The sequence below is a fragment of the Tursiops truncatus genome, chromosome 3 (genome assembly GCF_011762595.2).
Source record: "Tursiops truncatus isolate mTurTru1 chromosome 3, mTurTru1.mat.Y, whole genome shotgun sequence".
NCBI classification, from domain to species: domain Eukaryota; kingdom Metazoa; phylum Chordata; class Mammalia; order Artiodactyla; family Delphinidae; genus Tursiops; species Tursiops truncatus.
Window position 1 is genome coordinate 151,115,452 of NC_047036.1, and position 113,027 is coordinate 151,228,478.

Sequence of the window (113,027 nt, forward strand, 5' to 3'; positions counted from 1 at the left end):
ATTTTCCCATTGCCTTTCCACTTTTGTAACTGTGTCTTTTAGAGACCGGAAGTTTTTAACTTTTATGAAGTCCAATTTATCAATTTTTTTCTTTTATGGTTCATGCTTTTTGTGACTTTTTTTTTTTTTTGCGGTACGCGGGCCTCTCACTGCCGCGGCCTCCCCCGTTGCAGAGCACAGGCTCCGGACGCGCAGGCTCAGCGGCCATGGCTCACGGGCATAGCCGCCCCGCGGCATGTGGGATCTTCCCGGACCGGGGCACGAACCCGCGTCCCCTGCATCGGCAGGCGGACTCTCGACCACTGCGCCACCAGGGAAGCCCATTGTGACCTATTTTTAAAAATCTTTGCCCTACATCAAGGTGGCAATTTTTCTTCTGCTTTCTTCTAGAAGTTTTATCTTTTATGCTTAGGTCTATGATCCATTCCAAGATAATTTTTACGTAAGGTGTGAGATAAGGATTGAGGCTAATTTTTTTCCATATGATGTCCAGCTGTTCCAGCTTCATTTGTTGAAAAGACTATATAATTTCCCTCACTTAAGTACTTTGCCTCTTTGTTGAACATAAACGTACCATATATATGTGGGTCTACTTCTTGATTCTCTGTTTTGTTCCATTAATCTCTGTGTCTATCTTTATGCTAATACTACACATCTTGATTACTATAGCTATAAGTAAGTTTTGTAGTCAGATAGTGTATTTCTTCCACCTATGTTTTTCTTTTTCAAAATTGTTTGCTTCTTCTTGATCCTTTGCATCTCCGTATAAATTTTAGAATAAGCTTTTAAATTTCCGCCCAAAAAAGCTGTTGTGATTTTTGACTGGAAAGGAACAAAATCTACAGATCAACTTTTGGAAAATGGACACTTTGACAATATTGAGTCTTCAGATAAATGAATATAGTATATCACTCCACTAATCTCTTCTTCAATTTCTTTCAGCTGTGTTTTGTAGCTTTCAAAGTATATTTCTTGGCCATCTAAGTGTTTCATGGTTTTTGATGATATTGTAAAGGACATATTTCAAATTTTCACTTTCTGATTATTTATTGCTAGTATATAGAAATTAAATATACTCAATTTTATTGAGATATAATTGACATATAACGCTTTAGAGTTTAAGGTGTAGAACATAGCGATTTGCTCTATGTATTCATTGCAAAATGATTACCACAATAAGTTTAGTTAATATCCATTACCTCACATAGTTACAATTTTTTTCCTAGTGTTGTTAGATTTTTTAAATATATTGACCCTGTATCCTATGGTTTTGCTAAGCTCATGCATTCTAATAGCTTTATTTATATTTTTTTGGCTGCGTCAGTCTTAGTTGCAGCACGCAAAATCTTTGTTGAGGCATGCGGGATCTTTTGTTGCGGTGTGCAGGCTCTTTGTTGCAGCATGCGGACTTCTCTCTAGTTGTGGCATGCAGGCTCCAGAGCACGTAGGCTCTGTAGAGCATATGAGATCTTAGTCCCCCAACCAGAAATCGAACTCACATCCCCCGAATTGGAAGGCGGGTTCTTTACCACTGGACCACCAGGGAAGTCTCCTCTAATAGCTTTAAAAAACAGATTTCTTAAGATTTTCTATGTACATGATTTTCTAAGTTTTGCTAGAAAACAATTTACCCCAAAACGTAGCTGGATAGGGCAACAAACATTTTATTATCTCTCAGATTTTCTTTGGTTCGGGAATTTGGAAAGTGCTCAGGTGCAGAGTTTTGACTCAGAGTTTCAGATGGTAGCTAGAACTGAAAGAGCAAGGGGGCTAAAACCAGGGAGGCTAAGGTGGACATCTCTCTCTAGTCAGACAGTCTCAGAGCCTTTCTGTATGCTCTTACTGTGTGGGCTATTTGAGCTGTCTTTATTGCATAACATCCTCAGGACAATCAGACTGTTTATATGGTGGCTGAAGGCTTCAAGAACAAGTACTATTGTGAGCAAGGCAGAAGCTATATCACCTATGTGTCCTATAGCCTTCAAAGTTTCAAAGCATCACTTTCACAATACTATATTGGTCATGAAAGTCACAAAAGGCCATCCAATTTCAAGAGAAGGAGACACAGAGGCCATCTCTCAATTGGGAAAGTGTCCAAGTCACATTATAAGAAGAGCATATGGGATGGGAGATATTTGTGAAAGCATCTTCCGAAAATACAATCTGCCATAATTATCATATCATCTGCAAATATAATTTTATTTTCTGTTTCTAATGTTGCATGCCTTTTTTTCTTGCATTATTGTGCTGGCTAGGACCTCCAGTACCATGCTGAATAGCAGTGGTAAGAGTGGATATCCTTGTCCTTGACTCAATTTTAGGGGAAAATCTTGAGTCGTCCATCATCAATATGATGCTAGCTGTTTTTCATACATGCCCTTCCTCAAGATGAGGAAGTTCCTTTCCACCTAGTATGTTGAGAGATTTTATCATGAATGGGTATTGAATTTTGTCAAGTGCCTTTTCTGCAACTACTGAGAAGTTAACTAAAGAATAGTTTATTTTTTAACGTTAAGCCAACATTTCCTGGAATAAATTTCACTTGGTCATGATGCAGTATCATTTCTGTATATTGTTGGATTCAATTTGCTAACATTTTGTTATTTTGTTTTTATCACTCCATTTCTTACACTTTGAGTTTGAATTTGGGCTTCTTCTTCCACCTACTTAGAGAAGCTTAGTGTGCTCATTTTAAACCTTTCTTATTTTTTTATTTTTTTGCCACACTGAGCAGCTTGCGGGATCTTAGTTCCCGGACCAGGGACTGAAGGGACTGAACCCATGCCCCCTGCAGTGGAAGCATGAAGTCCTAACCACTGCACTGGACTGCCAGGGAATTCCCCAAACCTTTCTTACTTTCTAATACAAATACTTAATGCTATAACTTTCCTTCTAAGCACTGCTTTAGCCTCATCTTACAAATTTTGATATATTGTTTTTAATTTTAATTTACTTCAAATATTTTCTAATTTCCCTCATGATTTTTTTGACTTCTCAGTCATTTAGAAGTGTGTTATTTAATTTGCAAATATTTAGAGGGTTCTACAGGGAATATATTCTATATGATTTCAATAGTCTGAAATCTTATGAGTCTTGTTTTATGACACATACAGTCTATCATGTGCTCTTGAAGAAATATGTATTCTACAGTTTCAGGGTGGAGTATCTTACGTCAGTTAAGTCAAGTTGGTGGGTAGCGTTGTTTGTCTCTTATATCCTTACTGATTTACTTTATACTTATTCGATCAAATACTGAGAGAGGAGTGTTCAAATCTCCAACTATAGTTGTGGATTTGTCTTTTCCTTCTTTTAGTTCTATCAGTTTTTGCTTCTCACCATTTTGAGGCTTTATTATTATTAGGTGCATACATACTTTGGATTGTAAGGTCTCCTGATGAATTTCAGCCTTTTACATGATGATATGATCCTTTTTAACCTTGATAATCTCCTTGTTGTGAAATCTGTTTTGTCTGATCTTAATATAGGCATTTCAGCTTTCTTATGATTAGGGTTTGCATGGTATATCTTTTCTCATTCTTTCCTATTAACCTACCTGTGTCTTTGCATTTAAAGTGATTTCCTTATTGAAAGCATATAGTTGTCTAGCTTTTAAATCCAGTTTGATATTCTCTGCTTTTTAATTGCAGTGTTCAGACATTTACATTTAATATAATTATTAATCTGACTGGGTTTAGATCTTGCTATTGGTTTTCTCTCCTCCCTCATCCTCTTTGTTCTTTGTTTCCTTTTTATTGCCTGAATATTTTTTAGGATTCAATTTTACCTCCATTATTGGCTTACTAATTATGCCTCTTTGTGTATGTTTTTTGTTGTTGTTTGCTCGTTTGTTTGTAGTTGCTCTAGGTTTTATGATACTCATCCTTAACTTATCAGAGTTTATCTTCAAATAATGTAATATCATTTCATGTATAAAAACTTTACAACATTATACCTCCATTTCTTCCCTCTCATTTTTTGTGCAATTTTTATTCTACACTTATTTCTATGTATGGTTTAAACCACACAATACATTAATGATTTTTTGCTTTAAACTGCCGATTGTCTTTTTTCCTGTCAATTTGTCTAACTTTTTTATTGTGTGAAGTACATATACCATAAAATTTACTGTCTTAACCATTTTTAAGTATGTGGTCCAGAGCATTAAGTACATTCATATCGTTGTGCAAACCATCACCACCATCCATCTCCAGAATTGTTTTCATCTTGCAAAACTGAAACTCTTTACCCATACAAGGGGGAGAATAACTCCCTGTTCTCCCCTCCCTGCAGGTCTTGGCAACCACTCTACCATCTGTCTCTGATTTTGACTACTCTAAGTATTTCTTATAAGTGGAATCATGAATTATTTATCTTTGTATAACTAGTTTATTTCCCTTAACATAATGTCCTCAAGTTTCATTCATGTTGTAGCATATGTCACAATTTCCTTCCTTTTTAAAGCTGAATAATGTTCCATTGTATGTGTATGCCACAATTTGTTTATCCATTCATCTGTTGATGAACTTTTGGGTTGTTTTCACATTTTAGCTATTGGGAATAGTGCTACTGTTAACATGGATGTGAAAATATCTCTTCAAGACCCTGCTTCAATTCCTTTGAATATATCCCCAGAAGTGGAATTGCTATATCATATTGTAATTCTATTTTTAATTTTTTTGAGGAACTGCCATACTGTTTTCCACAGTGGCTGTACCATTTTACATTCTCACCAACAGTGCACAAAGGGTTCCAATTTCTCCATATCCTTGACAATACTTGCTTAATTTTCTGCTTTATTTTGTTTTGACAGCAGCCATCTTAATGGGCATGAAGTGGTTTCTCAATACGGTTTTGATTTGCGTTCCCCTGATGGTTAGTGATGTTGAGCATCTCTTCATGTGCTTACTAGTCATTTGTATATCTTCATTGGAGAAATGTCTGTTGAAGTCCTTTGTCCCTTTTTTTAAAATTAATTAATTTACATACTTATTTTTGGCTGCATTGGGTCTTTGTTGCTGCGCACGGGTTTTCTCTAGTTGTGGCGAGTGGGAGCTACTCTTCATTTCAGTGTTGCAGGCTTCTCATTGCGGTGGCTTCTCTTGTTGAAGAGCGCAGGTTCTATGCGCACAGGCTTCAGTAGCTGTGGCACGTGTGCTCAGTAGTTGTGGTGCACGGGCTTAGTTGCTCTGTGGCATGTGGGATCTTCCCAGTCCAGGGCTCAAACCTGTGTCCCCTGCATTGGCAGGCGGATTCTTAACCACAGGACCACCAGGGAAGTCCCGCTTTGCCCATTTTTAAGTTGGCTTGTTTGTTTCTGTTGCTGACTTTTAGGATTTATTTATGTGTTCTGGATATTAATTCCTTATGATTTGTAAATATTTTCTCCCTTTCTGTGGGTTGCCTTTTTACTCTGTGTATAGTGTCTTTTGATGCACAAATTTAAAGTTTTTCCATGAAGTCCAATTTGTCTATCTTTTCTTTTTTTTACCTGGGCCTTTGGTGTCATATCCAAGAAATCATTGCCAAATCCAATATTGGGAAGCTTTTGTCCTGGGTTTTCCTCTAAGAGTTTTATTGTTTTAGGTTTTACATTTAAGTCATAGATCCATTTTCAGTTAATTTTTGTATGCGGTGTTAGGTAAGGGTTCAATTGCATTCTTTTGTGTGTAAATATCCAGTTCTCCCAGAACCATTCATTGAAGGAGTTGTTTTCTTAATTTCCTTTTCAGACCTTCATTGTTAGTGTAAAGGAATGCAACTTAAATTTGTATGTTGACTTTGTATCCTGCTGCTTTATTGAATCCATGTATTGGGTGGGCCAAGATGAGCCTTCGGTTTTTTTGTTGTTGTTGTTGTTGTTTTTTTGCGGTACGCGAGCCCCTCACTGCTGTGGCCTCTCCTGCCGCGGAGCACAGGCTCCGGACGCGCAGGCTCAGCGGCCATGGCTTACAGGCCCAGCCGCTCCACGGCATGTGGGATCCTCCCGGACCGGGGCACGAACCCGCGTCCCCCGCATCGGCAGGCGGACTCTCAACCACTGCGCCACCAGGGAAGCTCGAGCCTTCGTTTTTTTAAGTAAAAATAGAAGACACATTTTTCATTTTCACCAAGAACTGTATTGAACAACATATTCACCTTTTTGTTCCACTACCTTCTGCCATTTTTCAGGTAACTTCATAATTCCATCTTCCCAAAACTTTTAATATTTTTGAGCAAAGAACTGTTCTAGATGCCTTTTAGGGAATTGAAATTTTTTCCATTAACAGAATTTTGTAAAGACAGAAATAAATGGAAATCCGAAGGTGCAATGTCTGGTGAATGTGGTGGATGAATCAGAACATCCCAGCCAAGCTGTAATAGTTTTTGCCTGGTCATCAAAGAAACATGCGGTCTTGTGTTATCCTGATGGAAGATTATGCATTTTCTGTTGACTAATTCTGGATGCTTTTCATTGAGTGCCACGTTCAGTTGGTCTAACTGGGAGCAGTACTTGTTGGAATTAATCGTTTGGTTTTCTGGAAGGAGATCATAATAGAGGACTCCCTTCTAATCCCACCACATACACAACATCAACTTCTTTGGATGAAGACCAGCCTGTGGTGTGGCTCGTGGTGGTTCATTTAGCTTACCCCACGATCTCTTCTGTTCCACATTGCTGTACAGTATCCACTTTTCATAGCCCGTCACAATTTGTTTTAAAAACAGAACATTTTGGGCTTCCCTGGTGGCGCAGTGTTTAAGAGTCCGCCTGCCGATGCAGGGGACACGGGTTCGTGCCCCGGTCCGGGAAGATCCCACATGCCGCGGGGCGGCTAGGCCCGTGAGCCATGGCCGCTGAGCCTGCGCGTCTGGAGCCTGTGCTCTGCAACGGGAGAGGCCACAACAGTGAGAGGCCTGCATATCGCAAAAAAAAAAAACAGAACATTTTCATTACGTTTAAATACAGAATCGCATATGGAAATATGGTCAAGAAGGTTTTTTTGCTTAACTTATGTGAAACCCAAATATCAAAGCGATTCACATAACCAAGCTGGTGCAAATGATTTTCAACGCTTGATTTGGATATTTTGAGTATTTCGGCTATCTCTGCGTGGTATAACATTGATTGTTCTCAATTATTGTTTCAATTTGATCGCTATCAACCTCAACTGATCTACCCGACTGTGGAGAGCATTGTCCAGTGAGAAATCTCCAGCTCGAAACTTTGCAAACCACTTTTGACACGTTTGATCAGTCACAACATCTTCTCCATACACTGCACAAATCTTTTTGTGCATTTCAGTTGCGTTTTTACCTTTCTTGAAATAATAAAGCCTAATATGCCAAAAATGTTGCTTTTTTTCTGCCATCTTCAGTATTAAAATGGCTACACAATTTTGATACGTCTTTTTTTAAATGCATGCTGATATGACAGCTGTCACATACAATCTAATAAAATTGTTTCGAATGAAGTTGAAGACTAGTAAGTACTACTAGATCCACCTTATGGAAAAAAACGAACGAACTTTCTGGCCCACCCAATATTAGATCTAATAGTTTTGTGTGTGTGTGGAAGCTTCAGGGTTTTCTACATATAAAATCATGTCACCACATGTAGATTGTTATTTCGTCATAGAATCAAGGGCAATTCCTATGCATATTTCTGGAATACTTGCTGTGCCTCGTTCCCTCCTCTCCAGGACCCTGCCCTGTAAACCCTATCCACTTCAATCTCCCCAAACGCCTATCTCTGTCTCCGATTTTTGAAACCACTGAGCTCTGTTTGTGTTCCCCTTTCATACTCAGCAGTTTAGATATTCCTTCAGGCAGAAAGCCTGGAAAATCACAGCGCTTACTTATTTGTTTCTCTTCTCTCAGGGATCACAATTCTGTGCTGTGTCAATGTTTAAAAACAATTCTATCACATATTTTGTCCAGTTTTCTAGTTGTGTATTGTGGGAGAGTAATTTTGAACCCTGTTACTCCTTCATGGCCAGTGGAGAAAAGTAGAAATCTCCTCTTAATCTTTAAAAAAAAAATGAATATGTTTATGAAGGATAAATATCACTGCTTGAGAAAAGCAGAGTTAAACTTCATTAGAGGATGTGCTTCTCCAAGACTTAATGGAGTTGCTGAAACTGAACGGAGACATTTCTTTGAGCAAAATTTTCTTCTCTGTAGAGATTGGAGGAGGGCTTTCTGGTTGACAATGAATACACATCCCTGAAGATGGAGATAGCATTCTGAGGTTCCTGACATTCTTGGTGCATCCTGGCTGGTGCTGGATTGGGCACAGGGACCCTGGGGGCCGTGGAAGGAAGGAGAATGCCTTCACTATTGTTGATCTTGGGAATTCACAATCTTCCTGAGATGTCTGTGTCTCTGATATACCTGTCTCTGCCTAGAAAATTCAGGCCCTCAGAGGTTACTGAAGGCTGCAGGGTCATCCAATTAAAGGATCTGGCTGTGCTGAGACTCTCTCTTTATGCCCAAACATGAAATTGACATTTTCTTCTCTAAGATCTGCCCAAAGCCTTTCTTGTTCTCCTGACTTTCAGCATCTTTACTGCCCATAACGTAGCCCTGCTTTTTCTGGGCCTGGGCTGACAGGGCTTGTTCAGGAGATGGTCCTGCCCTTTGCCTTTTTGCCAGGTTAAAAACCAGTGAAACAAACCCTGAGTCCTAGTTCTTTCTTTCTTTTTTTTTTTTTAAATTGACGTATAACATATAACAGCATATTAGTTTCAGGTGTACAGCATAATGATTCTATATTTGTATATATTGTGAAATGATCACCACAATAAATATAGTTAACATCTGTCACCCTACATAGTTACAAACTTTTTTCTCTTGTGATGAGATCTTTTAAGATCTACTCTTTTAGCAACTTTCAAATCTGCAATACAGTATTATTAACCATAGTCACTTTGCTATACATTACATCCCTATGACTTACTTATTTTATAACCGGAAGTTTGCACTTTTTGACCTCCTTCACCCACTTCATCCACCCCTCATCCTTGCCTCTGGCAACCACCAATCTGTTCTGTACCTGAGTCCTAGTTCTAAATTAGCATTTTGGAGGAACCTTTCTTTCCCTTCTGTAATGCAAACTGGAGTGTCTCCCTCACAGGAGCCTCCATTAATTCCCTGTCCTGGGCAAGTAGCTGGTCTCTATGGTATGAGAGGTCCATATCTTACTTACCCTTAAAGTTTGGGGTCTCTTAGGGTCTCACTCTATCCATATGCGGTGAAATATAACTTTGCGGAGCTTCCTAGCTCACTGGATTTAAGGATGTTTCTTAAATCTTTTTTAATTTACACATTTCCCCCCACACCCTTTTTTCCTTCAATTTGTTGTTGCTGTTGAAGAAATCCTACTGCTTTGTAGAGTTTATCTCAGTGTAGGTTTATCCATTTGCATTCCTGTGGTGGCGTTTAACTTGCTCTCAGGACCTTTATTACTTCCTATAAATTAGTAGTCAGATCTAGAGTGGTGGTTCTCAACCAGGGTTGATCTCATCCCCCAGGGACCATTTGGCAATGTTTAGAGAACTTTTTTAATTATCACAACTTGCCGGCTGCTAATATCAGCTAGTGGGTGGCAGCCAGGGATGTTGCTAAACATCTTACATGCACAGAACGGCCCCTCACAAAAAAGAATTATCCATCCCAAAATGTCAGTAAAGCCCAAGCTGAGAAACCCTGATCTAGAGGCTTGAGCAGATTCCAGATGAATTTTTTGCAAGAATATTTCATACATGATGTTGGGAAATTCCCATTGCATCATATCATATATCACATCATGTCTAGTCACCTCTTAGTAACATTAACATTGATCAGCAGGTTTAGGTGTTGTCAGCCTGATCATTTGATAATAAAGTTTCAGATCAGCTTTTCATCTCAAGCTCTTAGCACTCTTTGTGATTTTATCTAAATCAGTTACTTTATTTGGGGTTGAAACTGTGGTGATTCTATTTCTCTCACTATATTTGCATTAGCTGGAAATTCTTTTTTTAATTAATTAATTTTTAATTTAATTTAATTTAATTTTTTATACAGCAGGTTCTTATTATTCATCCATTTTATACACATCAGTGTATACATGTCAATCCCTATCTCCCAATTCATTATTTCTGTGATGCATTAGCTGGAAATTCTTGAAGAACTTTCTCGTTATCAGTTTGGTTGCCCACAGGTAGAGTTCATAGAGGACAGGTAAGACCAATGCTTGATTGCTTCTCTTAATTTATCAGCTTTCAGAAAAATGAACTGATGTGCTGGCAATCTCCAAAAGCAATTAACGAGCATGGGTTTGTGGTTGTTCTCTTTCTGATATCATAATAAGCTCCTGGTTTTACATATACTTGATGTGTTTCAATTCATTGTAGGCATTATATTTTCTAAGTACCTCTATTTATGTATAATTGACATGTAAACTGCACATATTTAAAGTTTACAATTTGAGAAATTTTGACATATGTGTACAGCTAGGAAATCCTCCCTGCAATCAAGATAATGAACATCTCCAAGAACCTGAAACATGTATTTGTTCCCTTTGTTCCCTTTGTTCCCTCTCTCCCTTATCTCCCTGCCTCCCTCCAATCCCCAGACATCCACTGATGTGTTTTACATTTTGTCTTGAATTTTATGTAAATAGAATCATACAAGACTCATTCTTTTTTGTCTGGCTTCTTTTACTCAGCGTAATTCTTTAAAGATTCATCTATGTTGTTCCATGTATCAATAGTTCATTCCTTTTTATTGTGCTGAGTACTAAAATTTGTTCATCCATTCACCTGTTGATAGATATTTGGGTTGTTTCCAGTTTCTGTTTCTGTTTCCAGTTTATCAATAAAGTTGTTATGAACATTTGTGTACAAGTCTTTGTGTGAATACATGTTTTCTTTTTTCTTGGGTAAATACCTAGAAGTGGAATGGCTGGATCATAGGGTAGGAGTAGGCTTAACTTTTATTTTTATCATTTAAAAAGTTAATTTTTTAGAAGAGTTTTAGATTACAGAAAAATTGTGAAAGTAGTACAGAGAGTTTCCATACATCCCATACCCACTTTCCCCCATTAACATTCTATATTAATATGGTATATTTGTCACAGTTAATGAAACAATAGTGATACATCATTAACTAAAGTTAATGTAATATTATTATATTTTATTTAAAGGCTTTTACCTAGTATTTAAATTGGACTGTTTGTTTATTTTACTATTGAGTTTTTCTTTCTTTCTTTCTTTCTTTCTTTCTAGGCTGCGTCGGGTCATAGTTGCGGCATGGCAGGTTCTCCGTTGCGGCGCACAGGCTCTTCTCTAGCTGTGGCACACAGGTTTTTTCTTTCTCTGGTTGTGGTGCGCAGCTCCAGAGCATGTGCGTTCTGTAGTTTGCAGCACATGGGCTCTCTAGTTGAGGCACGAGAACTCAGCACTTGTGGCTTGGGGGCTTAGTTGCCCCACGGCATGTGGGATCTTAGTTCCCCAACCAGGGATCAAACCCGCATCCCCTGCACTGGAAGATGGATTCTTTTCCCCTGGTCCACCAGGGAAGCCCCTACTCTTGAGTTTTGACAGTACTTTATATTTTCTGACTAAAGTCTGTCATCAGATATAACATGCAAATATGTTCTTCCAGTCTGTCTTTTTATTTTCTAAACTGAGACTTTTGAAGAGCAGAAGTTTTACATTTTGATGAATTATAATTTATCTGTTCTTTTATGTATCATACTTTTGTATTATATCTAAGAAATCTTTGCCTAACCCCAGTTCGCAAAGATTTTTGTCTAACGTTCTCCTCCAGAACTTTTATAGTTTTGTGTTTTACATCTAAGTCTATGATGAATTTTCCTTGAAAGGCACAAACTACTTGAATACCCATATATCTGTTAAAGAAACAGAATTTTTAGTTAAAAACCTTCCTATACAAGAAAGCTCACTTTTGCCACTTCTGTTCAACATTGTACTGGAAGTTCTAACCAAAACAATTAGGCAATAAAAGGAAATAAAAGGCATCTAAATTGGAACAGAAGAAGTAAAATGTTCTCTATCTACAGATGAAATTATTTTATATATTGAAAATCCTTAAGACTACACATCAAAAACCATTAGAGCTAATAAATGAATTTAGCAACGTTTTAGGGTTCAAGATCAAGAGACAGGGACTTCCCTGGTGGTGCAGTGGTTAAGAATCCGCCTGCCAATGCAGGGGACACGGGTTCGAGCCCTGGTCCAGGAGGATCCCACATGCTGTGGAGCAACTAAGCTCATGCACCACAACTACTGAGCCTGTGCTCTAGAGCCCGCGAGTTACAACTACTGAGCCCGTGCACATAGAGCCCGTGCTCCACAACAAGAGAAGCCACTGCAATGAGAAGCCCACGCACCCCAACGAAGAGCAGCCCCCACTTGCCGCAACTAGAGAAAACCCATGCGCAGCAATGAAGACCCAATGCAGCCAAAAATAAATAAATAAATAAATTTATTAATAAAAAGATCAAAAGACAAAGAATAGTTATGTTGTAAATCAACTATACTTCAATAAAGTAATTTTTTAATGTTCTATTTTATTTATTTATTTATTTTGGCCGCGTTGGGCCTTCGTTGATGCAGGCGGGCTTTCTCTAGTTGGGGTGAGTGGGGGCTTCTCTTGTTGTGGAGCACGGACTCTAGGCACGCAGGCTTCAGTAGTTGTGGCATTCTGGCTCAGTAGTTGTAGCTTGAGGGCTCTAGAGCTCAGGCTCAGTAGTTGTGGTGCACGGGTTTAGTTTCTCCACGGGGGGTGTGGGATCTTCCCAGACCAGGCTCGAACATATGTCCCCTGCACTGGCAGGCGGACTCTTAACCACTGCGCCACCAGGAAAGCCCTTAATAAAATAATTTTTTTTAAGTTGTATTGCCATACACTGGCAATGAACAATCCAAAAATGCAATTAAGAAAACAATTTCATTTACAATAGCCTCAAAAGCATAAAATGCTTAGGAAAAAATTTAACAAAAGAAGTGCAAGGCTTGTACACTGAGAACTACAAAATATTGCTGAAAAAATTTAAGGAAGACCTACACAAATGGAAAGACGTGCAGTGTTCATGGATTGAAAGACTTAATATAGTCAAGATGACAATACATCCCCAAGTGGTCTACAGGTTCAGTGTAACTGCTATCAAAATCCCAATGACCATTTTTGCAGAAATGGTAAGGTTGATTTTAAAATTCATATGGAATCTCAAGGAACCATGAATAGCCAAAACAATCTTGAAAAAGAAAAACAAAGTTGAAGGATTCACACTTCCCACTTTTATAACTTACTACAAAGCTACAGTAATCAAGAGTGAGGTACTGGCATAAAGATAAATCAATAGAAGAGTATTGAGAGTTCAGTAATAAACCCATATACCTATCATCAAATGTTTTTGAAAAGGGTGCCAGGACTATTCAATAAAGGAAGAATAACTTCTTCAACAAATGGTGCTGGGACAACTAGATACCCACAGTGCAAAAGAATGAAGTTGGACACTTGCCTCATAACATATAAAAAATCAACTCAAAATAGATCAAAGATGTAAATGTAAGACTTAAAACTGTGAAACTCTCAAACCTAAGCGTAAATCTTCATGACTTGGTATTTGGCAATAGATTCTTAGAAATGACCCCAAAGCACAAGCAGCAAAAGAAAAAATTAGATGAACTTGACTTCATCAAAATTAAAAACTTTTGTGCATCAAAGGACACTATCAAGAAAGGGAAAAATACAACCTACAGAATGGGAGGAAATACCTGCAAATCACACATCTGGTAAGGATCTAATATCCAGAATATATAATAAACTCATATAATTCAACAACCAAAAGACAAACAACCCAATTAAAAGAAATATGCAGAGGACATGAATGGACATTTCTCCAAAGAAGACATACAAATACCCAGCAGTCACATGAAAAGATGCTCAACACCATTAGTCACTAGGGAAATGCAAACTGAAACCACATGAGATGCCACTTTATACCTGCTAGAATGGCTGTAATTTTTTTAAAAAAGGAAAATGTATTGGCCAGGATGTTGCATAATTGGAACCCTCATACAGTGCAGGTGGAACGTAAAATGAGGCAGCCTTTGTGGCAAACAGTTTGGTGGTTCTTCAGAAGGTTAAACATAGAATTACCATATGACCCAGAAATTCTACTCCTAATATCCAAAAGAATCAAAAACAGGTATTCAAGCCAAAAGTTGCTTACAAATGTTCATAACAGCACTATTAACAATAGCAAAAATGTGGAAACAACCCAAGTGTTCATCAACTGACAAGTGTATAAACAAAATGTGGTACACCCATACAATGGAATACTATTCAGCTATAAAAAGACTGAATTGTAACTATAAAATGATTAAAGTGGTAAATTTTATGTTATATACTTTTTACCACACTTTTAAAGAATCAATGAATGTAATTGACAACATTAAAAAAAACCAAGAGAGAAAAACCATATGATCACTTCAATGCAGAAAAAGCCTTTGACTAAATCCAACATCTTCCTAATTAAAACTCTCAGCAAACTAAGAATTGAAGGAAACTTCCTCAACCTGATAAAGGACAGCTATGAAAAACCTTCAGTTAACATTAAACTTAATGGTGAAAGACTGAACTCTTTTCCTCTATGATCAGAGATCACACAAGGTTGTCCTCTTCTAGCACTTCTTTTCAACATTGTACTGGAGGTTCTAGATTTAAAAGGAAGAAATAAAAGTACCTTTATACACATATACAGATAATATGATTAAGTAGAAAAATAGATTCTACAAAAAGCTAATATGTGTGTTCAGCAAGTTTACAGAATAAAAGATGAACACACAAAATGAATTGTATTTTTATACACAAGCAGTGACCAAGAGGAAATTGACAATTTAAAATGCCATTTACAATAGCATCAAAAATATTAAATATTTAGAGATAAACCTAACAAATAAAATGAAAGACTTGTACACTAAAAACTATAAAATATTGCTGAGAGAAGTTAAGTTCTAAATAAATGGAGAGATATTCTTTGTTCATTGATTAGAAGACTCAATAGTAAGATGTAAATTCTCCTCGTATTAATCTACAGAGTCAATGCAATCACAAAATCCCAGCAGGACCTAAAATAGTCAAAACAACTTTAGCAAAGAAAAAGTTGGAGGAGTATCATTACCAGATTTCAAAATTTATTATACAGTTACAGTAATCAAGACAGTGTGGTATCGGTATCAAGATAAACAAATAGATCAATGGAAGAAAATAGTCTGGAAAAAGACATGCACATATATAGACAACTGATTACTGACAAAGTTGCAAAGGCAATTCAGTGGAAGAGAGATAGTCACTATACTTTTTGACGCTTAAATTTTCCCATCCTTGGCCCCTTGTAACAGTTTGACAGCTTCTTTGTTCTCTGGTACACGTTCCTGGCTCATCCTGTACATTTCCCGCCCCCAGACTGGAATTAGCTGTTTCTTCAAAGAGTTCTATGACCTGTTAGTGGCAAATAATATTTAGAAACCACTGTCTGGGCTCCTCAGTAGTTATTTCTTATAGACCTCTTCAGTCAACAGAACTAAACAATACATTTTCTGTTTGAAAGAGAAAAATACATTGTGTTCTTGCTAATATTTCTAATTCAAGTTTAAGATTACAATGTTTTTACTCAATCCTTTTGATTTTAGATATATATATTTCTCTTTCACCAAAAATCTTGGTTCTAATGCATAACATAATCACTGTTTTTGCTCTATCTACATGAATATATAGTTTTTATTTTATTTATTTTTTATTGAAGTATAGTTGTTTACAATGTTGTATTAGTTTCTGGTGTACAGCAAAGTGATTCAGTTATACATATGTGCGTCTATCTATTTTATATATAGTAGTGTGTAACTGTTAATCCCAATCTCCTAATTTATCCCTCCCCCTCTTTTCCCCTTTGGTAACCATAAATTTGTTTTCTATGTCTTTGTAGTTTTTATTTTTTTTATTTTTTATTTATTTATTTATTTTTTGCGGTATGCAGGCCTCTCACTGTTGTGGCCATTGCTCCACATTGTGGAACACAGGCTCCGGACGCGCAGGCTCAGCCTCCATGGCTCACGGGCCCAGCTGCTCCGCGGCATGTGGGATCTTCCTGGACCGGGGCACGAACCAGTGTCCCCTGCATCGGCAGGCAGACTCTCAACCACTGCGCCACCAGGGAAGCCCTGTCTGTGTAGTTTTAAAATAACAACATCAATATTATTATTGACCTATGATTACTAAATATCATATAAGATTTCTTTCTGTTTTTAGGATATAGCCTATCAGGAACTTGTAGGCAAATTACTGTGTTTTAAATTCACTTGAAATTATTATTTTCTTATTATTTTCTCCGTGGTTGAGCCACTAATTTGATACACAGCATCATAGGCTAGGTCCCATAGAAAACATAGCCTGAATCAAAAGCTTACATGTTTATACTTTACTGGGGAGTACAATTCCAAGGTATCAGGCATGAGAGAATGAAGCAGGGAGGCAAGGAATAGGGACAAGTACAGGGTAGGAAGTACATTGCGCCACCCCATGGGTTTGCCTCAGAGAGACCATATAAATGACCGCATCTCAAGACAACTCAACACGGGGCAGGAAATGAGAAATTTTCATGTGGTGGATTCCTGTCTGTCATTGGTCAGGGTTTTGCCCCATGGCATATGAATTCCCCCACATTTCTGGGTAGTGCATGTGTGGGCACCGTGCTGATCCGCAGTGTCTTGTGCTCCAGTAGCAACAGGCAAGCTGTAGCAGGGGAGGCGGGAGGCTGGTGGTGCACGGGTGAGGTGAAGTGCTGTCGGGTTGTGTCTGTGTAAATGGGTCACCATGGTGGTGACTAGAAAGAATCTGTGTAGAGTTGGTCCCACAGAAGTGGCCAAGGTAAAACAAGTGACCAAGGGCCTTGGAGACAGGTGAGACTGCAAAGATCTGAAGTGAAAACATAAGAGGCGTCTGATACAGCACACCCCTTGGACCCCTCCGTGCTATTCATTCCCTCTCATTATACCTGGTCTCATACGACAATATGGGTTCTCCTCTACTGTGGGGAAAAAATGCCCTCACTCCTTCCAAGTGATTTGAAGAAAACATACATTTTAGGTTTTCTCTGAGGATGCTGTACACATGTACTGAGATCTGCATGTCAAAAGGGACCAGCCATGTGAGGACTCAAGAAAAGTGTTCCAGGCAGAGTGTACTGCAAATGCAAAGTCCCTGAGGTATGAATAAGAATAATGAGGTGGAGGTTTGAGAGTAATGTGTTCACAGTAATGAGGTCATAGAAGCGTAAGTTAGGCTTCCTTGTCAGCCACAGGACGGAGGTTGGATTCTATTCTAAGGGCAATGGGAAGCCAATAGAGGGTTTGGAGCTGGGGAGTGATAGGATCTGACTTACTTTTTTTTTTTTAATTAATTAATTAATTTATTTATTTATTTTTGGCTGCATTGGTCTTTTTTGCTGCATGTGGGCTTTCTCTAGTTGTGGTGAGCGGGGGCTACTCTTCGTTGAGGTGTGCGGGCTTCTCATTGCTATGGCTTCTCTTGCTGTGGCGCATGGACTCTAGGTACACGGGCTTCAGCAGTTGTGGCACGCAGGCTTCAGTAGTTGTGGCTCGCAGGCTCTAGAGCACAGGCTCAGTAGCTGTGGCGCATGGGCTTAGTTGCTCCGCGGCATGTGGGATCTTCCCGGACCGGGTCTCAAACCTGTGTCCCCTGCATTGGCAGGCGGATTCTTAACCACTGTACCACCAAGGAAGTGCCCTGACTTACTTTCTGAAACGTTTCTCTGGCATCTGTGATGAGACTGAATCAGAGAGGGGCAAATGTAAAATCCAGGAGACCAGTTAGGAGGGAACTGCAGCGTTCCAGGGGAGAGATGAGATAGGGAGATAAGAGGACCTATGTGACAGATACAGTCTATTATCGACTTTTGGGTCTCTGTCACTTTCCACCTGATACTGCAGTTGACTTCCTGTTATTCTAGGAGATTCCTGAGGCTAGGTCATCCGCAGAACTGAGTAACTGTAAGACAGTAACACATATTGAATCAATCTATAGCAAAATCTAACTTCTGCGAAGGGCTTTAGCAATGATAAAGCCTTCTCCCTTTTTTCCAAATTTAGTTTATTGAAGTATAGTTGATTTACAATGTGTGTTAGTTTCTGATGTATAGCAAAGTGATTCAGTTTATATATATATATATATATATATATATATATATATATATATATAGTCTTTTTCATATTCTTTTCCATTATGTTTTTTTTTTTTTGCGGTACGCAGGCCTCTCACTGTTGTGGCCTCTCCCGTTGCGGAGCACAGGAGGCTCCGGACGCGCAGGCTCAGCGGCCATAGCTCATGGGCCCAGCCGCTCCGCGGCATGTGGGATCTTCGCGGACCGAGGCACGGACCCGTGTCCCCTGCATCGGCAGGCGGACTCTCAACCACTGCGCCACCAGGGGAGCCCTCCATTATGATTTAATCGCTGGATATTGAATACAGTTCCTTGTGCTATACAGTAGGACCTTGTTGTTTATCTATTCTATATATAATAGTTTGCATCTGCCTATCCCCAACTCCGAATCCACCCCTCCCCCAACCCCTCCCCCTTGACAACCACAAGTCTGTTCTCTGTCTTTGAGTCTGTTTCTGTTTCGTAGATAAGATCATTTGTGTCATATTTTACATTCCACATATAAGTGATATCATGTGGTATTTGTCTTTCTCTTTCTGACTTACTTCACTTAGTATGATAATCTCCAGGTCTATCCATGTTACAGCAAATGGCATTATTTCATCCTTTTCTATAGCTGAGTCATATTCCATTGGATATATATGTGTGTGTGTGTGTGTGTGTGTGTGTGTGTGTGTGTGTGTGTGTATCAATCATAACTTCTTTATCCATTCATCTGTCGATGGACATTTAGGTTTTTTCCATGTCTTGGCTATTGTGAATAGTGCTGGATAAAGCCTTCCATTAATACTTTATTTCATTCTGTCCTCTCCCAAATCTTCAAGGTGGCTATGATGAGGGCATGAATTTTACATGTCCTCTCTGAGTTAACCCTTGCCACAAACTGTGAGGTAGAGACTATTTGTTTACAGCTGAGAGATGAGCAAACTGCAGAGAGGTTCACTTTCCAAAACCACACAATTAATGGTGCAATACTCAGGTGTCCCTGCAGAGCATGAGATGTACTTTTTGACTTACATAAGGCAAAACTTTGCTTCCAAGCTTAATTTTTTTTGATCAGTCCAAACACCCCTAGCAGAAGCCTGAGAATCTAAAATACACTATTGGGTGCAGGTATTACTTCTCTCACTCCCCTTACTTTTTGGATGAATCTAGTTGAGTCACCTTAATTCCTGCTAGCTCCACTTAACCAATAATGAATAATTTGATGGATAGCAGGGCAACAAACAAAAAACTGTTGCTGACATCTCAATGGTCTGCTTTACTCAGCAATCAAAATGCCATGTCCCCAACTGACAGAAAATATCTTATGTTCCAGTTATTCAGAAATTGAGGACTTGTTCTAGGATTTCCATGACTCAGCAGGACAGAATTCATCCTTTATCAGGAACAAAATGGTAAGGTGTCAGCAAAGCCTTATTACTAGGATTAGAGAAACAAATATTCATTAGATTCCCTGAGACAGCTCTCAGCCACAAATCCCTGTGTGCACTCAAAACCTCTATCTCTCTCCCTCTTTCTTTCTCACACACACACACACACACACACACACACACCCCAGTCCAGAGACTGATGAAAATTCATTTAATTTTTCATTAAACTGTGTGTTCTTTCGAGGACAGTGGCTGTGTGTTAACTTTATAGCATGTGGTACAGAGCCTGGATCAGAATAAAGCACTCAGTAAATGTTTGTTTAATCGACTCCTAAAATCTGTAGATGAATATAATTTTTAAAATTTTATTGAAGTATAGTTGATTTACAATGTTGTGTTAATTTCTGCTGTACAGCAAAGTGTTTCAGTTACACACATATATACATTCTTTTCATATTCTTTTCCATTATGGTTTATCATAGGATATTGAATATAATTCCCTGTGCTATACAGTATGACCTTGTTGTTTATCCATTCTATATATAATAGTTTGTATCTGCTAATCCGAAATTCCCAGTCCTTCCCTCCCCCCACCCCCCTTTCCCTTGGCAGACACAAGTCTGTTCTCTATGTCTGTGAGTCTGTTTCTTTTTAGTAGTTACGTTCATTTGTGTTGTAGTTTAGATGCCACACATAGGTGATATGTAGATGAATATAATTAATAAATCTATTAAAAATATCTTCAGAATGCTTTAGAATGCACTGTCCAATGCAGTGGTCAGAAACCATGTGTGGTAACCCAGTACTTGAAATGTGGCCAGTCCAAATAGAGATTTAGGGAAGTGTAAAATACACCCCAGATTTTGAAGACTTAGTACAAAAAAAGATAATATATTTGATATATTGGGTTAAATCAAATATATTACTAAGATTAATCTCATCTGTGTTAAATGTGATCCTATAGTATTTAAAATTACACATGTGGATATCATTGTATTTTGATTGGACAACACGGCTCTAAAAAGGAAAATAAAGGTCAGAAAAAATTATTCTTAAAGAAGATGGCAAGCCAATATTTGATGCCGCTTTCCACACTCTTCATCTTGAACCTATCAAAAAAGCTTAGGTTTCTTCCAAGGCCAGCTTCTCCCGTGGCAAACAGAGGCCATGAGGATTCTGCCTAGGTCAGAGGGGTGGGCTGGTAGCTCATGGGCTGAAATGTGGCTTGCAGTTATGGTTGACAGTAATTTTCTTAAAAACTGAATTAGTTATTACCATTTCAAAATGGGGAGATTTCATACATAGATCCTTATTTGTTAGGTGCTCTTAGAAAAGGGGAAGTTGTGGCAATGCTGGTCTTTTTTTTTAATTTTTTTTTTATTTGTTTATTTTTGGCGGCGTTGGGTTTTCCTTGTGGCGCGCGAGCTTTCTCTCCTTGTGGTGAGCAGGGGCTACTCTTCGTTGTGGTGTGCAGGCTTTTCACTGCAGTGGCTTTTCTTGTTGTGGAGCACGGGCTCTAGGTGCACGGGCCTCCGTAGTTGTGGCACACAGGCTCAGGGGTTGTGGCTTGCGGGTTCTAGAGCGCAGGCTCAGTAGTTGTGGTGCATGGGCTTAGTTGCTCTGTAGCATGTGGGATCTTCCCGGACCAGGACCCGAACCTGTGTCCCCTGCATTGGCAGGTGGATTTTTAACCAATGCACCACCAGGGAAGCCCTGGTTTTCTTTTTTTTTTAATTGAAGTTTAGTCAATTTACAATGTTTCAGGTGTACAGCAAAGTGATTCAGTTATACATATATATATACATATACGTACACATATTCTCTTTCAGATTATTTCCCATTATAAGTTATTATAAGATACTGAATATAGTTCCCTGTGCTATACAGTAGGTCTTTGTTGTTTATCTATTTTACATATAGTAGTATCTACCTGTTAATCCCGAATTCCTAATTAATCCCTCCCCAGTACTGGTCTTACATGTAAGCCAAAAGGTACAGCTAAAAAGCAGAAGCCGCCTTTGCCCAGGGAATGGATTCTCCAGTTTGCCATATTGTATTCCTATGGTCGAGTTGTTGTTGCTGTTGCTTTTTTTTTTTTTAAGTAAAATATTTCTTGTAGCCACACTTTTATTCAAAGAAGAAAAGGGAAATGTAGACTAAAAGGGTGTCTGTGTCTTAAAGGAAGAGAAGAACATTCAATGGTGTTTAATATAACCACAAAGTTTGTGTGTGGAAAGAATACATCTTAAATCAAAATTATGCAACAACTCCAGATGGCACCTGACTTTGCAATCCCTCATCTAGTTCTTCCGGATCCATCATTATTGGAGACGTTGAATAGTACTGCATCTCATTTGAGCTTTGAGTTGATGTAAAAGAAATTCTCCAAAGTGGCTCTACTTGCTTACAATTTTACCTTAAGGGTCTAAGAAAAATTCTAGGACATTGTTATGCAGTTTGTGCAGACCTAGTAAGACCTGATTCAGGCCTGAAAGAAAGAAATAGCCAAAACTTAAGTCCTTCCATCCTTTAATGTACTCTTCACGGAACTTCAGCTTTCAAAGCACTTCCGGTTCTGTCTCACCTAATTCAACCCTGTGAAGTTCATGGGGTGAGATTCCATAGATGGGGAGGACAGCGGGTGCCCAGGAGGCTGAGTGCCTTGCTAGGAGTCAGACGGGTAGTCTGTGGAAAAGCACCAGACCATGAACCCTCTGCCTCCCAAGGCCTTCTGGACAGTGGACAGAGAAGGCGGGTGGCAGGAGAAAAGAAGTGGAAACGAAAATAGAGACCTGAAGAGAGGTGGCGGGTTAAAAGGGGCAAGGAAAGTGCAGAAGAAGGCAGACATTGAGGGGTGGAGATAAGGCAGTGGAAAGGGTGGGGGACTGCTTCCAAGGAGAATGAGCTTAGACAGCATATCTGGGGCTGTTGGTGAATCTCATTCCATCAATGGCAAAACTAGAGCAGAGAGGAGGTGGTTTGCCCGGAGATGTCCAGCACTTTGCCAGGTGGACACTAGAACGTGAATCCAAGTCTCCTGATCCCAGTCCTGGGATCTTCCTTCGGTTGGTCACAGGGAAGACGGGCCAGTGGGCAGAGAGACGAGTGAGGGCCTGAGGCAGGCAGGATCAGAGTCGCAAGAGGCGTGGACGGAAAGCTCTGCCTAAGGCTGGTAGTGCCCGGGTGGCCAAGGGCCAACCATTTTCAAGGGGCGCACATCTTCCACAGCTTCCGGCTCGAAGGCGGCGTGGGAAACGCCCCCATCCCCACCACGCCCCCAGTATTCGGGGACTTTCGGAACCTCCTGAGAGATGGTCAGGGGATTTTGGAAACATCATGGCAGGAATCAAACGGCCGATATTTCTGAACGACTGCAATTTCCTAAGAAACATTCAGAAACATTGGAGATGAAAATGGTTAGGAAGAAGGCGAAATCTGCCGAGGGGCATTCGTGAATTTCCGAAGCTTCTCGAGGAGCATTCGGGACCTCTCGGTTCTTTGCGATCTATTCGAGAGTCAAGTCCCTGGTAGATCCGTTCGTCGCCTAACTCCTAAGGGCGACTTGGGCAGACAGTCCCCCGACAATTTTCGTAAGTGTTAGGGATCGGCCCGAGAGTGGTGCCCTCTAGCGGCGGAAATTGTCACCATTCCCGCCTCCAGGTTGGGCCGGCACGCGCAGACGCAGTTGCGCGCCGGCGGCTGTTCAGACCGGATGTGGTTGCTGCTGAGGTCATTTCCGGCGGGTGACGGTGCGGACGGGTCAGAAGCGTAGAGGCGGCTGCAAAATGGCGGCGCCTGAGGAGCGGGATCTAACACAGGAGCAGACAGAGAAGCTGCTGCAGTTTCAGGTAGCAGCGAGTACTCGGTGAAGCGAATGCCACCGCGGGCTAGGGAGTTGGTCCCTAGAGGAGCCCAGAACCCTGCTCAGATTGGGCCCGAGATTCTTCTCAGACCAGCAGGCGGCCTCCTCCCCCCCCAGGCGCCAGTTGCCCTGCTTGCTGCCCCCGGCGCCCGAGCCTCTGTCGGTCCCCAGCCTTCCAGGAATGGCTGCGGGCAGACCCGCTCCCCCTCTCTCCCCTCAAGAGGGTCAGCTTCCCGGGTTCCCCTTAGCGGCGCCCGTCCTCAGCCATCCTTTTTCCAGCCTGGTTACCGGTTGGACCCTCTCCGCCAACGACTGTGGATCTACTGGGATGCTTAATCCCCACCGTGGAGTTGACTTCGTTTCGGGTCTCTGGAAGGCCTCCTCCCAGCTTCCCATGCCATTTCCACAAACGTTTACTGAGGGCCTCTTGGGTGCCAGGCCCTGTGTTGGGCGCTCTGGTGGCAGTGGGGTGAGGATTAGCCCCCGCCCTAAAGATGTGGGAGGACACCTCGTAATGAAACAGTGCATGAGAAATGTCATCAGTGCCGTCTGACGGGGTTTATTACCCCGGGCTTATTCCTGGGCTCACGTTCTTGACTCTGCTTGAGGAGGGTGGGAAACTTGGCTGGAATCTGCCTCCTTTTAGTGGATGTTTGGGTTAAGAACTTTGGACACTATGCACTTTATCCCTGAGCTGGAGAATCTGGTTGGAGGAGACTTAGGTAACCTTGACTCTGTGTTACCCTGATGGGTACCAGTTTCTTTATTTCTAGAATACGTATCTTAAAAGTGTTTATCCCCTAAGGATGTTGTGGAGATCAAAATGAGTTTATGGATGTCTAAAGGGCTTTGTAAACAGTAAATTGCTCTTAAACGTATTGCAACTATTAATCATTATTTAACTTAGGATAGAATTAAAGTTAGTGGTATGCTTATTTCCTAATATAAAATATGCTAAATATTCATTAATTACACAATATTTACCAAAAACCTTAGTGCTCAGGCAATAACAACAAATGGATAGAATACCATTTATTGAGTATGGTGTTGTAAGTACTTTCCTGAAACACTTAATATACATTATTGTATTTAATGCAACCCTATGAGAGTCATACTGTTACAATCCCTATTTTAGAGATGAGGGATATGAGGTTTAAGAAGTAACATGCTTAGGTTACACAGCTAGTAAGTTGTGATGTCAGATTTAAAACCAGGTCCATCTTTCCAGAACCCTTCCTGAGCTCTTGACGTGTGTGCTGTACAACCCATGTAAGTAGCAGTGTACACCTGAAAGTGGAATGCAAATGCTCTAATATTGTATTTTTTTTCTCTTTGCAAGCGCTCACTTTTCTGTGATTTCCTTGATTTCACTGCAGTTAATTTTGAAGTGTTTTCTCTTAAATCAAGCAGTGGGTTGGAAGTGTATAAATTGGAAAATACTGTCATAGAAGTAGTTGACATTTGTTTGGAGTTTTGAGTAGAGAAATTGATGACACAGCACATTAGAATTAAAATGAATAAAGAGCAGATAACTAGCTTCTACTTCCTTACAGACTACTAATTTCAGAGTGTTGTTTAACTCTGGCAGATCATTTTATCCCTTACAACTCTTGAGGGATAAGCCCCCATGTTGTTTAAAGTGTAATGAGGTGAGGTGAACCATAAGTCGTGAAGTACTTAGTCTGGTCCTGGAAGAACATGAATATGTGGTAGCATTTCTGAGATAAAGTGCATAGGAATCTCTGTTTTTGTCTTCATTGGCTGTCTCTATCAGTAAGAGAGGTGAGTAGCAGGTTAAAGTTGTATTAAGATTGCTTTATGAAATTGGATTTAATAAGACAAATACATTTTACATTTGTGTATTCTTTAAGCAGTTGCTTGGGTCAGGTTCATCATCCAGATTACCATTAACATCCTCTGAAATTTACTAGGTGTCAAGCGTTATACGAGGTATTTGATGTACATTAACTCTTTTAAACCTTTTTGTAACACTGTAAGGTGTTAACCCCAATTCAGTTTATTAATGAAGAAACAGGTTCTGCGAGGTCAAATAACTTGCTCAGGTGGTAAGTGGCAGAGATTTAGAAATCCATACCCATAACCATCTTGCTTATAACCTAATGGAAAAGCCAGACACATACATAAATAATGAGTATTCTGCAGTATATTAGTGCTCATGGTGTAATATACATAGTAGTATAAACAAAGTGCTGTGGAAATTTAGGAAATGATAGTATTGATGAGGATGGAGGGGGAAAGAAGGATGGCTCAGTAGTTACCATTAAGTTTCTACCGTGCCTTAGGTATGGTGCTAGATAGTTTAGAACCATTATGCTTAATCCTCACAATAGCCTTGTAAAAGTGCCACAGGTGATATGCCTCCTCCTAGGTAAGGAAACAGGTCTAGTAAAGTATTTGCTCCAGATCATTAAGCTCTTAAGTAGTGGGGATGAAATTAGAATTAGAAATCTAGTGGATCTGGATCTGAACTTAAAAGCTGGACCCTTTCCACTGTACTTTGCTGCTTTGAAGGAGGAATGGAATAACAGGTGGTGGGCAGGAGTATGTTCAAAGCTGAGGCATGGATATGAAATAATGTAGAATGTGTTTGTTGTGATGGATTTAGAGAATTGGAAGATGAAAATAACACTGGAAAGGTAAATTACAGCCAGATTTTGGAGGCCTGTGCTCAATGGTTTAAACTTAAATCTGTAGGCTTGAAGAGCCATCAAAGATTTTTTCAACTAGAGAGTGAAATAACACTAGGTTTCAGCTTTGCTTCACTAACAGTATGGAGCATGTGCTTGGAATCTCCACAGGGGTTAGGACAGAACAGGATGACACTGCTAGGAGTCAGTTTTCAATAAGTTGCTTCATTTGATATATCGAAATTAGCAAAAGTGAAATATTTTGGAAATCTCAGGTTTCCTCTATTTCACTTTTTTTGTGACATATGATTTGATTGGAACTCCTTAGGTTATATTTAGCAGGCTTCTAAGTCTGTTTGATGTCTTTTAAGATTCTTCTAGTTACTTTCTCCTGTTTATTTTACAAGCAGTTGAATATGAATAACTAATGCCATATTTATTTTAGGCTTTCCCCATTTTCTTTAAATGGGAAGTAATGAGTTTTAAGAGGAGCTAATACAAATATGGGGAAGGTCAGTTGTATTGAAGTCCATGTTTCCAAATTTCCAGGTATAGCCGATTCCCCTGGTGTCTTGGTTTACTGCCTCTAGGTTGCTGTTTGAACACCTGGAGAAGGATGACATGGATAAAGAGAGAAGCAACTAAAGGAGCTATACATGGCCAATAGAGGAAGAAACAGTCCTTTTCTGCTTGTACAGCAGTATGAAATTTTGAGATTCGAAGGTGTTTTTGTTTTTGACATTGTTTAAACACTTATTGAGCATTTACTTTATCGAAAGTGCTCTAGATCCATTGTATCTTTAAGTCCTCCCAGTAAACATGGTGTAGGTTCTGGTATTGTTGAGTAAACTAGGATCAGGAGATAATTTACCTAAGGTCAGTGATGAGCTTAGATTTGAATCCAGAACTCTGGATTCTCTTTCTTACTACCTAGCACTGCCGCTCTGGCCCTAGGTTTTGATTTGTTTTCAACAACAGGTAGGTGAGTAGGGCCAATAGAAACAGTATGGGACACTTTGAAAAAAGAGAACACAGCAAAGGAAGTCCAAAAGTGTGATTCTAATCCTGGACATCATCACTAATGTTAATTCTCTTAATCTTCTCTACGTGAAGATGGACTTTTTAAGGAGAAGGGAAGAAGAATCCCCCAAAGTGGGAATGAACAAGGAGGACCGTTCTCTCCCTTCCATACCCACAGGTATGAGAGAGAAAATGGGAGAGAGGGCTTCAGGGGGAGTATCTTCAGGGAATAGCCAAGTTTCAGTTAGACCATGAAGATGAAGGAAGTGTTCCGGAAGTTAAGGATCCTAGGGGATACTGCTGACATAGCAGGGCTTTTAATTCTAAACAGAATCCTAAAAATGTGGTGTTACTGGGTCAAAACAATGTACGTTGTAAATTTTAATAGCTACTGCTAGACTGCTTTCCAGGGAGTTTTGGCAGCTCACACTCTCACCAAGAGGATGTGAGACGACCAGTTTCCCCACATCCTTGCCAGCACTGGATGGTGTCTTTTCAGTTTTTGTTAATCTGATTAAATTTTCAGAGTCCTTGTTTTAATTTGCATTTCTAGTCGTAGTGGTGTTTGTAGTTTTTGATTTTGTTTTGCAGTCAGTTGAGTTTGAACAGCTAATGCAAACACTTGTTTTAAGCTATTTCAAATGGGAAAGAGTAGGGACATAAGAGTGACGGATTGGCTTTGCAGGTGTCCCATGGTATTATGGAAGGTTTGTTTTCTGTTTGCAGAATAAAAAGTGCTGATTTTAAGATTGAATTCCGTTCTATAAACTCCTGATTATGGATGAGATTGAGCTCCTTTTGGCTACTTATGGTTAGTTATTGTATAAATTCCCTGTTTATCCTTTGTTCATTTTCTATTGGATTATTTGACATTTTCTTATCAGTTTGTACGAGTTCTTTATGTATACTGGTCATGTATAGCAAATATTTTCTTTCGTGACATTTATCTTTGATCATTAATCTCTTCACTTACCCTTATTTAAAATTATGTCATCAAATTGGCATTTTTTTCGTTCTGGCTTTTGGATTTTCTGTTTTGTCTAAGAATGCCTTCTACTTAATGACATTATACATATGTTCTCTTTTGTTTTCTTCAAAATATTTTATAGATTTCTTGTTAAAATCAGATCTTTACTCCATGTGGAATTAATTTTTTGTATGTATGAGATGAGAACCCAAACTTGCTTTTTTCCAGGAAAGACTATAGTTTAGCTGAATAGTCAATCCCTCCCCCAACTGATTTGAGTAGTCCTCTTTATCATAGTGTACTCTGTTTTCGATAACCTATTTGCTAGTGGCATTACTGAATTAATAATAATAGCTTTCTACCAAATTTTACTGATAATACCTGATAGGACAGGACTCCTTCCCTATTCTTTTTTTTAATTATTGGTAATTCTTACAAGTTCTTTCATGTACATTTAAAAATCATTTTGTGAGCCACTATGGAGAACAGTATGGACGTTCCTTAAAAAACTAAAAATAGAACTACCATACGACCCAGCAATCCCACTACTGGGCGTATACCCTGAGAAAACCATAATTCAGAAGAGTCATGTACCACAATGTTCATTGCAGCTCTATTTACAATAGCCAGGACATGGAAGCAACCTAAGTGTCCGTCGACAGATGAATGGATAAAGAAGATGTGGCACATATATACAACGGAATATTACTCAGCCATAAAAAGAAACGAAATTGAGTTATTTATAGTGAGGTGGATGGATCTAGAGTCTGTCATACAGAGTGAAGTAAGTCAGAAAGAGAAAAACAAATACCGTATGCTAACACATATATATGGAATCTAAAAAACCCAAAATGGTTCTGAAGAACCTAGGGGCAGGACAGGAATAAAGATGCAGATGTAGAGAATGGACTTGAGGACACGGGGAAGGGGAAGCTGAGATGAAGTGAGAGAGTGGCAAGGACATATCACTACCAAATGTAAAATAATAGTTAGTGGGAAGTAGCCACATAGCACAGGGAGATCAGCTCAGTGCTTTGTGACCACCTACAGGGGTGGGATAGGGCAGGTGGGAGGGAGGGAGACGCCAGAGGGAAGAGCTATGGGGATATATGTATATGTGTAGCTGATTCACTTTGTTCTAAAGCAGAAACTAACACACCATTGTAAAGCAGTTATATTCCAATAAAGATGTTTAGGGCTTCCCTGGTGGCGCAGTGGTTGAGAGTCCGCCTGCTGATGCAGGGGACACGGGTTCGTGCCCCGGTCCGGGAAGATCCCACATGCCGCAGAGCAGCTAGGCCCGTGAGCCATGGCCGCTGAGCCTGTGCTCCGCAACGGGGGAGGCCACAACAGTGAGAGGCCCGCGTATCGCAAAAAAAAAAAAAAAAGATGTTTAAAAAAAATCATTTTGTGCAGCCGTGGAATTATTGGAATTGCTTAAAATAATAATTTGGGACTGGTTGAAATTCAGGCACATGTACATTTCTTTATTCAGATGTCACATGTCCTTTAAAATATTTTTTTTAACTTTCCTCTAGTTTTTGGATATTCCTTATTACACTTATTCCTAGGTATTTTGTAGTTTTGGTCACCCTGTGAATGGGATATCTCTTTATTTCTAAATGGTTACTAATAAAAATGCTGTTGCATTTTGTACATTTATCTTGATTTTTTTGATCTTCTATCGAATTTCTTATCATGTTTTCTGATCATTACTAATTTTCTAGTTTTGTCTCTTGGGCTCTTTTTTTTTAATAACAATTTTATTGTGATATAATTGTCGTATCTTAAATTAACCCTTTTAAAGTGTGCAGTTCAGTGGTTTTTAGTGTATTTACAAAGTTGTGCAACCATTACCACTATTTACTTCCAGAGCATTTTCATCACCTCAAAAAGAAACCCATTAGCAGTCACTCTCCATTCTTCTCTCCTTCTAACCCCTGGCAACCACTAATCTATATTCTGTCTCCATAGATTTTGCCAATTCTGGGCATTTGGTATAAATGGAAGCATACACTGTACAGCCTTTTGTGCCTGGCTTCTTGCACTTAGCATAATGTTTTCAAGGTTCATCCATATTGTAGCCTATATCAGTACTTCATTCCTTTTTATGGCCAATAATGTTTCATTGTGTGGATAAACCACATTTTGTTTATCCATTTTATCAGTTGATGGCCATTTTTATTGTTTCAATTTTTCAGCTATTAATATTGATGCTGCTATGAATATTTGTATACCAATTTTTTTTGGACATATTTTCAGTTCTCCTAGGAGTAGAATTGCTGGGTCACATGGTACCTCTGTTTAACTTTTTGAGAAATTGCCAAACAGTTTTTCCAATGCAATTATACCATTTTCCCTACCAGTAGTATGCGAAGGTTCCAGTTTCTCCACATCTGCACTAACATTTGTTAATCATCCATCTTTGAAACCATCCTAGTAAGCGTGAGGTATTAATCTCGTTTAATCTCGTTTTGATTTGCATTTCCCTAATGACTGAAAAGATGGTTGAGCATCTTTTCATATGCTTATTGGCCATTTGTGTGTCTTCTTTTGGAGATACAAAAATCAAATCTTTTGCCCATTTTTTAAAAATTGAAGTGTAGTTAACTTACAATGTTGTGTTTCAGGTGTATAGCAAAATGATCCAGTTATATTTTTTTCAGATATTTTTCCATTATAGGTTATTACAAGGTACTGAATATAGTTCCCTTTGTTTCACAGTAAATCCTTGTTGCTTATCTATTTTATGTATGGTAGTTTGTATCTTTTAATCCCATACTTCTAATTTATCCCTCCCCTTTCTTCTTTTCCCCTTTGGTAACCATAAGTTTGTTTTCTATGTCTGTGAATCCGTTTCTGTTTTGTATATAGATTCATTTGTACTATTTTTTTAGATTCCACATATGTGATATCATATAATATTTGTCTTTCGCTGTCTCACTTCATTTAGTATGATATTCTCTAGGTCCATGTTGCTGCAAATGGCAATATATCATTCTTTTTTATGGCTGAGTACTATTCCATTTTGTGTGTGTATGTGTGTGTATATACACACTACATCTTTTTTTTTTAACTGAAGCATAGTTGGTATACAATATTATATAAGCTACAGGTATACAATGTAGTGGTTTGCAAGTTTTAAAGGTTATACTCCAATTATAGTTATTATAAAATGTTGGCTATATTCCCCATGTTGTACAATATATCCTTGTAGCTTATTTTACACATAGTTGTTTGTACCTCTTAATCCCCTGTCCATATATCACTCCTTCCCCCTTCTCCCCACTGGTAACCACTAGTTTGTTCTCTATATTGGAGAGTCTGCTTCTTTTTTGTTATATTCACTAGTTTATAGTATTTTTTAGATTCTACATATAAGTGATATCATACAGTATTTGTCTTTCTCTGTCTGACTTATTTAACTTAGCATAATACCTTCCAAGTCCATCAGTGTTGCCGCAAGTGGCAAAAACTTCACCCTTTTTTATAGCCGAGTAGTATTCCATTGTGTATATATACCACATCTTCTTTATCCATTCATCTGTTGATGGACACTTAGGTTGCTTCCATATAATGGCAATTGTAAATAATGCTGCTGTGAACATTGGGGTGTATGTATCTTTTCAAATTGGTGTGGGTTTTTGTGTTTTTGGATATATACCCACCAGGAGTGGAATTGCTGGGTCGTATGGTAGTTCTATTTTTAGTTTTTTGAGAAACCTCCATACTGTTTTCCACAGTGGCTGCACCAATTTACTTTCCCACCAACAGTGTATAAGGTTTCTCTTTTCTCTACATCCTCTCCAACATTTGTTATTTGTGTTCTTTTTGATAATAGCCCTTCTGACAGGTGTGAGGTGATGCCTCACTGTGGTTTTGATTTGCATTTCTCTAATAACTAGTGATGTTTGAACACCTTTTCATGTGCCTGTTGCCATCTGTGTGTCTTCTTTGGAGAAATGTCTATTTTGGTCTTCTGCCCTTTTTTAAAATAAATTTATTTATGGCTGGCTGGCTGGCTGGTTGGCTGTGTCGGATCTTAGTTGCAGCACATGGTATCTTTATTGTGGCACACGGACTCTTTGTTGTGTCACGTGGATTTCTCTCTAGTTGTGGTGTGTGGGTTTTCTCTCTCTAGTTGTGGCGCCCAGGCTCCAGGGCACGTGGGCTCTGTAGTTGTGGCATGTGGACCCCAGAGCGCACGGGCTCTGTAGTTTGCGGCACGGGGGCTCTCTAGTTGAGGTGTACGAGCTCAGTAGTTGTGGTGTGCAGGCTTAGTTGTCCCGTGGCATGTGGGATCTTATTTCCCCGACCAGGGATCGAACCCGTGTCCCCTGCATTGGAAGGTGGATTCTTTGCCACTGGACCACCGGGGAAGTCCCGGCCCATTTTTTGATTGGGTTGTTTGTTTTTTTTGATATTGAGTTGTATCAGATGTTCATATATTTTGGATGTTAACCCCTTGTCAGTCACATCATTTGCAAATATTTTCTACCATTCTACCATTCCGTTGTCTTTTCGTTTTTTTGATGGTTTCTTTTGCTGTGCAAAAGCCTTTAAGTTTGATTAGGTCCCATTTGTTTATTTTTGTGTTTATTTCTTTTGCCTTGGGAGACTGATCTAAGAAAACATTGCTATGATTTATGTTCGAGTATGTTTTGCCTATGTTCTCTTTTAGGAGTTTTATGGCATCATGTGTCATATGTAGGTCTTTAAACTATTTTTATTTTTGTGTATGGTGTGAGGGAGTGTTCTAATTTCATTGTAGCTGTCCAGCTTTCCCAACACCACTTGTTGAAGAGACTGTCTTTTCCCCATTGTATATTCTTGCCTCCTTTGTCATTGATTAATTGACTATAGGTGTGTGGGTTTATTTTTGTCCTTTGCCCATGTTTTACTTGGGCTATTTGTCTTTTGTTGTTGGGTTGTTAAGAGTTCTTTATATATTCTGAATATAAGTCCTTTATCAGATATATCATTGGCAAAAATATTCTCCCATTCTGTGGGTTGTCTTTTCACTTAATCGTGTCTTTTGAAGTTTTTTAATTTCATGAAGTCCAGTTTAATGTTTTATCTTTTGTTGCCTGTGCTTTGGTCATGTCTTAGAAACCATGGTCTAATCCAGGGTTACAAAGATTTACACCTGTTTTCTTTTAAGACTTTTGTAGTTCTGGTTCTTACACATAAGGTCTGATCCATTTTTAGTTAATGGATATGAGGTGGGGGTCCAACTTCATTCATTTGGTTGTGGATATCCAGTATTCCCAACACCATTTCTTGTAAAGATTATTCTTTCCCTATTGAATAACCTTGAAACCCTTGTTTAAGATCAGTTGACCATAACTAAAGGTTTATTTCTGGATTCATTTCTGTTCCATTGATCTGTGTCTACCCTTATCTGTATCTACACTGCCTTGATTATTGCAGTTGTGTAATAAGTGTGATCAGGAAGTATGAGTCCTCCAACTTTGTTCTTTTTCAAAAGTGTTTTGGCTATTCTGGATCCCTTTCATTACCAAATAAATTTTGGGATCACCTTGTCAATTTCTGCAAAAAAAGGCAGCTGGGTCTTTGATAGGGATTGCTGTTACTCTAGATCAGTATGGGGAGCATTGCCATCTTAACAATATTAAGTCTGTCAATCCATGAATATGAGAAGTCTTTCCATTTATTTAAGTCATCTTTAGTTTCTCTCGATGTTTTGTAGTTTTCTGTATACAAATCTTGCACTTCTTTTATTAAGTTTATTCTTTTTGAAGGTACTGGGAAAGGAAATGTTTTCTTAATTTTATTTTCAGGTCGTTCATTACTACCATATAGAACTATAACTGATTCTTGTATATTGATCTCATATCGTACAACTTGGTTGAACTCTATTAGTTCTCTATTAGTTTTTTTGTAAATTTCTTAGTTTTTTCTATATACAAGATTATGTCACATGTGAATAGATAGTTTTATTTCTTTTTTTTCCTTCTTGCTTAGTTTTAGTATAATGTTGAATAAAAATGGCAAGAGTAAATATCTTTGTCTTGTTCCTGATCTTAGGAGGAAATCATCAGTCTTTGACCATTATTATGTTAGCTGCGAGTGTTTCTTAGATCAGGGTGACAAAGTTCCCTTCTATTCCCAGTTAGGTTTTTATCCTGAAAGGGTGTCTTGGGTTCTTAAAAGGGTTATATGAGACAACGCAAGTAAAGTACCTGATAAATACTAGGGCTCTATCAAAAAAAGGGGCAGTTTTGGAGAATGTTCAATTGTACACATGTTTTGTTACATTTCTCTTTATTTTTCCAGGGAATATTTAATAAAGGGTAGAACTGAAAATTTGCAAAACTGTCCTCCTTTTTTAAAACTGGAGTTAGAAGATAAGAAACACTTATCAAGTAGCCTAATGTATACTCGAAGGAGTGCAAGTCCTCTTCAAAAAGGATACATATAGAAAATATTTTATATACAGAAGACTTGTCTGATATTTTTAAAATTTACAGAATTAACCCTGTGATTTGGGAATTTAAAGTGTTGACAGTTAAACTTTGTAAAGATTTTTCACTTGAAAATTCAAATTTAGCTTAGTTTTAGTATCCTTAGATACATTTTCCACAAGATTAGCATTAGTTTTTGCCTAACCTTTTCATACAAAATGATGACATTCTGACGCTGTCAGCCCTTCTTTATTTGTTAATAGGGATAAAGATACATGTTCCCTCCCCTGTTTAGTTACACCGAGTTATAGTGTATATAATAAAGGCAGGATAAACATTTGATCCTTTCAATTATTTATTAGTTTTTAAATAATGAGTTGATTCCTAGCATCCTATGAAGTAACCATTGAGATTTTTTAAATTTTTATTTATTTATTTATTTATTTTTGGCTGTGTTGGGTCTTCGTTGCTGCACATGGACTTTCTCTAGTTGCGGCAAGAGGGGGCTACTCTTTGTTGCGGTGCGCAGGCTTCTCATTGTGGTGGCTTCTCTTGTTGCGGAGCACAGGCTCTAGGCACGCAGGCTTCAGTAGTTGTGGCACGTGGGCTCTAGAGTGAAGGCTCAGTAGTTGTGGCGCACGGGCTTAGTTGCTCTGCGGCATGTGGGATCTTCCCGGCCCAGGGCTCGAACCCATTTCCCCTACATTGGCGGGTGGATTCTTAAGCACTGCGCCACCAGGGAAGTCCCACTGAGATTTTTTTTTTTAACATCTTTATTGGAGTATAATTGCTTTACAGTGGTGTGTTAGTTTCTACTTTATAACAAAGTGAATCAGCTATACATATACATATATCTCCATATCTCCTCCCTAACCCACCCCTCTAGGTGGTCACAAAGCACTGAGCTGATCTCCGTTTGTTATGCGGCTGCTTCCCACTAGCTATCTGTTTCACATTTGGTAGTATATATAAGTCCATGCCACTCTCTCACTTCGTCCCAGCGTACCCTTCCCACTCCCCATGTCCTCAAGTCCATTCTCTACGTCTGCGTCTTTATTCCTGTCCTGCCCCTAGGTTCTTCAGAACCTTTTATTTTTTTTTAGTTTCCATATATATGTGTTAGCATACGGTATTTGTTTTTCTCTTTCTGACTTACTTCACTCTGTATGACAGACTCTAGGTTCATCCACCTCACTACAAATAACTCAATTTTGTTTCTTTGTATGGCTGAGTGATATTCTGTTGTATATATGTGCCACATCTTCTTTATCCATTCATCTGTCGACGGACACTTAGGTTGCTTCCATGTCCTGGCTATTGTAAATAGAGCTGCAATGAACATTGTGGCACATGACTCTTTCTGAATTATGGTTTTCTCAGGGTATATGCCCAGTAGTGGGATTGCTGGGTCGTATGGTAGTTCTATTTTTAGTTTTTTAAGGAACCTCCATACTGTTCTCCATAGTGGCTGTATCAATTTACACTCCCACCAACAGTACAAAAGGGTTCCCTTTTCTCCACACCCTCTCCAGCATTTACTGTTTGTAGATTTTTTGATAATGGCCATTCTGACTGGTATGAGGTGATACCTCATTGTAGTTTTGATTTGCATTTCTCTAATGATTCGTGATGTTGAGCATTCTTTCATGTGTTTGTTGGCAGTCTGTATATCTTCTCTGGAGAAATGTCTGTTTAGGTCTTCTGCCCATTTATGGGTTGGGTTCTTTGTTTTTTTGATATTGAGCTGCATGAGCTGCTTGTAAATTTTGGACATGAATCCTTTGTCAGCTGCTTCCTTTGCAAATATTTTCTCCCATTCTGAGGGTTGTCTTTTCGTCTTATTTATGGTTTCCTTTGCTGTGCAAAAGCTTTTAAGTTTCATTAGGTTCATTAGGTCATTTGTTTACCACTGAGATTTTTAAAATTTGAATTGTAGAGTTTTAAAATTTGCAGTGAACTCATGGATGTAAATATATTTAACGTATTACATTTCATTGCCGTTGTGCTTATTAAGGCTTAGGTTGTGCCATCTTTGACAATTGTGAGTCTATTCATTTATTTATTTATTTATTTGCGTACGTGGGCCTCTCACCGTTGTGGCCTCTCCTGTTGCGGAGCACAGGCTCCGGACGCGCAGGCTCAGAGGCCATGGCTCACGGGCCCAGCCGCTCCGCAGCATGTGGGATCTTCCTGGACCGGGGCACGAACCCGTGTCCCCTGCATCAGCAGGCGGACTCTCAACCACTGCACCACCAGGGAAGCCCTGTGAGTCTATTTAGATTGGCTCCTGATGAGTTTTATTTTTTAGGAAATCCTAGTATTTACATAATTTTATTTTTTCAGAGTCACAGAAAAGATTTACCGTTTGAATTTGTAATTTGGAAGAGGCTTGTATTATTTTTCCTGAAGACTTTTATCATATTGTCATGGCCCCAGTAGTCCTTGATAGGTTTTTAGCTTTTTGACGTTGTAAGATGTTTGACTCATCTTGTGCATTTTCTAGAATCAGGTGTTTCTCCAGGAAACCTTGTTACTTTTTGGTAAGAAATTATATTTAGATGCCACAGGTCTGGTAGCTATGAGTGCTCATCGCTGTTGGGTTGGTCTAGAACTTTTTAGTTAACAGAAGTAGGAAATACATATAATATGTAGTACAGACACACACATATGTTTGTATTTATTTAATTCATGATAAAACAATTTGATATTTCCAATTCAAATTCAGGACTGCCAATTCAAATTCAGCCCTACATTTTACCTCTCTTCTTTCTCCATACCCAAAAAATTGGTTCTTAATGAGATTAACATGATTATTCATTTGCCTTATCACATAATCAACACTTTGTCTCAAAATAATAATACCCTTACTAGTAACAACAATTTGATTGTTTAAAACAATTTAAGCCCTTTTATTGCAGAATGTATAGTCAGTTTACTGTGTTTTAAAGTCATGTGGGATAATTTCATTTTGGATAGTTATGCTACCAACTCTACACTTGATTTTTGCTTCTGATGTTTAGAAATTGTTGCTGCTGCTTTTTCTAAATTTTGTTTTATAAAACAGCTGCAGGATTCCAAAGTCAAATCTACATGTAACAATATATTTAGAGAACTCTAACTTCTGTTATTCTCTCTTATACCCTGTTCCCTGCCTTCCCCTGCAGAGAAGTTTAGAATTAAAACAAAAACAAAAACCTTTCTTTTAAAAAATCTAAGTAATAAGTGTATATATTTGTGGACCCCTCCCTTTTAAAAAAGATAAATGGTGATGTATATTACACACTTTTCTCCAACTGTCTTTTATACTTATTATCTCCTGGTGATCACTGCATAGCAGTATAGGGATTTATTTCTCTTAAGTATTTACAGCTGTATAATACTCTATTGTATGGACATACCGTAATTTAGATTGATGGATGTTTAGGTTATTTCTCATCTTTTGCTGTAATAAATAATAGAGCAATAAGTAGCCTTGTGTACCAACATTTTATTTTTTGCTAGTGTGTCTTTGGGATAGATTCGTAGAAAGATTTCTGGGTCAAAGGATTAAATGCTTATATATATGTATACGAATCTGTAGTGTTGCTAGATATTGCCAAATTTTCCTACATGAGGATTGTACCATTTTGTATTCCCACTAACAATGTATGGGCCCCTGGCAACCTCACCAACAGAGTGTGTTGTCAAATTCAGTATAGTGTTTTTTTTTTTTTTTTTGCCGTACGCGGGCCTCTCACTGCTGTGGCCTCTCCCGTTGTGGAGCACAGGCTCCAGACGCGCAGGCTCAGCGGCCATGGCTTACGGGCCCAGCCGCTCCGCTGCATGTGGGATCTTCCCAGACCGGGGCACGAACCCGTGTCCCCTGCATCGGCAGGCGGACTCTCAACCACTGCGCCACCAGGGAAGTCCCAGTATAGTTTTAATTTACTTTTTCCTTATGAGTGAGGTTGATCAACTTTTCATATATATAAGGGCCATTTGAGTTTATTTTTCTATGAATCGTCCACTTTTTCTTACCCACTTTTGTAGCAAGTTATCCTTTTTCTTCTGGGTTTTTTGGGTTTTTTTTGGGGGGGGTTGTCATTTTGTTTGTTTGTTTTTTGGGTTTTTTGGCCGCGCTGCACGGCATGCGGGATCCCAGTCCCCGACCAGGGGATCGAACCCATGCCCCCCTGAGAGTGGAAGTGTGGAACCCCAACCACTGGACTGCCAGGGAAGTCCCATCCTTTTTCTTCTGTATTTAAAAAAAATCTTTATATATTAGGATTTTTTTTTTTTTTTTTCTGTACGCGGGCCTGTCACTGTTGTGGCCTCTCCCATTGCGGAGCACAGGTTCCGGACGCGCAGGCTCAGCGGCCATGGCTCACGGGCCTAGCCGCTCCGCGGCATGTGGGATCTTCCCGGACCAGGGCACGAACCCGTTTCCCCTGAATCGGCAGGCGGACTCTCAACCACTGCGCCACCAGGGAAGCCCTCAAAAGAACTTTATAATCAGCTTCTCAAAATTGAAATTTTATTAAATTTATAAAATGAATTTGAGGGGATGTGATTGACATCTTTATGCTGTTGAATCTTCTTATTCAAGAACACAGTTATTGTCCTCTCAGAAGCTTTTTGACAGACTGATTCAGTAGTGCTTGCTAGGCTTCGTTTGTTACATTTTTATGTAACAATCACAGGCATTTATGATCAAGTTGGTTCAAGTTTTGGGTTATTTCTTCAGAATGGGCTGGGCATCCCTGTTTGTTTTTGCACTCCTTTAAGTGTTTCAAGGAATAACATCTGTGTAATTGGCAGAGTAGTATAAAAGAATATCTGTATTACAGATATTCTTCTAGAAGCATATCTTCGAGGTGGATATTGATAAGGATTAATTCTGCCAATTTTCTTTTGGGCCAGTTGAGGGTCATTTGACATATTTAGGAAATCTTAGTGGCTATTTCTCCATATTATATTTTTCCTTAAAATGAATAGCAAAAAACAGTAACGTAATAAAATTGAAGATTTGATGTTAAATGCTTCCTCTGTGTTCGTGTGTTTTTAAACTACCGTTTGGTGAGAGTGCCAGAAATGATAAATAGCAAAATCACTATGAGCACTGAGGTGCCTCTTGGCTTTGGATTTTCCCACCAAGGAAATTTTGAAAATGTTTTCATTTTCCTGGTATAAATTTAGAAGAGAAAATATTTTCATGCTAAGTATCTGGGGAATTTTTTTTCAGTATGTATGCATGTGTATATGTATTAGTGTTTATAAATTCCTGTTGGAGTTAAATAAGTGAAACCAAAAAATCCACTACCCTCAATTAACCCTCCACTCTATCTGCATTGCCTCTACCCTAGTTTACACTTCATTTCCCCTTTGGAATATTTCAGTAACTGTACCACTGCCCCTAATTTCAAGTCTCTGTCCTCTTCAATTCAGCCGTCTTACTCTTTCCAGAATAATCTTTCTAGCAAAGATTTGATTGTGTCACTAAGATTTTTCATTTGCTTTGCATTGATTAAAGCAGCATGAAATCTTTGCATCTTATGATCTGACCCATATTTCACTGTCCAACTCCATAATTCTACCCTTTCCATTTCTATTCCAGTGATATTTTTCAGTTCCCTTAACATGGCATTCTTTATCATTGCCTCTGTGCCTCCATGCATACTCCTCTGTTGCCCTGAAACACCTCCTTCTGCTAGTTTTCAGCTCAGAACTCTGATACCATCCTGAGTTCCCTGGAAGACTTGGATTTGTTTATTACTGGTGTATAGTTTATTTATTTACATGTCTTTTTTTTTTTTTTGGCTGCATTGGGTCTTCATTGCTGCACGCGGGCTTTCTCTAGTTGTGGCAAGCGGGGGCTGCTTTTCATTGCGCTGTGCAGGCTTCTCATTGCAGTGGCTTTTCTTGTTGGAAGCACGGGCTCTAGGCGCGCAGGCTTCAGTAGTTGTGGCACGTGGGCTCAATAGCTGTGGCTCACAGGCTGCAGAGCACAGGCTCAGTAGTTGTGGCATATGGGCTTAATTGCTCTGCGGCATGTGGGATCTTCCCGGCCTAGGGCTCGAACCCGTGTCCCCTGCATTGGCAGGCAGATTTCTTAACCACTGCGCCACCAGAGAAGTCCCTATTTACATGTCTTTTTACTCCACAAAATTATTGGGGATCAGGACTGTGATTTCTTTGTGGTGCTTGCTGCATGATGCTCAATTAATATTTGTTGAGTGAATTTAATAACTCACCAGAAATCTCACTTAACCAGAGGGGTTTTGTTTTAGTTGTTGTTGTTCTTGATGTTGTTTCTCTTTCTTTGTTAAAGCAGTTGCAGCAGCTTTAAGTATCCCATTTTTAGGAGGAAGGGAAAAGCAAAAATTCGAGTTAGCCACATTCTCATCTTTGCAGTATGATGTAGGGGAAAGAGCTCCATATTAGGAATTGCACCATTTGAGATCTTGACAGTTAATTAATCCCTCTAGGCCTCAGTTTCCATATCTGCAAAATGACTCTGATATTTCTAACTTTACAGGGTTGTTTTAAGAGTGGATAAGAAAGCACATACTACAGTGCTTGACTCATAGATGTTTAATAAATAATTGAATCTAAATCATGGAGCATTTTATAATGCCAAGTTTTGAGGCTGAAAAGTATAATTAAATTTAAAAGTAAATTGTTAACATTTTGTCACTTGACATTAGATTATACATATATGGATACATGTATATATGTATGTATATATACATACATATATACATACACAAATCTCATGCATGTCAAGTTTTGGAAGTGTAATTTCACGCTATTTTGAAACATATACAGTGGCAGATACTGTTGGCCTCGAGGGTGGGGAGGGAACAGGGAAGGCCAGATTCTCAGATGACATTTTGGAAGACTAGTAAAGTTTGGTGCCTTTGTAATGTTTCTCATAAAGAAGAAAGCAATAACACCTTTATGTCTTCCTAAACAACTTTTCTGCTTGATTCTGAGTAGCTGAGTCACATTAGGAAAGGTTGAATAAGGCCAAAGTGGTTTTTGTTTGTTTTTTAGTGGAATTAAGTGTGTTAAATGAAAGAATAGATACTGAAATAGGAACTTAGTGAGAAGTAATTTATTTGATTCCCAGAAAACAATCTGATTGTAGTACTTTAGAACCTTTTAATCAAGTTCAAGTTCATCTCACAACACACTACAAATGTCTTTTTCCCCCAATTTTTAAAATGTGGCAGAATACACATAAAAGTTACCATCTTAACCTTTTTTTTTTTTTTTTGTGGTACGCGGGCCTCTCACTGTTGTGGCCTCTCCCGTTGTGGAGCACAGGCTCCGGACACGCAGGCTCAGCGGCCATGGTTCACGGGCCCAGCTGCTCCGCGGCACGTGGGATCCTCCTGGACCAGGGCACGAACCCGTGTCCCCTGCATTGGCAGGCGGACTCTCAACCACTGCGCCACCAGGGAAGCCCCTTAACCATTTTTTAAGCATATAATTTAGTGATAACTAATACATTCGTAATGCTGTGCAACCATCATTATCATTCATCTCCATAACTCTTTTCATCTTGTAAAACTGAAACTATACCCATTAGACAATAACTCCCCATTTCCCCCTCCTCCAGCCCCTGGCAGCCACCGTTCTACTGTCTTTCTCTATGATTTTGAGTACTCTAAATACATCATTTAAGTGGAACCATACAGTATTTGTCTTTTTGTGACTGGCTTGTTTTTCTTAGCATAATTTTCTCAAAGTTCATCCGTGTTGTAGGATATTGCAGAATTTTCTCCTTTTTGAAGGCCGAATAATATTCCATTGTATGTGTATATCACATTTTGCTTATTCCACTCATTTGTTGACAGACACTGAGTTGTTTCCCATCTTAGCTACTGTGGATAATAATGCTGCTCTGAACATGGGTGTACATACACAGAAGTGGAATTGCTGTGTCATATAGTAGTTCTATTTTTGATTTATTGATGCACTGCACACTGTTTTCCACAATCGTACCAGTTTACATTTCCACCAGTGTTGCACAAGGGTTCCAATTTCTCCACATCCTGGCCAGCACTTTTCATTTCCTGTTTTTTCAATAGTAGCTGTCCTAACAGGTGTTAAATGGTAGCTTATAGTTTTGATTTGCATTTCCCTAATGATTAGTGATGTTGAACATCTTTTTATATGTTTATTGGTTATTCGTATATCTTCTTTGGAGAAATGTCTATTCAAGTCCTTTGCCCAATCAAGTTGTTTATTTTTCTGTTGTTTTAAGAGTTCTCTATATTCTGGATATTAATCCCTTATCAGATATACAGTTTGCAAATATATTCTCCCATTCTGTGGGTTGACTTCTTACTCTGGGTAGTGTCTTTTGTTGTACAAATTTTAAAAATTTTCATGAAGTCTAGTTTGTCTCTCTTCTTTTGTTGCCTGTGCCTTTGGTGTCACATTCAAGAAATCATTGCCAAATCCAGTGTCAGGAAGTTTTTAGCTTATGTTTTCTCCTAAGAGTTTTATAATTTTAGGTTTTACATTTGGGTCATGGATCCATTTTGAGTTAATTTTTGTATATGGTATTAGGTAAATGAGTAGGAAAAACACACTCCTCCTATGTTTCTCCTTTTCTCTGAATAGACATGTACGTTTTCCACACATCAAGCAATTCTTTTTTTTTTTTTCAAGTTCTCATCATTTATTGATAAAGCATAATAGTCCATGGCATTAGAGTCTAAGGAGCATTCTATGCAATTCATGGTGAGTTACAGGACGAATAAGGCAATATTTTACTCTTCAAGTTATAGTCATGGAATTAACCTGACTTTCCTTGGAGCGTAGGACTTCTGCTGGGAGGAAATGATGCAGTGTGAAGTAGTGGAACGTGTACTGTTTTTCTTTTTTAACATCTTTATTGGAGTATAACTGCTTACAATATTGTGTTAGTTTCTGCCAAGCAGTTCTCCTAGATTCAATTCAGTTCAGTTCTGACACTGTGTACCTGAAGTTAGCATCAGATCCCACAAGTTAAGAGTTCAGTCCCACAAGACTGCCCCCACTTCAGATGCCAATCACAAGTCCCAGATGCCACCTGAACTTCTGACTGACCAGCTGTATATTGGGGTTCACATGACCCCCTCCTTGGGTTTGATAATTTGCTAGAGTGGTTCACAGAACTCAGGAATACACTTTCGTTTACTGGTTTATTACAAAGGATATAATAAAGGATACAGAAAAACAGCCAGGTAAAGAGATATCTAGGGCAAGGTCCAGAAGGGTCCCAAGTGCAGGGGAGCTTCTATCCCAGCGGAGTTGGGATGCACCACCCTCCTGGCATGTAGATGGCTTCACCAACTCAGAAGCTCTCTGAATCTTATACTATTGGGATATTTACGGAGGCTTTATTGCCTAGGCATGATTGATTTAAATTCCATTTTCAGACCCTCTCCCCTCTTTGGAGATTGGGAGGTGGGGCTGAAAATTTGAAGCTTCTAATCATGGTTTGTTCTGTCTGATGGCCAGTCCCTATCCAGGAGCCCACCAGGAGTCACCTCATTAGAACAAAATACAATGATATCATCCAGGAAATTCCAAGGGATTTAGGATCTCTGTCAGGAACCAGGATCAGAGAACAAATATTAGAACAAAAGATGCTCCTAGTGCTCTTATCACGTAGGAAATTATAAGGGTTTTGAGAGCTTTGAGTCAGGAACTGGGGTCAAAAACTAAATGTTAGAACAAAAGAATCTCCTGGTACCCCTATCTGCAAGGGTTTTAGGAGCTCTATGTCAGAAACTGGGGGCAAAGACCAGTATATATATTTCACAGCAAAGATCCAGCTTTGGCATGTGGATATCTAGTTTTCCAGCACCATTTGTTGAAAAGACTGGTCTTTCCCCATTGAATGGTCTTGACACCTTTGTCAAAAATCATTTTACCATATATGCAAGAGTTTATTTCTGGACTCTATTCCATTCCATTGGCCTATATGTCTGTCTTTGTGTCCGTACCACATTGTTTTGATTATCTTTGTGTCAGTACCACATTGTTTTGATTACTGTAACTTTATAGTAAGTTTTGAAATCAGGAGGTGTGAGTCCTCTAGCTTTGTTCTTTTTCAAGATTGTTTTGGCTCTTCGGGTCCCTTGAGATTCCATATGAGTTTTAAGGTTGGTTTTTCTATTTCTGCAAAAAAAAAAAAAAAGGCATTGGGATTTTGATAGGGACTGCTCTGAATCTGTAGCTCACTTTGGGTTTTTAACAGTATTGTCTTCCAATCCACGAACACTGGGTGTCTTTCCATTTATGTAGGTCTTTAATTTCTTTCAGCAGTGTTTTGTAGTTTTCATTGTACAAGTCTTTCACCTCCTCAGTTAATTCACAGTATTCTTTTTGATGCCATTGTAAATGGAATTGTTTTCTTACTTTCATTTTTAGAGTGTTCATTGTTAGTGTAAAGAAATGCAACTGAAACTTGTGTGTTGACTTTGTATCCTGCTACTTTGTTGAATTCATTTATTAGTTCTAACAGGGATGGGGGGCGGTCTTTAGAGTTTTCTACATATAAGAAGTTATGTCTCAATTGATTTTAATAGATAGCTATCATACAAAGTAGCTTCTCAAACCACAATGAAATTAAGGTAGAAATTAATAACAAAAGTAAAACTGGAAGATTCACAAATGTATGTAAACAACACACTCTTAAATAACCAATGGATCAAAGAAGTAATCACAAGGAAAATTAGAAAATATGTAGAGATAAATGAAAACACAACACGCCAAAACTTACGGGATGCAGCAAGAAATGCTTGGGGAGTGGTGGGGGCATTGGTAGCTATTAAACACAAATGTTAAAAAACACAAAAGATCTTAAATAAAATAAAAAAAAATAATAAAAGGGTCTTCCCTGGTGGTCCAGTGGTTAAGACTCCGTGCTTCCCGTGCAGGGGGCACAGGTTTGATCCCTGGTCGGGGAACTAAGATCCCGCATGCCACGTGGTGTGGACAAAAAATAAAAAAAAATTTTTAAACACAAAAGATCTTAAATCAACAACCTAACTGTATAACTTAAGGGACTAGAAGGAAAAGAACAAACTAAACTCAGAGCTAGCAGAAGGAAGGTAATATAAGGAACAGAGCCTAGGTAAACAACACAGAGAATAGAAAAATCAATGAAACCAAAAAATCGGTTCTTTGAAATCAACAAAATTGACAAACCTTTAGCTAGGTGGACTAAGAAAAAGAAAAGATTCAGATTACTAAACAGAAATGAAAATGGAGACATTATTACCAATTCTACAGAAGAAAAAAATGATTAGAAGAGAGTACTGTGAACAATTGTATGCCAAAAAATTAGATAACCTAGATGAGATAGACAAATTCCTAGAAATACAAAACCTACCAAGACTAAATCACAAAGAAATAGAAAATCTGAATAGACCTATAACCAGTAAGGAGATTGAATCCATAATCAAAAATCTCCCAACAAAGAAATGCCTTGAACCTGATGGCTTCACTGGTGAATTCTACCAAACAAATTTAAAGAACTAATTCCAGTCCTTCTCCAACTTTTTTAAAACACTGAAAAGGAGGGAACACTTTCTAACTCATTCTTTGAAGCCAGCATTACCGCCATACCCAGATGCCGCTAAAAAACTACAGACCAATATCCCTTATAAACATTAATGCAAAAATCCTTGACCAAATACTAGCAAACTGAATTCAGCAGCATATTAAAAGGATTATACACCATAACCAAGTGGGATTTATCTCTGGAATGCCAAGAATGCTTCAACATATGAAATTCTATCCGTGTAATATTCCACATTAAATAATGAAGGGAAAAAATCCACATGGTCATCTTAGTTGATGTACAGATGTCTTCCTTGTCCACATGAACTAAGTACAGTTTCATTATAACATTCTCATTTTTAATGTTTCCTTCATGTTTCTTAAAAATAATAAATTGAGCATTCTATACTTAATCTTTACAACCCAGTGGGTTAATTAGTATTTTAATTTCCATTTTACCAATAAGGAAACAACCTTGTGACTTCCCTGGTGGCGCAATGGTTAAGAATCCGCCTGCCAATGCAGGGGACACGGGTTCAATCCCTGGTCCAGGAAGATCCCACATGCCACGGAGCAACTAAGCCCATGCACCACAACTACTGAGCCCACGCTCTAGAGCCCGCGAGCCACAACTACTGAGCCTGCGTGTCACAACTGCTGAAGCCCACGCACCTAGAGCCCATGCTCCTCAACAAGAATAGCCACCGCAATGAGAAGCCCGCGCACCACAATGAAGAGTAGCCCCTGCTTGCCGCAACTAGAGAAAGCCCCTGCACAGCGACAAAGACCCAACACAGCCAAAAATAAATTAAAAAAAAAAAAAAAGAAACTGAACCTCAGAAAGATGCCTAAGTTCACCCAGCTAGTAGAATTAGAATGAAGGATTATTCAAGATTCTGGTGTCTTCTAAATTTCCAACAAAGCTCCACCACTTATTCCACCTACTCTTAATTGCTTGGATAAGACCTTCCTTTAGGTGAAGTTAAATTTTTTTTTTCTTTTTAACTAAAGGCAGGACTTTTCAAAGCCTTTAAAAGATGTATTGGGAATTTCCAGAAAGGGGATTTGATAAGCAGCATTTTCCAGTCTTATCTGACACCAAACTCAAAAGAACAAAACTTAATTGTTGACTCTGGGTATAAAGGTGAAAAATTTTATGTACATCTATGAGCTGTTTCTTAGCTACCAGTAGGTACAGTGATGATAGAAGAGACTGGGAATAAGAAGACTGGACAATTCTGCCACCCTCATGCTCTGTGACTTGGGAAAGCTTGTTCACTTTGCTAAGCCTCAGTTTCCTTTTATGCAAAATGAGGGGTTGTAATATTGTCCTCAATTTATCTTTACTCTTTAATGTGAAAATTGGAAAAATTCCAGATGTTTTATTCTCAGTTGAACGAAAATTTTGTTGAAATTTTCCAAATTGAGAATTTATTGAAAACTTCTTGTTTTCTAAGATGAATTAGTTAAATAATGGGAGACAGTATAGCATAGGAGACAACTTGGACTTTGGACATAGTTATTCTAGGTTTCAGTCTTGGCTCCACCACTTATCATTATTCTTAAACGAGGATATTCTTACACAAAGTATATAACCTCTTGAATCCTTGGGTTTCTCGGTGAAAATGAGGGCTTTATTACTTACATTGCCTATTACATAGTAATAGGTGCTTAGGAAATGGAAGCCGCTGGTATTTAATTTGGTAAATCAGTAATTAAATGTGAATAATAAAGATCTGAGTGTAAGAGCTTTAGTTACAGATTAGAGCCGAGGTGTGATCACTTCACTTCCTTAAAGGACTTCAAATTCCATTTCTCCTGCCACTACTAGTGAGAGCATACTGCTTATTGCATAAAGCAAAGCTATCTGTGTTGCAGGAAAGAGAGAACAAAGATCTCTGCTTTTTCCCAAGTTTCTCTCTGGGAATAACTGAAAACAAGTTAAAATATGCATCCTCAACAAGCTAGAGCCAACAAGCCAAGTGGAATTTAGAGAGTACTTAGATTTCAACTCAACCTCCTGCAGTGTTTGTTAGTATAATAAACAGATGAGGTGTGGAAAGAAACACTTCTTAGGAAAGCTCTCTAGTGATTACTGTAGAGTGATTAACTCTAGTTACCCAATCCCTATCCAAATAGTCGAATGAGACATCTGGTTACAACACTGTACGTCTGTTGTTTGTGGTACCTTCCTTGAGTTATACTTAAGCAAGAGATAGATCGAGGATCACAGTATTTCAGATGTAGGTTGCCAAGTGGTGTTGACATCCTACTGTCATCTGATTTGGGAGGAGGAAGTTAGACTAAGGTTGGAATAGGAGAAGGATATAGAATGGTTCACGCACATCCCTCCAATCTCCCCTATGCATTTTGCTAGTTAGAGATTGATTGGGGTTCTGGGTCTTTTTTGCCCTAAAGATAAGTACTTCCTTTCTCCTACTAATGCTGTCAGTCTGTTACATTTGTGTAAATTGATGTAACTAAATGTAATATTATGCTAAATCCTTGGGAGGGCAATTCATTGAAGAGGAGTTAGCTTTGAGAGCTTTGAGGGGAGGCGGAAGGGAGAGATCATCTTGGAACAAGGGATATTTCTCAGTGAGACAGACTTGGATGGGCCTGCCTGAATAGGGGATTTGTGGTACACACTGGTCCTGAAAGATTAGAGGGAGAAGGAGGTGCCAAAGTTAAACTTTCTACTCCTTGAAGCTGTTTTGTCCAGTACCATCTCAGATCACCTCAGATGTCAGTAGATCTGAATGTAAACCAGAGTTCTGAAGAGCAGGCCAGTTAGGTGAAATTACAGATTTAGCTAACCTTTATTGATCACTTACTGTGTACCTGAATTAGTGCGCGGTGTCTTCCACATAATTCTTTTTAAAGAGTCTTGATATTCTCAACTGATAATGGGTATGATGGCACTATCTCATGGGATTGTTGAGGAAACTGTATAGCTCCTTACACAAAGTAGGAATAAATGAGTGATAATGAAAAGAACAATGTTTAAAAACTAGAGAGAGATAAAGAAGTAAAAGTTGATCATTGGCGTGAGGGCAAGATGTTCATTTAAACATTTTCTACTGTATGCTAAGGCACTACACTAGGTCTAGGGGATATAGAGATAAATGGGTTCTCTTTGCAAAAGAAAGTTCCTATTAAAAGAATTACAGCCTGCTGAGTTCTAAAGAAATTAGTTTGGGAGGAGCTTGAAACCAATGACTGAGGTTATTAAATATAAAATTCCCTCAGCTTCTGTGTTTCATCTCTCTTCTGTAAGTGCTTATAGCCAAACATGTTATTGCTGAGGAGAGAATTGGTAGCAAAGCTAATACAGTGTCTCCAGCCAAACCTGTAATATTCTTTCTTTTTGAACAAAGCTGGCATTGCAAAGCTTAATTGGCACCGAAATGACTATTGGCTTGACACATATTTAGTTTTTTATGGGACACATATTTAGTTTTTGACTCACGTTGAAACCAGCCCTATTTAATGTAAATTGGAATAGTCCTTTTAAAGTGCATTTTAGCAGTATGTATCAAGAACATAAAAATATGTATATTCCTCTCAGGGAAAACTGAGAATGTGGGGGGAGAAATGTATATTCCTTGGCCCATAATTTTAACTGGATCCTAAGGGGTAAAAGCCTAAATACAGAGAAACTTTATAAACAGAAATGTTCATCAAAGTGCTGTTTTAATAACAGAACATCAGAAGCAGTTGCAAAATCTATATGTAAATTGTTTTAGCCAATTAGAATATTATATAATCATTAAAATGGGTTATGGAGACTAATGCATAAAGGAGTACTTGGTATAATAAGTAAGAATGCTCAAATTTGTGCATATCCTGGAGAGAAGACTCTCATGGAGAAGAGAAAATTGAGAAATCTCCCCAAACCTTGACTGTATGCAGTGATGTGTAAAAGGTGGGGCTTGTTAGTGGAAAGAATGGGGTGGAAAGATTGGTTCCCAAGCCAGGAGAGAAAACACCAGAAGAGTCCTACGAAGATCAGAAAGCGAAGGTGAATGGATTTTTGTCAAGATGCTTACAGTCTAGAAAGGAGAAGCAAAGACCATTAATCAGTTCCCCCTGTATGTTTGTTTTTGTTTGTTTGTTTTTAAGTTTGGAAAGGAGATTGAATCAAAACTCTAAATCCTTTTCTTGGAATACAGGGAAGTGGTAGTGGTTGTGACCACAGGGAAACCTCTCCCTTCCTCATCTTTCTCTAGTATTTAAACTGTCTTAACCTAACTTATACTAGGTTTTTTAAAGTACAAAACTGAGAGAAAACCCAGGTAGCCAACCCATGTCTAGGTTATGAGTTGCATCTGTTTTCAGACAGTGAGTGCCAGATGAGTTCGGCATGTTTTTCATTTTTGGATCCTGTTGGCTAGCTTTGAGGTCAGGAAATCCATTCCTGCACGATGCATTTAGCATCATGATATAATGAATAAGAGTGCATTCATCTTTGGCGGTCTGTTTCCACTTTTCCTCCTAATTTTTTTGAACACTGTATCTTAATATTTCTCTTCTACTTCCACATATTATCCAATCTTCTTGGCTCTGTCTTTACAATATAACCTCAATCTATCCTCTTCTTTCCCTTTTCACTGCTACGATCCTATGCTAAACCAGCATTCTCTTTCCCTAGGATTCCTGTATAGTCTCCTTGCTGTTTCTTGCTCTCTGTCATGCCCTCTACAATTAATTCACAAAGCAGCCAGAATGACTGGCTACATATGGTCATGACACTCCTGCTGAACTTAGAAGTAAGGCTCTGGGTTAGTGATTCTCAACTCTGACTGTACATTAGACTCAGCTGGAAGCTCCTTCCCTTCCAGGAAAAAATTTACCTGTGCCTAGCCTGCATATTCAGAGAATCTGATTAAATTGCTTTTGTGGGGGGGGAGGTGTCTAGATAGCTGTAGATTCCCCTTGGATGCTTCTGATGTGCAAGCAGGGTTGAGAAACACAACCCTAGATGAACTTTCCCTACCCTGCCTACTTCTCAGACCTTATCTGCCAACTTGCCAAGCTTGTTCTGTCTCAGATGTGTCTCTCCCACCCCAGTTTTGTTTTGTTTTGTTTTTCCACTTTTTTTTTTGGCTGTGTTGGGTCTTCGTTGCGCACAGGCTTTCTCTAGTTGGGGTGAGCGGGAGCTACTTTTCGTTGCGGTGCGCGGGCTTCTCATTGCAGTGGCTTCTCTTGTTATGGAGCATGGGCTCTAGGTGTGCAGGCTTCATTAGTTGTGGCACGTGGGCTCAGTAGTTGTGGCTCGCAGGCTCTAGAGCGCAGGTTCAGTAGTTGTGGTGCACAGGCTTAGTTGCTCCACAGCATGTGGGATCTTCCTGGACCAGGGCTCGAACCCATGGCCCCTGCATTGGCAAGCAGATTGTTAACCACTGTGCCACCAGGGAAGTGCTGTTTTTCCACTTTTTAAATAAACTTTTTATTTTAGAATAGATTTACAGAAAACTTTTAAAAATAGTATGCAGACTTCCCATATACCTTCACTCAGTGTTCCTTATTAACATCTTACATACTAGTTTGGTACATTTGTCACAATTAATGAACCAGTATTATTGCATTATTATTAACTAAAGTTCACACTTTATTCAGATTTCTTTAGTTTTTACCTAATGTCCTTTTTCTGTTCTGGGATCCCATCTTACATTTAGTGACTGTGCCTTCTTAGGCTCCTCTTGCCTGTGACAGTTTCTCAGACTTTTCCTGGTTTTTGATGACCTTGACAGTTTGAGGAGCACTGGTCATGTATTTTGTGGGTTGTCCCTCAATTGGGATTTTTGTGATGTTTTTCTCATGATGAGGCTGGAGTTTGGGGTTTGGGGAGGAAGACCACAGAGGTAAAGTGCCTTTTCATTACATTTTATCAAGGGTACATATTATCAACAGGATTTATCGCTATTGATGTTGACCTTGATCATCTTGCTCAGGTAGTGTTTGTCAGGTTTCTCCACTATGAAGTTAATCTTTTTTCCTCCTTTTCCGTACTGTACTCTTTGGAAGGAAGTCACTATGCACAGCCCATACATACCTAAGGAGTGAAGAGTTATGTTCCACCTCCTAGAAGGCAAAGTATCTACATAGTTATTTGGAATTCTGCACAGGATTTGTCTATTCTCCCCCATTTATTTATTTATTCAGTCATGTATTTCTGTTCATATGGACTCAAGGATGTTTATTTTGTATTTTGGATTATAACCTATTACTACTTTATTTTCTTGCTCAAATTGTACCAGCTTTGGCCATTGGGAGCTCTTTCAGTTGATTCCTGTATCACTTTGATATATTCCCATCATTATGGGGTTTTTTGAGCACTCCTTTACTTTCTGGAACTACAGGATTCTCCAGGCTCATCTTGTGTATTTTTTGCTCCAGTCCTAGAATTAGCCATTTCTCCAAGGAACCTGGTTCCTTTTATTGGAGAACAGTATTATAAACCAGAATCTGGGCATTATGTGTGCTTGCTATTGGGGTGTGTGTTGTTGCCTCTAGGCCCTCTCAGCTGATAGAGCAAAGACATACGTGTGTATACTAAGCTAACTAGTTCTATATGCAGCCATCTGTCTAAATTAAACTTAAAAATGAGTTGATTCAGATGTTTCCAGCTCTCACCCACATGGATCATTCCAGCCTTCTCCCCTCGACTATCTGTAACTTCCCGCTTCAACAATGAGAAAACTGGCTCCCACTCTCTGTTTTATTGTTCAGAGTATAAGTATATGGATATAGTGCTTCAGAATGAACATATACAGTGAACCAACTCTGTCAGCTAGAGCACAGTGCTTGTGTGCAGTTCCTTTTGCCTTTAGTCTTACAGACTTCACTCATTTCCAGAGTTTTAGGTTAACACCTTTTCCTCCCACCCCATTCAGTGAGGTTGTTTCATATATTTTTAATACAATTAGATTATTTTGTCACAGTCTGTGTTCCATCCTGGGATCCTCTCACCTTCTAAATTATTTTTTAAATTTCTGTACATTAAGGTTCACTCTGCTGTAAAGTTCTGTGGGTTTTGACAAATGCATAGTGTCATGTATCCATTTGTCTCAGAGTTTTTGCATTTGTCCTTCTGCCTGGAATAGTCTTCCCACATATTTTCCCATGACTGGACCCTTATCTTTCATCAGGTCTCTCCTGAAATGTTATCTCCTTGGAGAGTCCTTCTTTGAGCACCGTATCCTGAGGAATCCCCAGCCTAAATTTTTGTTCATTTATTTTCTCTATGTGTGTGGTTTGTTTTGCTCAGTCTCTCTCTAGTAGATACAAGCCTAATGAGTGCAGGGACTGTATTTGTATCCTGGATATCTAGAATACCAGATCAGTTAATATTTGTTGATATATGAATAGTCCTTTCCTAGCATATTGCTAGTGCATGTTTTTAATACTCATCAGTAGTGACTGAAAAGCAGGCTTATTCAAGTTGGGCTTCTAGTTTACCCTGATTCACTACTTATACAATAAAAGGGTTTTGCTTGCATTAGGTTAAGTATTTCAGTATACTGAAGATGTACAGTTACCCTGATTGTTCTCTCCTACAGTGTTCATAACCCCTTTTTTAAAAAGTTATTTTAATAAGTGACGTATAATCTCTGGTCCCACTTAGAATTGTACAGTACCATGGATTTCCTGGCCTGACTGTACATTAGAATCAACTGAGGAGCTTTTCAAAAAACCCACTGATTCCTTGGCTCCATCCCTGACTTATTGATCTCCAGGAAGATTCTGCAAATATGTATTTTTAACAGCCAGCTTAGCATCTAGTTCTGACTAGATAGAGTTTAATTAAAACCCCAGGGTATTAATATACCATGAGTTTTGGTGACATTTTCTAGAGGATTTCACTTTAGTAGCTATGATTATTGAAGCTTATACTAAAAGGTCTTTTTAACTCGGACAGACTTTTTCTGCAGCCTTTTAAGCCCTTAACTGTGTGCTAGGTACTGGGGAGCATTATATAGAGATGAACCACAGACACTGCCGTTAAGGAGCATGTATCCTCTGATAAGGCAGTAGAATGAGTGTAAATAGTCATAATAACTGATAGAAAATAATAGGTTCATAAGAGAGGTAGAAAACATTTTTGGTAAAGACAGAGTAGTCATTCATACCCTGAGAAGAAGGTAAAAGTAAAGTCCCAATTCTTAAAGAGAATGTACAGAGAGGGAGTGGAACCCTGGACATCCCAGTTATCTGCAATGGGCTGTAAGGAAATCAAAAGTTAAAGGCGATCCTATTATAAGCCAGAAGGCAATAGCCAAACTGGTAAGAGGCCCGCAGGGGTCAGGAAAAAATCCACATTGTCAGAGCTGTCAAAGCCAGTGGTTCTTAATAGAGCTCTAGAGTTCTTAACAGAGCTTTCCAATTGCACTGTTGAAAATTTTGTAGTATTTTAAACATAAAAATATATTAGCAGGGACTTCCCTGGTGTCACAGTGGTTAAGAATCCGCCTGCCAATGCAGGGGACACGGGTTCGAGCCCTGGTCCAGGAACATCCCATGTGCCATGGAGCAACTAAGCCCATGCACCACAAATACTGAACCTGCTCTCTAGACCCCACAAACCACAACTACTGAGCCCGTAAGCCACAACTACTGAAGCCTGCACACCTAGAGCCTGTGCTCCACAACAAGAGAAGCCACCACAATGAGAAGCCTACGCACCGCAACGAAGAGTAGCCCCCACTCGCCGCAACTAGAGAAAGCCGGCGCGCAGCAACAAAGAACCAACGCAGCCATAAATAAATAGTTCAGTTTAAAGAAAAAAGCAAAGTTTCTATACTACTTGTGTAATTAAAAAAAATAAACGACTGCATACCTAAAGAATGCAAAGTTCAGTTTTTGGTTTTCTTCTTCTAAGCTTTGGAAAGGATATCCAAATAGTCCAAATTAAATCCCTCACGTTGTACATAAAGGAAGCTAGAATTAAAACATGTTTGGTCACTGATCACAGGGCACAGAACCAAAGCGAGAATCTCAGGCTCCTGACTCACCAGTACATGTTATGACATTCTTAGCAGGTTGAGATCAATCTCTTTTTCCTGTTGCTTGCTGGTTATTAAGAGGAATTTCTTGAGGATAGAGACTGTATTGTATTCATCCCTATATCCCTGGACATAGTAAGTAATACACAGAATAGGAAATAAACAGTAGACATGTGTTGCATGAAAGGATGGATGGATGGGTTTGGCTTTTGTATTAGACCTTGAAGCAAGGCTAGAATTTAGCTCTGTGGAAATTCTGGTCATTAGGTGTACACGTAAGCTGTTAGATTTGTTGAGTATCGGACACCTAAAGGGAAATAGAAAATAATGTAGAAAGCTAGGTTGGGGCCACGTTATAGAAACAATTGAATGCCAAGCTAAGGATTTTGGATTTTATTATCCAGTCAGCTGAAAACTTTTGAGCAGAGAAATAACACACACACAGGGGAGTGGGGAGACCAGGGGAGGTGGGGAAGAGTTAGAAAGAGGAGGAGAAATTAATTATTTTGACAATTCACTTGAGGTGTCATTAAAGCTTGATTGAAGATGCCGGCTCAGGGAATGGAAATGTGATTATAGATATAGAAAACAGTCAGAACTTGATTACTGATGAAGTATGTAGTTCAAGGGATAGAGTACTCAAAGATGAGGCTGAGGTTCCAGATGTCATATTTGCCTGTATATTTTGGAAGGTGGTGATGTCATTAACACATACAGTGGTTTTAAATGATGCATTTGTGGTACTGGTGCCACATCTACGTAGAAATGTTGAATAGGCTATTGGAAACGTGCTGCTAAACTTCAGAAAAGGTGACAGGTCCAGAAATTTATGAGTCATTTGAGTAGAAAGGGTCATTGAGGATTGCCAGGAAGAGGCAAAAGCCAAGGACACATCCTTAGGGAAATTTCTACATTTAGAGGGGATAGGAGAAGAGCCAGAGAAGGAAATTTGGTCATAGACAAAGTGAAACCTGAGAATAGTACAAGGAGAAGGGAGTAGGGAAAGTACATATTGGAGGGAAGCATCTGAATTACAGACTTCCTTTGATAAAAAGTTTTACACATTTTGAATTATAAGCTAATAGGTAAAATGATGTAAGTTAGTGAAAGGCATTACATTTGCAGAAAACCTGCATTTTTATATCAGTATGATAAACAATAGATGTTTAGCATTAAAGACTTTTGCTGGGCGCAGAGGTTGAAGAAGTCTTTCATTTTTTAAACTTGAAATTGAGAGAATATTGATTTTGATCAAGTAGTCTTGAAAACCTTGAAGTTTTAAAAGACAAGGAATTTTCATTTTTTTGTTGTTGTATGGGAGTAACATCTACAATAACTGACTGAATAAATTCTGAATAGTGACATTTTACCATACTTGAGTATCTGCCTTCAAAACTTTATTTTCCCAGCGGTATTCATAAGTATTCTATTAGGAGTAAAAATATCCAATATGTACTGTTAGTTTTTCCCTAAGTAACTTTTTGTTTTTAATCTTTCAGGATCTGACTGGCATAGAATCTATGGATCAATGTCGCCATACCTTGGAACAGCATAACTGGAACATAGAGGTATAATAGGATTCATTGTGAGCTTACTTATATTTCTTTTTCCCTGGTCTGATAACAAATCTCAAAGACACGTGTTTTTTTTGTTTGTTTCTTTGTTTTTTTATGAATGTCTGAAAATTTTTGTGAAAGGTAACAAACTGTACCTTTTCTGCAAAGTCCCTCCTTTTGCAATCCATGTTAAGTTTTGAGATTTAGCCATTTTGGATACATTTTAGCTCGGTTCATTCATCCTATGTAGCAGGTCTCCTCTATGAGTATACCATTAAAAAACCCCACCGCCCTGTTAAGGCTTTTCCTTTCTCTACTGTCTTGCTATCACAAAGGAGCCTGCAGTCACCACGCAGGGCTGTCTGGACGCCTGCTTCTGGGTGGAATTGTCAGTGGATGGCAGGTGACACGTATTTTTTTTCACAACAGGAATCTTCTCTCAATAGATGTTTTTTCAAATTTACAGCTCTTTAGTCTTTAAAAATAAATTTGTGAGAAAGGTGAATTTTATGATCAAAGTTTATAAAATCATAGAAAAGATTGTGACCAAATCTCTCAGTATAGTGTCCCTCTCTCTTTATTTTTTCTTAATTACTCTTCGAGAAAAATACTGGTTTTTAAATATTTGATTTGTAACCAGATACCATCATGTGAACCTTTTTCTTACATATTTTATAATTTATTCTTTTGGATTTTCTAGATAGTTGTGTCATCTGCAACTGCATGATTTTTTTTTTCAGTATATGGATCTTTCGGTTTTTTTGATATTGAATTGGCTAGAACTTCAGAGCAGTCTCAATTAATAATGGTAATAGCAGACATCTTGTCCTCACTATAATGCCTGTGATGTTTTATTATCAGGTATGTTTCTGGTTACGTTATTATTTTGAGATAGAACTACTAGAATGTAATAAGCTCCATGAGAGCAGAGTTCTTTTGGTTTTGTTAACTGCTGTATTCCCAGCATATAAATTTGATCCTAGTATGTCTTAGGCTCTCAAATATTTATTGACTCTTCTTCCATTCTTGGTATATTAATATATATCAAGAGTGGATGTTGAATTTAATCAAGCACCCTTTTGATATCTGTTGAAATTACTGTTTAATTATGGTATATTATTTGAATAGGGTGCTGGATTTCTGAAAATATACTCCTAAGTGATATTTAGTTATTCAGCACTATTTTTGAGCAATTAAATTCTAGGCTCTGGTACTATGCCAGCAAATAAGACGAAGTCCCTACTCTCATGGAGCTTAATTCTAGGTAATTTAACTTTGCAGTAAATGCTATGAATAAGATGAGTATAGAAAATAGAACAAAGAGGATCAGGAAAGTTATTTTAATAGGGTGGTCAAGTAAGGCCTTTCTGGGGAGGTTATATTTGAGCTGACACCTGAATGATGAAAAGGAATAACGAATGTGCACATTTAAGGGGAATGCGTTTTAGGCAGAGGGAATGATGTTGCTCTGTATGATACTCTGGTGTTGTCTCCTTGTTAGGCTTTGATTTCAAGCATATGCTGGCTTTATAAAATGACTGACTTGATAAAATGAGTTGAGAAGCCTAGATAGCATAGATTTTAAAGAAAGCACTTGAAAACTTATTTCTGCCTGTTCTTTATTGACTTCTTCATGGTTTCCCCATTATTCATAATCTATTTGTTGATAAGCTTTCTTAGAAGATGCTTTTTTCTTAGAGATTTCCAGGTTATTTAGCATAGGCTATACAAAGCAGCATATCATTTACTCTCTTCTGTGTCTGTTCTATTATCCTCTCTTCTCATTGTTTTTATTATGCTTATTTTCCTTTTTTAAAAACAAGACTTGCTGGAGACTAGTTTATTTTATTTGTTTTGTTTATAAAAAGCTCTTATATTTATCAGTTCCTTTTTTCTGTTTATTAAGCAAAATCTCTCTTTAATGTATTTTTTCATACTTTTGTAGGTTTATGTTCCTTTTTTTAGCATTATGATTTTTGCAGCTTTATTTGTACTCTTTCTTGCATTTAAGGCTGTGAATTTTCTTCTGAAACTGTATTTTAAAAGTTTTTCATTTTCTTCTTTGGCCCAAGAGTTATTTAGAAACATATTTGGAATTCCTAGTAGCTTGTTTTTTTTTGTTTATCCTTTTCATATTAATCTTTCATTTTATTTATATAATTTAATATTTATATATTAAGGTCCTTGTCATTTAATAACATTATAAAATATATATTTTTAAAAAATTAAATTCTTAAAATTTAGAGAAAAATATAGAGATAAAAGGAGCCACCATGTACCTACTATCCAGCTCCTGAAAGCAGGCATTTTGCAATACTTGTTTCAAATTTCTCTTAAACAAATATAGATAAAATTGAAGCCCCCATTGTCAGTTGCTTGCATGTCATCCTGTCTGCACCCCCTCCCTTTCTTTCCCTTCTTTCTTAGAAGTAACCACTATCGACAACAGTGGTTGTCAAGGAATGTGTTTTTTGTGGGATGAAGGTTTGGTGTCTGTATTCAATCAAGCTTATTAAATGTACAATTAAAATCTGCTGTTTCTTTTTTTTCTGGTTACTTAATAAGACTACTTGACATGATGAACTTGAATGTGGTTTTATAGATTTCTTTATTTTTCATTGGTAATATCTTTGTTTTTTCCTGATTACAAAACCAATACATGTCTACAAACAATTTAAGAGTTTATAAAGTTGAAAATTAAAGTTCTTAATAACCATACTTGAGATAACTACTTTTGATGTTTTAGTATATTATATGTCCTTCCAGACTTTCTTATATATACACCTCTGCTTAGTGTGCTGATAATATTAACTTTCCCAATGTTAATAACAAATATATCAAAGAGAATGCTTTTCTATATGCTGTGGGAAGACAGTACATGGTGCAAATAAAATGCATTAATAAATTCTGTGTTTATTTGGTGGGGGAGATGTTCTAACTTTTATATAGTTTGACTATTTTATTTGATGCATGAAGACCCGTGGCCATTAGAACTTTCTTGTAATAACATATCCTTTGTTAATATCAGATGATGCTTTTTACTTTAAATTCTAATTTGGTTTATTACTATTGCTGCCCCTGCTTTATTTATTTATTGTTTTACAACTAATCTGGTATAATGTCAGCCATGCTTTAACATGAAATGACGTATAGAAATATTAAAAACTTGTTGCAAAAATACCCATGCACCCACACAGGAAAAGAATTCCAGTGTTAAGAAGAAAATGCTCACCCTTAATCCCATCATTTCATGGATAGCTAGTGTTAAATTTTAGTGTATATCCTTTCAGACTATTTTTGTTCGTTTATATGGCTATATAGGTTTAAATATAATTTTCTTGTTACACAAATGGGATTATGCTATATTTACATTTTTTCACTTTTAGTAACTCATAAAAATAATACATAAAGATAACTGTCATTTGAAGACATACAGATGGTGGCCAATAGGCACATGAAAAGATGCTCAACATCACTAATTATTAGAGAAATGCAAATCAAAACTGCAATGAGGTACTATCTTACACCGGTCAGAATGGCTATCATTAAAAAATCTACAAAAAACAAATGCTGGAGAGGGTGTGGAGAAAAGGGAACCTCCTACACTGTTGGTGGGAATGTAAGTTGGTGCAGTCACTGTGGAAAACAATGTGCAGTCACTGTGGAAAACAATGTGGAGGTTCCTCAGAAAACTAAAAATAGAATTACTGTGCGATCTAGCAATCCCATTCCTGGGTCCATATCCAGATAAAACTATAATTCAGAAAGATGCATGCACCCCTGTGTTCATAAGCAGCACTATTCACAATAGCCAAGAAACAACCTAAATGTCCATTGACAGATAAATGGATAAAGAAGATGTCGTGTATATATACAATGGGATACTACTCAGCCATAAAAAAGAATGAAATAATGCCATTTGCAGCAACATGAAGTTCAAACAAAGCCTAAGATTAAATATGAAAAAAATCCTGCTCAGATCATTTGCCTACCACTGTTTCTCAGTCCTACACACCCAACATAGCAATATTAACAATTTCTTTTGCTTTTTTCCCAGATATTTTTGTGCCTGTCTAAAAATATGTATATTTTTCTCCAAAGAGCTTCTATTTATATGGACTGTATCTATTGATATCTATTACCATATGACAAATTAAAACTGAAATTGTTCTGTTTATTAATTCACTTTAAAAATAATAAACTCGGGACTTCCCTGGTGGCGCAGTGGTTAAGAATCCGCCTGGCAGTGCAGGGGACATCGGTTTGATCTCTGGTCTGGAGGATCCCACATGCCGCGGAGCAACTAAGCCTGTGCTCCACAACTGCTGAGCCCGTGCTCTAGAGCCCGTGCTCTGCAACAAGAGAAGCCACCGCAATGAGAAGCCCGCATACTGCAATGAAGAGTAGCCCCCGCTCGCCGCAACTAGTGAAAGTCTCGCGCAGCAACGAAGACCAAATGCCAAAAATTTTTTTTAAATAATAATAAATAAATAAACTCATTACATGTTAACATTAATGTTTGCAGACTTTTTTGTCTGGCTTAATAGAAAACAGCTGGATTTTCATATTCACTCCTGCTTGTAATCTTTTGTGATACGTAGTTTTAGTTGAAGTATGTGAAGAAAATCTGGCTTCACCCAGGTATGTAGTTTACCATTTTAACCATTTTTAAGTGGCATTACAATTTAGTGGCATTAATTTAATTACATTTACATTGTTGTTCAACAGTTACCACTATCCATCTTTTTTTTTTTAATTTATTTTTGGCTACATTGGGTCTTTGTTGCTGCGCGTGGACTTTCTCTAGTTGTGGTGAGCAGGGGCTACCCTTCGTTGTGGTGTGCGTGCTTCTCATTGTGGTGGCTTCTCGTTGTGGAGCACAGGCTCTAGGCGTGCGGACTTCAGTAGTTGTGGTGCGCGGGCTCAGTAGCTGTGGCACAGGGATTTAGTTGCTCCGTGGCATGTGGGATCTTCCCGGACCAGGGATTGAATGTCCCCTGCATTGGCAGGCAGATTCTTAACCACTGCGCCACCAGGGAAGTCCCACCACTATCCATCTTTAGAACTTTTTCATCGTCCCAAACTGAAACTCTATACGCATTAAACAATTACTTCCCATTACTGTCTCCACCCAACCTCTGGTAACCGCAACTCTTTCTGTCACTATAAAATTTGACTATTCTAGATACGCATATAAGTGGAATCAGACAATATTTGTCTTTTCGTGTCTGGCTTATTTCACTTAGCATAACGTTTTCAAGATTTATCCATGTCACAACGTGTATCAATACTTTATTTTTTATTATCAAATAATATTCCTTGTATGAATCTACCACAATATCTTTATCCATTCATCAGTTGATAAACATTTGGATTGTTTCCCCTTTCAGTTCTTGTCATTAATGTTGCAGTGGATATTAGTGTACAAGTTTTTGTGTGGACACATGTTTTCATTTCTCTTGGGTATATATCTCGGAGTGGAATTGCTGAATCATATGATAACTATGTTTAACCTTTTGAAGAACTGCCAGACTGCTTCCAAAGAGGCTACACTATTTTACACTCCCAGCAATGGTATATGATGGTTCCAATTTTTCCACATCCTCACCTATAACTTGTAACATCTGTCTTTTATTATATTACAGTCATTCTAGTGGTTATGAAGTAGTATCTTGTGATTTTGATATGCATTTTTCTGATAGCTAATAATGTAGTACATCTTTTTATATACTTCTTGGTCATTTGTTTATCTCCTTTGGAGAGATGTCTATTCAAATCCTTTGCCCATTTTTAAATTGGATTGTTTGTCTTTTCAATGATGAGTTGTAAAAGTTCTTTATATATACTGTAGATACTAGATGACCCTTATCAGATATATGATTTGTAAATATTTTCTCCCATTCTGTGGGGTTGTCTTTTGACTCTATGTTAGTGTCCTTTGATGCACAAAAGTTTTCAGTTGTGATGAAGTCCAGTTATCTATTTTTTTCTCTTATTGCTTGTGCTTTTAGTGTCTTATCTAAGAAACCATTGCCTAATCCAAGGTCACAAGATTTTCACCTGTGTTTTCTTTGGAGTTTTATAATTTCAGCTCTTATATTTAAGTCTTTGATGTATTTTGAGTTAGTTTTTGTATATAGTGTGATTTAGGGGGTCAGCTTCATTATTTTGCATGTGAATATCCAGTTGTCTCAGCCTCATTTGTTGAAAGACTATTCTTTCCCCATTGAATTGTGTCTTAATATTTGAAAACATGAAACCTACAGGACTACATGAAGTTAGCCATATGGCAAAGTTTAAAGCCAACTGTCAAGGTTGGAGGACACACAAGTCCTCCAAAAGACCACCCTCACTTTTTTTAAAATTAATTAATTAATTTTATTTATTCATTCATTTATGGCTGCGTTGGGTCTTCATTGCTGCCCGTGGGCTTTCTCTAGTTGTGTTGAGAGGGGGCTACTCTTTTGTTGTGGTGCGCAGGCTTCTCATTGCGGTGGCTTCTCTAGTTGCGGAGCATGGGCTCTAGGCGCACGGACTTCAGTAGTTGTGGCACATGGGCTCAGTAGTTGTGGCTCGCGGGCTCTAGAGTGCAGGCTCAGTAGTTGTGGCGCATGGGCTTAGTTACTCCGTGGCATGTGGGATCTTCCCGGACCAGGGCTTGAACCTGTGTCCCCTGCACTGGCAGGCGGAATCTTAACTACTATGCCAGCAGGGAAGTCCCTACCCTCACTTCTGACAGCAACTGCAAGTTCAAGGTGTTCCTAAAACCACCTTCAGGTTTGATAATTCACTAGAAGAGCTCACCGAAAGGTATTATAACTCATGGTTACAGTGTATTACAGGAAAAGGATACAGATTAAAATCAGCTAATGAAAGAGACACTTAGTGCAGAGTCTTGAGTTCCAAACACAAAGATTCCTTACTTCTCTCATGGAATCGGGACATGTTACACTCCTGGCACAAGTGTGTGACAATATGCATGAAGTATTACCAACCAGGGAAGCTCACCTCAGCTTCAGTGTCCAGAGTTTTCACTGGGGCTTCATTACATAGGCATGATTGATTTGATTGGTTGCCTATGTAATTGAACTCAGTCTCTAGGTTGACTGATACTGCATTACCCAAAATCCCCAGCCTAAATTAAATGGTTGGTCTTTCTAGGGTGGTCAGCCCTACCCTAGGTTCCCATAGCAAAGATACTCTTATCAGGTGTGACATAGATTATCTCCAGAAGTCGAAGGCAGAGATCAGACCTCCTCTTGTGTAAGGCCAAATTTTTTTACTACAGTGGGACAAATATCCATTTTCAGGGGCAGAGTTAGGAAAGGAATGAGACTTTTTAACTGAAGATCGTCTGTCTGCCAGGAATTATATTAGAATCTTTGTGTATGGTCACCTCATTAATTTTTCAAATTAACCCTGAGAAGTATTGTTTCTTCATTTTGCACATGAAAAACTGAGGCACAGAATCCAAGCAATTCTTCTGAGTGCTGGAGCTAGGATTCAGACCTAAGTTTCTCTGCTCCAAAGCCAAGCCTTCCATCAAACACCAACCATCAGGATTGCTCCATTGCACAGCTCTGGGGACACAGTCTGCTTTGCTGTGTTCTCTGTGGATGGTTTTCCTTACGCTTGTACAGTGAAGCACCTTGTATCCCAGCCACCCTAAATAACACATACCATCTTAATAAAAGCAGTGAGCTTCCAGACAAGTTCCTAGTACTCCTCTACTGTGTATGAATTCTGGAGCCATCACCACACATTGCCTCCCACCATAGCAAGTTAAAGAAAGGTTCATAATTATATACTCCCTGGTGACCTATTTTGAAACACCAGCAATGGTTGTCTCATCTCTTCTAGGTTGATTTGAGCATCACTGAAGTTCTTGCTATTCTTTTCTTCTCAGGCTGCTGTACAGGACAGATTGAACGAGCAAGAGGGTGTACCAAGTGTTTTCAACCCACCACCATCCCGACCCTTGCAAGTTAATACAGCCGACCACAGGATCTACAGCTATGTTGTTTCAAGACCACAACCAAGGGCAAGTTATTTCATAGCTGGAATTTCTCCCTTTTTTATTTTAAAAGTTCTTTCACTTGGTTATGTTGATCTCTGTATGATAGGAACAAAAGGAATATTCAGAATATAGAGCTGTTAGCTTGACCTAGCTCCTTGGTAGGTTTATTGGGTTTATCATTTTTCCTTTATTCCTTAATGAACCAATGAAAGTATCCTTTTTTTTCCTGTTTCCATGCCAGTTATTTGAAGAGTTTTCTGTGCCTTGTTTATAGCACTTCATCTACATGTATTTACATGTCTAAAAATGTTTGCTATGTGTTTAATAGATCTTCCACTCTTAAGTTAGAGTGTTTACTGAATTCTTTGTTGCTTCATTTTACTTAATTTTAAGCTACTTCTAGGGAAGTACTTGTAATCTCTGTGGGAGAAATTAGTCTTGAAGGGCTAGCAGCGAGGAGGTGGTTCAGTTAAATTCAGCAAGCACTTAAGAGTGTTCCAAGGTCCTTGATATTTTGCTGTTGGGGATCTAGAGATGAATAAAGAGGCATTCTTCCCTCTTCAAATTATTCAGTCAAATTAGGGAAGTCAGGTGTGTATACTGATAGTGAACACTCCAGAGAACTTTTTGGAGTTTCTTATTCTTGGAGTTACACTCACCTCTTATAATTGGATTTAGAATTTACTCCATCACTCCTTTTTGTGGAGTACTTGATAATGTTTTAAAAATAGTTTCTAAGTAGATGTTTTGGGGTATTCTGAAGTAGAACAGCACAGATTCCTAGAGCAATTATATGATTCAAGGAGTAGTTCTAGGGAATTCCCTGGCGGTCCAGTGGTTAGGACTCCATTTTCAGTGCTGAGGGCCCAGGTCCAATCCCTGGTCAAGGAACTAAGATCCTGCAAGCCGTGTGGTGTGGCCAAAAAAAAAAAAAAAGAAAAAGAAAACTTTTTTCTTTTTTAAATTAAAAAAAAAAGGAGTAGTTCTGTATGTGTCCAATGTTTCTCCAGTTGTTTTGGGCTTGAATGTGTTTGGGACCCTAATGTCCACTAATGGGGCTCCAGAGCTCTAGAGCTCCCTGGCCATGGACACAGAGGGTCTCAGATTAACACAATATACCGTGTAAGAAATGTTTTGTAAGCTATAGAGCCTTATATATTTGCTAATTAATAATAAGAGCAGCAGTAATCAACACTGTTAAAATAATAATTAAGAGTATTACCAAGATTAGCAGCTGTTTGGAGATTTATAATTGTGGTTAATATAATTATTTGTCATTTATATACAAATGTTCAAGGTAGCAGTAGTGGTTATCTTTCTTGTTATTTCTATATACCACATTTTAATATATTAAGTCTAAAAAGGAAAGAATGAATATTTATGATTCAGAGAGGAAAACTTGCAACTGAATTTGACAGCTAATGTATGTAAGTAGCTGCAGAATAAGTGTTCAAGCAAATTTAATACAAAAATTATTGTATAAAAGAAAAATATAATAGTATTAGATGAAGTGAGGTCAAAGGTAGTTGGTTTTTAAGAAGGATGAGGTGGGCCAGGAAAAGGGAACCTTGTTTTGCAGAGGGAGAAATTACAAGAAAAGGACAAAAAAGAATGTAAATCTTAACTAGCAATTAAGGTATTAGGGATTGAGAGAATGATATCTAACTTTGTTTTTGGAATTTCAGGGGCTGCTTGGATGGGGTTATTACTTGATAATGCTTCCATTCCGGTTTACCTATTATACAATACTTGATATATTTAGGTATGTACCTTTGTATGTATGTGTTAGTAGTAACAAGGTAGACGTTGGAGCTGAAACATAGACCAGAATAAGGTTTATGCTCTATCAATTTTGGCTGCCAGTTTGTCATCAGATTGAATACTTTTCCTGAAGTATTCATATAGCATGAAAATATTTTCGGTTTTTCAGACATAACAACAGATGTTATCATTTTCACAAATAAATCTGCCTCCCTATCCCACATGTTTGTCCCCCTACATTCCCTAGTTAATCTTCACACCCTTTCCTTTCCAACCTCTGTTATCTTTACTAGCTTCACACTCCTTGTAACTTTTACCCTAAATCATTTTACAACTCATAATTCCAACAAATTCTTTTGCTCTGAGATGACCTACTTTCTTCTAGATTCCTCCTATAACAATTTCACCATTCTAGACACACCTTCTGTACATTTTCCTCTGTCCTGGCAACCCATAGGTTGCTGGCACTGGAACCCTTCCATATGTGTTCCCCCTTGCTTCACACTTTCACCTTTCTTCTTAATTCCTTCATGTACCATTTGGAGAGCTCAGCACAGGAAGCTACAGAAAGGCTGGAAAATGTCAAGGGGCCCAAGTTTCTGGCACATCAGACTTGGGGTGTCTGGTCTGGAACTCAGTAGTAGATGAACCCACACCTAGACTTCATGGAGAACTAAAATGTTTTATGGGCATCCATGCCAACAGATGGAACCTTGCATACAGGGCATTCTATACCTTCCTCTAAATATGGGCTAATCTTTGCCTTGCTCTAGGGAGCAGAGCCTGAAGGTAAGGACCCAGCAGCTGCAGAGGATCAGACAATACCTAAGAATGGGCATGTAAAAACCTTTAAAATCATAATGAAGTCTTAGTTGATATCTCTATTTTTTTTAAAAAGCTGATTGTCCTAAATTGTGTTGGCCATTGGAATATATTGTAATGAGAAATAAAAAAATTAAAACCTTTATCCATTCATCAAAATTTGAAAACTTAAAGAGTAATAAGATAATCCTAAAATACTTGACTTCAGAGAAAGTTATCAAAACATTAATCTTCTTAAGGATTTCTAATCACTCCCTCACATACACAGCTTCTTACTTTTGTTTTTAATTTGCTCTGGAATGTTTGTGTCAATGAGTTTGATTTGATTACTCAGGAGAAATTCCAAGTGAAATCATGTTTATATGGGGAATTTGTTAAGGGGATAAGGAATTGGCTCGATATTTGGTAAGGAAGGTATCATAGTTTAGTCAGCTTTTCTATGCTGATATTTCTTTAAGTATATGAATATTGTTTGCTTTCTTTGGGAAAAAATATGCATGGCATGTGTTACTAATTTTAATCCGACTGTATCATCCAAGTAACTTATTTAATGTTACATAGCACATTGACTTATCAAGCCCCTGCTCCTTTGCCTTTTATGGAAACCCAGAGGATAAATAACTGGTACTATACAAATGTGATAAGATGGGCTCTTTAGAAACAGATGTGTGGTACCGTCTTTAACCTTACAGTAACTGCCAGGTCTCCAACTCTGCCAGTGTTGTCTAGATCCATTTTATAACTTCCTCCATGGATGCTATCAACCATAAATCACTGAGCAGAATTTACTTGCCCCGTTGAAGAGCAAGTCAGTCATGACTGCAAGTTTGGATTTGAAGTTCTTGTCCATAATTTGAATAGTTTGGGAATGTGGACTCATAATTCAAAATCCCAGGAGAACAGAAAGGAAAGGGAGAGGCAAGTAGAAGAACCAGAAAGAGATACAGCTCTGTTCTAGAATAGCACTAATAGAACTTTCTGTGATGATGGAAATGTTCTATATCTGCAGTGTCTAGTGTGGAAGCCACTAGCCACATGTGGCTGTTGAGCACTTGAAATGTGGCTGGTGTGAGTGAGGAAGTGAATTTTTAAAATTGTATTTAATTAAATTAATTTTCTTGGTAATTTAGATAGCCACATGTGGCTCGTGGCTGCTGTTTTAGACAGTGCCGTTATGGAGAGTCTGGGGACACAGCCTGACCTGTGATCTTTTTGGATATTGCGTCTTCCTTTCCCAATTCTTATAGCCCTAAATTTTTCTGCAAAAAGCACTCAAGATTTGTTTAGGCCAGTGTTGGAATTTATAATTCTAGTAATTTGCATTCTTCTTAAGCAGACAGTGGTGTAACACTTGCTGCTTTGTGGCTTTTGAGCTAGCCTGTACTCTCAGGTTTGATGGTCCACTCACAGACCGTTCACCTCCCTTTGCTGCCATGCCCATGGCTCTGCTATAGGAATCTTTACAAACTGGCCCACTCCATATGCACTACAGTAAGCCGATTCATGTGATATTTATTCCTTCCTCCCCAGGTTTGCTCTTCGTTTTATACGGCCTGACCCTCGCAGCCGGGTCACTGACCCCGTTGGGGACATTGTTTCATTTATGCACTCTTTTGAAGAGAAATATGGGAGGGCACACCCTGTCTTCTACCAGGGAACGTACAGCCAGGTCAGTGCCACAAACCATATAGATGCCAATTTTTGATATGATTCTATCCTCAAAGGAAAGCATAGCTTAGCACTGATCATGTCATTCTTTGATTCAGAAACTTTAAATAGCTTTTTATTGCTTACATAAAAAGAGACCAAGCCCTTTAGCTGGGCCCTCCTTGATCTAATCCCAACCTCCTTTTGAGGTCTTTCCTGCATAACTCGTTTCCCTATACCCTAGGTTCCAGCTGACCATTCCCTTAACATACTCTGTACTTTCCCACCTCTGTGCCTTTGCTTTTGATTTACTGTTTCCTCTATCTAGAATGCCTTCCTCACATTTTTGCTAATTGGAATCTTGCCCATCCTTCACCAGCTCATGTCACTCCCCTCTTGTACCCTTTCCTAATTGTTGCGCCCTACCCTGCCTACTTGCAATCTAAAATAGTAGTCTTTCCTTTTGTACTTTCATAGTGGTTTTCTTTTTTTTTAAACGTTATAGCAATTTCACATTCTTCCTTATTTTATAGTTGTTTGTGTTAATGTCTTATCTCCTGTATCAGACTGCAAGCTCCTCCTTATAGGCAAAACCTAAGTCTTGTATCCCTCGCAGAATTGAATAAGGGGATAGACCATAGACTCAAAGCAACACATCTCATTCAACCCAAGCCACGCAGACATTCGACTGTTGTTACCTCTCAGGGAGCAAAAATTAGGAGTTCTATGGGTGTTGGGCATATCTCTAGTTTACCAGAGAAAAATGTAGAAGTAACACCTTATGCCTGAGGGTGGTTCTGCAGCCTCCAGGATTCCTGGATCTATCTGGAGAAAGAGAAAATGCTTACTCTTGCTTCCTTCTGTGATTCTCCCACATCTGCTTTTTCCCACTGGCTGCTCCCACCCCACTCAATGAGCATTAAGCACGTACTATATGCCATGCATTGTGCTCAGTGCTAGAGATACAGACATGAATGAGATGGGCACCTCTCATACACCCTCTTTGCTGTAATCCTGAAGGTAGACCACCAATGGTCATTCAGGAAATCTTAATTAAATTGTAATGTACTTGGGATTCTGCAAATGCAAAAGCATACACAGAAATCTGGGACACTAGCCTTGTCTTTGAAGATCTTTTAAACCCCATGCTCTTTAAAATGCCCTTGGGTCCCTCAGTCCCTCATCCCTGCTTGGTATGTGGCCTTGGATCAGGCTTATCTTCGCAGTATTTTTTATGTTGTAGCTGTAAAGTGGCAAAACTCTCATCTCCCTTTTCAGGTCAGATTTTCCTGTTTACATCTTCCTTTAGATTGTGGGAACAGATGACTTTTCTGTGATTGGGTGGGAAGGGGGCCTTTTTTTGTCAGCCTGCCTACTCTTATGTGCCTGATAGAATTTAAATCCTAACAACACTAAAAACTTTTTCATTGAAGCTTGTTAGCATGGACTTTTTGTAGGGAGAGAAATGCCAGGGTTATGAAGGTAGGAACCCAGGAATTTTCTGGTTTTCTTGCTCACCTTTTTCCCTCATTTCTTCTTTTGTTCCTAAATACGTAGCTGTATCCATTAGGACCCTTAGCCTAACTAAAAATTTGAGGCACAGTCATCATCATAATTTGTGATCTTTTGTTTCTCACAGGCACTTAATGATGCCAAACGGGAGCTTCGCTTTCTTTTGGTTTATCTTCATGGAGATGATCACCAGGACTCTGATGAGTTCTGTCGGTAAGTGGATTGATTTTTTTTTTTCCCCTCTTTTCTGATCTTATCTACTGATAATTTGTAGTAAGCAAGTTCTTCTCATGTCCTCTTCATCCCTCTCCACAGCACCACACTCTGTGCTCCTGAAGTTATTTCACTAATAAACACTAGGATGCTCTTCTGGGCATGCTCCACAAACAAACCTGAGGGATACAGGGGTAAGTCATGTTTCTTTTGCCTCATGGAGATTGTTGAGATATCTTTGGAATAATCTGGAAGGACATGCCATTTATTGCATGAGTATTCTGTGGCTGACCGATCCTCTCAGCAGTCCTGAGAGATGGGGGTTGTATTACCTCCACTTTATGGTTTAGGAAACAAGCTCAGAGAGTTTAAGCCACTGGCCCAGGATCATACAGTTAGCAAGTTTTGGAGCAAGCTCAGGTCTGTCAGGCTCTAGCCCATTCATTACAGTTAACCATTGCCAGAGCCTGTTTTATTTTTAAAAATACCCAGTCCTGGGGCTTCCCTGGTGGCGCAGTGGTTGAGAGTCCGCCTGCTGATGCAGGGGACACGGGTTCGTGCCCCAGTCCGGGAAGATCCCACATGCCGCAGAGCGGCTGGGCCCGTGAGCCATGGCCGCTGAGCTTGCGCGTCCGGAGCCTGTGTTCCGTAACGGGAGAGGCCACAACAGTGAGAGGCCCGCGTACTGCAAAAAAAAAAAAAAAAAAAAAAAAACCCAGTCCTGGCCAGCAGCTTGCCTTTAATCTTAATGAGCTTTTTACTGAAGAGTTTATTCTTGTCATCAGCAATTTTAACAGAGCTTCTTGCACAATGAGTTTGAGTACCCTGAGTGCTGATAGGGATTCAGAAAGCTCAGATCTTTGCTGACTATAACTAACTCTTAACTGGAGGTAAATATCTTTAGAAGTCAGTATAAGATATAAAGGCATCTAGTGAAGGAAAATGTAGTTACTTTGCAGCTACTTCTATTCAGCAACTTTTGAATATATACTAGCATACCAGGTGCTGTGCTAAATCCTGAGAACCAAAGATGCAGCAGATGTTTTGTCTACATCCTGGAATCCGAATTGTTATTCCTAATTGGTTTTTAAACATCTGATAAGTTCCTGCAGTATATGTTTTGCCATTCTCTTACGGCTTTGGGTGTGAGGAGTGATAGATAGAAGGAGACTAAGAATATTTTTAACAGAAGCTTAAAATCTCTTCTTTCAAATCATAAGGTAAAACAGGTAAAGCTCTGTAATTGTAAAATCTTGGTTATTTGGAAGACCAACTTTCTAAACTCCTTCAGAACAGAAAAGCTAGCCCTTTTTTAGTGGGTGGGGGCAGGTAGGACATAGGAAAAGGGGATAAGGAAGGGATTGGATGAGAGGAACAAAAGACAAGGAAGATGATGGTGGAGATCCTCACCAGTAACATAAACTTGAGACTTGCAGCCTTGTCCCCTTCGACACAGGGGGAAATTATGCTGAGCAGTAGCCAGAGTCTTTGTAGAGCCTTTTCCCTCCATCAAATAGACATTGTTCTTGAACTCTGCAGCCTGCCCTAGCATCATCATGACAACCACACCCCACCAGAAAAGCCTGTCCTACTCTAATCAAATTACCTGGGAATAGGGACACAAGTATATAACAACAACAGCAAAAAGATTGAGAAACTAGGAGGGAAAAAGGTAGGCAGGGAATAAATGACACCTCCCTTCTTTCCCAACTGAGACCAAAGCAGTTCTCTCTTGCTTGTTGTGTAAAGTCTAAGAATTAATCTGTTTTATCCCTAAGTCCTGCCCTTGATCTTTTGGGTCTTCTTTCTGTCAGTCTCACAGGCTTTAAGAGAAAACACCTATCCATTCCTGGCCATGATTATGTTGAAGGATCGGAGAATGACTGTGGTAGGACGGCTAGAAGGCCTCATTCAGCCTGATGACCTCATTAACCAGCTGACATTTATCATGGATGCAAACCAGACTTACCTGGTGTCAGAACGCCTAGAGAGGTACAGGGGAGTTCCTCTCTGGAACTGAGACGAGCTGTAGACTTGGGTGCCTTACCTGGGGCTCCACAAATCCTGACTTCTTCTCTGTTAGGCAACTTTAAAAGCCTTGTCCATTTAGTGTTAAAATATTTATATATTTTTACCTAAATAACTCCATCAGATCATCTTTTCTTGGAGATGTGATTCAAAATAAAGACAGGACTCTATGCTCAGGAATGTAAATTGTGTCATTTAAAATAGCTGAGCATGATATAAAGAACTTAAATGTAAAAAATGAGGAATGCTTATAACTTGGTTATAACTCCTCCCCCATCACATAAGTAATGTACATTAATTAATGTAGAAAATTCAGGAAACATAGAAAAGCACAGAAGAAATTTTAAATCACTCATAATCCTACCACCACTTTTAACATTCTGGGGTATTTTCTTTTAATTTTATAGACACAGACACACACACTCCTACGTACATACACAATTTTTTGGAGAGAAAAAGAAATATCCCAAAATGTTACAGTGTTTTCTCTTTAATTAGTAGAACTCTGAATAAGATGTTTCTTTATTTTTCACATCTTCTAAAATGTGTGTATGTGGTTTTTTGGTTTTATGAAAGCAACATACACAAAAATGTTGTAACCCAGAAAGGTATTTACCTATAAAATATGATCCCACTGATCATTTTATGGCAATAATATTGTGTTACTTCTGTTAGGATTGGGGGGAAAGGATAGTTTTACATGGAAAGTTAAAAAGAGAGGGAAAAGCTTGCCATTTCTTTTTCTGCCAAATTAAAGTAAGAAAAGAGATGGCTCATTCAGATTCTGCATGAGAATCTGAATCCCTTATGGTAGTATTAACTGTCATCTGCCAAGATTGTCAACCTTTTTAACCCCCTAAAAAATTTCAATATAAGAAAACACAGAGCTTTGTGAGATTTATTTTTTCCCTCTATGCTTTTGATCTGTCCACAGGGAAGAACGAAACCAGACCCAGGTGCTGAGACAACAACAGGATGAGGCCTACCTGGCCTCTCTCCGGGCTGACCAGGAGAAAGAGAGAAAGAAGCGGGAGGAGCGGGAGCGGAAGCGGCGGAAGGAGGAAGAGGTGCAGCAGCAGAAGTTGGCAGAGGAGAGACGGCGGCGGGTAAGGAGCCTGTCTTTATTTACTTCTGGTGACTCTCAAACTGGTCTTTTCTCAAGTGTGAGAGAAAAAACTAGATGATAGGATTGTGAGTGATTTAAATTCTCCATGCCATTTTAATATTTACTACATTTTCACAAAAAGTATTTTTTAATTGTTTAAAAAGTTTATTAAAACAAATACAAGAGTAAGTAAAAGTTAGGCAGAAAAGCTCTGTTCCATGAAAAGTAAGTATAAATAGATAATAAGCAGTTCAATATGCTAATTCACAGCAGTAGATTTTAAGCATTCATTCTTAGTACCAGTGTTTAGCTCATCTGACATTTTATTCATCATCTTGTTTCATTGCATATTGCCGCTTGATTATAGCCAGGGTCTTTTAGTCATTCCCTTTTTTCTAACAGTTACATACCTTAACATAGTCAATAAATAATACATGTGATGCAATAGTGTGTAATCAAATAAATATAATTTGAATTAGGGTGTTTCTGACCCTTGCCAAGAAGTTTTCTTCTGATACTGGTCATTAATTTTTCATCTGACTGCCTAGTAAACCTACATGTTGTGATTGTGTTTCTTGTTTCCTTGTTCCCTGATTGGAGCCATAGCCTCACCTTTGCTTTGTGTCTCTACAGAATTTACAAGAGGAGAAGGAAAGGAAGTTGGAGTGCCTGCCCCCGGAGCCTTCCCCTGATGATCCTGAAAGTGTCAAAATCATTTTCAAATTACCCAATGATTCTCGAGTAGAAAGACGATTCCACTTTTCACAGTCTCTAACAGTAAGGACTGCCTAAGTTGTGTGAAGTGTATGTAAAGTCTGGGCTGTGTGGGCTGTAGATATGGAAACTTTTAAAGACTCTCAAGAGTGTTATTGCTGTATCTGCTGCTCTGATGAACAGGGGAGGAAGGAGGTGGGGCAGAGAGAAGAGTGCACTGAATTATTGTAGGTTCCTTCAGGTCTAGCTGCCAACTCAAAGCAGTTATTAAGGTTTCATTTTATCATGTTTGAGCTCTGCTAAGAAGAAAAGATAGCTTACCAAGAAGTCCCACAAAAGACTTGTATGTTGGAGGTGGGAGGCTCTTCCAAGCTGCTCGACTCGCATTGGCTTTAGAATCCCACCAGAACCCCTTGCTGTGTAGAAAAAGCTCTATCCCCGCTGCCCTGGAAGGACTGGAATTACACAACTGAATATAAGTGCATGCACAGCTTGCATGCAGTTGTCACCCTTTCTTTCTACTCAGCCCATTAGAAGCCCCACTTAGTAGGGCTACCTTGGGTATCTGGTGTCCATAGGTAAATAGTGTTTGTCATTCCATAGGGATGTAGTTACAAGCAGAGACTCTCAGAGTCTCACAGAATGAAGATCAAATTCTCATTGTTCCAGTGTTAATAGGTGTGTTTCCTTGGTCAGTTTACTTAATCTGTAAGCCTCAGTTTCTTTATCTTTAAAATGGGTATAATAGTCACTCTCTAATAGGATTGTTAGGATTAAGTTCATATGTAAAGTGCTCAACATTGTGCCTGGCTCATAGTAAGCATTCAAACGCTATTGTTTTTGGTGTTTATTATCAGAAGGAAGTTCCTGTTTATATTGAGCGTTGGTAAGTTGCCTTTCCAAGTTTACAACTATAATAGATGCTGCCATTTCCCTGATCATTTGAAATAATCAAGAATAAACTGCATAATAGAAATGTGGATGCTCTGTAGTCAGGTGAGGCTGGGTAGCACATTCATTACTTCTCCTGTTTAACTGGAAAACATTGGACAAGTTACAGAGTCTCTTATAGGGCCTCAGATATATCCTGCATGTAAAATGGAAATATAACCTGTCCTCTGATAACATTAAACTGAAGGTATGTCAGGCACTGTGCTAGGCACCCTAGGGGTTATGCAGGTGAGTAAAGCGTGGTTCTGGAATTCATGGAGCTTACTGGCCAGTAAGGAATGTAAGACGATTCAAAGAGCTAATTCAGAGTAAAACGTTGTGAGGCATCCTAGTGAGAGAGAAGCAATAGCTTCCTCGTTTTATTTGTTTATCTCTCATTTATACATTGATTTATATGGGAGAAGGTGCTCACATCTCTAACTTTGGATGTTTTAGTTGGGAATAACATGAATGAGCCTCACACAGGACCTAGCATGTAGTAGATGATTTCTAAATGTTCATTCCCCTTCCTTGATGTGTTTCCTAACTACTGTTTTCTGTGTGGGTATTAGCTTGCAGCCATGTTCACTGACAGTTTCTCTGTAGTATGCCCAAGCGCTTACGGAGCTTTTACTCCCCAAACTCTAATTATCATTTTGTATATGAAAAGCCTAACCAAAATTTCCTCTCTTGAGAGTTTTGGAGGAAAATCTGTTAGAATTGTGGAATAGAATAGACTTTTAGCCAAAGGGGAACCAACCCATTTATTAAATATTTAATCCTTGTAGGCTTTTTAAATATGTTTACACTACAAGTTATTTTTTAAAGAAGAAAAAAACTTCAGATGGAGAGAAATAATTCGTAAATGGGGACAAGGATCAGATGGGAAAGAAAGAAGTGTAAGAGGAGAGGTGTATTGGCAGTGCTGGCCTTTCATTTAACATTTATAGAGTTAATAATGTAACTGAATAGTGAGTTACAGTTTTTTAGTGCTCCTGCGGAGTTTGTGTGATCTTCTGTGAGCTCTACCATTTATAAATACTCTCAATGAGTGAATGTTCAGCAAAATGCTCAGTTTGTGTATGATGCTCAGCTCTTGACAGGTGTTAAAAGCTAGGATAAAAAAGGGTAAACTGTAGAAAAATCTCTAGCCTTCAAGAGTGAGCAGAAAAGTGGCAGCTGACTTTCTCCTGAATGAATGCATGTAAGAGAGAAACCAAATTATACTCAGCCCAGAAATCATTTTTCTATCCATTATGAACCAAAAGGGACCTGTAGAGGTGATTTCATCTGTTTCCTGATGGTATTGGTGCATTGCCAATGATAAACAGAAAATGTCAGTGTTGTATCAGTGTTGAGTATTGTCAAGCAGTGACTGAAAAGGAAGCAAGATATTTTGCCCTTTTGTAAAACCCTGTTGGGTTCATACCAAGAATACTTGGTGCAAGTCTAACTGATGCATCTCAAGAAAAGAAAAGGAGAATGAATGTTAATGGAAATTGCAAAGACAGAGAAAGGAGCTGAAAGTGATTAAGGTTGATGGACCAAAATATGAGAATTTTGTAAAATCATGAATGGATTAGGTGAAAGGAAAATGAATTTACTCCTTAAATGGATTTGTAGCAATAGCCTCTTCAGGCAGAGGGAAATAAACTTATGAGAGGTGGAACAAAAAGGAAATAGAAATAGATACCCTCAAAAAAGTAAGGGTAACTTGAATGGGGTGCTCCTGATCTTTGGGATGGACCTGAAAGAGGTTAGCAGTGCCCTTCACTGCACATCCCTTAGAGTCTTGTTAAAAACAGAATTTGAGATAAAGAGGACCATAGATCAGATCCAGGGTGCCTGTTCTTAATGTGTGGCGTTAAGAGACAGGGGAAAATAAGAATTTACCTGTACCTTGCCAGAGCCAGACCAGGGTGAAGAGGGCTTTCTCACAGAAGAGAGGTCTACGTGGAAGGTGTCAGATCTCGATCAAGTGAAGGAGGTGTGCATATGTGAGAGCACCCAGTGCAGAGAAGTCAGAGTCCAAGTGGCCTGGAGATGGGGTGGGTGTTAAATCCAGAACCAGGTAAGGAGGGTATACATGAGGAGAGGGGAATCAACTCATGGCTCTCAGTATACAGGGGGAAATAGAGATATAGATGCATATATGTATGTACACATTGTCTGGCTTTCTCCACAGAGAGTGCTTGGGAACATCAGCACCCCAATAGCAATGAACATACCTAGCACCTAGGTCGTTGTTGTTATTTATTTATTTTCTGTTTTTTCGTTTTTGGCCGCACCACACAGCATGCAAGGTCTTAGTTCCCCGACCAGGGATCGAACCCATGCTCCCTGCAGTGGAAGCATGGAATCCTAAACACTGGACCTCCAGGGAATTCCCTAGATCGTGGTTTTTAAATAGCATTGTCCATTAAGAAGAATCACGGTTCCTTGGAGAAATGGCTGATTCCAGGACTGGGACAGGGAAAATACAAGATTAGCCTGGAACACCTTGTACCACAAAGCAAGGAATTATTCAAAAAATGATGGAGACATGTCAGAAAGACGTGGAGGCCAGCTTGATTGGGCTCCTCGGACTCCATCTGAAACAGTTTGAACATTAGAACCTATTGAATAAAATAGGAAAGCATGGCTCTATATTAATATAAATAAATAAATTGAAGAAAGTTTGAAGAGCCAAATGTCTCCGTAGTCTCAGAGTACCCCCCCACAAAATACTCGTTAATAACAAAGGAGAAAAGACTAACTTAGAGTGGAGAGGCCTGGCAGGCACCATCTTAATCAAGTGGTCACAGTGGACATCATAGGTAATGGAGCAAAATGAAATTGTACTCCACCTGAATAGGATGCATTGAGTAGAGCACAGCGTCATTTCTGTAATACTCCTGTCAAAGATGCATAACTGGAATCTAATCAAGAGTAAACATCAGGGCTTCCCTGGTGTCGCAGTGGTTAAGAATCCGCCTGCCAATGCAGGGGACAAGGGTTCATGTCCCAGTCCGGGAAGACCCCACATGCCGTGGAGCGGCTAGGCCCATGAGCCACAACTACTGAGCCTGCGCGTCTGGAGCCTGTGCTCCGCAACGGGAGAGGCCGCGACAGTGAGAGGCCTGCGCACCGCGATGAAGAGTGGCCCCCGCTTTCTGCAACTGGAGAAAGCCCTCACACAGAAACGAAGACCCAACACAGCCAAAAATAAATATAAAATAAATAAATTTAAAAAAAAAAAGTAAACGTCAGATAAACCAATTGAGAGACAAAGTAACTGACCAGTAATCTTTAGGAGTGTCAAGGTCATGAAAGTCAAGGAAATCCTGAGTATTTGTTCCAGGCTAAAAGGAGCAGACTTAGGAGATGTGACAACTACTAAATGCAACATACAATTTAAAACTGGATCCTTTTGCTATAAAAGGCAACTGCCAAAAAAAAAAAAAAAAAAAAAAGGCAACTGCCAAGACTTGAATGGGGCCTGAATAAAAATTTAATGTACATTATTATATTACAGTAGTAATGTATCAGTTAAGTTTCCTGATTTTGAGGGTTGTATTATGAAGGTGATTGCCCTGTTTGTAAGATATACACAAGAGGGCTTCCCTGGTGGTGCGGTGGTTGAGAGTCCGCCTGCCGATGCAGGGGACACGGGTTCGTGCCCCCGTCCGGGAGGATCCCACATGCCGCGGAGCGGCTGGGCCCGTGAGCCATGGCCGCTGAGCCTGCGCGTCCGGAGCCTGTACTCCGCAACGGGAGAGGCCACAGCAGTGAGAGGCCCGCCTACCGAAAAAAAAAGATATACACAAGTATTCTGGGGTGATGGGACATTCAGTTGGTAGCTCACTTTCAACTGGTTCAAAGAAAAAATTCTGTACCTGTGCTTCCAACTTTTCTGTAACTCTTGGTTATTTGTAAGTTAAAAATGTTTAACTTTATATCAGACACGTTTTCAAAAAAGAAACAGATGGGTCAATTCAGAGTAGGACTAGCATTGGGCTATGTAATAAATCTCTTAAAAGAGCTGCCCGACATGTTTACTCTTTGAAATTGATCAACTTTGAAATGGAATTTCAGTCTAATGTGATTACTTCATGTCTCCAAGTTACCCTGGGGAGAGCTGGGGTATATTTGATTTCATGGTTGTGTGTGTGTCTGTCTTTGTCTTTTTCTCACTGCCCTTCTTTTTCTATAGGTAATAGAAAATTACCTTCTTTTTCTGCAGGTAATCCACGACTTCTTATTCTCCTTGAAAGAAAGCCCTGAAAAGTTTCAGATTGAAGCCAATTTTCCCCGGAGGGTGCTGCCCTGCACCCCTTCAGAGGAGTGGCCCAACCCCCCCACGCTGCAGGAGGCCGGACTCAGCCACACAGAAGTTCTCTTTGTTCAGGACCTAACAGACGAATGACACTTTTTCTTCCTCTCCTTTTCAACCCCAATCCCTAAAAGAAATGGAAAAAAACAAAAAAATAAGAGAGAGAAATTCATATTATTATTATTATAATACAATATTTTTTTTAAAAGACTGCTGCATCCTCAGGAAGGATCAGAAACCATGCTGCCTGCAAAAGTCACCACCTGTGTGTGCACTCGAGGTTAGCAGTGAACGTTCCTGCTGGCAAACCCACCCTTCCCTACTGCCTCTGCACCACACCTTCCAGTGAAAGGAGACTCTTCACCTCCAACCCAGCCATTGTCCCAACTGGGGAAGGGGACATTCCCACTAGATCTCATTCATTCTTGCTTTTATAGAAAATAAAAGTGAAAAAACCTCCAACAACCAGCTACTGCAGCATCTCCTGAGGACTTGCTTCTTCCACCTCTGGAGAAGAGAGAGAAGGGAAGGCACAGAGCAGAGATGTTCCTTGAACTTCCCACAATTTATGAATAACTTTAATTTTTTTGTTGTTGTTGCTTTGTAATGACCAAAGGAATGAGGCTGACATAGATGTATTTTTTTTCCTTAACATCATTTGATAAAGAGCCATTTCTTAAACCCATGAGTTCTTGCCCTGGGCTCCTTAGCCCACAAGAGTGTAATAAAGGTGTCCCAGGCTGGTTTGTGCTTATTTCTGCCATTGTCCCTCTCACGTTCCCAGAGAGGTTCTTTTTGGTCCAACTCTTGCTGTCCTTTCTTGCCACCTATGCATCCCACTTGGTACAATGGGAGGAAATCTGGGTTTGTAGCTCTACAAAGGCTGTGTATGTACAGATACACCCATATACATGGTATGAACTCCGTGTAGACTAACCTATACGTACAACTGCAGCTTTTCCTTGGAATCTGGACCAGGTGGTCATTATGGGATCTGAACAAAGGATATGTGTTCTGACATGTGCATGCTATTCCTGCCCAGCCTTGAGCTTTCCTGAATTGCCAAGCTTGGTGCCTTTCCAGAGGACAAGCAGGGTCTGTGGTGGAACCAGCAGAACCATGTGAGAATACCCCGCCTGTCTCACTGGGAATGTGGTGGTGGTGGTGGTGTTTTAAGGGTTGAAAGAACCGGAGGCCTTGAAGGGAGCCAAGACAGAACTCAGCCTGTGTAAAGTGTCGGAAGGCACATTTCAGTTTTTGATGTAGCCACCTGCTGGGGGCAGTTTTATCCTCTCCCTCTATTGCTGTGTTGAAGCAGTAGGGGTTTTTCCCTCTGATGTCTCATCTGTGGTTGAGTTTATGGTAATGAGTATAGGGGTCAGGCCATGTATTCACAGATGTCAGCGTGAGCTGACAAGTATTCCAAAGTGTTCTGTAGCTAGACTTGCAGAACTTGTAACGCTGCAACCTACTGAAGTTACTGAAGTTATTGCAGTTCCCTAGCATGCTGTGAGGCCAGGGTTCATGTCAACATAAAGCATAACTTGCTAGACTTGCAGCCTCCAAAGGCTTTCTCTTGCTTAGCTAAAAGCTAAGGACCATTCTTTTAAGTAGCAGTGATGTGACTGCTCTTCTCTGCCACCCTTAGTGTTTGGGGTAAACACCAAGGGGCAGGGTGAGGAGCCCCATGGGTATCACCTGGGGAGCCTGAGAATTTCCCAGTTGCCTTGGCACAGGTGTTTGCAGTACCATCTCCAGGAAACTTTAATTCTGCTCCTGGCTCCCTGTTTTTCTTTCACTTTGTTTCCTGCTGTCCCAAGTCCAGATGAGTGGGAAATCGCTTTCCGACTGTTGTCATAAAATGTATCTGGAGTGACTAAGGATAAACTGTTCTCCACTCTACCTTACGTGAAGTCTACTTCCTGCTGACAACCATGCAAAGATGAATTTTTCCACTTAACTCGGAGCCACCCTCCCTGTCTGGAATGCAGAGCTGTTTCCCCGCATAGGAGGGTATTAAGGACCTTCACCAGGCTGGGTGTACCAAGTATCTTTTCCACACCACTTTGGGAAGTTGTAAATATTTTCTTAATAATTCAATCTGCATATTATTCTATGATGTGCACTTTACGCCTCTTGCCTTTTGATAACTTGTCCAGTGAAGAAGGTCAGATGCCAGAGTATTAAAGTCTTCCTAGCGTTGAAACAGCCCTGCTTTACTCAGTCTCGCTTCCTGTCTTCATGCTGACCTAGACCTGCTGCCTAGGTGCCATCTCCTCTCCTCCATGAAAGATGCACATTTTGTCAACGCCCGGACAATCTGTATGTTACTCCCAAAGACCTCTGGGAACTTGATGGGACCTGCAAGTGAGAAAATACTGAGAAGCCGGTGATCTGCAAGCATTTGCTCTTCTTTCCAAATCACCTCCTAATTATTTCAGCTGTTGTTTCCAAATGGCAAGTCATCAACTAAACAAAAACACTTGTTTCCAGTTTTGTTTTGTACTCCCAAGACTAAAGTTGTAGATTCAGCTGAATTTCCATAGGAACTGACCAAGCAAAGATACCTAATTGAAGTCAGTCGAATTTCTGCAGCCTCAGTCTTTTCTTTCACTTCTGCAGGATTTCCTGCAGCAAATACTTCTTTCTCCTTGCTTGTTTTCACTATGATGTTTGGATAAGAGATGGCCAATGGAGAATATTTCTTTTAGAAAAAAATAAAAAGAACCTAGAATCTTCAACTGAGCTGTCATGAAAATTGCTAATGGTGCCAAGGCCAAGGAAAAAGTTACAGAAAATGACTGTGGGAAGGAGTGATAACCCCCAGAATGCAAAATCAGGAGTGTATTATCTGGTGCTTGAACAAGGAGCTCCACTTTACAACTGGTTTTTTTTAGGACTTGTGAGGGATGCAGCAACAGGAAATCCATCCACAAAGGATGCAGTGCCCCAACTTGTACTGCACCTGAATAGTTACGTGATAATTTACTGAAGAAATCTAGTGTACTTTAAATTTTTTTCATAAAAGTTTACATTGTATTGTAGGTTAACATTAAATGTTTTATAACAAAAATTTCCTAACAAGTTGTGGGTCTTTCTGTCTAGGGGAGATCTGGTAGATGTTTCTCTGTCTGAAGGCAAGGTTGGAAAACACCAGGAGAGGGAACAGAGGGAACATTGCCAAGAAGCAAGGAGTTAAAATAGACCTTCTACAATGTGTTCTTGTGGAAAATGGCAGCTCAGGCAGTGTGCTTTAGTAGAAGGAGCTGGCAGATCTGGGTTCAAGTTGGGGCTCTGTCATTTGTCAGCCTTATGACCTCAGACAAGTTTTTTAGCTTCCATGAGCTTTAGTTTCCCCAACTGAAAAGTTAACATCATCTGCCTCAGGATAGGCTTGTAGATTAAAAGATTAAATAAATGGAAAAAAAAACTTAAAATGTATATGAAGCACCTGACACAGGTGTCATTCAATATTTGTTCCCCTTTCTCTAAGGAAGTGTATTTTGAAGGTGTATTTTCTGGCATTAAGAACTCAGTTTTTTAAGGCATGTCGTTTCTCCTGCCAGAACAGGCCCGTGTCCTTGCAAATCAGTGGCTAGAGAAGAGTCACTTTGGATCTAACAGATTCTGGACTATTGGAACTATGCTCCTAGGTATTTTTGCTCGTATTTTCATTTGAGAGGAAACTTAAGCCTCAATTCTTTGCCTTTCTCTTTCCCACTGTCTGTCCTGGGCAAAGAACTCATTTCTGTGAGTATGGATTCTTGTCATCTTCAGAGTCTGCCCTGTTGCTTATCCAAAGGTATGTAGGTGGGTATGCGTGTGTGTGTGTGTATATAATTTTTTTGAATGCACATCTTAAGTGTAAACTAGAATGTCTTCGTCTAGTAAGTTTTCAAGAAGAGTTTATTCACCTTAGGTCAGAATCCACTAAAAATGAATACTTCGCAATTGTGAAGCTTACATATAAAAATTTTGCCATCGATTAATAGAGTCAAGGAAGATGCAGACTCTGATGCCAGATACACCTGGTCTCAAATCCTGACTGGGGCTGTGATTCTGGCCAACTAACCTCAACTCTAGGCTTCAGTTTCATCATCAGTAAAATAGGGCCAACTGTACCATTTCCATGAAGATTCTGTGAATTGCTGCTGCAGATAGCCTGGCACATAATTAGTGTTGGGTAAAAGCTCCTATTACTGTTTGCCAGTTTGTAGTTTGCCCACTGCTAGCAATTCACCCCATATGGATTAAGGAAGGAGAGGAAAAGGGGAGGGGTTGAGGCTTTGCTTATGGGCAAATAGTGCCCGACACTTTTTTCTTGACACACTTCCATCATTGCAGTTGGAACTCCACGTGTGCTTTTACCTTGATGGAGCCACAAGCCCCGAGCCACCAGAGTCCCTTCCTCTTGCCTCTTCTGCCACTTTGATGCACTGTCCTCCAGGGCAAACTCCCAAAGTACATGCCATCTGCTTGGACTACTTTATCCTGTTCTGGTTGCTACTGGCCATTCTCCAGATGTTGGCAACTGATAGTTTCCACCAGCAACCTCAATGACTCACATCTACATATTTGGATTCCCTAAAATTCCAGTTCTTCTGCTGATTTGCCTTGTGTGGCAGCTGAGTATGGTGGGATGTGGCTTTGGGGTCAAATCTGGATTTGAAACTGCTGCTTACGGATTGATCTAGGGCAAGTTTCCTCCTATATAAACCTCATGGCAGTACATTCCTTGCAAAAGTCCGGGTGCCATTTTTGGGGGGTTGGGTTTTTTTTAAATTCGTTTTGGCCGCACTGAGTGGCTTTCAGGATCTTAGTGCCCCAGCCCCCGGCAGTGAAAGTGCCAAGTCCTAACCAGTGGACCACCAGGGAATCCCCTCCAGGTGCCATTTAAATGAGCTGATACCTGTGAGTGCCTGGCATTGGGTAGATGGACACTTAGATGAGTGGTCACTTCCCTCCCTCCTTTGCCAGCAGTCCCCTGCTTTGAGTGTGGCCTTCACTCAGAACTACTTCACCCTCAGGACTTCAGAACCAGTCCCTCTCACCACAGCTGTTACCACCCAACTCCACTGTCCTTACTCTCCTCTCAAAGCCCTCCTGTCCCTTCACCCTCATTTCAGTCTCCCTTCTGATGTCATCTTGGCTTCACGCCTCTCTCCACTACAAGCCAGTACTGACTGTCACAATTCCCAAAGTAAACTCAACCGTTTGATTTCTTTCCTCTTGCTCCTTCAGCTGCAGAATCCTAGTATGTATCACAGTGAGTTGAAGAGCCCTGGGGGTTGGTGCCCACTCCTTTGATCCAGCTCTAGGAAACCCTATGCATTTCTACACCATAGGCACTGCTTCACTGTGTCCCCCTTTCTCAAATCCAAGCCCACCTGCATCCTCCTCACTCTAAACCCACTGCAACATCTTACTTCCTGAGAAAACTGAGGTCTTGTCACAGAACTTCCTCATCTTCCTTTTTCACCTCAAAATTGTTCTGTGATGTCACCTGCTTCCTGTTTCTCTTCTGTCTTGTGGGTGTATTTTCTTTTAAAAGAGATATAATTTACACCCAGTAAAATGTCCAACTGTTAAATCCACAGCTTGATAAAATTTTACCTAAGTATACACCAAAACTAAGATGCAGAACACCACATTACCCCAGAAAGTTCCCTTGTGCACCTTCCCAATCAATAGCCTCTCAGACATAACCATCTATTCTGACTTCTTTCACCATAGAAGTTTTGCCTGTTCTTAAACTTGGTATAAATGGACTCCCTATGTATGTGTGTGTGATTTTATAAGTTGTTTTCATGATGAAATTTTAGGAAGTTCAAAGAAACAAAAAAATGTATTATACCACACTGTCCAGAGATGTCTGCTGTTAATACTGTGGTGTATATCTTCCCAGACTTTTCATTGCATATAAAAACATTTTTAATACAGAAATGGGATAATATTGTAAATACTGTATTATCTCTATTTCACACATTCTTCTATATCGTTTTTAATGGCTATGCAGCATTTCACTGAATAGCTGTACCATAAATTGATCAAAAGCCTATTGTGACATTTAGGTTGTTAACCTTTTTGTTTGCTTTTATCTAATAGATTATCTAATAGATTGATAAACATCCCTGTAGCTAAATATGCACATCCATGTTTATTTTCTCAGGAAAAAAAATTTTTAGTAGTCAAAAGGACTACTAAAAGGAATGGAAATTTTTACTTTTTAAAATGTTTGTGTTATCTCCAAATTGTGGTGCAGAAAAGTTATTTATACTCCTATCAGCAGTGTGTGCTCAGTCTCCCATCTGTGTCATGATCGCCAGATCTTTACCAAAAACTATCCCCTTTCCAATTGCTTGGATCTCTTTATCTTCCACCAAAAACTGTTTGGCATCTCCTCCCTTACAAAATCTTAATGTTGCTTTACCCACAAGTCACCACCCTGTCTCCTTCCCTGCCAAGATAGGTTGCACAACCAGCCTCCACTTCTTTCTTAACCTCCTGTTAATTATACTTTCATCTCCACTAACTGTCTCTTATGGTCACCTGTGACCTCTTTTTTTTTTAATAATGTATTTTTAAAATTTGTTTTATTTGTTTATTTTTGGCTGTGTTGGGTCCTTGGTGCTACGCGCGGGCTTTCTCTAGTTACGTGAGCGGGGGCTACTCTTTGTTGCGGTGCACGGGCTTCTCATTGCGGTGGCTTCTCTTGTGGAGCACAGGCTTCAGTAGTTGTGGCACGCGGGCTCTAGACACAAGCTCAGTAGTTGTGGCGCACGGGCTTAGTTGCTCTGCGGCATGTGGGATCTTCCCGGACCAGGGCTCGAACCCGTGTCCCCTGCATTGGCAGGCAGATTCTTAACCACTGCACCACCAGGGAAGTCCCACCTGTGATCTCTTAATTACCATTTTCATTGGCCTCTTACAAGACCTTTCAGAATGTAGAAGTCACCCAGCTGATATTTGACACAGAGTAAGTGTCGCCTTGTTTCCATTCCCACAGGTTGGGGGTCAGAATATGTAAACGAGGTTAAAGAATTCACACTTTATCCTGCAGGCCATTGAGGGGCTTTAAACAAGGGATTGGGGTTTTAGAAAGCTGATTCTCTCACCATGGGGAGACTGGATGGGAGGGGGCAAGACGGCAGGCAAGACAAGTGACATGATGAGAGTCGTGGATCAGGAGCGGCCTGGGGACGGAAAGAGTCTAATGATGGGCTGAGCACTATTTAGGAGGGACAGTGGCCAAGGCTCGGAGGCTGATTAGATATGGAGAGTCAAGGAGAGGGAGAAATTGAGGATGGTTTCCGACAACTAAGTTTAGAAACAAAAATAGTCTCTGGTGCCCTTGGCTGGTGCTATTTCAGTGGAGGAGTACAGTGTCAGAGGCACAAGTAATGCATGAGAGGTGAAGTGGAACGATCGAGTATAGGCAGCTCTCACAAAATTTGTCAGTGAAAGGTATGGGGGGAAATAGGAGCCAGGACTGAGGAAGAGTTATTGTTTTAAGGTAGGAGAGACTTCATTATGTTTAAATGCTAAAAGCAATGAGATTTTAGAGAAAGAGGTTGAAGATACACAGAGAAGGGATAATAGAGAAAGATGCCACTGGAGTGGTGGGAGGCATTGGCTTTAGGAGGAAGGATGGGAGCAGAAGTCAGTGCATTCTGACTTCTGGAATGTAGGTTTGAAGGCAGAAGTTGAGGGTGTCCCCAAGTGATTGTGTCTGTTCTATCTGTCAGGTTGGGGGGAAGTGATGGGCCAGAGGTCTAAGAAGACTGGGGAGATTTAAAATGGCTATTTAAGAGAACAGAACAGAGTGTAGGAAGACTCAGAAGTCTGTCTCAGCAAACTGAGGGCCCAGGCGAGACTGAGACCAGAATACACGGTGGGAATATGCACAAAAAGTTACTAGTCTACCTCCCTCACTGCTGCCGATTTCTTTCTGAAAACAGAGGTCACCTGGGAGCATTCAGAGCCTCTCAGTTCCCCAGCCTAGAAGTTGGGGCCTCAATTCTAGGGCCCTGATGGAACTTCATAACTTCATTTTTCTCTGTTCCTCCACATGGTCACACTAAGTAACACACACAGATCTCTTGATTGTTCCCTAGACACACCAGGCATCTTCCTGCCTAAAGCCAGGCCAAGAAAACTCATATTCAATAGAAATGGTTTAAAGGATGTGCTGTCAATTTTTCAAACTCCTCTGATTGCCAGGAAGGCAAGTGCCTAGACCACATGATTCTAGTCTTCCAGAATCAATCACATTGACAAGACTCTTTTTTAACTCTGGCTTCATTATCACCCAGGTACTGGCAGGAGAGTAGATGTAAATCATAACTGGCCTGGCATACCAGTTTTGACACACAGAGCTGCACACACCTGGATGTTCTCACACAGCTCTTGCCTTTTGGCACCTATCTCTAAAGAGGTCTTTAGTTAGCAAACAAACAGGAAACCCATTCTAGCTAATTTAAGGAAAAAATTGATGTGTTGAAAGACTATGGGGTAGGTCCCAGAATGGAAAGCCAGACCTCAGAAAGGGTGGGGTCCAGGTTTCAGAAAGGGTGGGTGGGGTGCAGTTGTGGGAAAGGGATTGTCGCAGGTAGAGGGCACATTTCAGATGTCAAGGACTCCCACCTTTGGAGCATAACTGGCAAGCAGATTGAGGTTTCTCTGTTTAGTTGCACCCCATACAACAGAGGCAGAGCCTTTTAAAATGGTGCAGAAAAGTGTAAAGAACACTTATTAACATTAACATTCCCACCACTCAAAATAATTAACATTGATATTTTGGCATATTTGCTTCAGCTTTTTTTTTTTTCCTGGATATGCTTTGGTTAAAACCACCTAAAATGTTTATGTATTTGCTAAAATAAATCCATTCATATTCAGCAGATGTGGCTAATTTCTGGCCTATCTGGGCCCTGGCGCCAGCCCCTCGGGTGACCTACCATGGCCTTGAGTACTGACCAGCTGGCCGTGAGCCTCTGCTGTTCGGAGGGCTTTCCCAGCCTGCACTTCATCTGTGGTCAGATTAACAGTGAAGCATGATGGGTGTGTCCCAGCTTGTCAGTGGAGGCCAGGGAGTGGACATCATCATACCAAAAATAATTAATAATGAGAGAGAGAACAGTTAATTTCACTACCCTGGGATAATGCAAAGAGAGGGCAGGGCCTGTGTAAGATCATCTGGGCCCTGGGGCTGGGGTCAACTTCCCACATATTTTTCCTCCCAGGAGCTCACTCATTTATTCATTTATTCAGTCATCTATTTAGAAACACTCACAGATGCCTACTGTGTCCTTGCCCTTTTGTTAGGGTCTGGGAATGTGGCGAATGTGATGGTCCTTTGTCTGGTGAAGCAGAGTCATGGGCAACAAGAAGGATTCATAACAGGTGAGCCATCTGCGTGGTGTGCAGTGGAAACCAGAGTAAAGTGTGGCCTCCTCTGGCTTGAGGGACGGGTCTGAGGAAGCTCGCTTGAGGAGGGGACATTCAAGCTGGGCTTTGGGAAGGGAGCATGCTTACCAGAAGGAGAGAATTCAAAGCATCTGAGGCAACTTAGTGTGATTCATGGGCCAAAGGGAGCAGGGGGCACATGGCATCTCCCTCTCTGAGCCTCAGTCCTCAGTTTCCCCAGTGGGAACTATGAGGAAGGTAGGAACAGCTTTACAGTCAAGAAAACAGAAGAAGGATCCCGTGAGAGAAAAACTTGGTGTGGTGTGTGCTCACGAAATGTGAGTGGTCTTCCAAGCAGAGAGAACAGCACGCAAAACAAGGGGGTGAAAACAGGGCACGATGGAAAAGAAAAATAAACAAAACTCCCTCTGTGGCTGCCAGCCCCCGAAGGACCCCTCCAAGGGACAGAGATCTTCCACTTCCTGTTGCATTCAGGAAGTTGTAGGTGGCAGTCGGGGAGGGCTCGCCTGGAGCCTGGAAGAGGGGGAAGAAGAGACCAAAGGGAGGCCTCCGTGCGGGCTTTTCAGAGGTAGATTCTCTGACTTGGAGAATTTAGAAGTGGAGACTACAAGGCTATCTTGATTCTCGCATTTTCTAACTGGGCCTAGAAACCAGGCCTCTATAGCCTCAGTGCCCCCAAATGGAAACCGAAGATAATAAAACTCGGCGTGTTGAGGGGCAAACACTATGGGACCTGGCCCCTGCCTCCTCTCCAACTTCACCCTGTGCTCCTGCCCAAACTCATTCTTGCCTCTGGGCCTTTGCACATTCTGTCCCCTCCCTCTAGAATGCTCTTCTCCTGACTAGCTCCTTCTCATCACTCAGGTCTCAGTAATCTCAATGTTGCCTCCTCTGAAAGACCACTGCTATGTCAGGGTGCCCCTCCCTGTATTCTCCTTCATGGCCCTTGTTATATTTGAAACTATTGTTTTTTTGTATTTTGTCTGTATCTCCTTCTGGAATGCCAGTTTCTGGGAGGCAGGAACTTTGTTTCATTCACTGGAGTTTCCCCAAGGCCTAGAACAGTGCCTGGCTTTGGGCAGAAGCACTCAGCCAGGTTTGCTGAATGACAAACTAAGCACCCTACCAGGCCTTGAGGACCCAGTGGCAACTAAACGCCTTTATGGAATGTTTAGACTGTTACACCCTCTGTGCCCAGAGGAGAACTCTGAATGTTCTACCTGTCAGCATACAAGCTGAGTTCAAGGGACACTGAGCCCAAAAGTGAGAGAGCATCCAGTCCTGGAGCTCCACCCTCCTCCCTCCAAGGACAACTTGTAGTGTGTGACCCTTGGAAAGGTGTTGCCAATGACACCAACTGTTATTAAAATAAAGACACAGTTTACTGGCAATTCATTCATTCAAAAAAATGGCCACCATGGGCCAGGCATTGTTGTAGTTGGTGGTAGGCAGAGCTTTGGACAGAAAGGAGGTAACCACAATAATCTCTTACCCCCCGCCACTGCCACACCTTACGTAGCAGAATCGCAGCCCAAAGATGATATGATTTTACTCTGATTCATAATGTTGAATCTTTACCCAATTTCCCTTTCTTTACTTTTTATTTTGAAATAAATATAGGTTTACAGGAAGTTCCAAAAACATTACAAAAAGGTCTTACGTACATTTAGTTTCCCTCAACAATAACATCCTGTGTAAAACCAGAAAATTGACGTTGCCACCATCCACAGATTTTGCCAGTTTTACATACCCCATTTGTGTGGGTGTGTGTAGTTCTGTCAATTTCATCACCCGTGTAAATTCATGTAACCTCACCATAATCAAGATATGGAACTGTTCCATCACCACAAAGATCTTGCTCCTGCTACCCCTCAGTAGTCACACACATCCCACCTTAGTCCCCCATCCTTAACCAACCCCTGGCAATCACTAATCTATTCTCCATCTCTCTAATGGTGTCATTTCAACAGTATCGTAAAAATGGAATTATATGTCATCTTTGTGATTGGCTTTTTTCACTCAGCATAATTCCCTTGAGATCCTCCAAGTTGTCACGAGTGTCAATAGTTCATTCCTGGTGACCTCCCTGGTGGTCCAGTGGTTAAGAATCCGCCTTCCAATGCAGGGGATGCGGGTTTGATCCCTGGTCAGGGAACTAAGATCCCACATGCTGCGGGGCAACTGAGCTGGCGCGCCCAGAACTAGAGAGAAGCCCGTGTGCTGCAAAAAAAGATCCCACATGCCCCAACTAAGACCCAACCACCCAAAAATAAATACATACATACATACATACATATTTTTTTTAAAAAAATCATTCCTTTTCACTGCTAAGTGGTATTCCACCATCTGGATGGACTACAGTTTATCCATTTACTCACTGAAGGACAATTTGGGTTGTCCCAGTTTGGGGATATTAAGAATAAAAATGGCTATTGAACTTTTGTGTGTATATTTTTTGTGTAGACACGTTTTCATTTTTCTGGGATAAAACGCCCAGGAGTGCAGTTGGTGGGTCATATAGTAAGTGCATGTTCAGTTTTATAAGAAAATGCTGGGCCATTACCATGGTGAAGCTGGGCAAAGCGGCAGAGCAGGGGCTGCAGCAGCTCTTCAAGAGCGGCCAAGTTGCCACTTGCTGGGGGTTTTTATGCCTATCTTGGTTTACCCAGGATTTAAGAGGGGTGCAGATGCTGGGAATGGCCGAGCCAACCTATTTTGAGCTTACTTTGGGGATCAATGACTATTTGGTCATCTGGATTTGGAAGCAATCAATGGACAGGAACAACATGGAAGGTGTGCGCTCTGGCTGGGATGAGCTGGAACAGTGCTCACCAACCAATGGCACACGGCTCTTACTTCACAGATGCATCTCTACTGACTTATTTATGATACACTGCATCAAAATTAATATCTTAAACACAGTTTTAAAATATAAAAAAGAAACTGCCAAACTATATTCCAGAGTAGCTGTGCTATTTAACGTTCCCACCAAAAATGTATGAGAAATCAAATTTCTCTGTATCCTTGTCAGAATTTGACATTGTCACTATTATTTTAGTTGTTTTAATAGGTGTAATAATCTTATTGTGGTTTAACTTGTGTATCCCTAATGGCTAATGGTGTTGAACGCAATAAATATCCTCTTTGCTAAAATGTATGTTGATGTCTTTTGCCCATGTTTTTTAATTGGATTGATTTTCACTGAGTTTTGTGAGTTGTTTATATATCTGACATGAGTCCTTTGTCAGATATGTGACTTGCAAATTAGGTTTTAATTTTTGATGAAGTTCAAGTTTCAGTTTTTTTCTTTTATGGACTTTTTCTTTTTTTAAACATCTTTATTGGAGTATAATTGCTTTACAATGGTGTGTTAGTTTCTGCTTTATAACGAAGTGAATCAGCTATACATATACATATATCCCCATTACCTCCTCCCTCTCGCGTCTCCCTCCCACCCGCCCTATCCCACCCCTCTAGGTGGTCACAAAGCACCGAGCTGATCTCCCTGTGCTATGCAGCTGCTTCCCACTAGCTATTTTACATTTGGTAGTATATATAAGTCCATGCCACTCTCTCACTTCGTCCCAGCTTACCCTTCCCCCTCCCTGTGTCCTCAAGTCCATTCTCTACGTCTGCGTCTTTATTCCTGTCCTGCCCCTAGGTTCTTCAGAACCATTTTGTTGGGGTTTTTTTAGATTCCATATATATGTGTTAGCATATGGTATTTGATTTTATCTTTCTGACTTAACTTCACTCTGTATGACAGACTATAGGTCCATCCACCTCACTACCAATAACTCAATTTCGTTTCTTTTTATGGCTGAGTAATATTCTATTGTATATATGTGCCACATCTTCTTTATCCATTCATCTGTCGATGGACACTTAGGTTCCTTCCATGTCCTGGCTATTGTAAATAGAGCTGCAATGAACATTGTGGTACATGACTCTGTTTTGAATTATGGTTTACTCAGGGTATATGCCCAGTGGTGGGATTGCTGGGTTGTATGGTAGTTCTATTTTTAGTTTTTTAAGGAACCTCCATACTGTTCTCCATAGTGGCTGTATCAATTTACATTCCCACCAACAGTGCAAGAGGGTTCCCTTTTCTCCACACCCGCTCCAGCATTTATTGTTTGTAGATTTTTTGATGACGGCCATTCTGACTGGTGTGAGGTAAATACCTCATTGTAGTTTTGATTTGCATTTCTCTAATGATCAGTGATGTTGAGCATTATGGAGTTTTTGGTATCATACTTAAGAATTCACCTAGCCCTAGATCCCAGTGAAGATTTTCATTTGTTTTCTTCTAAACGTCTTCTAGTTTCATGTTTCACCTTTAAATTTATGATTTTTTTCTTTTTGCTTATGGCTTTCCAATTACTCCAGTATTATTTGCTGAAAAAAACTATTCTTCATTGAATGTTCCAAAATCAGTTGGTTGTACTTGTGTGGGTCTATTTCTGGGTTCTTTATTCTGTTCCGTTGATCTATTTGTCTATCCCTCTCCTGATAAACTGTCTTAATGCATCTCTTCAGTGAAATATTGCAATCAGGCAGTGATTCTTCTCACTTTATTCTTGTTTCTAAAAATTGTCTTAGCTACTCTGGTTTCTTTTGCCTTTTCATGTAAATTTTAAAATAAGCATGGCAATATGTCAAAAAAAACCCACAAAACTTTGCTGGATTTTAATAGGAATTGCATTAAACCTAGAGATTACTTTGGGAAGAAATGACAATTTACTATGCTGAGTCTTCCAATCCAAGAACATGACATGTTTCTCTGTGTAGGTCTTTGCCTTGTTTCATCAGTGTTTTGTAGTTTTCAACATACAAGTCTTATGTTTTGTTAGATTTACATGTTTCTTTTGTCTTTCAAGTGATTGTAAATAGTATCAGCAGGTTTTTAATTTCCATTTCCATGTGTTCATTGCTAGTATGTAGAAATAATACAGTTAATTTTTGTATATTGATCTTATATCCTATGACCTGACGAACTCATTTAGTTCTAGTTATTTGTAGATTCCTTAGAATTTTCTACATAGATCTTCATCATATCATCTACAATAGAGTTAGTTTGATTTCTTCCATTTTAATCTGCATTCCTAATTTCATTTCCTTTTTCTTGCCTTGTTGTGCTGGCTAGGACTTCCAGTATGATGTTGAATAGAACTGGTGAAAGCAGATATCCTTGCCTGTCCTGATCTCAGGGCTGGTAAGCACCTAGTCTTTCACATCATTAAGGATGATGTTAGCTGTAGGTTTTTGTATAGATGATCTTGTCAAGTTTTATCATGAATGAATGTTGAATTTTGGCCAAAAATTTTTTTTTGCATCCATTGATACGATCTGTGATTTTCCTTTCCTACAGGCTTTTTGAAATACTGAAAAAAAGCTTAGCGACTTCCCCATCTGACAATTCGCTCAGACTGGGAACTCAGCTCCTACCGCTCATCTAGTGCACCATGCCTCAGTGTGTTCCAGAGAATGCAACTTGGCCTGGCATGTGGCCAAAGAAGCCCAATGTAGGAAATGCTGCCCAGAGTATGTATCCACTGCTAGAGATTTACAACACACATCAGCATAGCCAAGGCTCAGAAAAGCCCTGCGATATAGGCTGTTACTCTCAACATGGAATTTCCCAAACTTATCTTACCAGAGTCCTTTTTTGCACAAACTCCAGTATGTTCCACGAGACTTTATCTGAAACACACTTAGGGAGCCGCTCAACTGAGTCTGACCCTTATTTTGCCGATGATCCAAAGGTTGAAAGAGAAGTCCCCTGACCAAGGTCACAGATAGTGGCATCACAGGCACAACAGGTCTCCTGCCCCTGACCATGCTGCTTTGACATACTACCAAGTCAGCGGGCAGCCCTGCCATACCACACGCCACCATGGAGAAGAGGAACGTACCCACGTCACCAGTCTGGCCCCTTTAGTGGCTCTCGGGCCCTTCGTCCCCACTGAGCTTGAGGATCAGGGGCTCAAATCCTTATAGGTTCAGTGGGGTCCATGGGTGGGTGGGTACGTAATGCAGGCTGGGCCAGTCATGCTGTTCTAGCTCCCTAACGGTAGCACACGTTTCAGGGATGGGCGTGCAACCTGTTGGTCCAACAAGACTCCAGACCAGGAATTATTAGAATTACTGGGGGGGAAAAACAGTTTTTGCATGGAGATGATGCTAAATTAGAAGAAACTGAGCTAGAGGTACCAGGAAGCACCAGGCAGAACAAAGTTGTAAGATGAAGAGAAACCTGGTTCCTTAGGACATGCCTGAGCCCCATCTGGTCAAGGCTGAAGCAGAACCTCCCTCCAGAACTTAAATGACAGACTAGTTAAGTGCCATTTCCCTCAAACCAGTTAGATGGAATCCTGTCGGTTGCCAACAGAATCCTAATTTGCCCGTGAAGCAGTGTGGCCCGGAGCAAGCTGTCACTGAACTGGCCCCGTAGATCCCTTTCCATCAGGAGGTATCACTTCCCCCAAGATTCCACAGCGAAGAACAATCTTTTCTGCCCCCCTCCTCCCTGTCCCCTACCCACCCTCAGACCGACATCCCCACGCGCGCTTCCCATCAAAAGGACGAGAACACAGGCGGCCAAAGGCAGCTTGGGCAGTACTCGATATACATCATACATTTATTATTAGTGAATATCCCTCTGAAATCAGCAACAATATTAAAAAAAATAATGATTGCACTACTTGGTCAAGCAGAACTAGCAAGTTTCATTTTAAAAAAAGTACAAATCTGTTAAAAATTTCAATCAGTATACACATATATAATACAACATACTAGTTATGTTAAATGCTACAAACCAATGTGAATTCAATGGAATGGAGAAAACCACACATTTAAGCTTTAAGAACCATTTTTTTCTCTATATATTAGCATTTTCTCAAATACATACATGGGAAAAATGAGGTAACTGTAAAATGTGCAAGGAACAGGGCCCCCCAAATTACATATATTTATATATATATATGTAATTTTATATATATATATATATATATATATATATAAAAGACCTTTCTAACACAGAATACAGGCACTGGGCCCAGCCAGGGCTGGGGGACAGCACCCACTGTCATGCCTAGGCCAGAAGTTGGTAAATAAAAGAGTAAACAATGACAAGCCCCCACCACAGGAAATCATTGGTAACATGGCATCTATAGCAAGGTCGGCAAATCACAAACATCCTAAATAATTGTTTTATAAATCTTTTTTTTTAAACTTTTTTTTTTTTTTAAATGTTGTGTTTCCCCCCCAATAGCTGCTCGTTGGAATCACTGCTGCAGTCAACACACCATCCGTGAGCCTGTTTCCACCTGCCCCAGGAACCGTTAAGGGTTTCGAAAACCTTTTTTTTGGGGGGTGGGGAAGGGAGGGGGTCGGAGAGGGTAGTTCTCTGTGTAAAACAGGTGGGGTTTCAACACTGCTATAAATATAGAAATGTCACCTGGAGTTATATACAGTAAGACTCTGGGTTCTCCATGGGGTGGGGGCCAGGCTGATGGGGCCCCACGGCAGGCTGGGGGGAGGCGGTGGGCCAGGGCCGCTGCGGGAGAACGAGGGTGGTTGGAGCATCCCTGAGGCAGCAGGCGCCAGGGGCTGCCTGCTAGGATGTGCCGGCCCCACACGCGGTTCGTTCGGCGCAGCAACCCCAGCGGGGGGTGAGGAAGAAACGGAATGGGACCCGGGTGGGTGAGGGTAGGGAGCTCGGCCAGACCCTCCGGGGGCTCCTCCAGGTCTTGGAGGGCAGGGCTCAGGCTGGGAGGGGGCCCCTGGAGGCGGGGTCCACACCCTCCTTGGACCCTGTCCCCCTGGGACTTCCCTGGAGGAGACACGCCCAGGCAGGTGGGAGACAGGCCCTGGCTAGAGAGGGAGAAATGCCCTGAAAAGCGTACGGTCCCGGTAGGCTCTGGGGACGTGTGCAGTACAGTGCATGGCAGTTATCAGCTGAGCACAGACCCCCCCCACCCCCCCAACCCCACCCATGACCGCCAGCCGCCTGGCCCCGCCCCAGCCTGGCCCCGCCCCAGCCGCGCACATGCATGCAGACCAGGCGGCACCACCAGACCATTCCCTGCCCCTGGGCACTTGGTCCTGGTTGGTCCCTATACACCCCCCCGCCCATTAAACCAAAAGAAAAGAAATTGTTTAAAAAATCCACACCCTCAAATCCTACACGCGATTTTGGGCCAAATGAATAAACAAAAACTGCTGCTCCTCACATTCATGCAAAACGACAGAGAGGGGAGATGGAGCATGGGTCTGGGCCCTGTCACCGCCAGGCAGGGGCAGCCACCAGCAACACAGGAAATCACTCTCCCTGGCCTGGTCCAGGCCCCCTCAGGATACATGCCGTCCCGGGTCAGGGCCTGCCTCCCACCTGCTCGGGAGGTTGGCTCTGATGCCCTCCAGCCTGGGCTTGGGGCAGGAATGTTGTACCCGAGGTGAGGGTCCTCTAGGGAGCCAGCCCCACCCCACAGCAACCTGGGTGGGGCTGGCTGCCTGAGTCTGTCTGGGGTCAAGGCAGGAGAACCCACTGGCCTCCTGCCACTGTCTGTCCACGCCTGTCAGTGCCACCTGAGCAGAGAGCACACCACTTCAGTGCAAGAGACCAGGCGACCGAGGACAGCACCCCCTTTGCCCATCCCGGGGCCAAGGATCTCCACCAGCCACACGAGGGTAATGAACCCCTGGCTCCCAGGGCCGGCAAGAAAAGGAGACAGACCCGAGGGCAAACAGGAGAGACTGAGTTAGGGACTCTCAGGCCGCTCCCTGGCGGGCGTCTTTTAGACTGGTGGGCAAACGGGGAGGGAGTCTTTGGAGCTTGGCAAATGCAAGGGCTTATTGCAGGGGCTTCTCTCGGGCTGACCCTGGCACCAGCTCTGGAGATGCAGGCAGGAACGGCAGGGCAGGCCTGGGCCACGCCCTCCTCGGCCTTCCGGGGCCCCCGGAGTTTCCAGAGCTTTGGGCAGGGTTCTCCTGGGTGGCTGTGGACTTCACTCAGCCTCCCTGGGCACCTCGGAAGCGTCAGCCCGACAAATGGGACACGTCCGGTTGGCCTGGGGGGAGCAGCCGCACATCAGGCTCCACTCTCACCGGACCCCCAACCCATCCGGGGCTGTTCTGCTGCCCGGTGGGGACCTGGCTCCCTGAGTGGAGCCGGAACTTCTGGATGCTGAAGAGGACACGAAGGGAAGCCCTCCAGGCCACCCTCCTCCCTCACTACACCAGGAACACCTGGGAGCGGGCGTGGCTACGTTACCTTCAACCACTTGTCGACACACTTGGTGTGGAACTCGTGGTTGCAGGGGAGGACCCGGAGCAGCTGCCGTGCCTCGAAGTCGCTGAAGCAGACGACACACCTGGGAGGAGGGCACAGAGCGTCACCCGCACACTGAAGGCGAGGGCAGGTTCGCGGCAGAGCACGAAGCGCTACCCTGGGAAGACCGCAACGCATCTGTGCTCACAGAGAGACAGGAGGGGGCGCAGGGCACTCACAGCGTCTGCTCTGACTGGTGGCTGTCAGGATGAAAGCGGTACGATGGAAGCTGCTCGATGTCCGCTTTGGTGAGGCCGCGAGGCTTGGCGTCTCCCAGCCGCTCTGCCAGGTTCAGGAGGGCCTGGACGTGTGCAGGAGGGGAGGGTCAGTGGCAGCCAGGGCTGGAAGTCCCCCATGCCCCCACCTCCCAGGACAGGGCTCCACGGGACCTCATAGTTCTCCATCTCCACGTCATCCACATCAAGATCCAGGCTGATGGTGGGCCCCATTGCTGTTGGTGACATTGGCAGCATCGAGCTAGGGGGAGATAGGTACGCGGGCCCGGGGTCAAGGTCAGTAGGCGTAAGGGGCGCAGAGCTGCTCCCGACTCCCGCCATGAAACAAAGCCCAGAACTCTGCACTGTTCACACCAGGGACCCCAGTGTCTGTCCCAAGATGTCGCAGTAGGGCAGGGAGCCCAGCTGGTGAGCGTGAGTGTGCATGTATGGTTTGGCGGGGATGCTAGGTGGCTCGAGAGGCCCCGGGACCCCACGGGGCTGTGTTTGGCTCTAACCACTAGAGGCCCCAGAAGAACAGGGCACCACAGCTCTGGGGCACATGTACAGGTACTTACAGGAAGTAGGGCAGGAAGCTGGGGTAATACGGTGGTGGTGGAGGCGGCGGGGGTGGTGGCGGGAGCGGCTGTTGTAGGCGGTATCTCTGGGTGCTCAGTCTCCGGGGCATCATGTGGGAATATGGCTGCAAGAGGGGGGCCAGGTGCACGTCAGCCATGGGCCTGTCTCCCGGTCACCCTAGATCCTGGGTGGGGAGTGGCACTTACCACACCAAAGGACAGCTCCTGGTGCAGGGTATCGTGGGGCAGGTAGTGCAGGGGCACGGATGGGGACAGAGTTGGGCCCGGGGCAGAGGTGGAGTAGGTGAAGCTCCCCAGGGGGTGCTGATCCCCCCGCAGGTCCACATCACTGTCGAGCCGCTGCAGGGGCTGGAAGAAGCAGGGGTGAGTCAGCAGAGTCAGTGACAAGGAAAGCCCCCACCTCCCTGCCCCACTTGCCATCCCCTCTAGCATCAGACCCATCGCTCAGACTCACCATACGTGGATGCTGGGTCTGCAGCGACACAAACTGCCCAAGAGGTGCCATATGAGCGGGCTGGGGGTGTGGGGCTGGCGGTGGAGGGTGCAGGATATAGTGGTCACTGGAGATAAGGTGGGGGTAGGCCTGATAGGGCACAGGGAGCTGCTGCATGGTACATGCCTGGATCAGCTGCTGAGAAAGGGGGCAGAGGCTGGAGAATGTTCTTCTGGGCTCTGGGCTGGGTCTGCTTGTGGCTGGGCCAGGGGCCATTCCACCCAGCGAGCGGTCCCAATCAAAGGCCTCTGGACCACCCATGCCTGGCCTAGGCCTCCCAGGCAGGACGTCTTGCTCTTAAGACCCACAGTTACCACTCCAAACCATAAAGCAGGCACTGGGAGCAGGGAGGTCCCTGAACTCTGAAGTGCCCTCCCACTGGACGTGAACGCACATATGCCGTTCTGGACAGGGCTGTGGCCTGGAGCCGAGCAGACACTGACAGCCTGGATGGGCGCTGTAAGCTCAGCTCAGTTCCGACACTGGCCTGTGCCTGGGGCCTTCAGCTGGGGGCAGGGCAGGAGGCCCAGGCGCTCACTCACCGGGGGCGGGAGGCAGCAGAGGGGATAGTGCTGCCCGCTGAACATCACGGAGCATGCTGGGAGCTGCTGGGTGCTGCAGCCAGGGATGTGTTGGCCTGTAGGCAAGGGGAAGCCTTGGGTCGTCACTGTGGTGACTGTGTAGGACAGAGGGACAGGTCCCTGGTGCACCTGCAGGAGGAGAGACCCAGGAACTGTAGGGAGGCCACTCTGCTGCCCCCAGGTGAGAAGCAAAGTCCTGCCGGGCCAGCTCTGGTGAAGGTGAAGTCAGGGCTTGCTCCCTCTGCTCCTCAGACTGGCTCGCCAGAGGCCAGGGGCAGCGGGGCGTGGGCATGGGGGTTCCGCTTACCTGCTCGTGGAGATCAACCATGAACGGGCTCTGCTGGGAGGCTGGGTGCAGCATTCGGGGGCTCCCGCCGGCAGGAGCCGAGGCTCGGCGCTCCTCTACGGGGAGGTATGCTGGTCGGGTCGGCGGCTGCTGGGAGGGTAAGCGCTCATCCTGGGTAGGTGGGCTGGCCAGGGGGCCCTCACGGCCAGGGCTGCACCACAGAGAGGAAGCCCCAGTAGCACTGACGGGGGCCGCTCATTCACAGAGCATGGAGAGAAGCCAAGGTCACTACCCACTGGGGAAGGAAGACAGCTCAGGGCCCTGTGCCCTACCACCCCTGGCCCCTGTGCCCCAGCCCAGGCTGAAAGCTCCAGTACCAGGGGCTCCGGGCTCCACAGGACTGGGAGGTTCCCTCCTACCTTCCCCAGAGCTGGCCTGGGCTGCTGCTGGGTCCTGCAGAGAATCGCCGCTGACCCACAGGGGCAGAGGGCGGCCACCTAGTCACTGCCAGAGCCCATGGCTGCATCAGGGGAGGCAGAGGGGTGGAGGGGCTGGGCCAGGGCTCACAACCCTAGGAAGCAAACCGACAAAGGAACTAAGGTACAGAGAAGTCCAGTCCCTTGCTCCATTAGGGGTCGGGGAGACAGAATCAAACCTCTGCAGCCTGGTTCCAGAGGCCACTGATGCCCACCACACCCTGGGCTCCCCAGGCAGCGCTGCGCTCTGGCACTAGGGTTCAGGCTTGGCCTGCAGGGAGTCCAGGCCTTAGTTTCCTGCGCTGTGAAATGAGATCAGGGTCCGCCTCAGGGTAAGTTCAGAGGGCTGGCCGGCATGCTTCCAGGCCAGGGGGCTCTGGTAAGGCCCCCTCAGGGTGGGGTCTCCAGGAAAACCTGTCCTGGCGTGGGGATCTACAACTCTGACCTCTAGGTAACTGGGGCTCCTGAGGGGACTCCAGCTTCCTCCCTTCTGTCTGGTTGGCTCAAGATGGATTGCAAACAGGCCTGGGGCCTAGTTCTTCCACTAGTAACAGGTGAGAGGTTCTGACTTGGTTCTTGCCCTCGGGGTTCCCAGTCCAAGCCAAGTCAGTACAGTCATTCCTCAGTATCCACGAAGGATTGGTTCTAGGACCCCCACGATACCAAAATCCGAGGATGCTTAAGTCCCTTATATAAAATGGTATAATATTTGCATATAATCTACACACATCCTCCCATGGACTTTAAATCATTTCTACATTACTTATGATACCTAATACAATGTAAATGCTATGTAAATATGATGTAAATGCTATGTAAGTGACAAATTCAAGTTTTGTTTTTTGCAACTTTATGGAATTTTTTTCCCTAAGTATTTTAAATCTGCAATTGGTTACATCCATGGATGTGGAACCCATAGATAGAGAGGGCTGACTGTATACTTCCTTTTCATAATCTGTTCCCACAGTGCCTACCCAAATGGGACTTCACCTACTCTTCAAGTAAGGTACTGTTAGCCTCATTTTGCAGAAGAGAAAACTGAGGCTCAGAGACGAAAGGACTTGCCCAAGGCCTCACAATAAGTGTCAAAGCTGGGAGGTGGGCTGACTACCAGCCTCTTGCTGCACACTGATGCTGATGGGAAGGGGTCCAGCCCAAGGGTTCTGGCAGGACGTGATGAAGGAAGTCAACCTCTGGTGAACTGGTGGGTCTGGCGTGCAGCCAGGCCCTTTGTGTGTGGGGGGAGTGCATGCAAACCAGACCCAACACAGCCCCCAAGTCGGAGGTGGGGCTTGCTGAGAAAAGAGGAAGCAAGAACCTAAACCTAAGGGAGGAAGTTGAGTGAGAATGGGGCGGGGCAGGAGCTAGGGTCCAGGTGGGGAAAGTTGGGGGGACCACTCATTAACTCCAGAGGTTGGAATGAGGCCCTGCCAGGGAAAACTCTGGAAACTGTCAGACCCTGCAATGCTGAAGGGCGCATCCAACAGGACCAGCCTTTGGCTGTTCCTGCCACAGGGAACCCTGCCTCCATCTAACAAAACTCCTATGCTTCCTTCATACCCAGCTTTAAGTGTCACCTCCCTGCTAACACAGCTAGGGAACCGGTGTACTGTCCCCTCAACACCTTGTTCCTTTCCTCTGTGCTGGGCTTTACGTGCATGGGCCCTGACTTTCAAAATGAGCCTGAAAGGGAGGCTCTTCACCTGATAAGACAGCACAGGGCCAAGGCCACAGCCACAGTAGAGCTGAAATTCACATTTCTCCTACCCAACCTGGGCTCCAGCACTTGGCAGAGGGGTGGGCAGGGCCCAGTGACCAGCTTGTGTCCAGCACAGGGCAGGCCCGATGTGGTAAATGCTCACTGGAGAGCCAATTACATAGGTCTAAGGCCATGTCTGGCAGCAGTGAAGTTAGTGCCAATGATTAAAAACTGGGACATAAAAAAATCTGTCCTTTCAGTGTGTTGTGTGTGTGGCGGGGGGAAGGAAGCAGAAAATCTGGTCCCACTGGGCCCTCATTTCTGCTTGACCCACCTCACTCTGGGCATGAGTTTTCTCTCCAGGCCACCCCAGGCCCATTCCTTGCCTGCCCACCACAGGTGACTGGGGTCGTGAGCCCCCAGCGTGGGCCAAGTGCATATCCTTACACTCATGTGTACACACACAGCCTCCTTGATTCCTGCTGATAATCCAGCCGAGCAAACAAAGGCCAAGAGAGACTCAGAGGAAACCCCTAAATAACTTAACAACAGACTCCTGACCCACCCCAGATTTTTGGATCAGAATCTTTGGAGGGTTGGGGAACAAGGGCACCTAGATTTCTACTAAATTCCCCAGCAGTTTCTACAGCAGAGGCAGGTGCTTGAGAACCTCTGTTCTAACTGACCTCTGAGATCCTGGGAGCCCACAGTCCTGCCTATGAGGAGTATACAATACTTCCCATGTGCCATCCTGATAAGTCCTCATAGCAACCTTCAGAAGTAGGCATGCTGAGGCTCAGAGAAGTGAGGTCCAAGGCCAGTCAGTTGGAGCTGTGAGTGCACTGGGACATGGCAGTGGCCTCAACTGCTCCTCTTGTGCCAGGCTGTCTTGAAGTCCGGGCAGTGTCAAGGCTCAGGGGTGCAGAATCACAGAGGCCTAGGCCCATGGGAATCTGCTCTGGCCAGCCTCTTCAAGGACACCCACACCTCAGGAAAGGAAGTGGCAAGGAGCCGAGAAACCCAACCACCAGACAGAAGGCCTCTAGCTGTGACTGACGGTGACAAAGATGACAGTGTTGACCCTTGCATTCTTACACACAATACCCTGACTTCTGGCCAGAGTCTTGGCTGAGGATTGGGCACATCGCCTCCCCTCTCTGAGCCTCAGTTTATTCATCTGTAAAATGGGAATAGCCCAATAATCACCTCCCAAGACTGCTTAAAGGCTGCTGCAGTGATTTGTAAAGTTTAGGTGTGACCGATCACTATCAGAAAATACAACAGGCTGACCTTCACTCCCACCCCCCAAGCAGCTTAAAGATGCTATTTTAAGCTCTGCAGGAGGCAGCTGGGAAACATGCCTCCCTCAGGGAATATCGTCTCCCAGCTGGCAAGGGAGGGGACCCTGGTTCTTGACTGGAGACAGAGATGTCCCATGGGAAACTCACCCACTTCACAGTTGAGGAAACTGAGACCAGGAGAAAGAAAGTAACTTGCTGCAGACCACAAAGCCAAAGAAGGACAGAATTAGTCCTGGCTGGCCCGCTAGGCCCAGATTTCCTCAACCCCTGACTCTCATTACCATCAGTAACCTCAAGAATTACCTAATGCCAATTCTCTACTGCAGGCCCTAAAGGAGATCAGGGGAGCTTTCTCTTTCAGGCATCCTGACTAGACCTATTGTGGAAAGAAGCAAGTAAGGCCCAGAGCTGGAGCAGCAACTTGCTCAAGGTCAAACAACAAGGCCACCACCTAACTGCTCTGCCTTTCACCACACCTCCTCTGTGCTGGGCTCTCAGTGAGGTCTCCGTAAAAGGGTCTTGAGGGTCCCTAAATCCAATCTCGCCCAGAAGCAGGGACTGCACCTTGCATCCACCCCCTCGCCCAGGAGGCAGCCAACTCCCTAGTTCCTATCCCCATCCTGGTCTAGGGAGATCCTGACATATCATTTGGGCCTGGGGGCTGTTTGCAGGTACAGGGACTGTTTTGCAGATAAGCTAAGTCAGGCCCTGAGAACAGGAGCAGACTCAGGCAGGCTGAGGAGCCCCCCTCCCACCCCTCAAAAAAGAGGCGGGTTGGGCCCAGCACTGACTGGTGGGCAAGCAGAGCTCCCTAACTGTGGTGCCTGGAGGCAGCTGAGAGCAGGACCACCAGGCTGCGAGTTAAGAGTTGTTGGCCAGCCCAGACTCCCTGGGTGACCTTGGTCAAGGAAATCTTCCCTTCTGTGCGCCTCAGTTGCCACAACTGTAAAATGGGAGTGGAAATCTCTCCTTCCCAGAGCTCCCAAATAAAGCCACAAGAGGCAAGACGCAAAAAACCAGGTGGTCACATTACTGGGGGAGGAAACCAGTGTCCCTGAGGAGCAAGCCCCTCCTCAATGTGGGCCAGGAGCAGGTTGCGGGATTCGGGGAGCTTCCTCAGCCATCCCTCCCTGGGACTGGGGACGTGGGTGGGGAGGACGTGGTACAGATACTCGCCCAGAGAGGGGCTTCCCTCATCCCCCTCTCACTCCTTTGTGCCGGGCTCGGGGGGACATCGGGGGCTGGAGGCCATACGGCGGCGTCGGGGCCAGAGCGCTGTGACTTTAAGAGCCGAGGATCCCGGACCATGTGCTCGGCGTGAGACAAAAGCAACAACAAAGGAAGTGGCGGCGGCAGGGGGAGGGGGCGGCTCCTTCCTCTCCAACCGCAGCGCTCTGCCTCTGGAGAAGGGAGACTCGGCCTAGCCTTGGGGGGCGCTGGGGGTGGGGAGGGGTCCCGGATTCTAGAGGCCTCGCCATCTCCCCTCCGGACTGCCCGTAATTAACTCCTGCAGAGCCAGCTAGATCACAGCCCTCAGTCCCAGGGGAAGTGGGGGGCAGGAATTCCAGGGATGCGGAAATCGGGAGCTGGGGGCTCTGGCCCCGACTCACCTTCGGCCGCCTGGCCACACGTTGACTCCTTTGTTCCCGATCTAGGACGGCCAAGCTGGGCAAGAGGCGGGGGTGGGGGGGTGGGAGTGTGCTGCCTGGACCCTTTAAGAGCCCCCGCCCTGAGGAACAATGTGCTCCCTTCCCCACCCCCCCGGTCCGGGGGCAGTCCGGCTCCTTCCGGGGCCCTCTTTCTTTGTTGTCCGTCCGCCGGGCGTCTGCCTCGCGAGGCCCACGCGCGGTCAGTCTCTCGGCCCAGGCCCTCTGGGAGCGGGAGGCGGCGCAGGACGCGGCCGGGTTTGCGCAGCTGCCGGCGACTGGCCCTTTAAGAACTGTCCGCGGCGGCAGCGGAATGTAACAAACCCCACATTTGATTCACAACATTCGAAGCGGCGGGGTCGCGCGCCGGGCGGGAGGGGGGCTCGCGGGGGCGCGCCGGGAGGTTCCGGCAAACAGTAGCCGACTGCTCCCCGCGAGGGCCCCGCCCCTTGCTAAGAGTTCCGCCCCTCGGGGGCGCCAAGAGCCAATCATTCGCCGAGACTCGGCACGTGATTAGTGGGCCGCCATCTTGGAAGGCAGTTTTTTTTTTTTTAAAACCTCCTCTCGCCCCCACCTCCTCACTTAAAGTGCCCGCAGCCATCACAGGAAAGGGGCGGGGCCACATGGTCTGACCTAAAGAGGGGAGACCGCGCGGTAAGCAAGACAAATTGGCTGTAACTCTAACTTGCTATGCAAACTCACAAATCACTCATGCTTCTGAGGCTCAGTTTCCCCGCCACATAAGTGGGTCCCGCCGGGAGAGCCGCAGCCCGGACTTACTGTGTCATGGTCCCCTCCTTGGGACGGCGCCTGGGACGCAAGTGCAATGGACCTGACCTTCGACAGGGCAGCAGCGGCTCTTAAGCCAGTCCGAGTGGTTAGGAAGGCTCTAACAGCCCTGGGCCGGCAACCTCCCCGGAGATGACGTCAGCCCCGAAAGCTACTGCGCCGCGATGACATCATGGCCTGGCCTCCTCGCATCTCCTTGTTTATACTGCGCGGTGGCTTTAAAAAGTTGGGAGGGGCTGGATTGCCCAACGAACCAATAATGGGCAACCCATGCAAATAAGCTAACGCTTGTCGGGAAGGATTGGCCCGGCTCCCGTTGACGTCACAGAGACATTTAAACACCCCGCCCCCAGCGTGGCCCGGGAAAAGGGCGGGGAACAGTTTGAAGCTGGAGCAGCAGTCGTCCCGCGCTCTAATTGCTCTAGGCGAGGCCTCGGAGAGCTCCCTGCTTAGGGGGATTGGGGAACTAAACCCAATGAAGTCTTTAGTTTTCTACTGTACTCCTCCTAGCAATTATGAGACGCATTACTACAACCTGCCCATTTTACAGATGGGTAGAGAGACTCAAGAGGGGTGTCATTCACCCCAGGTTACAAAGCGAGGAAGAGTGGCCGAGCAGATACTTGAACCCAAGCCAAAGCCCAGCGTCGTTCCCCTTTGCCTCGACGCCTCCCCAGGCAGACGTTATACAAAGTGGGGTATTATCTCTACATCGATAGAAAAAAAAAAAAAGCTGGGAGCTGGGAACAGGTCAAATAAATTATGCATATAATCAATAACTGGACTCCTCTGTATGCAGCTGCACTGACATAGGGTTACCTCCAGCACAGCCCTAAACAAGATACCAGCAAAAAATGTTAAAACATTTGTTAAGCCTGTGTGGTGGGGTTGCTGGGTGTGTGTGTGTGATTTTCTATGCTTCTTTGGTATATTTCATAATCCCAAATTTAAAAACTGAAAGAAAGATACTGAACAGAGTATAACAGTATCAATGTTTTTAAAAACTGGATATATACAGTATCTGTATATAGAATATTCCTGGAAGGATATACAGGAGACTGATTAATAACTGTCCTCAGGGAGAACTGGAGGAGAGCACTGGGTCAGGATAGACTTTTTATTGTATACGCTTTTGTACATTTGCTCCTTAAAAACAAAACAAAACAAGAAAAACTCTATACAGTATAACCTACTGAAAATTCTAAAGAAAATTACTGTGAAAGAGTATGTTTTAAATATTTTAAGCCATAAAAAACTTGTGTTCCTTTAGAGTCAGAAATCCCCCTTTGGAAAGGGTATCCAGTGGAAACAATCCAGAAGGAAGCTGGGGAACAGACATGCTTATCCAAGTGTTGTTTAGACCAGCAACAATCTGACACCACAATGTGGATGGCAGCCAGCAACACGATGACTGAAAATGGTACCCACTCGCTGTTTGCATATCTCTAAGGACAGAAGATCAAGTTCATGATGCAGTGCTACAGACGTTACCTGGAATGCCAAACTCTATCCATCATAGTTAAACTACGTGTGCATGAGAATAAATGGGGTTGCGTTTCTCTAACCATCTCCTTATCAGCAACTCTCCCTTCTCCTAAATCCCTTCCAACCTTTTATTTTTCTCACTCTGTAAAAGCAATCAGAAAATGCTTCCCACATTCAAAGTGCCTACATTGTTAAGACCACCCCCCTGCTTGCCTGTGTAGGGATAGAACCTGCAATGGCTCCCTAATGCCTGGCTTTCAGGGCTCTGTTTAACAAGACAAGCTTCCCTTACCAAACTTTTTTTTTTTTTTTTTTTTTGCGGTACGCGGGCCTCTCACTGCTGTGGCCTCTCCCATTGCGGAGCACAGGCTCTGGACGCGCAAGCTCAGCAGCCATGGCTCATGGGCCTAGCCGCTCTGCGGCATGTGGGATCTTCCCGAACCGGGGCACGAACCCGTGTCCCCTGCATCGGCAGGCGGACTCTCAACCACTGCGCCACCAGGGAAGCCCCCCTTACCAAACTTTTCAGGCTCACCTCTCCCCAGCCTCTCTCCCATGACCATGGCAGTGCTCCCTCTGGCCTTCCCTGCCTGAGATGCTCTCTCTCTTCCTTTCTACGAATCCATTCCTCTTCTCTGTCCCTTGAGGCTCTGCTCCCATCTCACCTCTTATAGGAAGCTGTGAAGTCTCTAGCTTGTATTGAACTCCTCTGTCTCTGAACTCAGGCCTAGACGCACCCTGACCTTCACTTCATGCCATTTAATTTGCACACAACCCTGTCGTGATTGCTTCGTGTCTCACTCAGTAATCTCCTCCTGGGCTTCCCTGGTGGCACGGTGGTTAAGAATCCGCCTGCCAAAGCAGGGGACACGGGTTCAATCTCTGGTCCGGGAAGATCCCACATGCCGTGGAGCAACGAAGCCCGTGCACCACAACTACTGAGCCTGTGCTCTACAGCCCATGCGCCACAACTACTGAGCCCGCGTGCCGCAACTAGCAAAGCCGGCGCGCCTAGAGCCTGTGCTCTGCGACAAGAGAAGCCACTGCAACAAGAAGCCCGCGCACCGCAACTAAAAGTAGCCCCTGCTCGCCACAACTAGAGAAAGCCCGTGCGGAGCAGCGAAGACCCAACACAGCCAAAAATAAATAAATAAATAAAGAATCTCCTCCTGGCGGAAGAGGATACAGCATTTTTAACTGCACTGACATTCAGCCTTCACTGAGAGGCAGACACCACGGGGTAACCAGTCTCATTTTATGGTTGAGGATCTGAGGCTCAAGGAGGTGAAGTGACTTGCCCGAGGCCACAATGTGAAAATCCTTTACCACTCCCCACCCTCAGAAAGCGACTCCAGTAACTACTCCACAATCCAGTTACTCCTTTGAAGCCACCAAGCCTCTGACTGTGCCATTCTCTCAGTCTAAAATGTCCTCAACACCCCTACTCACCTCTGGCCAAACCCTGCTCAACCTTCGGGGCTCAGCTCAAAGGCTGCCTCCTCGGAGCCTCTCCTGACCATCTGCTGGCTTCTTCAATATACGGCATGACTATTATCACACCACATCAGGATGGCAGAAGGTATCTCCATGGGACTGCTCTCCCTACCCGCAGCAGGGCCTGGCTCACACTTCCTTGGATGCCCAAGGAAGGGACTCTGTATTGCCCTTCCTTGCCCCTGATGCTTCAGGGCCAGGAAATCCTTGCCCTGTGTTCTCTCATGCATGACCCTCTAGTTTACGCCCCTGGGAGGCCCTCAGTAAATTCCCACAGACCTCTGGGTTCCCCCCAGGACCGGAGGCCAATAACACATCTCCCTCTGAAAAACCTTGCTGGGTGCATGCAGAATCACTCTGGAGCAAGAGGGAGGGAGGCTCAATTTTACCAGATTTCTCAGAGAAGCCAGAAGTCTGGACTTTCCTCTCAGGTTCACTGACAAGTCTTATGCTTTGGAACCCCAACGTGGGCCCAACGGCCTGCATACCTACTCTGTGCCCCATTCTTATCACCCCACCCCCACTCCCTTGAAGGCAGGTTCTGTTACTTTCACCTTACACAGATGAGGAAAGTGGCTAAGGAAATGACTCCCCTTGCCACAGATCCCAGAAGTGTAGCCCAGGTGGGGGTGGCTCACTCTTGCCCAGGCATCTGCCTCGAAGCTCTGTGGAGAAATCAGGGTTCTAGAGTCTTCTGCATGATCTGGGCAAGTCCTACCCTGATCATCTCATTGGTCCTTCCAATGACCTAAGAGCTAGGTACCAGTGTTTGCTCCAAGAAGCTTGGGCAAGAGAGGATATGATTCACCCACCGTCACACAGCCATCAAGGGGCAAACCTGGGATCACATTTTAAACGAAGATTAAGTTTGGTGCATGCAATGCAAATGCCAACACAGGGTCCCCAAGTGTTGCTCAATAATCAAAAGCACAGATGTCCTGGGGCAAGAGACTCTCCAGGTCCCAGAGTGGAAGAGTAGCAGAGAGGGATTTGAATCCTGGTCCCTCGAGTGCAAAGTACTGGATGCTACAATCCAGCTTCCACTTCCAGGCCTCCTCTGCAGGAGATGGGAGGGATTCTGTGCAGGCAGGAAGAAGGTGGGGTCATCGGTTCCTTCTGGAGCCCTCCCCTGCTCCATCTGCCTACCTAAGACCTGGACAGCTGGCTGCCTCCTTCCCTCCATCAGGATCAGAAAGTACTCCACTCCTTTTTTCTAAGACCCCTCAAACTCTCCTCCAGATGCAGGGCCTTCCCAAGTGGAGCTGGCAGAACATAGAGATTGAGGGACCATCCAGGGACACACAACACAGCCTGGTAAAGCCAGCTCAGGACACAGACCTCCCAGCTACCCCAGGGCATCAGACCTGAGCCTCACGCTCCAGGCTGGGGGTTGACAGGCCCCCTGCCAAGTCCTCTCTGCTCAGGGCAGGCCTGAACACACCTGAGCCCCAAGCTTTGTCTCCCCTAAAAAGCAGAGGCTGTTTGTGCATATGGGGGAGGGCAGAGTGTCTGTAAAGGTGTTCCCAGGTCTGGGTCCAGGGCTGCAGCACTCTGGCTCCAGCTTTGAGACTTGGTCACTTATGTGGTCTCACTCTTCTTCAGTCTCATCTGTAAAACCAGGATGATGACAACACTAATGACAGATGACATTTACTGAGCACTTAGTGTGTGTAGCACTGCTGTTCATCTCCTATAGGCTACTGAGGGGGCAGGCATACACTGATGGTTAAATACAGAGCCTCTGAAACCAGCCCACCGAGGCTTGGACCCTGGCTCTGCCTTTTAGCAGCTTGGTGACCTTGAGGAAGTCACCACCTCTATGAGGCTCACAGTTTGTCCAGGTGTAAAATGGGGGCGATTATACCTACCTCAATGAGTAAATAGTGGCTCTCACTTGTGTGTGCATCTTCGGCGGTACCTGCCTGGCTTTCTGGGTCTGGGTCTGCGCTTGAATGTGTGAGCTTTGAGGGTAGGGCGTTGGGAGGGGCTCCCCTTTCTGACTACCTCCCCGCTGTAGCTCTCACCACTGGAACCCGCAGGGTCTGCAGAGGAAGGAGCAGGTACCATCACCACATCATCCGGTGATGAAAATTGGGGGCTGTAAGAGTGGGGGTGCCTGGCAGACCCAGGGAGAGATGAGTCCAGCCGAATTCCCCATTTTCCCTCTATCCAAGGCCAGTTTCCTACACCCACATCTCCTTCCCACCCCGACACCATCTCGACTCGGGCTTAATAGCCCTCAGGCAACAGAAGGTGTGTGACCTTGGACAAGACACAGACCCTCTGGAGTCCCCGCCTTCCTACGCCCTCAAAGCAGTAACCAAGCCGCTGGCGCGCGGCGGTCTGTTCCCCGGACCCGCAGCCGCCCCAGGGCAGGGCTCGGGTCGCTCTGGATCCCCAGAGGCTGGGACAAGGAGCGTTGGTAAAGTGGGGCAGTCGTGACGAGGCCAAAGGACTGCAGCTCTGTCCCGGACGCCTGGGGCCCAGCCGAAGCCGACACTCGCCAGGGGTTGCGATCGGGGCATGAGTGGGGCGCAGGGCACGCTGGGACTCGTAGTTCCCAGGGCCTCCCGTACTGGGGCTCTTAGACCTACCGGGCGGAGCAGCTCTGGCTCCGGGTCCCGGGACAGCGAGCTCCGGCCCTGCGGGCGCAGGCAGCGGCCTCGCTGGATGTCCCTGTGCTACACTGCCAGCCCGCGGCCGCCCCCTATCGCTCCGTCTCTCTGGCCCCGCGCCTGGGGCGCAAGGCGCAGGGTCCAGGCCGGGCGTTACCTGGGTCCGCGGCGGGGCTCCACCCCCACCGGGAGGCCGGCGCGTCGCTCCCGCTGCAGCCGGGGGTCCCGGTCCAGCTGCGGCTCGCGCCGCCTGCCGCGGCCCCCCCTCTGGCCCCAGGCAGTGGAACCGTCCACGAACCTCTTCGCCCGGGCGCGCGCACGCGCGCGCGGGGTCCACGCCGGCTACGCAGCTTCACCCTCCCTCCCGCGGGTGTATGGAAGTACCTGGACTGCACCAAGCGCGCGGGAGCGGAGGGTGGGAGGAGGAGGAGCGTGTTTCGGCCACGCCCACTCAGTGTCCAGCGGCAAAGGGCGCGCAAGGGCAAAGAGTCCGGGGCCTGGCCTTCCAGCCGCCCCCTTACTACTGTGTGCCCTTGGCGAGTGACTAAATAGGAAAGATATTACGACTCCGTGGTCGTTCAAGGAACCTTCCCTTAGCGGACAGTTTGTTCCCCTCCCTCAGCCTCGGAATTGTGTGTGTGTGTGTGTGTGTCAAGGATCAATATACAAAGATTAAGGACTATGGGGTCAGCAGTTCTTGGTTCCTCCCTTTGTGTCGTTCTCTGAGCTTCAGTTTCTTCGTCTGTGAAATGTGAGCGATGATAACCGCCTTTAGGCGGTAGGGAGACTAGTGATAAGAGAATGCGTATGCCCATGGCTAGAGCTAGCCTGGACCGGAGCGTGGCTGATACCTGCTCAGGCCGGGCATCCCCAGTCCCAGAGAGGATCCCCGCCGCCTGCATCCTTG

At 42.2% G+C, this 113,027-nt stretch overlaps 2 protein-coding genes across 11 annotated transcripts; one reads left to right on the top strand and one right to left on the bottom strand.

The window, feature by feature from the left end:
• The first annotated feature begins 23,320 nt into the window (after positions 1 to 23,320).
• Positions 23,321 to 80,428, top strand: FAF2 (Fas associated factor family member 2). 4 transcript variants are annotated; one of them, XM_019942849.3, is made up of 12 exons: positions 23,373 to 23,447; positions 24,690 to 24,730; positions 56,567 to 56,635; positions 64,530 to 64,664; positions 66,326 to 66,402; positions 68,754 to 68,892; positions 70,510 to 70,595; positions 70,698 to 70,789; positions 72,410 to 72,587; positions 73,558 to 73,729; positions 74,362 to 74,505; positions 79,565 to 80,428. In XM_019942849.3, the coding sequence occupies exons 3-12, from the start codon at positions 56,588 to 56,590 to the stop codon at positions 79,775 to 79,777; spliced, it is 1,284 nt and encodes a 427-aa protein (XP_019798408.1). In that variant the 5' UTR covers positions 23,373 to 23,447; positions 24,690 to 24,730; positions 56,567 to 56,587; the 3' UTR covers positions 79,778 to 80,428. The 4 variants fall into 4 exon arrangements, with proteins under 4 accessions (XP_019798406.1, XP_019798409.1, XP_019798407.1 ...); XM_019942847.3 differs by lacking the exon at positions 24,690 to 24,730 and having other exon boundaries at positions 23,321 to 23,447; XM_019942850.3 differs by lacking the exons at positions 24,690 to 24,730; positions 79,565 to 80,428 and adding an exon at positions 77,280 to 78,615 and having other exon boundaries at positions 23,321 to 23,447.
• Positions 80,429 to 95,721: 15,293 nt separating this feature from the next.
• Positions 95,722 to 112,452, bottom strand: RNF44 (ring finger protein 44). 7 transcript variants are annotated; one of them, XM_033853592.2, is made up of 12 exons: positions 112,278 to 112,452; positions 111,374 to 111,547; positions 101,035 to 101,186; positions 100,637 to 100,826; positions 100,291 to 100,458; positions 99,710 to 99,886; positions 99,442 to 99,603; positions 99,235 to 99,359; positions 98,831 to 98,918; positions 98,621 to 98,742; positions 98,385 to 98,484; positions 95,722 to 98,181 (listed from the first exon to the last, which is right to left on the bottom strand). In XM_033853592.2, exons 3-12 carry the CDS (start codon positions 101,139 to 101,141, stop codon positions 98,119 to 98,121), a joined length of 1,302 nt encoding a protein of 433 aa, XP_033709483.1. In that variant the 5' UTR covers positions 101,142 to 101,186; positions 111,374 to 111,547; positions 112,278 to 112,452; the 3' UTR covers positions 95,722 to 98,118. The 7 variants fall into 7 exon arrangements, with proteins under 7 accessions (XP_033709483.1, XP_073658920.1, XP_033709481.1 ...); XM_073802819.1 differs by lacking the exons at positions 111,374 to 111,547; positions 112,278 to 112,452 and adding exons at positions 105,702 to 106,030; positions 106,518 to 108,331; XM_033853590.2 differs by lacking the exon at positions 111,374 to 111,547 and having other exon boundaries at positions 112,278 to 112,434.
• Positions 112,453 to 113,027: the final 575 nt, after the last annotated feature.

Excerpts from the sequence above, each read along its gene's own strand:
- FAF2 (XM_019942847.3), top strand. The coding sequence starts at position 23,385 with ATGGCGGCGCCTGAGGAGCGGGATCTAACACAGGAGCAGACAGAGAAG. Across the intron at positions 66,403-68,753 it reads ACAATACTTGATATATTTAG|GTTTGCTCTTCGTTTTATAC; the intron begins GTATGTACCTTT and ends CTTCCTCCCCAG. Across the intron at positions 70,790-72,409 it reads CAAACCTGAGGGATACAGGG|TCTCACAGGCTTTAAGAGAA; the intron begins GTAAGTCATGTT and ends TCTTTCTGTCAG.
- RNF44 (XM_033853592.2), bottom strand. The coding sequence starts at position 101,141 with ATGCAGCCATGGGCTCTGGCAGTGACTAGGTGGCCGCCCTCTGCCCCT. Across the intron at positions 99,360-99,441 it reads AGGAGCTGTCCTTTGGTGTG|CCATATTCCCACATGATGCC; the intron begins GTAAGTGCCACT and ends CCCCTCTTGCAG. Across the intron at positions 98,919-99,234 it reads AGCTTCCTGCCCTACTTCCT|CTCGATGCTGCCAATGTCAC; the intron begins GTAAGTACCTGT and ends ATCTCCCCCTAG.